The sequence below is a fragment of the Anolis sagrei genome, chromosome Y (genome assembly GCF_037176765.1).
Source record: "Anolis sagrei isolate rAnoSag1 chromosome Y, rAnoSag1.mat, whole genome shotgun sequence".
NCBI lineage: Eukaryota > Metazoa > Chordata > Lepidosauria > Squamata > Dactyloidae > Anolis > Anolis sagrei.
In genome coordinates, this window is record NC_090035.1 from 72,737,218 (window position 1) to 72,864,852 (window position 127,635).

Below are 127,635 nucleotides of genomic sequence, written 5' to 3' on the forward strand. Positions count from 1 at the left end.
AATCTCTTTATCCTTCTCTACCAAAGAGCACTGTGGCTTCATGAAACTATAACTCCCACAATCCCATAGTGTTGAGCCATCGCAGTTCAAGTGATGTCAAACTGCCTCCAATGTAGGGTATCGTCTTACAAATGAAATAAATGTCTGCCTCTTTGGTGGGCACAGCGGGTTAAACCTCTAAGCTGTTGTTGTTGTTGTTGTTGTTGTTGTTGTTATATATTATTTTACTCTTATTATTATTATTACAGATATAATTTAACTTTATTGTTGTTGTTATTGGATCTCCTGGTGGCACAGCAGGTTAAACCGCTGAGCTGCTGAACTTGCTGACCAAAAGGTCGGCGGTTCAAATCTGGGGAGCAGGTTGAGCTCTCGCTGTTATCCCCAGCTTCTGCCGACTAGCAGTTTGAAAACATGCAAATGTGAGTAGATCAATAGGTGGGCACAGCAGGTTAAACTGTTGAGATGCTGAACTTGCTGACCAAAAGGTCAGCAGTTCCAATCCAGGAAGCAGGATGAGCTCTCTATGTTAGCCCCAGCTTCTGCCAACCTAGCAGTTTGAAAATATGCAAATGTGAGTCGATCAATAGGTGGGCACAGCGGGTTAAAGCACTGAACTGCTGAACTTGCTGACCAAAAGGTCGGCGGTTCCAATCAGCGAAGGGGGTTGAGCTCTTGCTTTTAGCCCCAGCTTCTGCCAACCTAGCAGTTGGAAAACATGCAAATGTGAGTTGATAAATAGGTGGGCACAGCAGGTTAAAGTGCTGAACTGCTGAACTTGCTGACCGAAAGGTCGGCGGTTCCAGTCCGGGAAGCGGGGTGAGCTCTCGCTGTTAGACCCAGCTTCTGCCAACCTAGCAATTTGAAAGCATGCAAATGTGAGATTAATAGGTGGACAAAGCAGGTTAAAATGCTGAACTGCTGAACTTGCTGACTGAAAGGTCGGCGGTTCCAGTCCAGGAAGCGAGGTAAGCTCTCGCTGTTAGCCCCAGCTTCTGCCAACCTAGCAGCTTGAAAACATGCAAATGTGAGTAGATCAATAGGTGGGCACAGAGGGTTAAATCTCTGAGCTGCTGAACTTGCTGACCAAAAGGTCGGCGGTTTGAAACTGGGGAGTGGGGTGAGCTCCCGTTGTTAGCCTCAGTTTCTGTCAAGTTAGCAGTTTGAAAACATGCAAATGTGAGTAAATCAAAAGGTACTGCTTCGGCGGGAAGGTAACGGTGCTTTATGCAGTCATGCTGGCCACATGACCTTGGAGGTGTCTATATGCTCAGAGGCACTTTTAGTACTGATCTTCTCTACTTCTGGGCCAGGCATTGAATCCATGGTTATAGCGTAGATCAGGCATGAGCAAACTTTGGCCCTCCAGATGTTTTGGACTTCAATACACACAATTCCTAACAGCCTATAGGCTGTTAGGAATTGTGGGAGTTGAAGTCCAAAACACCTGAAGGGCAGAAGTTTGCCCATTCCTGGTGTAGAACATCTATGGTTACAATGTAGAAGCTTCCCTTGTAGATGCCCTTTTTGCCACCTGGATGGAACAGAAAACACTCTGTATATGCTCAGAGGCACTTTTAGTATCGATCTTTTCTACTTCTAGACAAGGCTTTGAATCCATGGTTACAGTGTAGAAGCATCCCTTGTAGATGCCCTTTTTGCCACCTAGATGGAACAGAAAATACTCTGCATATGCTCAGAGGCACTCTTAGTATTGATCTTCTCTACTTCTAGGCCAGGCATTACATCTATGGTTACAATGTAGAAGCATCCTTGGATGGAACAGAAAACACTCTGTATATGCTCAGAGGCACTTTTAGTATCAATCTTCTCTACTTCTGGGCCAGGCATTGAATCCATGGTTACAGTGTAGAAGCATCCCTTGTAGATGCCCTTTTTGCCACCTGGATGGAACAGAAAACACTCTGTATATGCTTAGAGGCACTTTTAGTATCAATCTTCTCTACTTCTGGGCCAGGCATTGAATCCATGGTTACTGTGTAGAACAGGCATGAGAAAACTTCGGCCCTACAGGTGTTTTGGACTTCAACTCCCACAATTCTTGAAGTCCAAAACACCTGGAGGGCCAAAGTTTGCCCATGCCTGGTGTAGAAACATCCCTTGTAGAGGCCCTTTGTGCCACCTGTCTGGAACAGAAAACACTCTGTATCTGCTCAGAGGCACTTTTAGTATCGATCTTCTCTACTTCTAGGTCAAGCATTACATCTATGGTTACAATGTAGAAGCATCCCTTGTAGATGCCCTTTTTGCCACCTGGATAGAATTCTGTATATGCTCAGAGGCAATTTTAGTATCAATCTTCTCTATTTCCAAGCCAAGCATTACATCTATGGTTACAGTGTAGAAGCATCCCTTGTAGATGCCCATTTTGTCACCTGGATAGAATTCTGTATATGCTCAGAGGCACTTTTAGTATCAATCTTCTCTATTTCCAGGCCAAGCATTACATCTATGGTTACAGTGTAGAAGCATCCCTTGTAGATGCCCATTTTGCCACCTCCTTTTTTGATTCCCCAGCAAGTGGGTGCGTGTAACTTTAAGAAAAAGTTTGCCTTTCATTCTCTCACTCCTCTGTTCTCCTCCTCCTCCTCCCATTAACCCTGGGAAAGCTGGATGGAATTTGCCCATCCTCCTGTCTCTTCCCACCCACCCCAACAACCTCTCCCTTTCAACTTGCGAGAATCTTTGGCAAGCTTTTCTGCTTCCACTAAAGAACTTTTCTCTCTCTCTCTCTCTCTCACTAGTGTGTGGGAGTGGGTGAGTCAGGACCAGAGCAGAAAGGGGAAAACACATTTCCCTAATTTTTTCTCTCTCTTTCTCCTTTTTTCTCTTTTGGAGAGAAGTCAGCACTCTGGTCCTGGAGAGAAAGAGTCGAAAGAGGGGCAGACTCTGTTGGGTGGTCAACTTGGGGAAAGAGATCTCTTGTCTTTCATCCTCACTTCCAGAAAGAAAGAAAGGAGTGAAAGAACAAACAGAGGAGGAGGAAAAAAATAAATAAAAGATCAGGTGCAAGACTTTTTGAGGCAAGCCGGGTGGAAAAAACAACACTCTGCCTTGGGAACCAACACTTAAGTGGGAAATTTGAACTTTTTCACTTGGCTCTCCAACTTGTTGCTGAGCAATCCGAGATACGGACAAACCTCAAGAGCCAGGGAATTATTCTGAATTTCCACCAGGATTTTTTGGCAAGCCAAGGGAGAGAAAGAAGTTGTCTTTTTTGTTGCTTTGTTGGATCCATCCTTCCATCCATCTCTTGGGTGCTGACTTCATTCTGGGTTTCGTCACTTGTTTTTGTGGAGACAGGGCTCTGGCGACAACAATTCCTTCGGCCTTCTCTCCAGGAGACTTGGGAGAAAGAGTCTCCTGATTATTATTATTATTTCTAGGGATCCTTACATCTCTGCCAATGAGACTTTAGTTTGTTTGGAGCCGAAGTTTGTCTGGAGTCTTGGGAAATGGGTCAACTTGGCCACTCTCTTCTCTCCTGTTTGCTGGTTTGGTGGACGGGCATCTCCAGTGCCCAAGAAGGTAAGAGTAGACCTGTATGTCAATGTGTAAATGCAAAACAAGGTCCACAGCATTGTCAAAGGCTTTCATAGCCAGGATCACTAGATTGTTGTAGGTTTTTCGGGCTATATGGGCATGTTCTAGAAGCACTCTCTCCTGATGTTTCGCCTGCATCTGTGACAAGCATCCTCAGAGGTTGTGAGACCTCAAAAGCCTATAACAACCCAGTCCACAGCATTGTTTTTTCTTGGTCAATGGCAATTTAAAACAGAATGACTGAGCGGAGATCACCAAAAGTGTCAAGAGCCGGAGTGATGTGATAGATCAGTGATTCTCAACTTGGGGGGTCGCCGAGGGGTGTCAAAGGGGTCACCAAAGACAATTGGAAAACATGGTATTTTCTGTTGGTCATGGACATTATGTGTGGGAAGTTTGGCCCAATGCTAACACACCACCAGTGTTCACATTTGGGCATATTGACTATTCGTGCCAAATTTTCGGTCCAGACCCATCATTGTTTGAGTCCACAGTGCTCTCTGGATATTGGTGAACTACAACTCCAAAACTCAAGGACAATACCCACCAAACCCTTCCAGTATTTTCTGTTGGTCATGGGGGTTCTGTGTTGGAAGTTTGGCCCAATGCTATCACTGGTGGGGTTCAGAATGCTCTTTGATTGTAGGTAAACTATAAATCCCAGCAACTACAGCTCCCAAATGTCAAATCTATTTTCCCCAAACTTCACCAGTTTTCACATTTGGGCAAACTGAGTATTTGTGCCAAATGTTCAGTCCAGATCCATCATTGTTTGCATCCACAGTGCTCTCTGGATGTAGGTGAACTACAACTCCAAAACTCAAGGTCAATGCCCATCAAATCCACTATTTTCTGTTGGTAATGGGAGTTCTGTGTGCCATGTTCAATTCCAGTGGTGGTGGAGTTCAGAAAGGTCTTTTACTGTAGGTTAACTATAAATCCCATCAACTACAACTCCCAAATGACAACTCCCAACCCAACCAGTATTCAAATGTGGGTGTATCAGATATTTGTGCCCAGTTTGGTCCAGTGAATGAAAATACATCCTGCATATCAGAGATTTACATTACAATTCATAACAGTAGCAAAATTACAGTTATGAAATAGCAACAAATAGCAACAAAAATAATGTTATGGCTGAGGGTCAGTCGCTACATGAGGAATTGTATTAAGGAGTCATGGCATTAGGAAGGTTGAAAATTACTGTGATAGATAGAAAGTCTATCAGAATATCTGGGCACAAGATGCACTTTTGGGCAGGAAGAGATAGAATAGTATTAGCCCGATGTAAGGATTGGTATCAGGGTCAAATGATAGAAAATCTTACACTAGTTAAGATGCTTCCTGATATGGGTTGCATTTGCACCAGCGGTTCCCAACCTGTGGTCCGCAAGAACTAAAATATGATCCACAGCCTCACCATTACTACACTGTTGCAACAAGAGTGACTGGTTTTGCGAAACCCTCTTACAGTGCCAAGGCTTATTAAATATGGTTTTCTGTGGGCGAGCAGATGGCGACTACTGGATGGCATGTATTCTGTATCAGAAACTAGAGCTGATGTGGTCTATCCAATGCAATTTCCTGAATCAGCACCCCAAATAACCAAACCAAATCAAAAGTTGACCAAAAACTGATTTGTAACCCTTTTGGTACTAATGTTGGAGAGTGGTCCCTGATCAAAGTGGTCCCTGGTCAAAAAAAGGTTGGGAATTTGGGGGTTGCCGGGGGGTGTCAGAGGGGTCACCAAAGACCATCAGAAAACATGGTATTTTTTGTTAGTCATGGACATTATGTGTGGGAAGTTTGGCACAATTCTGTCACTAGTGGGGTTCAGAACGCTCTTTGATTGTAGGTAAACTATAAATCCCAGCAACTTCAGTTCCCAAATGTCAAGTCTGCTTTCCCCAAACTCCACCAGTATTCACATTTGGGCAAACTGAGTATTTGCGCCAAATTTTCAGTCTAAATCCATCACTGAAGAATGTTGTGACACCACTTTAACTGTTACAGCTCAATGCTATGTCTTCCTGGAATATGTAGTTAGCATTCTTTGGCAGAGAAGGCTAAAGACCTCGTCAAGCTATAACTCCTGTGATTCCAGAGAATTGTAACAAATCTACAGTAGTTCAAGTGGTATTCATTCTACAGTTTAGAGCCCCCGGTGGCGCAGTGGGTTAAACCCCTGAGCCAGCAGGTCTGAAGACCGACAGGTCGCAGGTTCGAATCCAGGGAGAGGCAGATGAGCTCCCTCTATCAGCTCCAGCTCCTCATGCAGGGACATGAGAGAAGCCTCCCACAAGGATGATAAAAACATCAATTCATCCGGTTGTCTCCTGGGCATCATCCTTGCAGATGGCCAATTCTCTCACACCAGAAGCGACTTGCAGTTTCTCAAGTCGCTCCTGACACGACCAAAAAAAATTCTACAGTTTCAATTCGTCCCCAGGCTCTTGAAAGTAGAGCAGATTATCTGGACACACGATGCATTTTGCTGCAGGGTGACACTCATCATGACCCAACCTTAACCCACATTGCAGGGTTGGTGTATTTGGGTGAATTGGCCAAAAAGTCCTTCTTGTTTCTTTTACACAACTTTGGACAAGTGATGGTCTCTCAGCCTCACTTATCTCATAAGGTATTTTTGCGGATACAATATGTTTGTGTGTATTGCCTTGAAGTTTTGAGAAGTTACTTGGGCTATTGACCATGGATGTTGCTGTTTATTAGATGTCTTGTTATAAAGTGTTTTCATAGGTAAAGGTAAAAGCTTAATTTGATATTAAGATTAGTCATGTCCAACTCTGGAGGATGGTGCTCATCTCCATTTCTAAGCCAAAGAGCTGGCATTGTCCATAGACACTTCCAAGGTCATGTGGTCAGCATGAATGCATGGAGCAGTGTTACCTTCCCGCAGAAGTGATACCTATTGATCGACTCCCATTTGCATGTTTTCAAACTGCTAGGTTGGCAGAAGCTGGGCCTAGCAGCAAGAGCTCACCCCGCTCCCCGGATTCGAACTGCAGAGTTTTCAATTAGCAAGTTCAACAGCTCAGATGTTTAACCTGCTGCACCACTAGGAGCTATTATTATTATTATTATTATTATTATCATCATCATCATCTATATAAATGAAAATGTAATGTTCATTTGTGGGATTAACAGAACTCAAAAACCACTGGATGAATTGCCACCAATTTTGGACACAATACACCTACTACCCCAAGGAGTGACCATTGCTCAAAAAACATGGATTTCGTCATTTGAGATTTATAGTTCAACTACAATAAAGAGCATTCTGAACCCCACCAACGATGGAATTGAACCAAACTTGGCACATGGGATGCCCACAATCAACAGGAAATTTTGGAAGGGTTTGATGGGCATTGACCTTGAGATTGGGAGTTGTAGTTCACCTACATCTGGAGATCACTGCGGACTCAGTCAATAATGGATCTGGACCAAACTTGGCACAAATACTCCATATGCCCAAATGTGAACACAGATGGAGTTTGGGGAAAATAGACCTTGAGATTTGGGAGTTGTAGATACTTGGATTTATAGTTCACCTAAATCAAAGACCATTCTGAACCCCGCCAACGATAGAATTGTGCCAAACATCCCACACAGAACCCCCATATGGGCCAAAGCAATGCATAGCAGGTGACGGCTAGTTGTTGTTGTTGTTGTTGTTGTTGTTGTTGTTGTTGTTATTATTATTATATGAAGTACTATCTAAAAACCTCCAGAAGCAAAGGAACACCGCACAGCTAGATCACAACAGCCCTGCAAGGTAGGGATGCCTCTCTCTAGGATCACAACAGCCCTGTGATGTTGGGATGTTGTTTGGTCTGATCACAACAGCCCTGTGAAGTAGGAATACTTCTTAACAGGATCACAACATCTCCGTGAGGTAGAGGTGTCTCAGTTCAGGGTCACAACAATACTATGAGGTAGGGACACCTTTTAGCAATATTTTTGCAGCCCTGTGAGGTCAGTTAAGGTGAAATTAATAGGTCAAGGCTAGCCTGTGAACTCTGTAACTCCATAAAGGATTCCAACAATCTCTTTACCCCAGGTCTGATGTTCTTATCTCTTCTACTACTGACAAGAGAATGAACAGGGTGGGATTTCAAAGCAGCCAAATCTCCTTTTCTTGCTGCGTCTGGGGATCGGGTGGTGGTTGTTGATGATTCAGTTGTCCGTTTTGGGAGATTTTGTGCGCTTTAGGAATTTGGCCACTCCAGGTGCTTTCAGCTGGGCCACATCAGTCACCACCGTTGCGAAATCGGAACACCCCCTTCGTCTCTGGGTTTAGAGGGGAAACTTGACTCTTTGTAACCTGAGAGTTACAAACAATGATTGGTAGCCGGAGCCAAGAGAGAGCTTCAACGTTGTGACCTGATGCCTGGAAGAGCTGTACGGCTCTGATTCTCTGTGCCGGCAGTTCAAGAATCAACACCCGTTATCACTGCATATATGGAGCCCCCGGTGGCGCAGTGGGTGAAACCCCTGTGCCAGCAGGACTGAAGACCGACAGGTCGCAGGTTCAAATCCGGGGAGAGCGCAGATGAGCTCCCTCTATCAGCTCCAGCTCCTCATGTCTCATGCAGGGACATGAGAGAAGTCTCCCACAAGGATGATAAAACATCAAAACATCCAGGCGTCCCCTGGGCAACATCCTTGCAGATGGCCAATTCTCTCACACCAGAAGCGACTTGCAGTTTCTGAAAGTCGCTCCTGACACGACAAAAATAAATCACTTTCTATGAGTTGCTTTGGAATATAATGCCCAGAATTTTAGGCATATTGGGCACTGTAGTCCAGAACAGATAAAACTGCTCCAACATTCACTTACTGGTATTTTATGCCACTGCTATACATGACCTCGAGCAAAACCCTGTTCCTTGGAGTTTGCAAAATACTTTTTGAGAAGTCTGGAGTGAGAGTCTGGAGTGTCAGGAAATTAAATGAGCCAAATTATCTAATCCAGTGTTGCTCAACCAGGGGGTTGGGACCTGTGGGGGGGGGGGGGGTTCGCAAGGGGGTGTTAGAGGGGTCACCAAAGACCATCAGAAAACACAGTATTTTCTGTTGGTCATGGGGATTCTGTGTGGGAAGTTTGGCCCAATTCTGTCGTTGGTGGGGTTCAGAATGCTCTTCGATTTTAGTTGAACGATAAATCCCAGCAACTACAACTCCCAAATGTCAAAGTCTATTTCCCCCAAACTCCACCAGGGTTCACATTTGGGCATATTGAGTATAAAAATAAGCATAAAAATGGACCTGATGGGGAAATATTAAGTATATCCTCTCTTGGTGAGCCCAGGTCCTAAGACCAAAGAGCTGGGTGCGAATCTCCAACTCAGCTTGATTCCTATACTTAGCAAGGACTTTGTTGACTTCTCAACTTGCAAAGACTCTCCATAGGGACTTTATGTATGTTGTCAGCTTCCTCCTTCCCTCTAGTCCAGCTTTTCTCAACCTGGAGGTTGGGACCCCTGGGTTGGGGGGTGGCAAGGGAATGTTAGAGGAATTGTCAAAGACCATCAGAAAACACAGTATTTGGTCCAGATCCATCACTGTTTGAGTCCACAATGCTCTCTAGATGTAGGTGAACTACAACTCCAAAACTCTTAAGTCAATGCCCACCAAACCCTTCCAGTATTTCCTGTTGGTCATGGGAGTTCTCTGTGCCAAGTTTGGTTCAGTTCCATCACTGGTGGAGTTCAGAATGGTCTTTGATTGTTGGTGAACTATAAATCCCAGCAACTACAACTCCCAAATGACAGAATCAACCCCCCCCCCCCCAACGCCACCAGTATTCAAATTGTGGCTATTGGGTATTTGTGGCAAATTTGGTCCAGTGAATGAAAATACATCCTGCATATCAGATAGTTACATTATGATTCCTAACAGTAGCAAAATGACAGTTATGAAGTAGCAACGAAAATAATGTTATGGTTGGGGGTCAGCACAACATGAGGAACTGTATTAAGGGGCCGCGGCATTAGGAAGGTTGAGAACCACTGATCGAATCTCATTTGTGTTACAGAAAAGGGTGACAAGGTGTTGCCATTGCTTTTGAAGAAGTGTTTTTCTCTCCTTCCTCCTTGGGTAAAGCTGTGATTCTCACTCATGCTGGAGGGATGGGAAATGCCAGAGAGCGCTCTCCAAATTCATATTCGGAGATGGAGCCAAACTCCAAGGGTGTGGCAGCACATATCTGGTGCCTTGTGTAAGAGGAGGGTTAGCGTCTGGAGAGCGAAGTGATCATTTTTTCATGTACTCTCCCTCCTTTCTGTAAAGTCCTTGGGGCATATTGCAGTTGTAAAACAATGGCAGCCTCTCCACTGTACATGAAAAAGAACAACTAGAACAATTGAACAATCAGGCAAGGTTACCCACAGGCTGGTGCCAGGAATTTTTAATTTTGAGTTGGTACCCCCCGCTGAATACGTGATGGAAGAATGTATTCCTTATTGGAAATTCCATAACCCATTGAAAAGGTAAAAATGATCTCACATCCATGTTACAAATATGAGAACACCTTTTGAAAACCACTAGTCAAGAAAAGCATATTCATTTATCCTATCAGGAGTGAACCAAACAGTTGTATTGTATTAAAAAGAATACAAAGTTTTAAAACTTGGCATTATACTAAGTTTCCTTTGACCAGTAGCTGACCATTTGGAGTGCCTCTGTTGCTATAAGAAGGTCCTCCATTGTGTATGTAGCAGGGCTCAGGCTGCATTGTAATAGGTGGTCTGTGGTTTGTTCTTCTCCACACTTGCATGTTGTGGACTCCACTTTGTAGCCCCATTTCTGAAGGTTGGCTCTGCATCTCGTGGTGCCAGAGCACAGTCTGTTCAGTGCCTTCCAAGTCACCCAGTTTTCTGTGTACCCAGGGGGGAGTCTCTCATTTGGTATCAGCCATGGGTTGAAGTTCCACGTTTTAGCCTGCCACTTTTGGACTCTTGCTTGCTGAGGTGTTCTAGTGAGTGTCTCTGTAGGTCTTAGAAAATTATTTCTCGTTGGTGTGCTGGCTGATATCCGAACTGAGGATGGGCCAGAGATGTCACTGCCTTTCACTATTGGTTGCTACTTCCTGGTGGATGTCAGATAGTGCAATACTAGCTAAACAGCGTAATTTCTCTAACAAGCATAACCTTGGGTTGTTGTAGGTTTTTCGGGCTGTATGGCCATGTTCTAGAAGCATTCTCTCCTGACCTTTCACCTGCATCTATGGCAGGCAGCCTCTGAGGATGCCTGCCATAGATGCAGGCAAAACATCAGGAGAGAATATGTCTGGAACATGGCCATACAGCCTGAAAAACCTACAACAACCCAGTGATTCCGGCCATGAAAGCCTTCGACAATACATTAAACATGACCTTGTTAGAAGTCAACTTTTTGAACAAGTGATATTCACAAGCATTCATGTAATGGCACACAGGTAACTCAGTTGTTAAACTGAAGAACCATGTCTTTAAACTGCCAATGATAAAGATATGCCACTACAAAAAACATATTGAGTTAGCAGAGAATGGTGCTTCTTTGAAGTTGAAGCTGCCCAGCTACTCCCTCTTGCTAAGGTCTGATGCAAACCGAATACAAAAATGGAGTCCTGTGTCTGAAGCCCCTCTCACACCAAAGAGCAATTTTTCTCAACCTAGGAGTCAGGACCCCGGAGGGGGGGGGGGGGTTGCCAAAGAGGGGATGTCAGAGGGGTCACCAAAAACTATCAGGAAACACAGTATTTTCTATGGGTCATGAGAGTTCTGTGTGCCACGTTTGGAGCAGATCTATTGTGGGCTGAGTTCAGAATGCTCTTTGATTGTAGGTGAACTATAAATCCCAGTAACTACAACTCCCAAATGTCAAGACTTATTTTCCCCCAAAATCCACCAGTATCCACATTTGGGCATATTGAGTATTCTTGCCAAATTTGGTCCAGGTGGTCCATCATTGTTTGAGTCCACAGTGCTCTCTGAATGTAGGTGAACTACAAATCCAAAATTCAAGGTCAATGCCCACCAAACCCTTCTAGTATTTTCTGTTGGTCATGGGAGTTCTATGTACCAAGTTTGGTTCAATCCATCGTTGATAGAGTCCAGAGTGCTCTTTGATTGTAGGTTTGCTATAAATCCCAGCAACTACAACTCCCAAATGACAAAATCAACCCCTCAATCCCACCTGTGTGCAAATTTGGGTGTATCAGGTAGTTGTGCCAAATTTGGTCCAGTGAATGAAAATACATCCAGCATATCCAATATTTACATTATGATTCATAACAGTAGCAAAATTACGGTTATGAAGTAGCAGCAAAATAATGTTATGGTTGGGGGTCACCGCAACATGAGGAACTGTATTAAGGGGTCGTGGCATTAGGAAGATTGAAGATTGAGAATCACTGCCAAAGAGGTAGAGTCAAACTGGCAAACCAAAATGTACATGCAGTATAGGTAAACAATTATACACATTTACAAACAGTTAGTGGAGGCTTGGAAGGTTGACATTCCCAGCATTCCTGACTACTCCGGATTGCCGCCTTCTTGTAGGATATTTGTAGGCGCTTGTATAGATTAGGATCCTCACTCCACCCAGACGATTGCACTGAAAGAACAGCTTTTCTCGTACTCCTTGTCCACCCTAATTGTATAACAGGATATCCCAAAGGAAAGCAAGCCAGATTGGTGTCGCGGTTTGAGGGTTTGACTCTTGGAGACTAGGGTTCGAATTCTCACTCAGCCATGGAAACCCACTCTCATATCATCCAGTGTTTCGCAACCAGGATTTGCATTCCCAAACAACATCAGACTGTGGTGAAGAGACGGCAAAAGTTATGAATGAGGACGAACACAAAAACTAAGACAGACTGAAGCAGTTTGCTTTTGCCTGAGACTACAGCAGGCATGGGCAAACTTGGGCCCTCCTGATGTTTTGGACTCCAACTCCCACACTTCCTAACAGCCTCAGACCCTTTCCTTTCCCCCCTCAGCTGCTTAAGCTATTAGGAATTGTGGGAGTTTGAGTCCAAAACACCTGGAGGGCCGAAGTTTGCCCATGCCTGCACTAACCTCATCCTAGTCTGGACCCAAATGGCATCAAATTTAGTGAAGGTTGGGATCTGTGACTCTTCTCCTCATTTCGTGTATCTCAAACTGGAAAATCACTGTCCATCAAAAACCTAAAGCAGTGGTTCTCAACCTTCCTAATGCTGCGACCCCTCAATATAGTTCCTTATTTGTGGTGCCCCCAACCATACCATTATTCTCATTGCTACTTCACAACTGTAATTTTGCTCCTGTTATGAATAATCTTGTAAATATCTGATATGCAGGATGTATTTTCATTCATTTGGCACAAATACTTGATACGCCCAAATTTGAATACTGGTGAGGGGGGAGGCTTGATTTTGTCATTTGGGAGTTGTAGTTCCTGGGATTTATAGTTCACCTACAATATCAAAGAGCATTCTGAACTCCACCAGTGATGGAGTTGAACCAAACTTGGGACACAGAGCTCCCATAACCAACAGAAAATACTGGAAGGGTTTGGTGAGCATTGACCTTGGGTTTTGGAGTTGTAGTTCACCTACATCCAGAGAGCACTGTGGACTCAAACAATGATGCGTCTGGACTAAACTTGGCATGAATGCTCAATATTCCCAATTGGTGGCGTTTGGGGAAGATAGACCTTGAGATTTGGGAGTTGTAGTTGCTGGGATTTATAGTTCACCTACAATATCAAAGAGCATTCTGAACTCCACCAGTGATGGAATTGAACCAAACTTGGGACACAGAGCTCCCATAACCAACAGAAAATACTGGAAGGGTTTGGTGAGCATTGACCTTGGGTTTTGGAGTTGTAGTTCACCTACATCCAGAGAGCACTGTGGACTCAAACAATGATGCGTCTGGACTAAACTTGGCATGAATGCTCAATATTCCCAATTGGTGGCGTTTGGGGAAGATAGACCTTGAGATTTGGGAGCTGTAGTTGCTGGGATTTATAGTTCACCTATAATCAAAGAGCATTCTGAACCCCACCAACAATAGAATTGGGCCAAACTTCCCACATGGAACCCCCACTACCAACAGATAATACTGTGTTTTCTAACTATCTTTGGCAACCCCTCTGACACCTCCTCGCGACCCCCCAGGGTCCTGACCCCCAGGTTGAGAAACGCTGACCTAAAGGCACACAACAACAGTAAGTGGAGGCTTCGAGAGGAACTGTTCTGTGCTTTTGAACTGGTGTTACTATGGGGCATCTACGCAATGGGTCCTTTGGAAATGCATGCTAGAAAATAGGTTTGTTTGGCTGCCTGCCTGGCTGGCGTTTCAGGAGAATTGGCAAAACAAGTCAAAGCATTTTCATTGTTTTTGGCCACTGAGTATTATGTAGTAAAGCACTTAAGCCCTCTTATTAAAGGTGAGGATCATTATTCAAGATAATCACAGTCAGACATTACAGCATGAACAATTAATAGTCAATTTGGCTGCTGTGAGTTTTCCGGGCTGTCTGGCCGTGTTCCAGAAGCATTCTCCCCTGACGTTTTGCCCACATCTATGGCAGGCATCCTCAGAGGTTGTGAGGTCTGTTGGAAACTAGGCAAGCGTGGTTTATATACCTGTGGAATAATGTCCAGAGTGGGAGAAAGAACTCTTCTCTGCTGGAGGCAAGTGTGAATGTTGCAATTACCTTAATTAGTATTGATTGGCCTTGCAGCACAATAGTCAACTTTTTGTCTGGCTTTTATCTTAACTGCAAACTCTAAGGAGTCATTGTGTTTAGTGAGGCATGCATTTCCCTATATAAAGGTGTATTTCCCTGTGTAAAAGGACAAAGGGTAAGGCACAATATTTCCATGGGGAAATGGGTGCAGAACATCATGAGATGGTGCTAACAGTCCTCGCCAGCATAGCTAAGGTTGAGCTGCTAAAAGTTTCAGGCCAGCAACATCTGGAAAGTTGAAGCTGAAGTACAAAGTTGAAGTACTTTGGCCACATCATGAGGAGACAGCAAAGCCTAGAGAAGACAATGATGCTGGGGAAAGTGGAAGGCAAAAGGAAGAGGGGCCGACCAAGGGCAAGATAGATGGATGGCATCCTTGAAGTGACTGGACTGACCTTGAAGGAGCTGGGGGTGGTGACAGCCGACAGGGAGCTCTGGCGTGGGCTTGTCCACGAGGTCATGAAGAGTTGGAAACGACTGAACGAATGAACAACAACATCTGGAAGGTCACACGATTTCCACCCTCCATCCAAGGAGGAGAAATACAGCTTTCCCCAAATCTCTATCTGCATTAGCCTGCCATCTGTACACCAGATTGCAAATGTGAATTTTAAACCAGGTCTTTAGGGAACAGGATCTGTTAGCATGAGGCCAGAACTGGAGGGAGTGCCCACTAAAGGCTTCAGAAACAGATGTTAAGAAACATGAGTAAAAGAACAATTTTGATCTTTCTATCTATTCGCTACACTCTATCTATTTATTGATCAATCAATTGATTGATCTATTGATTGATCGATCGATCAATCAATCAATCTATCATCTATTCTTATGTATCTATCCTATCCCTATCTGCCTATCCATCCATCTTATATTTATCCATCATTCACCCAACATTATCTGTCCTAGTTCTATCTCCCTATCCATCCATCATGCATCCAATCTTATATATCCATCTATCGACTGTCTTATCTATTTATCCTATCTATATCTGCCCACTCATCCATTCTGTCTATTCTATCTCTATCTGCCGGAGCCCCCGGTGGCACAGTGGGTTAAACCCCTGTGCCGGCAGGTCGCAGGTTCGAATCCGGGGAGAGGTGGATGAGCTCCCTCTATCAGCTCCAGCTCCTCATATGGGGACATGAGAGAAGCCTCCCACAAGGATGATAAAACATCAAATCATCCGGGCGTCCCCTGGGCAACCTCCTTGCAGACGGCCAATTCTCTCACATCAGAAGTGACTTGCAGTTTCTCAAGTCGTTCCTGACACATCAAAAAAAATCTCTATCTGCCTATCCATCCATATTTGCCTAGCTGTTTATCCATATGTCTATTCCATCAATCTGTCTCTAACATCCATCCATCTATCTATCTATCTATCTATCCATCCATCCATCCTTCTTATCATAATATATATAATATCTGTCCTGTGCTATGTCATCTTTATCTGCCTATGTATCTATCATATTTCTCTCTCTGTCATCCATCCATCCATCCATCCATCCATCCATCCATCCATGTTACCTCATATATCCATCCTATTCTATCTTATCTATCTCTTTCTGTCTATACCTGTGATCCACTCATTCTGTCTTATAAAACTATTTTATCTTTACTTGTCTATTTGTCTGTCTGTCTATCTATCTATCATCCACCCACCCACCCACCCATATTATTTCATATATCTATCCTGTCCTATCTTTTCCTTCCCTGTCTATATCTGTGATCCATCCATTCTATCTTATCAAAATATTTTATCTTTATTTATCCATCCATATTATCTCATATATCTATCCTGTCTTATCTTATCTATCTCGTTCAGTCTATATCTGTGATCCATCCATTTTATCTCATTGAAACATTTTATGTTTATCTCTCCATCGGTCTGTCTGTCTGTCTGTCTGTCTGTCTGTCGATCTATCTATCTATCTATCTATCTATCTATCTATCTATCTATCCATCCATCCATCTATCCATCCATCCATATTATCTCATATATCTATCATGTCCTATCGTTTCTTTCTCTATCTGTCTATATCTGTGATCCATCCATTCTATCTTATTGAAATATCTTATCTTTACCTGCCTATCTCTCTCTCTCTCTCTCTCTCCATCCATTTCTCTATTTCTCCTGGTCTCCCTTCCTCTCTCTCTCCCGTTCTTTTTTCAGATGGGTGAGTCGATGAAGCAAACTCACACTGGAGTAAACTTCCGCTTTCTCCTCCATTGGAAGGAGATTATTTACATTCTCACACCTACTTGTTTTTAGCACAATCCCTTGGCGGGAGTCAGATGTCTTTTGTGGAATGTCAGCTCTTTAAAGAGGAAGGAAAGTGAGCTGTCCTACTAGTTCTTCAAGCAGACAAAAGTCAAACCCAATGCTGGCTGAGGATTCTGGATGCTGTAGTCCATAAGAGCAAAATCTTCCTCAAGTTCTGGGTTTGGGAGAGTGGTGACAGGTAACACGGAGGAGAAGCAAAGCTTAACTTGTAGAACGGATGGAGTTTTTTTGTCGTGTCAGAAATTGAGAAATTGCAATTGAGAAATTGCAAGTCGCTTCTGGTGTGAGAGAATTGGCCGTCTGCAAGGACGTTGCCCACAGGACACCCAGATGTTTTGATGTTTTATCATCCTTGTGGGAGGCTTCTCTCATGTCCCCGCATGAGGAGCTGGAGCTGATAGAGGGAGCTCATCCGCCTCTCCCTGGATTCGAACCTGCGACCTGTCGGTCTTCAGTCCTGCCAGCACAGGGGTTTAACCCACTATGCCACCGGATGGATGGAGGTGGCACACAGATAAATGTTGCCATCTCTTACTCTCCTGTGGCTTCACCCACATGCATTTCTCTTGGTTTTGTGGATGTTGAAGCCCATTTTGGTCTTTCTTGTGGCCTCCTCCACTCCACAAATTTGCTGAACACTGGGGATGAATTGGATCTCTGGATTGAACTGGACTCAAATTCCTATCAGCCCCAACCAACATGGCAAATATTCATAGGAAATCAATATAATGAGTAATGAACAGAAAAGGTTCATCAACATCCAGAGGGCTAGAGCTTCCCCACCTCTAGTTAGAGGAATGTGTATTTTATTTGAATTTTGCCATTTGACACTTACTGCCTTTAGTGGAGCGCTGTCTTTTTATGAGACAAACGATGACACCGTTAACAGCCTGGCTGATTCAGTCACGAAGCCTCTGGGGAGTTTTGTTGGCATCCTTTGAAAACACACATCCTCCATTTATGGCATATCCCGTTGGTCTGGGATTGAAGGGTGCCAAGTTACCAGGGGGGGAAACAGCCCCGGCTTTGGCAACATGTGGCTCTGAACAAAAGAACAAGCTGAACTCTCCATGGCCACAGAGGTTAACATGAGCACTTTCTAACTTTTCCACTGCCATTCACGGCAGACAAAAGAAAAGATTGGCAACTCTCTTCATGATAAGGCACCAGCAGAGTTTGGAAACATTGCTTTTTAGGACTGGAATTGTCATATCTCTCGAGCTTTACTGTGCTGGGAATTAGATCCTAGGGTTTGTCTTCCAGTCCTAGTTCCCTAAAATGATTTTGCATATTTTGAACATTTAAAATGTTGTTTATTTGTTGTTTATTTGTTCAGTTGCTTCTGACTCTTTTTGACCTCCTGGACCTGTCCACACCAGAGCTCCCTGTCACCTGTCTCAAGTCAGTCACTTCATCTTGCCCTTGGTCGACCCCTCTTCCTTTTTCCTTCCATTTTCCCCAGCAAAATTGTCTTCTCCAAGCTTTCCTGTCTTCTCATTATGTGTCCAAAATGCTTCATCTTTGTCTCTAGTATCCTTCCCTCCAGTGAACAGCTGGGCTTTATTTTCTGGAGTATGGACTGGTTGGAGCTTCTCGCAGTCCAAGACAGTCTCAGAACTTTCCTCCAACACCACAGTTCAAAAGCATCTCTCTTCCTTTGCTCAGCCTTCCTTATGGTCCAGATCTCACATGCATATGTTACTATGGGGAATCATAGAATCATAGAATCAAAGAGTTGGAAGAGACCTCCTGGGCCATCCAGTCCAACACCCTGCCAAGAAGCAGGAATATTGCATTCCAAGCACCCCTGACAGATGGCCATCCAGCCTCTGTTTAAAAGCTTCCAAAGAAGGAGCCTCCACCACACTCCGGGGCAGAGAGTTCTACTGCTGAATGGCTCTCACAGCCAGGAAGTTCTTCCTCATGTTCAGATGGAATCTCCTCTCTTGTATTTGAAGCCATTGTTCCGCGTCCTAGTCTCCATGGAAGCAGAAAACAAGCTTGCTCCCTCCTCCCTGTGGCTTCCTCTCACATATTTATACATGGCTATCATATCTCCTCTCAGCCTTCTCTTCTTCAGGCTAAACATGCCCAGCTCTTTAAGCCACTCCTCATAGGGCTTGTTCTCCAGACCCTTGATCATTTTAGTCACCCTCCTCTGGACACATTCCAGCTTCTCAATATCTCTCTTCAATTGAATAAGAGTAGAGACATTGCACTGACAACAAAGATCCACATAGTTAAAGCAATGGTATTCCCCATAGTCACCCACGGATGTGAGAGCTGGACCATAAGGAAGGCTGAGCGAAGGAAGAGAGATGCTTTTGAACTGTGGTGTTGGAGGAAAATTCTGAGAGTGCCTTGGACAGCGAGAAGATCCAACCAGTCCATACTTCAAGAAATAAAGCCTGACTGCTGATTGGAGGGAAGGATAGTAGAGGCAAAGATGAAGTACTTTGGTCACATCAAGAAAAGACAGCAACGCTTAGAGAAGTCAATGATATTGGGGAAAATGGAAGGAAAAAGGAAGAGGGGTTGACTAAGTGCAAGATGGATGGATGGTATCCTTGAAGTGACTGGCTTGACTCTGAAGGAGCTGGGGGTGGTGATGGCTGACAGGGAGCTCTGGTGTGGGCTGGTCCATGAGGTCACAAAGAGTTGGAAGCGACTGAATGAATAAACAACTATGGAGAACTTCATTGCCAGTGTGATGTCTCTACTCTTCACTCTTTGATTGGTCTTTGCTCTCCACCCAATAAGGAGACATCTTCTGATTTCCTGGCTGCAGTCTGCGTCTGCAATCATCTTCGCACCTAGAAATACAAAGTCTGTCACTGCTTCCATGTTTTCTCCCTCTATTTGCCAGTTATCAATCAGTCTGGTTGCCATAATTTTGGTTTTTGTGATGTTTAGCTGCAACCCAGCTTTTGCGCTTTCTTCTTTCACCTTGTTTAGAAGGCTCCTCAGTTCCACCTTGCTTTCGGCCATCAAAGTGGCATAATCTGCATTGTTCTGTCACACGTTGGGCCTGTAAAGAGAAGTTCTCAGAGGTTTTCCACCACAAATGATCTTTAGATGGCTTGTGAAGTATAACAAAGTCTTTTATTAATGAACAATCAAACAGAAACTTCTCTTGTCTTCAGAAAGTTAAACAAATGATTCCAGGCTTTTATGCAACTGGTAGCTTCCTAAACTTGCCCACGAAGGACAGGCAACTGTCTTCAATAACTTCTTCTTTACTTTAAAGGAAAGCCCCCTTTTTAACTTCTCCCAGGCTGACTGTAATCTTACCCTTACTGATATGGGCTCCGCTACCGGGTCGAACTGCGTCTTGAGTCACCGAGTGGACCTACCAGTAAAGGCTTACATATTCTCCAGCTGGAGTTCTTTGGTCTTTCAAACTGTTCACCGTCCGAAATTCCTCAGAGCTTTAGGACTGCTTCCCTGGAAATCTTTGGGTGCTCTTAAGACTGTTCTCCCCTGGAAGGTCTTAAGGGTTGAAGCTTTTGTACAGGGGAAACTTGCACACGTCCTGTACATTAGCTTTCCTTGCTGAGACTAACTAAAAATGGCTCCCTTCCCTTCCCAATTGTCCTGAGCAAGGGGTGGGACCAAAATGTAACGATGGACAGGTGACTTGCCCTATGACTGCAACCAAAGGAAACCACCCTTCTGCAGAGTCCCTGAAACCTTGGACTGCAAGCAAACATTTAATACAAAGGAAATAAATTTGGAGCTCCTGGTACAGCCATACCAGCACATGCATATCTAAGGTTGTTAACATTTCTTCCAGCAATTTTAACTCCAGCCTTGGATTCATCAAGCCTTGCACGTCACATGATGTGTTCTGCATACAAGTTGGATAGATAGGGTGAGATATGTGTGGCTAAACAACATCGAGGTGTGGTTCAGATGGCAAAAGTAGGAATAAGCTGAGAACAAAGGGAAGAAGTAAGAGGAGAAACTGGGACTTTTTAATAACAGAAAGGGCCTGAGGCTGTTAGGAATGGTGAGAGTTGAAGTCCAAAACACCTGGAGGGGCAAAGTTTGTTCATGCCTGGTGTAGATGAGCTCTGTTTTGGGATCCAGACAATAACATTCTGTTGTTTGGTTAGAACTGGGCTGTATCTGGCAAGTGAAGTCATAAAGAAGGAGTGTAAACCAGCTCTGTCTCTTTTCAGAGGAGTGAAGACATGTCATCCAAGCCTCAGGGACTCCTTCCAGTCTCCCTCCTGGTCTGCGATAAACTAGCTAAGAAGGGAGGGGAAAGGCTCTCCACCCTGTGGGTCACCATCCCTGCCAATTCTTTCCTCCCTTTGGGATTGGGTGGAGTTGACTGATGTGCACCATTTGCTCAGTGACGCCATTAAGTAGGAAAGGCGACCCAAAGGGCTGTTCTCTCCACCTTGGTGGGTCTCTATAACTCAGGCATGGGCAAGCTTCGGCCCTCCAGGTGTTTTGGACTTCAACTCCCACAATTCCTAACAGCTGGTATTCCAGAACACCCATACGACCAAAATTTGCCCATGCCTGATGTAAATACATAAAACCAGATCCTGGGATAAAGGGGCAGTGTGGAAGAGTCCCTATGCCCCCTGTACACTGCCATATAATCCAGATTATCACAACAGATTATCTACTTTGAAGTTCAGTGCATTTAGATAATTCAAAAGGATGGGAGTGGGAAGTGAAACCTACAGCTTGCAGCCTACTTCCCAACATGTCACAGGTGCAAAAATGGATATGTAAAGGTAAAGGTTTTCTCCTGACATTAAGTGCAGTCATGGCCAACTCTGGATTTCTCAATTTCTAAGCCAAAGAGCCGGCGTTGTCCGTAGACACCTTCAAGGCCATGTGGCCAGCATGACTGCATAGAGCACTGTTACACAGGTTGGGAACCACTGCTATACCCTCTAAATATGTTAGATGCAATCCACATTATTCCTAACCAGCATCTGTTGTAGTAGCCAGGACCCTACCCTGAGGAATCTGCAGTGTAACATTTGCCCGAGGTCAAAAAGGAAGGAATAGGAGAAACATAGAAGCAGAAGCAAATAGAATATACATTATTTCAGTTCAGAATAACATGGGGCAACCCTATTGATAAGGTAAAGGTAAAGGTTTCCCCTTGACATTAAGTCCAGTCATGTCCGACTCCTGGGGTTGGTGCTCATCTCCATTTCTAAGCCAAAGAGCCGGCGTTGTCCGTAGACACCTCCAAGATCATGTGGCCAGCATGACTGCATGGAGCGCTGTTACATGGATACACGAAGCCAAATAACATCATTTGTGGTCAACTTGCCTACATTTGTTAATGAGGAAGGACTCGCAACCTTGGAAAGGCTGCAGTAGGTTGCTTTTGGCTTTGAATAGTGAGAAGGGCAAGATTCAGCCCTCTCCTCTCCTGTTTGTTTAGAGCAAAAAGTACTTTTGTAAGTTGAACTCACTTTGCAGGAACAGAAGCAACCTGAGGGTGAAAGTGGATCAACAGAGGATTAATCGGGACCATCACTGCCAAACTGATATAGTTGGAATCTCTATCCAGTGATGGGAAGCCCACAGATATGGGCATGCTTTTGCAAAGGGTCTCACATACCAAAATTATAATACATGCTTAGCATGAATTCCTTTTCTGTCTCTAGTCAGATGTCGTCATCGTGAACAGAAAAAAGGAGCTGAAGACTGGGCTTGGTTGCCGTCCAAGTACACAATGTTTGTTTCTCAGGCCCTGAAACATGTCCCTCATTCCTCAAGGGTTAACTGCGGCTGAGAGGCAGGATATTCTCAGACTGATTTATTTACTTGCCTTCCCTGTTCCACATACACACACACCATCCATCTAACCATTGGTGTAAGTGTCCCTGTTTCCTAAGAAGAGTTGCATAAATTCCCCTAGTTTTCCAGCTGAGAGACAGATGGAGGAGCCCTGCGGTGACGCACTTTCCCTCCGCGTTACTTGCTTAAAATCTGGAAATATGACTACTTCTATGCCTTCCTAATCCAGCTGTCGTAATGTGAACTACATCATATAGAAATGGGCTGTTAGTAATTACTTAAGTTGAGAATGAGTTATTTGTAGCCCCTTCAGATGTTGGATTACACGACTCATCATCCTTTGCTGTTTACATATTGATGGATATTGCAGTCCCAAAAACATCTGGAGGCACACATGTTGAATGTTTGGGGTGGGAAAAACGAGGTCACCCCCCCCCCCCAAGATTAAACACTCTCAAAGCTGGGCTACTGTGAGTTTTTCAGACTGTGTGGCTATGTTCCGGCAGCATTCCCTCCTAACGTTTCACCTGCATCTGTGGCTGACATCTTAAGAGGTTCTTTTGGCTGTGAAGCATATACTTGTGGAATGTCCAGGATGGGAGAAAGAATCCTTATCTGTTGAAGCAGGTGTGAATGTTGTGATTGTTTGAATTAGCATTTGAGTAGCCATGAAGTTTGCAAAGCCAATCAGTGACTTTGCTTTTCCCTTTTCTTTGGACATGCGTTTTGGTTTTCTCAATAGAAAGTTGGAAAATTGATGAGGAAGGAAAATACAATGAGCAATAAATGGAGCATCGGTCCCTTCAGCCAAAGGAAAACAGGGTTAGTTCTAAGTGCAGGCATGGGCAAACTTCAGCCCTCCAGATGTTTTGAACGTCAACTGCATAGAGATAGCCTGGCTGTTGTTGCCTGGAGGCATCCTCTGTTTGGGAGGTATTAACTGGCCCTTGATTGTTTGTTATATAGAATCACAGAATCATAGAGTTGGAAGAGACTTGGTGGGCCATCCAGCCCAAGAAGCAAGAAAATTACATTCAAAGCACCCCCAACAGATGGCCATCCAGCCTCTGCTTAAAAGCTTCCAAAGAAGGAGCTTCTGCCACAGTTCAAGGCAGAGAGTTCCACTGCTGAACAGCTCTCTTCTTCCTAATGTTCAGGTGGAATCTCCTTTCCTGTATTTTGAAGCCATTGCTCCATTGCGTCCTAGTCTCCGGGGCAGCAGAAAACAAGCCTGCTCCCTTCTCCCTGTGACTTCCCCTCACATATTTATACATGGCCCTCATCATGTTTCCTCTCAGCCTTCTCTTCTGCAGGGTAAACATACCCAGCTCTTCAAGCCACTCCTCATAGGGCTTGCTCTCCAGACCTTTGATCATTTTAGTCACCCTCCTCTGGACATATTCCAGCTTAGAGTCAGCATCTCCCTTAAATTGTGGTGCCCAGAATTGGACACAGTGTGATTCCAGGTGTGATCTGACCTAGGCAGAATAGAGAGGTAGCATGACTTCCTTGGACCAGATTTTCCCAGTGATTTCGGCCATGGAAGCCTTTGGAAATACATTCCTCAAAACTTCTAGTATTGCAGAGAGTGAGATGTTGAAATCGTTCACACCCTGAACTCTTTTCTTTGGCATTTCTCTTTCGCTTCTCTTTGCGTGCCCTCGATGGCCTTGCCTTCTCCGTTTCTTTGGAAATGCATTTTGGATTTCTTAATGGAAAGTTGGAAATTTGAGGAGGAAGGAAAAGACAATGAGCAATCAATGGAGCATTGGTCACTTCAGCCAAAGGAAAACAGGTTCAGTTCTTCACTCAGCCTTGATGTTGGCCCAGATTGAGACAAATGCCATCAAATATCAGACTTTGCAGATCTGGATTTTCCAGTTTGAGATAAATGAAGTGAGGAGAAGAGTCACAGATCCCAACTTTCCCTAAATGTGATGCCATTTGGATCCAGACTGGGATGAGGTTAGTGCAGGCATGGGCAAACTTCAGCCCTCCAGGTGTTTTGAACTTCAACTCCCACAACTCCCAGGAATTGTGGGAGTTGAAGTTCAAAACACCTGAAGGGCCAAAGTTTGCCCATGCCTGGTGTAGAAGCATCCCTTGTAGATGCTCTTTTTGCCACCTGGTTGGAAATTGAAAAAGTACTCTGTATATGCTCAGAGGCACTTTTAGTATTGATCTTCTCTACTTCTGGGATAGGCATTGAATCCATGGTTACAGTGTAAAAGCATCTCTTGTAGACGCCCTTTTTGCCACCTGGATGGAACAGATAACACTCTGCATATGCTCAGAGGCACTTTTACTATTGATCTTCTCTGTTTCTGGGCTAGGTATTGAATCTATGGTTACAGTGTAGAAGCATTCCTTGTAGATCCCCTTTTGCCACCGGGATGGAATTAGAAAACACTCTGTATATGCTCAGAGGCACTTTTAGTACTGATCTTTTTTCCTTCTGGGCCAAGCATTTAATCTGTGGCTACAGTGTAGAAGCAACCCTTGTAAATGCCCTTTTTGCCACCTGGTTGAAAATTTAAAAAAGCATTCTGTATATGCTCAGGGGCACTTTTAGTATCGATCTTCTCTACTTCTCGGCCAGGCATTGAATGTATGGTTACAGTGTAGATCAGGCATGAGCAAACGTTGGCCCTCCAGGTGTTTTGGACTTCAACTCCCACAATTCCTAACAGCCAAAACACCTGAAGGGCAGAAGGCTGCCCATGTCTGGTGTAGAAGCATCCTTTGTAGATGCCCTTTTTGCCACCTGGTTTGAACAGAAAACACTCTGTATATGCCCAGAGGCACTTTTAGTATCGATCTTCTCTACTGGGCCAGGCATTGAATCCTGGAGATCTGAAGCTTGCCCATGCTTGGGTTAGTGGCACCCATATCATGAAGGTGGCAAAACTATTCTAAAGTTTAGTCCAACTTTTAAGGAGTTGTCCAAAGGGTTGAACCTGTTTTGAAGCTGAGAATCAGTACTTTGGACAGTTCTTTTAAGGTTGGAGTAAAACATGATAGTCAACCTCTTGGAGATAGAAAGTATCCTCTCTTTTGATGACTTCTATCATTCTCTGTTAATCTTGGAGGAATGGTGGATAGAAACGGATAGCTTTGGGGAAAAATCCCAAGGAAAATGAAGGAGAGAGGGGAGGATATGGATTCACACACACAAGCACCTTTCTCCCAATGTAGGGACTCAACGCAACTACAAATAAATATAAAAACAATACAGATTCAAACAATTTACATCAGTGTTTCTCAACCTGGGGGTTGGAACCCTTGGGGAGGTAGCAAGGGGGTTTCAGAGGCGTCACCAAAGACCATCAGAATACATATATTTCTGATGGTCTTAGGAACCCCTTTGGCAGAGAAGGTTGAAGATCTCTCCGCCTGTCCTTCTCTTCCTTTTTGGAAATAGAAAGCGAATCCTCCCACCAAAAGCCCTCCTCCGCTGTGATTGGCTGGCCTCTCAGCCGAGGGGAGGGCTGTTTCTGAGACTCCAAGTGGGGAGGGGAGAGCAGGCATGCAAGGCACATGGCAGCATGGCACACATGCATGGGCAAGGGAGAGTGTGCGAGGCTGGATGGAGGTTCGCGCCAGTGAGTCCCTTCAAAGTATGGGGGCTCTGTGTGGGAAATTTGGTCCAATTCTATCGTTGGTGGGGTTCAGAATGTTCTTTGATTGTAGGTGAACTATAAATCCCAGCAACCACAACCCCCAAATGTCAAGGTCTATTTCCCACGAACTCCATCAGTATTCACATTTGGGCACATGGCAGCATGGTGCACATGCATGGGCAAGGGAGAGTGCACAAGCTTAGAGGGAGGCTCAAGCCAGTGAGGTTTCTGTGTGGAAAATTTGGTCCAATTCTATTGTTGGTGGGGTTCAGAATGTTCTTTGATTGTAGGTGAACTATAAATCCCAGCAACCACAACCCCCAAATGTCAAGGTCTATTTCCCACGAACTCCATCAGTGTTCATCAGGGCATATTGAGTATCTGTGCCAAGTTTTGTTAAAATCCATCATTGTTTGAGTCCACAGTGCTCTCTGGATGTAGGTGAACTACAACTCCCAAACTCAAGGTCAAACCCTTCCTGTATTTTTTTGTTGGTCGTGGGAGTTCTGTGTGCCAAGTTTGGTTCAATTCCATCATTGGTGTAGTTCAGAATGCTCTTTGATTGTAGGTGAACTATACATCCTAGCAACTACAACTCCCAAATGACAAAATCAACCGTTCCCCATCCCCACCAGTATTCAAATTTGGGCATATCGGGCATCTGTACCAAATTTGGTCTAGTGAATGAAAATGTATCCTGCATATCAGATATTTATATGATGATTCATAACAGTTGCAAAATTGCAGTTATGAAGTAGTAACAAAAATAATTTTATGAGGAAATGAGGAACTGTATTAAGGGGCTGCGGCATTAAGAAGGCTGAGAAACACTGATCTAAATGCATTAAAATATAAAAATAAAAAACAAATTTTGGGTCACTTTTAAACACTAAAATATTAAAATGCCACCTCAAAACCCCAGTCATACTATTATTTCAAAACGAAGAACCAATCACCAAAGACATGCACTCAAAGCTCAAATTCTGAGCCTTGGAGATTGTTTTCAGTTGTAGAACTTAACAGACCTCACAAAAGAGTCTATTTTTGGTCAAACCAATCGTCCTTCATTTCAACAGCTTAATTGGAGCAGCGGGAATGGGATGGCGGTGGAGGAATGTTGTCATTTTCTTGTTGCTGTTGTTTTTAAAAAAAGAGAATCGAGCTCTTGCCAAGTAAACACAAATCATCTGGAGATCTGCCACTAAAAATGGTGATCCACCCAATGCTGCTTCGGCCGTTGGTTCCCTAAAGTGGACGAAGATGATGTGGTTCTCCGCATGTTGTTGGACTGCAATGCCTTGCAACTGTGTCAACTTACTGATACAAATTCAGAAGAGAATACAGGAATATTTGTTTGGATGCCTAGGGTTATCTGGTTAGTTCATGTCATCTTGCGCTCTCTGAAAGAAATGAATCCAAGCAAATATATGAACCTTCAAGTTGCCTGTTGACATGGCATCCCATACATCAGTGGTTCTCAACCTTCCTAATGCCGCGACCCCTTAATACAGTTCCTCATGTTGTGTTGACGCCCACATAGGAGCATCGCATCAGTGCTGGTGGTCTTTGCTTCTTCCGGCACGCTGACATTTGTCCGCCTGTCTTCCCAAGAGATTTGCAGGATTTTTCAGAGGCAACGCTTATGGAATCATTCCAGGAGTTGCATGTGACATCTGTAGATAGTCCATGTCTCGCAGGCATATAGCAGGGTTGGGAGGACAATAGCTTTATAAACAAGCACCTTGGTATCCCTGCGGATGTCCCTGTCCTTAAACACTCTCTGCTTCATTTGGAAAAATGCTGCACTCACAGAGCTCAGGTGGTGTTGAATTTCAGTGTCAATGTTGACTTTGGTGGAGAAGTGGCTGCCAAGGTAGAGGAAATGGTCAACATTTTCTAATGTTACACCATTAAGCTATATCTCTGGCATTGGAGAGGTATTGGCTGGTGACTGCTGGAAGAGCACTTTGGTTTTCTCGATGTTCAATGAGAGGCCGAGCTTCTCGTATGCTTCTGCAAAGGTGTTTAGAGTGGCTTGTAATAATGATAATAATAAAACTTTATTTGTACCCCGCTACCATCTCCCCAAGGGACTCGGTGCGGCTTACATGAGGCCAAGCCCACAGCACATCAATAAACAAAGGCAATAAATAATAAATAATCAATACAAAACAGTTAAATAAAATAAAATAAAACTAAAAAATACACAATAAGCAATAAGCAATATCAATAACAGTAACATACAGCATTTAAAAACCAATGGCCGGGCCAAATGTAATAATTAAAATTTAAAATGCTGAACATGAACAAGGTATGTTAAGCTAGGATAGGGTTTTCAAAGAAAGATAAGGGTGCACAGACAATCCTAAATCAATATTAAAGTACATTTGAGGACATATGGGAAGGCACACTGGAGCAACCACGTTTTCAGGCTCCTCCTAAAGACTGCCAGCGTTGGGACATGTTTGATGTCCTTAGGGAGTGAGTTCCAGAGTTGAGGGGCCATCACCGAGAAGGCCCTCTCCCTCGTCCCCACCAATCACGCCTGCGAAGGAGGTGGGAGCATGAGCAGGGCCTCTCCAGATGATCAAAGAGATCGTGTGGGTTCATACACAGAAATGCAGACACGCAGGTAGGCAGGTCCCAAACCGTTCAGGGCTTTGTAGGTAAGAACCTGCACCTTGAATTGGGACCGGAAAATGAACGGCAGCCAGTGGAGCTCCTTAAACAGGAGGGTTGACCGCTCCCTGCAAGAAGCACCAGTTAGTAACCTGACTGCCGCCTGTTGTACCAATTGAATTTTCCGGGCCGTTTTCAAGGGCAGCCCCACTTAGAGTGTGTTACAGTAATCCAATCTGAAGGTGACTAAGGCATGGACCACCCTGGCCAGATCTGACTTCACGAGGTACGGTCGCAGCTGGCGCACGAGTCTTAATTGTGCGACGGCCCTCCCGGCCACCGCTGACGCCTGAGTTTCAAGTGTAAGTGATCAGTCCAGGAGGACACCCAGACTGCGGACCTGTGACTTCAGGGGGAATGTAACCCTATCCAGCACAGGTTGCCACCCTATACCCCGATCCGGTTTACGATCGACCAGGAGGACCTCTGTTTTGTCGGGGTTGGTCCTCAGCTTGTTCCTCCTCATCCAGACAGCCACAGCAGCTAGGCACTTGTCCAGCACCCGAGGGGCTTCCTTGGAATTAGGTGGAAAAGAGTAGTCGAGTTGCGTGTCATCTGCATAGAGACAGCACCGAACTCCTAAACTCCGGATGACCTCTCCCAGCGGTTTCATGTAGATGTTGAAAAGCATGGGGGACAGAATGGAACCTTGCGGGACCCCACTGGTCAAAGGCCAGGGGTCCGAGCAGGTGTCTCCCAGCTTCACCATCTGGGAACGACCCTCCAGGAAGGACCGGAGCCACGACAAAGCTGTGCCCCCAAGACCCATCTGGAGAGACGTCCCAGAATGCTGCACTCACAGAGCTCAGGCGGTGTTGTATTTCAGTGTAGTTCACCAAACTACAACTCCCAAGATTCCATAGCATTGAAACAAGACAGTTAAATTGGTGTCAAACTGCATTAATTCTACAGTGTAGATACACCATTTGTCACAAGCCATTGCTGTTGAGTTAAAGATTCTGAGATTGTTTTGGATTAAGGTCTGTAGGAGAGTGTATGGACTGTTTTGGGGAAACTTCAAAGCCTCTGGTAGCTGGAAACACTTTTTTGGTCTGCCTTGATGCCCACATAGCATCTTCGTAGTGCTTTATGCTAGAGAGTTACAAAAAAAAACTGTCATTAAATGGGTGAGGCTGGTGTGGTTTTCTGCCACTCTTGGCAATGAATGATGGAGAGGCAAGTTGAAGCATCATCCGATGCCCAGATGGCCAGATCAGGACGTCATTGCTCCTTCTTTTGGTGCATAAAAGAAGCTGAAAAATAGAGAGGAAAAGGAGCCACAGATTAAGAGTTTGCAAACTTTGAAGCCAGTCCTTGCTTCTGTGCAATTTGTGTGTGTGTCAGGAGTGGTTTGAGAAACTGCAAGTCGCTTCTGGTGTGAGAGAATTGGCTGTCTTCAAGGATAATAATAATAATAATAATAATAATAATAATAACTTTATTTATACCCTGCCACCATCTCCCCAAGGGGACTTGGGGCAGCTTACACCTGGATGTGTTACCATCCTGTGGGATGCTTCTCTCATGTCTCTGCATGGGAATCTAGAGCTGACAAACAGGAGCTCACCCCAACTCACAGATTCGAACCGCTAACCTTCAGGTCAGCAGTTCAGCCAGTAAAAGGGTTTAACCGCGACTCATTTTTTCCTGTGTAATGAAACAATAGTATTGGCATCAAGTGGGAATGGAACAATTGAAGATGTAATCGAGAGACGCTTGTATCGGAGCCAAACATTACAACTGGACTGAGTTGTACAAGGCTCCAGTGATTATAACCTGTCTTTTGAATTATACCTGGAAACAGACAGCAAGAAAATCATTGAGCCCTTTCATGTTACGTAAGTGATATCAGGATAAACTAGGAGCAAGTCTGGGATATTTTAGTTTAGTGGGTACTAGAGCTCTTCTCACTTATGGTGATGGCTTTCTGAGGCTGAGAGTGTGTGACTTGCCCAAGCTCACTCAGTAGGTTTTCATGGACGAGTGGGGATCCCATCGCACTGAGCTACAGCAATTCAGGTGATGTTAACCTGTATTAATTGTATGGTGTAGATCAGGCATGGGCAAACTTGGCTCCTCCAGGTGTTTTGGACTTCAATACCCACAATTCCTAACAGCCTACCGGTTACTAGGAATTATGGGAGCTGAAGTTCAAACTAGGAGGGCCCAAGTTTGTCCATGCCTGGTATAGATCATATGTGTCCAACTCAAGCCTTGCGGGCCAAATCCAGCCCACCATGTCTTTTTATGTGGCCCTCCAGATGTTGGACTACAATTCCTCTATTTTTCACCATTAGAGATCATTACTAGAGCTGATGAGAGTTGTGATACAGTAACATCTGGGCAGCTGCAGTTTGTTCCATTTAGTCATAGGTTTGAATTTAGACACAAGGCTTGCGGATAGGATGCTTGATCTTAAAATGTCCTTTAATCTTTCTCCAATCCCCAAGTGTTGTTGGGCTGCAATTCCCATTATCCCCAGCTCACATGGTAGATAGTCAAAAGGGATGGGGGTTGTTGTTCAGTATCATCTGGGGACCCAAACTGGGGAAAAACTAAAGAGCAACAACCACAAGGTTAAAAATATATATAGTTGGTCACCTGTATGCATGACTTCTCCATCCATGGATTCAATGACCCTTTGAAGGCAACCATATGGCTAACCATAGAATCATAGAGTTGGAAGAGACCTCGTTAGCCATCCAGTCCAACCCCCTTCTGCCAAGAAGCAGGAAAATTGCATTCAAAGCACCCCTGACAGATCGCCATCCAACCTTTGTTTAAAAGCCTCCAAAGAAGGAGCCTCCACCACACTCTGGGGCAGAGAGTTCCACTACTGAACAGCTCTCACAGTCAGGAAGTTCAAGTGGAATTTCTTTTCCTGTCTTCTTTCAGCCTTCTCTTTTGAAGGCTAAACATGCCCAGCTCTTTAAGCCACTCCTCATAGGGCTTGTTCTCCAGACCCTTGATCATTTGTGTCACCCTCCTCTGGACACATTCCAGCTTGTGAACATCTCCCTTCAATTTTGGTGCCCATAATTGGACACAGTGTGCTTCCAGGTGTGATCTGACCAAGGCAGAATAGAGGGGTAGAATGACTTCCCTTGATCTAGGCACTAGACTTCTATTGATGCAGGCCAAAATCCCATTGGCTTTTTTGCCGCCGCTTCCCATTATTGGCTCATGTTCACCTTCCTGTCCACAAGGACTCCAAAATCTTTCTCACACACATTGCTGTCGAACCAGGCATCGTCTCCCATTGTGTATCTTTGTATTGCATTTTTTTCTGCCTAAGTGAAGTATCTTGCATTTGTCCCTGTTGAACTTCATTTTGAAGAGACCCTCAATGAAAAAGGGTTTGATACCCCAGCATAAATGCACCCTAACATTCAGTTTTTTCCTCTTCAATACCATCCTAAGTCTCCTCTCTTTCCTCCCGTTAGCCGTCTACTTCCTAGAGAGCCCGTCAAACCTGACGTCCTCCTTGGGCAAGGATGTGAAGTTCTCCTGTTCGGTTCATGCTCTCGGAGAGCCACCGGAGCTGAGCTGGTTGAGGGATGGCACAGCGCTGGAGTTTGCAGACAGCAACCAGGTGCAGGTGCCTTTGGATGACGAAGAATGGATGGCCACCAGCGAGTTGAGGTAAGTGACATGCAACATTCAAATAAATGGCTTAGTGCGTGGGCATGTTGCCATGCTATTGAGGCTAATTTGCTTGTTCAGAGAGGGGAGAGAATTGTAAATTGGGTCTGTGACTGGCTTGGAAAAGGATGATCTGATTTTTCCAGCAGATGACAAAACAGAGAAGCATATCTGCCATTGTGTTGTTGAAGGCTTTCATGGCCAGAGTCACTGGGTTGCTGGCTGTTTTCCATGTTCCAGAAGCGTTTGTTGGGCACGTGGGCTTATCAACAAAATACCTTCCTCATAAATGTGCAGCAGAGTAACTTACTAGCAGCAGCGCGACCCAGCACAAGTAACCCAAAGTGATAAAAAGAGCAAAAACACACAGACCAATGTTATCTCTGCCATAGAAGGGTTTTCTTTGTAGTAAAATACTATAGTCGCACTATTTACAATAACAAGGTTTCCACAACACAAATAAAGTCCTTTGTACTTCCTAACTACTGCGCCAGCTGCGCCCATACCTTGGGAAGCTTTACTTGGTCACGCTCTGGTTACATCCTGTATAAACTACTGCCATGCGCTCTACGTGGGATTGCCTTTGAAGACTGTTTGGAATCTCCAAATGGTCCAACGGGTTGCAGCTAGGTTGCTAACGGGTGCGGCACTCAGGGAGCACACAACTCTTCTGTTGCACCAACTCCACTAGCTGCCAGTTTGCTACTGGGCACAATTCAAAGTGCTCGCTTTAGCCTATAAAGCCCTAAATAGTTCTGGCCCGGCTTACCTGTCCGAACGTATTTCACCTTATGAACCATCTAGGTCTCTTAAGATCGTCTGGAGAGGCCCTGCTCTCGGCTGGCGGGGACGAGGGACAGGACCTTCTCAGTGGTGGCCCCTTGGCTGTGGAACGCCCTTCCTAGGGATATCAGATTGGCCCCCTCCCTCCTAATGTTTTGCAAAAAAGTTAAAACCTGGCTTTTTGTGCAAGCATGTACAGATGCAGTGTAACAGACAAAGTTAGACCTACGGAATGGCTGGACAATGCGATTGGATAATGATTTTAATAATGAGACACTGAAGATCAATTTTATTGGTTTTTTATTGATTATGTGGTTTTTATATTTATGCTAAATGTTTCTGGGATTAGTCGTTTAGAGACAGGGACTGGATCTTCACTACCATATAAAATCCAGATTATCTGGTTTGAGCTGGATTATATAACAGTGTAGACTCATATAATCCAGGTCAAATCTGATAATCTGCTTTATCTGATTTGATAATATGGATTATATGGCATCCTGAATCTCCTGCTTCCTTCATCCATCCTACACCTTCCTGAATTGAGAAGGCAATGGAAGAGGGAAAGCAGAAAGGCATTGCTGAGCACATCCTGCCAGGTCTTCTCTTGCATCGAGTTGAGCAACTGGAAATAATATTTCCCCATGAGTCACACTTGCACACTCATGCATCGTGCATGCAAACTCTCAAAGCCAGCTCATCCTCATCTTCAGGAGGAAAACGGTTCCCTGTTCACGTGAAGCCAGCTCAAGTTCATGGCCCCATTTGAGCATCCGACATCAAACATGATTTTGAGATTTTCCATGGCATATAGTTTCCACTTGTTTCATAGTGACTTCATTTTAGCATTTCACATATTTGCAGACAGATGCTGCAAGAGACGAAAATGTGCCATGTTCGAAAGGCTCAGCGATAGGGACTACAACTCCCATCAGTCCCAAAGAGCTCAGACCTGATTACATAGTTGTAGTTTGAGACATCTGGAGAGCATCTTGTTGATCACCCATTTGAAAGTTGCATACATGCTGCAAAAGATGAAAATGTGCTGCTTTTGAAAAGGCCAAGGATAGGTCACTTGGCACACTCCAAAATGCTTTGGGACTACAACTCCCATCAGTCCCAAAGAGCTCACACCTGATCAGACAGTTGTAGTTTGAGACATCTGGAGAACATCTTGTTGCTCACCCATGTTTGAAGGTTGCATTGATGCTGCAAGAGAGGAAAATGTGCCACGTTCAAAAGGGTCGGGGATAGGTAACTTGGCACACCCCCAAATTATTTGGACTACAACTCCCTTCAGTCCCAAATAGCTCAGACCTGGTTAGACAGTTGTAGTTTGAGACATCTGGAGAGCATCTTGTTGGTCACCCCTGTTTGAAGGTTGCGTAGATGCTGCAAGAGAGGAAAATGTGCCTCATTCGAAAGGGTCAGGGATAGGTCACTTTGGGACTACAACTCCCATCAGTTGTAGTCCCAAATAGCTCAGACCTGATTAGACAGTTGCAGTTTGAGACATCTGGAGAGCATCTTGTTGCTCACCGCCTGTTTGAAGGTTGCATTGATGCTGCAAAAGATGAAAATGTGCTGCTTTTGAAAAGGTCAGGGATAGGTCACTTGGAACACCCCAAAATACTTTGGGACTACACAGGGGCGGCCCGTCCATTACTCGAAGTAAGCGGTGGCGGAATACTTTTTTTGCCAGGGGGCGCTGTTCTGTCCTTAGGCCACGCCTCCTCCTGCAGGCCCCCCCCCCATGCGCCCTCCACAGCCTTCTTCTAATGGAGAAGCGCAGGCCCCGCCCACTAGGCGAGAGGGAAGTCCTCCCTCCCTCCCTCCACGTGCTGCCAGGAGGGAGCCAGCCAGCCAGCCAGCCAGCCAGGCTCTTTCTTTCTCTTTCGCTTTCCTTCCCTGCTGCAGCTGAGCCTGGACCCCTCCTCTCAGGGCAGCAAGGAGGCCTGGTCAAAAGGTACTGCAAATGTCATCTTCTGTACATGCCTCCCCCAAACCCCTCTAGTATTTGGTCATGGAAGTCCTATATGCCAAGCTTGGTTCAATTCTATTGTTGGTGGAGCTCAGAATGTTCTTTGGTGCTTGGTAAACTGCAATTCCCCAATGTCAGGGTCTATTTTTCCCAACCCCCTCTCCAGTATTTTCTGTTAGTCATGAAAGTCCTGTATGCCAAGTTTGGTTCAGTTCTATTATTGGTGGAGTTCAGAATGCTCTTTGGTGCTTGGTGAAGCATTCTCACCTGATGTTTCACCCACATCTATGGCAGGCATCCTCAAGAGGCTGTGAGGTCTGTTTGTAACTAGGCAAGTGGGGTTTGTATATCTGTGGAATGTCCAGGGTGGGAAAAAGAACTCATGTCTGCTTGAGGTAAGTGTGAATGTTGCAATTGGTCATGTTGATGAGTATTTAATGGCCTTGCAGCTTCAAAGCCGAGCTAGTTGCTGCCCAGGAATCCTTTGTTGGGAGCGGTTAACTGGCCCTGATTGCTTCATGTCAGGAATTCCCCCCCCCCCCCTTTTTAGTGTTGCTCTTTATTTATTGTTCTGATTTTAGAGGGTTATTTTAGAGGGTACTGGTAGCCAGATTTTGGGCGAGGGGCGAGCGAGGCATTCTCTCCTGACGTTTTGCCTGCATCTATGGCAAGCAGCATCCTCAGAGGTAGTGAAGTCTATATTTATAAGGGTTTATATTTATGTGGAATAATGACCAGGATGGGACAAAGGACTCTTGCCTGCTGGAGCGAGGTGTGAATGTTTCAACTGACCACCTTGATTAGCATTTGATGGCCTGGCAGTGCCTGGAGCAATCTTTTGTTGAGAGGTGATTAGATGTCCCTGATTGGGTTGTTGTAGGTTTTTTCAGGCCATATGGCCATGGCCTAGAGGCATTTTCTCCTGACTTTTCGCCTGCATCTATGGCGAGCGAGAGGGGCGAGCGAGGCATTCTCTCCTGACGTTTTGCCTGCATCTATGGCAAGCAGCATCCTCAGAGGTAGTGAAGTCTATATTTATAAGGGTTTATATTTATGTGGAATAATGACCAGGATGGGACAAAGGACTCTTGTCTGCTGGAGCGAGGTGTGAATGTTTCAACTGACCACCTTGATTAGCATTTGATGGCCTGGCAGTGCCTGGAGCAATCTTTTGTTGAGAGGTGATTAGATGTCCCTGATTGGGTTGTTGTAGGTTTTTTCAGGCCATATGGCCATGGCCTAGAGGCATTTTCTCCTGACTTTTCGCCTGCATCTATGGCGAGCGAGAGGGGCGAGCGAGGCATTCTCTCCTGACGTTTTGCCTGCATCTATGGCAAGCAGCATCCTCAGAGGTAGTGAAGTCTATATTTATAAGGGTTTATATTTATGTGGAATAATGACCAGGATGGGACAAAGGACTCTTGTCTGCTGGAGCGAGGTGTGAATGTTTCAACTGACCACCTTGATTAGCATTTGATGGCCTGGCAGTGCCTGGAGCAATCTTTTGTTGAGAGGTGATTACAGATGTCCCTGATTGGGTTGTTGTAGGTTTTTTCAGGCCATATGGCCATGGCCTAGAGGCATTTTCTCCTGACTTTTCGCCTGCATCTATGGCGAGCGAGAGGGGCGAGTGAGGCATTCTCTCCTGACGTTTTGCCTGCATCTATGGCAAGCAGCATCCTCAGAGGTAGTGAAGTCTATATTTATAAGGGTTTATATTTATGTGGAATAATGACCAGGATGGGACAAAGGACTCTTGTCTGCTGGAGCGAGGTGTGAATGTTTCAACTGACCACCTTGATTAGCATTTGATGGCCTGGCAGTGCCTGGAGCAATCTTTTGTTGAGAGGTGATTACAGATGTCCCTGATTGGGTTGTTGTAGGTTTTTTCAGGCCATATGGCCATGGCCTAGAGGCATTTTCTCCTGACTTTTCGCCTGCATCTATGGCGAGCGAGAGGGGCGAGCGAGGCATTCTCTCCTGACGTTTTGCCTGCATCTATGGCAAGCAGCATCCTCAGAGGTAGTGAAGTCTATATTTATAAGGGTTTATATTTATGTGGAATAATGACCAGGATGGGACAAAGGACTCTTGTCTGCTGGAGCGAGGTGTGAATGTTTCAACTGACCACCTTGATTAGCATTTGATGGCCTGGCAGTGCCTGGAGCAATCTTTTGTTGAGAGGTGATTAGATGTCCCTGATTGGGTTGTTGTAGGTTTTTTCAGGCCATATGGCCATGGCCTAGAGGCATTTTCTCCTGACTTTTCGCCTGCATCTATGGCGAGCGAGAGGGGCGAGCGAGGCATTCTCTCCTGACGTTTTGCCTGCATCTATGGCAAGCAGCATCCTCAGAGGTAGTGAAGTCTATATTTATAAGGGTTTATATTTATGTGGAATAATGACCAGGGTGGGACAAAGGACTCTTGTCTGCTGGAGCGAGGTGTGAATGTTTCAACTGACCACCTTGATTAGCATTTGATGGCCTGGCAGTGCCTGGAGCAATCTTTTGTTGAGAGGTGATTACAGATGTCCCTGATTGGGTTGTTGTAGGTTTTTTCAGGCCATATGGCCATGGCCTAGAGGCATTTTCTCCTGACTTTTCGCCTGCATCTATGGCGAGCGAGAGGGGCGAGCGAGGCATTCTCTCCTGACGTTTTGCCTGCATCTATGGCAAGCATCCTCTACTAGTGAGGTCTGTTGGAAGTAGGAAAAAGGGTTTATATATTTATGTGGAATAATGACCAGGGTGGGACAAAGGACTCTTGTCTGCTGGAGCGAGGTGTGAATGTTTCAACTGACCACCTTGATTAGAGGGCCCGCCAGAGTGAGTGCCTGCCTTCCCTCCTTAATAATAATTTTAATTTCTCCTCCCTATTCTACTAAATTAATAATTAAATTGAAAAAATATTGAAAAAATATTGAAAAAATATTGAAAAAAAAGGGCGCCATCTTTACAAAATGTTTTGTAAATATTTACGAAATTTCGTAAATACCGAACTTTTTTTTGTGAAAATTTTGTAATTATTTTAAATATCGAAACAAAAAAAAACCCCAATTACAAAACGATTTTAGAAACAAATTTTTGCGTTGTTACCCAGGCCTAATAGATAGATAGATAGTGATTGGTTTTGGGGGGGGGGGGGGGCGCCAAAATACTGTTTGCTTACCATTGAAAATTACCTAGGGCCGCCTCTGGGACTACAACTCCCATCAGTCCCAAAGAGCTCAGACCTGATTAGACAGTTGTTTGAAACATATGGAGAGCATCTTGTTGCCCACTCTTGTTTGAAGGTGCATCCATATTTTCCATTTAATGCAGTTTGATACCACTTTAACTTCCCTGGCTTAGTGCTATGGAATCCTGGGATCTGTAGTTTGATGAGGAACAAACTCTCCTTATGGTAGAAGAGGCTAAAGACCTTGCAAAACTACAGCTCCCAATATATTCCATAATATTGAGCCATGTTAGTTCAAGTGGTGTCAAACTGCATAAATTCTACACTGTAGATGAGGCATTGGCAAACTTTGGCCCTCCAAGTGTTTTGGACTCCAACTCCCACAATTCCTAACAGCCTCAGGCCCTTTCCTTTTCCCCCTCAGCCGCTTAAGCGGCTGAGGGGGAAAATGAAGGGGCCTGAGGCTGTTAGGAATTGTGGGAGTTGGAGTCCCAAACACCTGGATGGCCCAAGTTTGCCCATACCTGATGGAGATGCACCCTTGGACTACAAAGTTTTTTGACCCAAGTTTTGGAAAACTTTTTCAGCATCTATTGGAAACTGAATGGATATATTTTAGTTCCCACACTGTGTGTGTGTGTGTGTGTGTTGAGATTTGCAAACTTTGTTTAATTAACTTCAGGAGTTCCTTTCAATCCTCAAAAAAAATAGCAGTTTGGTTACTTTTCTCCCTTAACAAAAAAGAAAAGGAATGCTTGTACATTCATCTTCGCTTTGACAAACAGCAAGAGCAACAACAATGAGCAGCTGAAACAAACAAGATGGGTTTCCAGAATTCTTGTAAAACAAACAAGATCAACCCTTAGCAGATTACACACTTTTGTTTGGTCTGCTACTTGGGACATAAAGGAGACGACAGGAGCAGCTGGCCTTCAAGTACAGACAAGGCGGAAAAGGAGAAATCATCTCGACCCACAAACAGAAATTGCTTTGAGTTGCTGTGAGTTTTCTGGGCAGTGTGGCCATGTTCCAGAAGCATTTTCTCCTGACATTTCACCTGCATCTATGGCAGGCATCCTCAGAGGTTGTGAGGTCCCAAAGGAGACTCATCAGAGAATGCAAACTGTTTAAGGTGATTGTGTTGATGTGAGTACTGTGTGTCTTTGGGCGAGTAAGTTTAAAGATGCTGAGTTGGGAACATCTGACTTGCATGACAAACAAAGAGTTGGACGTCCTGTGACAGCAACCACCGAGTTTCAAAAGCAAAAGGTTGACAGATTGACAGAGACTGGATCTCATCACCAGCATCCTCCATAAAGTTCGGATTTAGCACTGTCTGACTTCCATCTGTTCCCAATAAAGAAAGAAGATTTTCAGGGACATCATTATGCTTCTGATGAAGACGTTGAGAGAACTGTGAGAAGCTGGTTGCAGAAACAGTGTCAACTTCTTCCGTGATGGCTTGTTCATCGTTGGCAGAAATGTATCCGATGAAAACTCATTCATCGTTGGCGGAAATGTATCCGGTGAAAACTCGTTCATCGTTGGCGGAAATGTATCCGATGAAAACTCGTTCATCGTTGGCGGAAATGTATCCGATGAAAACTCGTTCATCGTTGGCGGAAATGTATCCGATGAAAACCCGTTCATCGTTGGCGGAAATGTATCCGATGAAAACTCGTTCATCGTTGGCGGAAATGTATCCGATGAAAACTAGTTCATCGTTGGCGGAAATGTATCCGGTGAAAACTCGTTCATCGTTGGCGGAAATGTATCCGATGAAAACTTGTTCATCGTTGGCGGAAATGTATCCGATGAAAACTTGTTCATCGTCGGCAGAAATGTATCCGATGAAAACTTGTTCATCATCGGCGGAAATGTATCCGATGAAAACTCGTTCATCATTGGTGGAAATGTATCCGATAAAAACTTGTTCATCGTTGGTGGAAATGTATCCGATGAAAACTCATTCATCATTGGCGGAAATGTATCCGATGAAAACCCGTTCATCGTTGGCGGAAATGTATCCGATGAAAACTTGTTCATCGTCGGCGGAAATGTATCCGATGAAAACTTGTTCATTGTTGGCAGAAATGTATCCAGTTGTCTGGTGATTATGTGGAAAAGTGAATAGTGGTAGTTAAAGAGCACATTCTAAGGATTATTTCTATGTTTGATTTATTTAAAAAATCCCATCGAAACCCAAGTAACGAAGGTGGAGGCATTACTTTTCATTCAACTCTCGTATTGTTTCGAATATGGATGTATTCAGCCATAGATACGAGTGTTATACTGTACTGCTAATAATAACAATAATCAGGAATTTCCATGTTTTTAAAATAAGTTATTTTTTGTTATGGAGTCTTTCTATCTCGGAGGCCTCCGTCCTTTGGGTGAAAGAGGCCTCCAAGATAGAAACAAATAATAATAATAATAACATACTCTAAAACATTGAGATTCCTGTTCCGTTAGAATGAACAATGACACACATACATACGTATTTTACCGACCGAAACATTCAGATCCAACAAAGAATGGTTGCTAAACAAACGCAGCTCCGTAAATTCCTTTTTAGGAGAAAGCCCTGGAAAAGCAATTAGTCTTTGGGGCTTTATTTATCTCTAGTTGCTAAGAGCTGGTGGTAGATCGCTCCTCTGTTAAGGTTTGGGGCTTTTTATGCCCTAACCTGAAAGGAAATGGGATTCGATTGGGCTTTATTTTTGGAGATGTAAATGTAGGATTCAGACGTTACTCCTTTGCCACCATCACCTATATGGCAGAGTTCAGAAAAGTTACTTTTGGGGGCCGTTGCTCTCAGAATCTTAGCTGATATAGCCTTAGCCAATGTTGGCATGAAGACGGAAGGAGAAATCTCACTCCTTCCCTCAAAGCCCCCTTCTACACTACCACGTAATCCAAATTATCAAATATATATATATATTGTCATGTGAGGAGTGCTTGAGAAACTGCAAGTTGCTTCTGGTGTGAGAGAATTGGCCATCTGCAAGGACGTTGCTCAAGGGACGCCCAGATGTTTTTTTAATGTTTTACCATCTTTGTGGAAGGCTTCTCTCATGCCCCTGCATGGGGAGCTGAAGCTGACAGAGGGAGCTCATCCGCACTCTCCCCAGATTCGAATTTGCAACCTGTTAGTCTTCTGTCCTGCCGGCACAGAGGTTTAACCCACTGCGCCACTGGGGGCTCCATTAAAAAAAGATAATACACATTATCTGCTTTGAACTGGGTTATATGACAGTGTAGACCAAGCATGGGCAAACTTCGGCCCTCCAGGTGTTTTGGACTACAACTCCCACAATGCCTAACAGCCTCAGCTTAAGTGGATGAGGGGGAAAAGGAAGAATGTCTCAACTGACCACGCTGATTAGCATTTGATGGCCTCTCAGTTCCTGGGGCAGTCTTTTGTTGAGAGGTGATTAGATGTCCTTGTTTGTTTCCTCTCTGTTGTTTTGCTGTTGTTATTTTAGAGTTTTTTTTAATACTGGTAGCCAGATTTTGTTTATTTTCATGGTTTCCTCCTTTCTGTTGAAATTGTCCACATACTTGTGGATTTCATTGGCTTCTCTGGGTAGTCTGACATGGTGGTTGTTAGAGTGGTTCAGTTGAGACATTCACACCTAGTTCTAGCAGACAAGTATTCTTTCTCCCACCTGGTCATTCCAGAGATATATAAACCCTTTTTCCTAGTTCCAACAGACCTCACTACCTCTGAGGATGCTTGCCATAGATGCAGGCGAAACTTCAGGAGAGAATGCCTCTAGAACATGGCCATATAGCCCAAAAAAACCTACAACAACCCATGTCTGAAGATAGTTTGTAGGTTGTGTTTCTTCATCAGCTTCCCTATGTGGTCAATAATTCCCTTGCTGTATGGTAAGAACACTTTCCTTCTGGGTGGATCTTTGCCTTTGCTCTTGTGGCTTGTTCTTTGTGAACACTTTATTCTCTTCTTCTGTTCCACAGCATCCCATCAGTACAGCTTTCCGACATGGGAAACTACCAGTGTGTGACCTGGGTCAACGGATCTGAAATCTACTCAGATGAAGCTTACCTGCTATTAGAAGGTAAACAACTTTGTCTCTTTTTTATCTTAAAGGTAAAGGTTTCCCCTCACATTAAATCTAGTTGTGCCCGACTCTGGAATTTGGTGCTCATCTCCATTTCTAAGCCGAAGAGGCAGCGTTGTCCGTAGACGCCTCCAAGGTCATGTGGCCGGCATGACTGCACGGAGTGTGATTACCTTCCTGCAGAAGCAGTACCTATTAATCTACTCACATTTGCATGTTTTTAAAATACTAGTTTGGCAAAAGCTGGGGATAACAGTGGGAGCTCACCCCACTCCCTGAATTTGAACTGCCAACCTTTTGGTCAACAAGTTCAGCAGCTTAGCGGTTTAACCTGATGCGCCACCAAGAGCTCCTCTTTCATCTTAGAATATCAGAAAAGTGGTATCATTTAGTACTCGTGATCGGATACTAACACATCTAGTTTCCCGATTCCAGTCCGGATTGGATGCCGATTGTGTTTGTGTGCTCACTCTGTGTCTTTTTTGGCTCAGGTCTCCCCATTTTCACGGATGAGCCCCAAGACCTTGAGGTCACCGCCGATACTCCCTTCAACCTCAGCTGCCAGGCGCAAGGGCCTCCTGATCCGGTAATGGTGATCTGGCTTCAAGACAGCATCCCGATCAACTCCTTGGCCGACCCGTTGGCCCAGACCCCTTCCATATTAGTGTTGAAAGGTGAGTCACTTGAGAATCCTATCTTTGGAAAGGGCACCATGGGCTAGCAAGTCCAACCCATTCAGTATCTTCCAGTAAACCCATCCCCGGCAGGTAGCCATTGAGACTCTTTTTGAAGATGAACACCATATTTGGTCCCATTGCCAATTTGCTCTTACCATCTTACAGTCCCTTCTGAGGTTCAATCAAAATTTACCGTCCTGTTATTTATTTATTGTGTCAGAAAGGAGTTGAAAATACAGTTACAGTGTATAGAAAAACCACAAACAAAATTTAAAAACTTTATACTAAATGTCCTTTGACCAGAAGCTGGCCACTTGGGAGTGTTGCAATAAGAAGGTCCTCCATTGTGCATGTGGCAGGGCTCAGGTTGCATTGTACTCAGTGGCCTGTGGTTTGCTCATCTCAACGCTCGCATGTCGTGGACTCCTCTTTGTAGACCCATTTCTTAAGGTTGGCTCTGCATCTCGTGGTGCCAGAGCTCAGCCTGTTCAGCGCCTTCCAAGTCCTTTTGTATGACCAGGAGTCTCTCATCCAGTTTCAGCCACAGATTGAGGTTCTGGGGTTTAGCCTGCCACTTTTGGACTCTTGCTTGCTGAGGTGTTCATGCAAGTATCTCTGTAGATATTAGGAAGCTGTTTCTTGATTCAAGTCATGGACATGCTAGCTGATATCTGAACAGAGGATGAGCCAGAGATGTTCATGCTTTGGTCCTTTCATTGCTGGCTGCTACTTCCCTACAGATGTCAGGTGGTGCAATACTGGCTAAACCGTATAATTTCTCCAAGGGTGTCGGGCATAGACAACTTGTGATAAATGTCTCATTAAGATCAGCATTCACTGTTTTAACGTGGTGAGATGTATTCCAGCAGAGTATCAAAGCTCAAGGGCAAATGTCTTCACTGTGTCTGGTTGTGATCCCCAAGTTTCTCAAGTTGTTTCTGGCACGATTTAAAAAAATTGTGTGTAGGACCTTTCTGTTTGCTGGATCTATGTTCCTTTGGCCACTTGATCTCTTTTCTTTTGGACTCTAAACATGTATTTCGTAAATATTTTAGTGAGCTTTTGAGTTAGGCAATGCTAGAAATTTGGCTGACTAAAGGAAAGTTTCATTTGAGAAGTCAGAACTCCTATTCAGGGGGGCAATGACCTCATTTTCTCCCCTCTCTCCTGTAGCTACACCCATGCAAACAGCGGGTGGATTGAGCCATATATGACTTGTGTGTATGTAAGCAAGAAAATCCTTCCAGAAGAGAACACATCTGGTGTTTGGGATGGGTCTCTTTATATCATCTGATTCCTTTCCTGCCATGTCTGGGTCTGAAGGTTCTAGTATTATGAGAGGTGTTCATTAAAGATTTCCCCTGACCCACTTCATGTGGACTGAGAGCAATGAAACTTGGCCAAGTTCTGAGTCCTTCTCTCCATCAGTGCCACCTTGGGACACACACTTCTCCCATCTTTTGAAGCAATTGTAAACACCTTGCTTATAGAAGTCGACAGGTTCCTCCAAAAGCCATGCTGTGACTTCGGAAATCAGTGTCTCACCCTCTGAAAAATGCTTGCCCTTCAAAAATAACTTCCTTGTTGGAAAGAGGTGGAAGTCCGATGATGCAAGGTCGGGTGAATAATGGGGATGCACTAGAATTTCAGAGCTACGGGAGCATGCTTCCATTTGGGCAACATGTGAGTTGTGATCTGGCACATTGTCTTGCAGACGGTGAACACCTTTGGTGAGCATGCCACGTCCCTTGCTTTGATGGACTCCCGATATTTCTGCAGCAGTCAAGCCTAGTATGCCCCAGTGATGATGGTACCCTTTGCTAGTTAATCCATCAGTACTACTCCCAAAATACTGTGAGCGTGACCTTGCCTGCCAAGAGTTGGGCTCGTGCCTTCTTTGGAGGCAGTGAGTCATGATGCAGACTTTGTATTTCTAGGTGCAAAGATTACTGCAGATGCAGACTGCAACCAGGAAATCAGAAGATGTTTCCTTCTTGGGAGGAGAGCAATGACCAATCTTGATAAAAGAGTGAAGAGTAGACATCACACTGGCAACGAAGATCCACATAGTTAAAGCTATGGTATTCTCCGTAGTAACCTAGGGATGTGAGAGCTGGACCATAAGGAAGGCTGAGTGAAAGAAGATAGATGTTTTTGAACTGTGGTGTTGGAGGAAAATTCTGAGAGTGCCGTGGACAGTGAGAAGATCCAACCAGCCCATACTTCAAAAAATAATTCCCGACTGCTCATTGGAGGGAAGGATATGAGAGGCAAAGATGACGTACTTTGGCCACATCATGAGAAGACAGGAAAGCTTGGAGAAGAAAACGATGCTGGGGAAAAAGGAAGGAAAAAGGAAGAGGAGCCGACCAAGGGCAAGATGGATGGATGGTATCCTTGAAGTGACTGGCTTGATTCTGAAGGAGCTGGGAGTGGCCATGGCCGACAGGGAGCTCTGGCATGGGCTGGTCCATGAGGTCACAAAGAATTGGAAGCAACTGCACGAATGAACAACAACAAAGAGTCATGATGCTTCCTTTGCATCAACTGGACTTGAATCTCAGGATCATAGTGATGGACCCTTTCACTCTGTGTGATCAGTCTGTTGAAAAAGTCCTCCTGGTTTCCATGGCAAATCATTGTCAATAGAGCCTGAGAGCATTCAACTCGTTCCTGCTTTTGGAAAAGTGAGAGCAGCCAGGGGACCCAGCGAGCGGATACTTTATACATGTGAAGATGGTCTTGGATGATTTGGTTTCCATGGACCCCACACTAATCTTGACATTTTGGGTTAGGTGGTGAATGGTTATGCAGCAATTTTCCAAAATGGCGACCTCCACTTGCTAGATTGTGTGTTTATCAATAGCAGAGTGGGATCGTCCTGGAATTGGAGCTGTTTCCACCGAAGTCTGACCACATTTGAATGCATGATGCCAGTCCTTGACTACATCCAATAATGGGGAATCATTACCATAAACCTCTTTACCATGGCAAGGGTTGCCAAATACCAACTGGGCAGTGGGCAAGCATGAGCGTGTGCATCTGTCTATGGCCCTTGATGCTCATTATAGCCAGAAACAACACCTAATTTTGCATCGATCCTCCAAGTAATCATTACATTGATGGTCTCCTTTGGTGTGTCGCCTTTCAAGTCAAGGAACTTGAGGGCTGCTCTTTATTCCACTGGGTCCATTATCAAACCTCACACCACTTCGACACCTGTAACATCAAGATCGTCATCAGTTTGGAGTTGTAAATTGGCATGTAACCTATTGAGACTTATATCAATACACATGTGCAGTTTCAGCGTCCTGTGATGAATAGAAGGGGGTCAGGGGAAATCTTGAATGAAGGCCCCTTGTAGATACTGGAGTCCCTTCCTTCCTTCCTTCCTTCCTTCCTTCCTTCCTTCCTTCCTTCCTTCCTTCCTCCGTTCCCTCTTTCCCAAACTGTATTTTCTCTTTGTGGCTTTGCCTTTCTGATCATTGCTGGATTTTCTTCCTACAGCTAAAGCCTTTTTTGCTCCGAACAATCCCATGTTCATCTTGGGAGCCCTTAATGCTAATCCCGGAGGTGTGGGAACGCACTCTGGGTTATTCAGCGCACAAAGGCGCACTCTGCCAATGCGTAACGGCTCTACACACATCCTTTTTTCTTGCCCGCTTGGCATGTCCTAGAAGCCGGCTGACACTGATGCTGAAAATAGTTCTGGGGCCAAATCCAGAAGGAGCTTGGTTTCAGACCGAGCTTTGTTTGTGGCGCTTGTATCTCGCTTTTCCAATCTGGATGGCTGAGCCAAAAAAGCGCTCTTTCATTTGGTGTGTTTTTTTCCCCACCCTCCGTTCCGCTGGCTTGCAAAGAGGGAATTTTGATTCTCTGGTTCAATGGAGGAATCGCTGCAGAAAGGGAGGAGAGTGAATGCATGGGAGAGACCCCCCTCCCCACAATACTTGCCTCCCATTCAGCCTCGCTTCATGAGTCCCCCTTTCCCTCTCTTTTGGCATTTCGGTCCTTGCTAATTGTCTCATGTATCCCCCTTCTCTCAAAGCCCGGCTTGTCCCCAACCCACGGCCTCTTTTGTTCCCTTTTCTATGGAAGTGGCCCATTCTGATGGCTTGGGTGGGGAGGGAGGTTTGCTCCGAGCGTGGGAACAGACGCTGGCCCATGGCAAGGGTTGCCAAATACGAATTGGGCAGTGGGCAAGCGTGAGCGTGTGCATCCCTCGGTGGCCTTTGCCGCTCATTATAGCCAGAAACAACACCTCGTTTAGCATTGATCCTTTGAGTAATCGTTACAAGTAACCCTGTAAAGTAGGCCAGACAGATAGGAAGGGAGAAGAAAGACTAATTTTTGACATAAGTAGGGTTGATGATAAGGATTTTCCCTAGTTCCTGGCAATGCCATGAGTCAAACAGACCCACCAGTATTCACAAAGGAAAGCTGGCCAAACAACACCAGAGTGTGGTCAAGAAAGTTCTTAATGAAGGACAAGAGACAAGCTCAGAAGGGATACAGCAGTTTGCTTTTGCCTGAGCCTCTTGGAAAGGCCAAACTCCCCCCTTCTCCTCTTCTCTGTGCTGAATTAACTGAGGCCCCTTCTACCATAGAAAAGGTAAAGGTTTCCCCTGACATTAAGTCTAGCCGTGTCCAACTCTAAGGGGTGATTCCCATCTCAATTTCTAAGCCAAAGAGCCGGCGTTGTCCGTAGACACCTCCAAGGCCATGTGGCCAGCATGACTGCATGAAGCACCACTACCTTCTTGCAAAAGCAGTACCTATTGATCTACTCACATTTGCATGTTTTCGAACTGCTAGGTTGGAGGAAGCTAGGTCTAACACCAAGAGCTCACCCCGCTCCCCAAATTCAAACCGCTGGCCTTTTGGTCAGCAAGTTCAGTAGCTAAATGGTTTAACCCACTGCGCCAACAGGGGGACCATACATTGACATATAATCCAGATTTTCAAAGCAGATAATTTACATTATTTACTTGGAACTGGATTGTATGAGTCTACACTGCCAGACAACCCAGTTCAAAGCAGATAATCTGGATTGTATGTGGCAGGAGAGAAGAGGCCTGAGTGCAAACTACTCTGAATTTCGTTTGCAGCAATTGAAGTAAACTTAGGGAAAAAAGGTCATAGAAGGAAATTACGACTTTTTAAAGGCAACTGGGAAAATGGGGTGACAGAAGATTATTTAGGACTGTCACTACCAGATGGGCTGGGGAAAATGGAAGGTAAAAGGAAGAGGGGCCGACCAAGGGCAAGATGGATGGATGGCATCCTTGAAGTGACTCTGAAGGAGCTGGGGGAGGTGACGGCTGACAGGGAGCTCTGGGGTGGGCTGTTCCATGAGGTCACGAAGAGTCGGAAACGACTGAACGAATGAACAACAACTACCAGATGGAGCCAGTTGGAAGATATAACATAACCAGAAATGGGAAAAGATACGAGAAAGTTTTCAGTGATTAAGAACAAAGAAACTAGGAGGAGTTGCAGCAGTTTGCTTTTGTCTGAGCCAGTCGAAAAGGGCAAGATTTTTCTTTTATTCGTCTCTGCCACTCTGCTGGGTTACCTGAGTGCAAAGCAGTTTTGCCCTTGCAGCAATTGAAGCAAGCTAAGGACCAAGGGTGGGAGGAGAGCAATGACCAATCTCGATAACATAGTAAACAGTTGAGACATCACATAGGCAGCAAAGATCCACATAGTTAAAGCAATGGTATTCCCCATAGTCACCTACGGATGTGAGAGCTGGGCCATAAGGAAGATAGATGCTTTTGAACTGTGGTGTTGGAGGAAAGTTCTGAGAGTGCCTTGGACCACAAGAAGATCCAACCAGTCCATACTTCAAGAAATAAAGCCTGGTTGCTCATTGGAGGGAAGAATAGTAGAGGCAAAGATGAAGTGCTTTTGCAGCATGATGAGAAGACAGGAAAGCTTGGAGAAGATAATGATGCTGGGAAAATGGAAGGAAAAGGGAAGAGGGGCTGACCAAGGGCAAGATGGATGGATGGCATCCTTGAAGTGACTGGCTTGACTCTGAAGGAGCTGGGGGTGGTGACGGCCGACAGGGAGCTATGGCTTGGGCTGATCCATGAGGTCACGAAGAGTCGGAAGCGACTGAATGAATAAACAACAGCAACAAGGACGAAGGAGGAAAGTGGGAGGAGAGAGAAACTGGGACATTTTTAAAGCAGCTGAAAAAGTGAGAAGACAAAGGATTAATTGCAACTGTCCCTTCCAAACTGAGAAAGCTGGAGGGTGCAATGAAATAGAAGAATCGACGGTATCACATACATTTTAGTTCCATCTCTGTCCTGCTTTTTGTCATCTAGATTGCTCAAGGGAATGCCCATGGTTTCCTGTCACCTTTTGCTCCTGTTTTATCTCTCTGAAACAACCTTGTGAAATAGTTCTCTCCAGTCATAAAACCGTGAGACCCAGGATATGAGGAGGAGAAGTGCAGGGAGAAGAATCCAGCAAAACCTGCTTGCCATGACAAGCTGTCATTTGTGCATCCCAGCAAATGACAGGACAGTGCAAACTGGTGGCACCTTAATAGCTCTTCACTTCAACTCCAACCTTGCAGCTGCCTACAAAAAGTGGAATGGCCAGTATATGGGTCACAGATGCCTTTTACATTGCACAACCGTAGTAGAGTGATTCCACTTTAACTCCCATGACTGCCTCTTATGTAGTTTGCCCTTGATTCCACTCATTAGGGGAGAGGGAAGAGTAAGAAGTGGGGTCTTATTTATTTACTTATTTAGAGTATTTATATTCCGCCCTTCTCACTCAGAAGGGGATTCAGAGCAGATCACAGAACACATGTACGGCAAACATTCAATGTCGTTGTACACTGACAAGACAGAGGTATATGTTAGGTAGGCAGAAGCTGGGCTAAAGGCTAGGAGCTCACCCCGATCCAGGCACCGGGATTGTGGCGCAGCTGGCTGAATGTCAGCTGCATTAAGATCACTCTGACCAAAAGGTCATGAGTTCGAAGCCAGCCCGGATTGGAGTGGGTTTCCAACCAATTGTGTGTAGCCTGTTATTGACCTTTGCAACCCGAAAGACAGTTGCATCTGTCAAGTAGGAAAATAAGGTACCACCTTAAAGTGTGAGGAGGCTAAATTAACTGATTTATGAGGCCATAAAGAAGGCTCCAGCAAAGCATTCCAGCGGGGAAGCATGCGGGGAATGCGGAAGTGCTTCATCAGTGTCGCAGATGGACGATGAAAGCGACAGCTTCCCTGGCGGCCAGAAAAAGTTAAATAGCCTCTGTGTATGTCTGTATATGTTGTATGTTAAAATTGGCATTGAATGTTTGCCATATATGTATACACTGTAATTCGCCCTGAGTCCCCTGCGGGGTGAGAAGGGCGGAATATAAAAGCTGTAAATAAATAAATAAATAAATAAATAAATAAATAAAGATAGATAGATAGATAGATAGATAGATAGATAGAAGTATATATAGGCTTTCCCATATTCGGCATCTTGGAGGCTGTGCTCGGTTCTGGCTAAGGAGGTGAGGGTTAGCTGGTGATCCATCTTCCTTGTCCGTAAACTTCCTCCTTGATCAAATCGCCAGCATTTTTCGGGCATTTCCTTATGTGTGCCTTAAATACCTCTCCACTTTCAAGAGGCAGCTATTTATCTACTCACATTTGTTTTTGAACTGTTAGGTAGCAGAAGCTGGGCTAAAGGCCAGGAGCTCACCCTGACCCAGGCTTTGAACAGTCAACCTTTCGAGATTTACTGCATCTGGTGGTAAAGCCCAGCCCTTCCCAGTTTACTCAGGCAAAAGCAAACTACTGCATCTTCTCCTAATGTGCATCCTCTTCATAATAACTTTGACCACACTCTGATATTACTTGGCCACATCTGTGCTGGTTTTCATTCATGAACTATTATAAAGGAATGGTTCTCTTGTGTTTCGGGGAAGAATCTCCTCACCCAGAGCTGGGAATTTTTTGGATTTGGCCTCCGAGAATTTCCCAGCTTGGCTGGTTCAGATCCTGAGCATTGTAGCCCATGAAAAGTAACTCCTGGCTCTTGGTTGCTATTGCAAGCCTGATTCACCTGGCTCAGTCTGCTGGCCTTTTCTCTTTCCGCTACTTTGAGGATCAGCTCCAATGCTTTTTGGTCTCCTTCCCAGCAGCTTCCCAGCATCCTCACCACTGGGCTTTTTTTGTTGGTGAGCAATATGTACCAAGCCAACTACCGCCGTGGGAGCCTTTTCTCCCCCATCTTTGTCTTTTGCTGATTCGGCAGCTGTGTGGGGTTGCTAACGGGCAGACCAGACGCCGGGTAGGAGGAAGTGGTTCCGGTGGGGTTTTGTGGGCCAAGGGACATTTCTTGCACCTCTGGGAATAGAAACTCCATCAGGGCAACAAGAGGGCTTCAAAACACCATTCTTGTGGCTCTATATGAAGTTCCATGCCAGGGATGGGCAACCAAGGATGCCAACTCTTCTGGCATTCCCAGACAAATCCTGTTCCCAAAATTGGTGAATTTCTGCTCCACAAAGCCTCCGGATCAACCATGTTGTTGCACCTCAGCACCGGAACACTCTTTCATTCAGCACTACACCAGAGTCCAGTGATCCCATATAAGAATGTTTATTAAAGAAAGAATGTTAAAAAGGGAAAAATAGGCAAATTTACCAAAGTTAGTACAGATATAAAATACAGTTCTCAAAAGAAGCTAGAGTTCAGGAACAGTAATCCAAAAATGCCAGAATAAAACACAATGCCAAGGAAACACAAAATTAATCTGAAGGTGTATCCATGATCATGAAAAAGGAACTTCTCTAATGTAAATTCTCCAAAGAAACATAAGCATAAAACTGGAACATGAAGCAGGAATCTTGGCAATACAGGAACCATGAACTTGGAATCATGAACAGGAGACTGATTCCCTATAGCAGTGGTTCCCAACCTGTGGTCCATGGATAACTAGTGGTCTGCAAGAACTAAAATATGGTCCACGGCCTTACCGTTACGAGAGCGACTGGTCTTGTGAAACCCTCTTATAGTGCCGAGGCTTATTAAATATGTTTTTTTGTGGGCAAGCAAATGGTGACAACTGGATGGCATATGTTCTGTATCAGAAACTAGAGCTGATGAGGTCTATCCAATGCAATTTTCTGAATCAGCACCCCAAATAAACAAACCGAATCTAAAGTTGACCAAAAACCGACTCGTAACCCTTTTGGTACTAATGCTACAGAGTGGTCCCTGGTCAATGTAGTTCCTGGTAAAAAAAAAAAAAAGGTTGGGAACCACTGCACTATAGTAATGTTGTCTCCTCTGAAAGGCCTGAAACCAAACCACTTAATTTAAGCCCTCTAAGATACCCATAACATCATGCCTGATACGTTTGGACTTCAGGGTCTTATCTTGGATCCTCTGAGAATATCTAGTTGTGAAGGAGCCCGTATACTACTGCTACTAATTGTAAAGGCTTGGCCACTAATTTGTAATGATGCCACCAAATTGTAAGGATGTATAAATATAACTCTACCAATTTGTAGAGTTGGTAAAAGGAGTCACCTCTTTGTGAGGGCTTATTAAATTGATAACACAACCAATAGCTTGTAATTTTGCTTTGGTCTTTCTTCAATATGTAGTGTGACTTGACTTGGAATGTCATGGTAACATAGGCCTGACTTTAAAAAGAAATTGTAACAAGTTTATTGAGGTACAGAAGCTTGATGGTTTCAAAGTTTCCTTTCTCTTAGAGGTACAGAATGTAACAAAGGTTACATTCATAACAGTTCTTAAATAACTCTTAGGAGGTCTAACTCTTCTAACAAACAGGTCTCAAACTTAGTTCCTTTAAAAAGATGTTTCTTTCTTTAACAGATTGTTTCAGGCACACGCTTATTCTTTCTTTATGATGGTTCTGTTACAATAAAGATGCTTATTAGGGCTTCCCCTCTTTTTTCCACAACGGTTACTTTTAATATAAATAAGTCATTCAACTTATCTAAACTATATTGGCTCAAAGCCAAATCCTTCCTGATTCTTAATACCAAAGAATCAGCCTTCCCTTGTAGTTCTTTGACTACAGAATCCTCACTGGTTCTCCACACAAGTTTACTGAGGTACAGAAGCTTGATGGTTTCAAAGTTTCCTTTCTCTTAGAGGTACAGATCTTCAAAGGTTACATTCATAACAGTTTTTAAATAACTCTTAGGAGGTCTAACTCTTCTAACAAACAGGTCTCAAACTTAGTTCCTTTAAAAAGATGTTTCTTTCTTGAACAGATTGTTCAAGAACCAGTCACTTCTGCAGTTCACCGACCACAAACTGCTTTTAAATGGCTGCTCTGCCAAGTGGCAGTTGGCTCCGCCCCTATCTCCATGGCAACTCAGCTCAAAGCGAGCTAAGCTGGCTACCATCCCCCAATATTATGCAATACTATATACTTACCCTTACAAACACTTATCTATAACAATACATAACTGTAGAAAAAAAATTACACTTCATCACACTAGTCTGCAGGCTTTTCACTCCCTGTGTTCTCAGGTCTAATCTGTTTTCCCTTGAAAACTCCCATATTTCCAAGTCCTTTTCTCAAGGGAACTGGAGCTTTCCCCTGTTGCCAGGGAATGAGCGAAAGAATCCAAACCATCAGCCTTGCCTACATGCAATTCTCTCTGATCACTCACAGACTCCTCAGTTTGAAGCCCATCATCCTCTTCGTCCTCTGAACATTCAGAAAAATCCTCTGATACTTGCCAGACTACAACAAATGTACCTGTTAAATATGTTACTAAGGCTCCTCTGTATCATTTTCACTTGAAATGTTGGCGTCTATGCAACTTCAACAGAATTTTTTTTAAAAAAAAAACTTGAATGCCCTGTTTCTCTCCAGACCAGATGGATGGCCAAAAAGTAAAACAAAAGCCTCCAAAGGCTAGAAATCCAGATCTGTTTCTCAAAAATGTGCAATATGTATTATGTCCTTAATACAGTAGGAGTAGTGTTTATTGTGGCCGCAGACCAAGGAATATGGTACAGAAGTTGAAAAGGATCAGGCAGCAAAAAGAATCCATTTATACAACAAAACATCAGGGTCTTTGTTTATCCCTCTCCTAATTTTCAGATAGAAAAAAATCCTGGATACGCCTTCAGAAATTAAAGAATTTGGATCTTCAAGACAATGCGTTTTCAAGACAGTGGGAAGCAATGTTGATAGAGCAGTTCCTACAAAAAGCTGTAAAATAGGAGATATTTCAGAGATATAATAGTTAAATAAACAAATAGTGTTTTTAGCACTGTTTGCCACTTCGAATTTCTTTAGGAGAGAAAACATAATAATAATAATAATAATAATAATAATAATAATAATAATAATAATGTAAATCAACAAAACAGCAAATGATCCCATTCAAAACAGGACAATAGTTATGCCATTTCCTTTTCACTGTCTTCATTGTCTCTAACAGCCAACATGAATAGAAAGAGATTTGTTTTATTGTGTCAGAAGCGACTTGAGAAACTGCAAGTTGTTTCTGGTGTGAGAGAATTGGTCGTCTACAGAGACATTGCCCAGGGGATGCCCAAATGTGTTATCATTCTGTGGGAGGATTCTATCTTGTCCCTACATAGGAAGCTGGAGCTGACAGATGGGAACTCACCATCACTCTTCAGGTCAGCAGTTCAGCTGGCACAAGGGTTTCCCCCATTGCGCTACCACGGTTCACTTAGAAAGAGAGATTAATTCAGGTTTAATGCCTTCACTGCCGACGAACTGACTTTGACTTAGGAGTCTCCAGAGCTGCATTTCCAATGGGTTGATTTTCTTCCCATCAGTTTTCTTCTTGGTCAGGTTTTCCCAACATACTCACAGTTTACACAACCGTTACAGTTAGACTTGTATTTCAAAGCCTTGCGTCAGCAATAACTTGCCATGCTTGAAGGAAGTACTTTCCCATCACACAGCATCTCCGTGGCAGGAAAAGCCCTCTTTGCTGGATTTTAGCATCTTAGGTTGCTGATTCGAGCATGAGAGCAGGACTGATGTTGGGAAATGGACAGAGTGTATTACAAACCCTCCCAATATTTCACAAACGAAAGCCAGGACATGTGAGGCCAAGCAACATCCGAGTGTGTTCCAGAAGGCAAAGGTCGGGGAAGGTAAAGAAAGAACAATTCAAAGAAGCTGCAACAGTTTGCTTTGGGGTTGTTATAGGTTTTTCGGGCTATATCGTCATGTTTTAGCAGCATTCTCCCCTGATGTTTCGCCTGCATCTATGGCAGGCACCCTCAGAGGTTGTGAGGTCTATTGGAAACTAGAAAAATTGGGTTTATATATCTGTGGAATGTCCAGGGTGGGAGAAAGAACTCTTGTCTGCTGGAGCGAGGTGTGAATGTTTCAATTGTCCACCTTGATTAGCATTTGATGGCCTGGCAGTTTTTAGGTCTGGCTTATTACTGCCTGGGGAAATCCTTTGTTGAGAGGTGATTAGCTGTCTTTGATTGTTTCCTGTCTGGAGGTGTTTAAGTGTTGTTTTACTGTTATAATTTTAGAGTTTTTTTAATACTGGTGGCCAGATTTTGTTCATTTTCATGCTTTGCTTTTGCCTAAGTTGACTGGGAAGGGCAAGATTCTGCCCTCTCCTATCTCTCCTAATTCATTAATTGAGAACAATCTACAGATTGAGTATCCAAAATGTTAGGGAACAAAAGTGTGTTTTTTTAATTGTTTTTCCAGATTTTTAAATATTTGCATACACATAATGAGATATCTTGGAGGTGGGATGTCTATTATTATTATTATTATTATTATTATTATTATTATTTACAGTATTTATATTCACCCCGAAACGGACTCGGTGTTGAGAATCAGCCTGTGTTTGTGTTTCAGGATCCTGATGTGGGAAATGATGAGGGAAATGATGAGGGAAATGATGGTGCCAAGGCTGAGGTACATGATGGAGATGGTCTGGTCAATGATTTTCAGGCAGACAGTGACAAAGAGGCCCCAGTACAAAGGACAGTTTCTCATGAGAATATTCCTGCTGGGCCTAGCAATGATAGTTCACTCCCTCTCTCTGTGAGCTCTCAAGATTTGGGTTTAGAAAACAATCTGACACCAGGGAATTTTAATGAGCAGCCAGATAGGGAGCTGAAGAATAGGTGGCTGGAGATTAGCCAGGATCGACAGCAAAAGCAAACTCAGTGTTTACGTCACTCCAAAAGGCTTCGTCTGATAAGGGGGAAATGTGGGGGGAAGCGAAACCAATTTCTGAGTTTTGGGATATAAGGTTTGCCTCAAGAGGAAACCTGTTAGATCAGGCATCATTTGGAAACCAAGTTCATGGAAATCCTGTTCAAGGGGTCTTGTTCCTGTGGAGTTTTTTAGCCTTTTGGATTGTCTTTGCATCCTGTTTGATTCCTGTCTGGATTAATGCTGTCTTGGATTGCTTTTGTTACTTGTGTGGACATTGCTTTGTGTTACTTCTTTTTATGGACTTATTACTTTTTGGAACCTTCTTATTTTCTTACAAGCATTTATTTCTTCTGGCTATTTACTAAGCTTCAATAAAAGAAGATTTGTTTATTCACTCTTCGTGTGGTGTGTTTTAAAGTCATAGGACTTCTTCCTGACCTGGAGTGCAACATTCGGATCACAAAAAAGCATATACAACAAACATTCAATACACTGACAAGACAGACTACTGTACATAGATACATATATAGGCTTTTCCATCTTAGATATCTTGGAGACTGTGCTTGTTTCCGGCCCGGGGTGTGTGCGTTGTCGCTCCACTTTTCCTTTGTCCGTAAACGTCCTCCTGATCAAATTGCCGGTATTTTTCTGGCATTTCCTTATGGGTGCCTTAAATACTTCCCCGCTTAATGGTACCTATTTATCTACTCACATTGCTGTAGGCAGAGGCTGGGCTAAAGCCCAGGAGCTCACCCTGACCTGGGCTTTGAACATACATACAAACTGTAAACAATTATTTATATTTATTTTGCGTATTTCTACCCCACCCTTCTCAACCCCCAAGGAGGGACTCAGGGCGGCTTACAAAAGGCACAATTCGATGCCAACACAAACAGTAAGATAAAAACATATATCGACAGCAATTATAAAACAATTAAAACAATCAATTATACCTCACAATCCATAAAACCAGTCTAATGCTCAACGTTTACCAGCTCAGAGTCCGTAAATTCATTCCACATTGTCTAATCCTATCAATTCAAGTCTTGTCCTTTGTCTGTCTGCCAGATTACCCAAAGGCCTGGTCCCATATCCATGTTTTCAGTTTCCTTCTAAAAGAGAGGAGGAATGTTGATGACCTAATTTCCCCGGGAAGTGAATTCCACAGGCGAGGGGCCACCACCGAGAAGGCCCTGCTCCTCGTCCCCACCAATCTCACTTGTGATAGAGGTGGGGCCGAGAGCAGGGCCTCCCCAGAAGCTCTTAAACTCCGAGGCGGGACGTAGAAGGAGATGCGTTCGGACAGATACGCTGGGCCGGAACCGTATAGGGTTTTGTAGGTCAAAACCAGCACTTTGAATTGTGCTCGGAACTGGATTGGCAGCCAGTGGAGCTGGCACAACAGGGCGGTGGTATGCTCCCTGTATGATGCTCCGGTAAGCAATCTGGCTGCCGCCCGCTGGACTAATTGAAGTTTCCGAACAGTCTTCAAAGGCAGCACCACATAGAGTGCATTGCAGTAATCTTTTCGGGATGTAACAAGAGCGTGGACCACTGTGGCCAGCAACAGGATCATAGATAAACCAATTACTAGAGAATGTGTAGGCCGTGACAGACTTTGTATTTCTAGGCGCAAAGATTACTGCAGATGCAGACTGTGGCCAGGAAATCAGAAGACGCTTCCTTCTTGGGAGGAGAGCAATGTCCAGTCTCGATAAAATAGTAAAGAGTAGAGACATCAGACTGGCAACAAAGATCCATTGCCTAGTCAAAGCCATGGTCTTCCCTGTAGTCACCTACGGATGTGAGAGCTGGACCTTAGGGAAGGCTGAGCGAAGGAAGAGAGATGCTTTTGAGCTGTGGTGCTGGAGGAAAGTTCTGAGAGTGCCTTGGACTGTGAGAAGATCCAACCACTCCATCCTCCAGGAAATAAAGCCCGACTGCTCACTGGAGGGAAGGAGACTAGAGACAAAGTTGAAGTACTTTGGCCACATCATGAGGAGACAGCAAAGCCTAGAGAAGACAATTATGCTGGGGAAAGTGGAAGGCAAAAGGAAGAGGGGCCGACCAAGGGCAAGATGGATGGATGGCATCCTTGAAGTGACTGGACTGACCTTGAAGGAGCTGGGGGTGGTGACGGCCGACAGGGAGCTCTCGCGTGGGCTGGTCCATGAGGTCACGAAGAGTCGGAGACGACTGAACGAATGAACAACAACAACAAAGAAGGCTTGAAGAAGGTTGTCATTTCCAACAAAGGCCATCTGTCCATACATTTTGCATGGATCAGGCATCCTTCTCTGGGGAATTTTAAGCAGAGGCTGGATGGCCATCTGTCAAGAGGTTTTGATAGTGTGTTTCTGCATGGCAGCAGGGGGGTTGGACTGGATGGCCCTTGGGGCCTCTCACAACTTTATGAATCTACGATCCGATCGGATGTATTGCTTTTACAGTCAAGATAACAAAGCCAGGTCCCCGTTCTCGCAGCACTTTTCCCCAGGCGTTTCTTTAGTTCCGATTTTCCCATGAGATTCAAGGGCAGTTTGAAGGAGGAATTTCTGCGGGTGGGATATGCGGGCACACCTCTCACAAAGTGTGCCTTTTGTCCCATTGTCACCCCTCGACAAACAGGTTTGGCAGAGTTTTGAAATGCTTCAACACACCTGCTTGCCGCAGAAGCTCCATTCTGCCAGGCCTGTTTGACTAACAATGGGACAAAAAAACCCCAACATCAGTCCAAAACCCCATGGGAAGCAAAACCCGGTGCCACAGAAAGGACTTTCAGTTCTTTCTTCTGGTGTTGTTGTCAATCTCTGGAAAAGGAACTCAGCTGTGAAATGTTCACACTTAATGTGTGTACTTTCTTACCCCCTCCTTCTCCTTTGCTGAAATGGAACCAAACCATGCATTAATAGGGTGTGTGTTTTCGGCCCGTGAGTTTGGCCTCACCCCACATGCCTTCCATTCCTTTTTCTCTTTCTTTGGGCAATTTGGCCTCCGTGTCGCGGCTCCTCGTGAGTCAAGGGAAGGGAATGTGAAGCAGGAGATGACACATTTCTGAGTCAGGGATCGGGATCCCATATGTCAAGGGGAGGTTTTTGGGGAGCATTGCAGAAATTGAGGGAAAGAGACGAAATATGGAGAGGACAATGAATTAGAGGAATATTTATTTATTTATTTACATTGTATTGTCGAAGGCTTTCATGGCTGGAATCACTCAGTTCTTGTGGGTTTTTTCGGGCTATATGGCCATGTTCTAGAGGCATTTCTCCTGACGTTTCGCCTGCATCTATGGCAAGCATCCTCAGAGGTGAGACCTCACCTCTGAGGATGCTTGCCATAGATGCAGGCGAAACGTCAGGAGAAATGCCTCTGGAACATGGCCATATAGCCCGAAAAAACCCACAAGAACTGAGTTTATTTACATTATTTGTATTCCACCTTTCTCACCCCGCAGGGGACTCAGGGTGGATTACAATGCACATATACATGGCAAACATTTAATGCCATTTAGACATACAACATATATAGACAGACACAGAGGGAATTTAACTTTCCAGCTTTTCTGGCTTCATGAGCGTATGCTCTATTCCAGCCACTTCACTGTCCACTTGTGACACCGAGTCCTTTGATTGAGTACTTCCTCATTCTTCTGCACACTGCTGGAAGGTTTTATGGCATCATAAATTAGTTAAATTAGCCTCCCTGCATAAAGCGGTATCCAAATTTCCTACTTGACAGATGCAACTGTCTTTCGGGCTGCATAGGTCAACAGCAAGCTAGACTATTAATGGTTGGGAGCTGACTCCAACCTGGGCTGGCTTTGAACTCATGATTTAATGTTATATTGTTAATGTATTCATATGTTTTTATGTAAATATGATGTTGTTGCTTGTTGCTTGTGTTTTGGTGTTATTTTGCTGTAATATGTTGTCTGGGCTCGGCCTCATGTAAGCCGCCCCGAGTCATAGAATCATAGAATCAAAGAGTTTGAAGAGACCTCATGGGCCATCCAGTCCAACCCCATTCTGCCAAGAAGCAGGAATATAGCATTCAAATCACCCCTGACAGATGGCCATCCAGCCTCTGTTTAAAAGCTTCCAAAGAAGGAGCCTCCACCACACTCCGGGGCAGAGAGTTCCACTGCTGAACGGCTCTCACAATCAGGAAGTTCTTCCTCATGTTCAGATGGAATCTCCTCTCTTGTAGTTTGAAGCCATTGTTTCGTGTCCTAGTCTCCAGGGAAGCAGAAAACAAGCTTGTTCCCTCTTCCCTGTGACTTCCTCTCACATATTTATACATGGCTATCATATCTCCTCCCCGCCTTCTCTTCTTCAGGCTAAACATGCCCAGCTCCTTAAGCCGCTCCTCATAGGGCTTGTTCTCCAGACCCTTGATCATTTTAGTTGCCCTCCTCTGGACACATTCCAGCTTGTCAATATCTCTCTTGAATTGTGGTGTCCTGTTGGGGATATGGTGGCGGGGTATAAATAAAGTTTATTTATTATAATATTATCATTATAACTCGGTCAGTAGTGATTTAATGCAGCTGGCTACTAACTATCTGTGCCACAGCCTGGTCCCAGTGAGGAGTTGTTGTTGTTGTCCCCTCAAGACATTTCCAACTTCTGACAACCCCAAAGGAGGGTTTTCTTGGGATAATTTGTGCAGAAAAAGTTTTCCCTTGAAGCTGAGAGAGTGGGACTTGCCCAAAGCCAACCATTAAGTTTCCACAACCAAGTAGATTTGGAGCCTGTTCTCTCCAAAACTCAAACCACTACATGACATTGTCTTCGACGCCTGCCTTCCTGGGCCAGTCTACCTGCTCAGCACAGAATCTGGAAAAGAGACTACAGAAGAACAGCGTGGCTAGTTCAGGAAATTGTGTAAACATTGTGTTTCTCAACCTGGGGGTTGGGCCCTTTGGCGGGGTCGCCAGAGACCATCCAAAAACATATATTTCTGATGTTTTTAGGAACCCCTTTGGCAGAGAAGACTGAAGATCTCTAGGCCTGTTCTTATGTTCCTTTTTGGAAACAGGCTGCGAATTCTTCCAACCAAAAGGATTCCCAGCCACCTCTCATGCTAGCAAGCCATAGTCAACTACAATTCCAAAATGACAAAATCAATTCCCCCAACACCACCAGTATTCAAATTTCAGCGCATCAGGTATTTGATTTTGTCATTTGAGAGTTGTAGTTGCTGAGATTTATAGTTCACCTGCAATCAAAGAGCATTCTGAACTCCACCCACAATGGAATTGAACCAAACCTGGTACACAGATCTCCCCATGACGAACAGAAAATACTGGTAGGGTTTGATGGGCATTGAACTTGAGGTTTGGAGTTGTAGTTCACCTACACCCAGAGAGCACTGTAGACTCAAACAATGATGGATCTGGACCAAACTTGGCATGAATACTCAGTATGCCCAAATGTGAACACTGGTGAAGTTTGGGGAAAATAAACCTTGGCATTTGGGAGTTGGAGTTGCTGGGATGTATAGTTCACCTACAATCAAAGAGTATTATGAACTCCACCAACAATGGAATTGAACCAACCTTGGCACACAGAACCCCCAAGACCAACAGAAAATACTGTGGTAGGTTTTTCCGGGCTATATGGCCATGTTCTAGAGGCATTTTCTCCTGACGTTTCGCCTGCATCCATGGCAAGCATCCTCAGAGGTAGTGAGGTCTGTTGGAAGTAGGAAAATGGGTTTATATATCTGTGGAATGACCAGGGTGGGACAAAGTGATTCCGGCCATGAAAGCCTTAGACAATACAGAAAATACTGTGTTTTCTGATGGTCTTTGGCGACTTCTCTGACATCCCCTTTGCAACCCCTGGGGTCCCAACCCCAAGGTAAACACTGCATTAGTCAATACAGAACAACATAACTGTAACCTAGAAGTTTCGATGTTGTAGTTGCTGGGATTTATAGTTCACCTGCAGTCAAAGCGCATTGTGAACTCTGCAACGATAGAATTGAGTCAGAATTCTGCACTCATCAACAATAGAATTGGGCCAAACTTCCCACACAGAACCCCCTTGACCAACAGAAAATACTTTGCTTTCTGATGATCTTTGGTGACCCCTTTGACACCCCGTCGCGACCCCCCCCCAGGGGTTCATCAACCCCCATGTTGAGAAAGACTGCCCTAGCATCTCTGTAAGTTAAAAAATGACTCAAAGGCACACAACCGCAAATCAGCAGGATATAAAAAGATAATCACAATTATCTAATAATGTTGGTGAATCACCCGTTTTCCTAGTGCTCTCGGTTCCCCCGTTCTTTGAGCCGATGACAAACACATCACTTTTGTTTATAAGCCGGGGATCTTCTTCTTCTGAGTCTTAACAGATACAAAGAGGAAGGGTGGATTTCTGGAATGCAGAAAGGCCAAAATCAAGTTTATTTGAAGCTGGAGGAGACAACTGTGGAGGATCTGAGGGTCAATATTCTGCCCTTGGGACTCTCCAGGATATGTCGTGCCAAAAATGCCAAACCATGAGAAAACAGAATAAAATAGAATAAAACCAGAAGTAGTCCTTGTTTGGTTTTGGGGAGGAAAAACCCAGCTTTTAAAATGTTACACAAAGCAGGGGGTTTGGCCCCTTGTCAAGAGAATCACCACTCTTTAAAGTTTCGGGAGAGACAAATAATCTTTTCTTTCACCAAAAAAGAAGGACACTGGGAAATCTGTAAGGGTCAAGAGCTAGAAAGAAGGCTTTGGGGGTCGCAAGACCAAACTTTGTCCATTTTGAATTAAGAATTAAGAAATGCCAAATAGAAATCAAAATGGTCTGTACGTTGTGTAGAATGAATGCAGTTTGACACTTTTTTAACCTGCCATAGCTGAATGCTTTCGAATCGTGGGATTTGAAGTTTAGTGAAGCACCAGCACTCTTTGACAGAAAAGGCAAAAGACCTTGGAAAACTACAATTCCCATGATGCTGGTGCGTTGAGCCCTGGCAGTGATGAGTTTGTAGTTTGAAAAAGCTAGCACTCGTTGGCACTGTAGGCAAAAGACCTTGGAAAATGACAACTCTCATGATCCTGGCACATTGAACTCTGACAGTGATAAGTTTGTAGTTTGGTGAGGCACCGGCCCTCTTGGGCAGAGAAGGGAAAAGACCTTGGAAAACTACCACTCTCATGATCCTGGCTAATTGAGCCCTGACAGTGATGAGTTTGTAGTTTGATAAGGCTAGCAGTCTTTGGCACTGTAGGCAAAAGACCTTGGCAAACGACAACTCCTGTGATCCTGGCACATTGAACTCTGACAGTGATAAGTTTGTAGTTTGGTGAGGCACCGGCTTTCTTGGGCAGAGAAGGCAAGACCTTGGAAAACTACAACTCCTGTGATCCTGGCACATTGAGCCCTGGCAGTGATGAGTTTGTAGCTTGGTGAGGCACCAGCACTCTTGGGCAGAGAAGTCGAAAGACCTTGGAAAGCTACAACTCCCATGATCCTAGCATGTTGAGCCCTGGCAGTGGTGAGTTTGTCATTTGGTGAGGCACCAGCAATCTTGGGGAGATAAGGCAAAAGACCTTGGAAAGCTACAACTCCCGTGATCCTGGCACATTGAACTCTGACAGTGATAAGTTTGTAGTTTGGTGAGGCACCAGCACTCTTGGGCAGAGAATGCAAAAGACCTTAGGAAAAACTCTTATGATCCTGGCATATTGAACCCTGACAGTGATGAGTTTGTAGTTTGGCGAAGCAGCAGCACTCTTGGGCAGAGAAGGCAAAAGATCTTGGAAAACTACAACTCTCATAATCCTGGCTAATTGTGCCATGACAGTGATGAGTTTGTGTCTTGGGAAGACAAGTGGACAAATGCCAGCGTGCTGGAAGAAGCAAAGACCACCAGCATTAAAGTGGTGGTCCTCTGCCATCAACTCCGCTGGACTGGCCATGCTGCCCGGATGCTCGACCACCGTCTCCCAAAACAGTTGCTCTACTCCGAACTCAAGAAGGGAAAACAGAATGTTGGTGGGCAGGAAAAGAGATTTGATGATGGGCACAAAGCCAACCTTAAAAACTCTGGCATAGACACTGAGAACTGGGAAGCCCTGGCCCTTGAGCGCTCCAGCTGGAGGTCAGCTGTGACCAGCAGTGCTGTAGAATTTGAAGAGGCATGAATGGAAGGCGAAAGAGAGAAACATGCCGAGAGGAAGGCACGTCAAGCCAACCCCGACCGGGACCGCCTTTCAACTGGAAACCAATGCCTTCACTGCGGGAGAAGAATAGGGCTCCATTGTCACCTACAGACCCACCAGAACGCTGATCCTACTCAGACATCGAGGGATCGCCTAAGTAAGTAAGAAGTAAGTAAGCAAGTGTAGTTTGGTGAGGCACCAACACTCTTAGGCACAGACACCTTTTCCAACTACAACTCCCATCATCCCATAGCATTGAGCCAATACATTTCATTAATTCCATAGCATGGGCAGGCATTGGGTCCTGTTTTCTTTGTTGTTATGCCAGCGTACAAACATTGGTTGTTCTTGTTGTGTACCTTTAGGTTGTTTCCGACTTAGGGCAACCCTAAGAGGTATTGCTCTGTTTCATCTCAGCAGACCTTTGAATGTAATGCCTCTAAGTTTATTACCCATCTGTTTCTTTCGGTCAGTGCCATTTGCTTAGGTGGGTGACATCAGTTGCCCACTTGTTGACTCAGATCTTACAGGAACGATGTGGTCAGAATGCAGCAGTGAGGGGGCTGGATGCAGCCTCCGTCCCTTTGCTCCTCGCCTCTTTCGGCAGCTGCCTGCGGCACCATGCCCCCATTCCTTGCTTACCCACAGTGATGTCGATACCAACGGGTTGCCCAACTTAGTTTTTTTGTCTGTGCCATCTGCTTGTGCAGGTGGCAGCCTTTGAGTGCCCACTAGCTGACTCAGGAGAAAGTAGCATCCATTGTGGTGGGAGATATTGTTCAGACTGGGCCTTTCTCCAAAGGATTGGGTTTCAAATGCCACAGAGTGGGGGATTATTTTGCCAACGCTCTACATGTGTCACCGGGGATTGCTGCTTGTTAGGGAGAGGGACTCACATTTTCTACACCAATACAGTGCCATACTTTGGGAATACCAATTCCAGCTTGTCAGTATCCTTTTTGAATGTTGGTGCCCAAGGATATCGACGAATATATTCTTAAAAGTGGAAGGTGTCCAGAGAAGAGTGACCAAAAATGGTCCATGGTCTGGAAACCATGAATCCCTATGACAGTGTTTCTCAACCTTCCTAATGCCATGACCCCTTAATACAGTTACTCATGTTGTGCTGACCCCCAACCATAAAATTATGTTCGTTGTGACTTCACAACTGTAATTTCGCTACTGTTATGAATCTAATGTAGATATCGGATATGCAGGATGTATTTTCATTCACTGGACCAAATTTGGCACAAATACCCGAAATGCCCAAATTTGAATACTGGTGGGGTTGGGGGGGGATTGATTTTGTCATTTGGAAGTTGTAGTTGCTGGGATTTATAGTTCGCCTACAATCAAAGAGCATTCTGTACTCCAGCCATGATGGAATTGAACCAAACTTGTTATACAGAACTCCCATGACCAACAGAAAACACTGGAAGGGTTTGGTGGACGTTGACCTTGAGTTCTGGAGTTATAGTTCAACTATATCCAGAGAGCACTGTGGACTCAAACAATGATGAATCTGGACCAAACTTGGCACAAAAATACTCAGTTTGCCCAAATGTGAACACTGGTGGAGTTTGGGGAAAACAGACATTGACACTTGGGAGTTGTAGTTGCTGGGATTTATAGTTCACCTAGAGCATTCTGTACTCCAGCCATGATGGAATTGAACCAAACTTGCACACAGAACTCCCATGACCAACAGAAAACACTGGAAGGGTTTGGTGGGCATTGACCTTGAGTTCTGGAGTTATAGTTCATCCGGAGAGCCCTGTGGACTCAAACAATGATGGATCTGGACCAAACTTGGCACAAATACTCAATATGCCCAAATGTGAACACTGGTGAAATTTGGGTAAAATAGACCTTGACATTTGGAAGTTGTCGTTGTTAGGATTTATAGTTCACCTACAATTAAAGAGTATTCCGAACCCCACCAATAGAATTGGGCCAAACTTCCCATACAGAACCCCCATGACCAACAGAAAATACTGTGTTTTCTGATGGTCTTTGGTGACTCCTCTGACACCCCCACCTGAGGTCCTGACCCCCAGGTTGAGAAATGCTGATCAACTCACCTTGCATGTTTTCGAACTGCTACGTTGGCAGAAGCTAGGGCTTACGGTGGAAGCTCACCCTGACCCGTGACTTTGAACTGCTAATCTTCCGATTAGCAAGTTTTCTGCAGCTAGCAGTTTAACCCACTGTGCTCCTGCAGGTTGGATTGGATGGCACTTGGTGTCTCTTTCAACTCATATTATGATCCTTATCCCCTTGCCTTCATTTTGTGCTAATTTGTGTAATGCATTAACTGTTTTGGATCTCCATTTGGGGAAAATGTGGGCTATAAGTGAAATGGGTAAACTCTTCTGTGCATTAAAAGCAGGCAAACAGATCTGCTTGCAATTTTTGCAACGCTTTGAGCATCTTGTTGTCCCCATTACCTTTAAAGAAAAGGTCCTTGACTAAACAAAGGAAGACAAATGTAGTCCATTCAGCAAAATCAGATTGACAAACTGTAGCAATGCCTCCCACAATCTCGCTATCCTTAAAAAACAAAATATTCGGGACTGCAACATTTCCGCTTTTCTTGGAATGCAATGTGCCGTTTTGTGTTTTGCTTGTGTGTGAAGAAAACTTTTAATAAGTGTTTCGTAATGAAAAGGATCTGGAAGTAAACACAATTCAAGGGTGCATCTACACTGTACAATGAATGCAACTCGACACCACTAACTGCTATGGCTCAGTAGTGTGGAAACTTGGGAGATGTAGTTTGACAAGATCTTTAGCTCTCTTTGCCAAAGAGTACTAGTGTCTCACCACTATGACGATTCCCTAGCATTGAGTCACGGCAGTTCAAGTAGTGTCAAACTGCATTAATTTGATAGTGGAGCCCCCAGTGGCGCAATGGGTTAAACTCTTGTGCTGCCAGGACTGAAGACTGACAGGTCAGAGGTTCGAATCTGGAGAGAGCGCGGATGAGCTCCCTCTGTCAGCTCCAGCTCCCTACACAGGGACATTAGAGAAGCCTCCCACAAGGATGGAAATACATCAAAACATCTGGGCATCCCCTGGGCAACGTCCTTACAGATGGTGAATTCTCTCACACCAGAAGCGACTTGCAGTTTCTCAAGTAGTTCCTGACATGCAAAAAAATTGATAGTATTGGTGCACCATTCTCCTGAAATCTTAAAGCTGAGACTAAAATAAAGGTGCCAAGGTTACTTTTTTGCGTTGCTGTGAGTTTTCCGGGCTGTATGGCCATGTTCCAGAAGCATTCTCTCATGACGTTTCACTCACATTCATGGCAGATATCCTAGAGGTTGTGAGGTCTGTTTGGAAACTAGATAAGTGGGATTTATATATTTTTGGAATATCCAGGGTGGCAGAAAGAACTCTTATCCTCCTGAGGCAAGTGTGAATGTTGCAATTTGCCATCTTGATTAGCATTTAATAGCCTTGCAGCTTCAAATCTGGCTGGTTGGTGCCTGGGAGGACACTTTATTGGGGGTGTTAGCTGGCCTTGATTGTTTCCTGTCTGGAATTCCCCTATTTTTTTTGGTGTGTTTTTCTTTTTTTTAAACTTTTCTGTTTTTTTTAAAAAAATCTCTACTGTGATTGTGTCTATTTTTATTTTATTATTACTGTCATTATTTTATTATTATTTTAATGTCGTTTTGATAATGTTGTTGTTGTCTGATGTATATGCTTTGATTTTATTGCTGTATTATGTTGTCCGGGCTTGGCCCCATGTAAACCGCACAGAGTCCCCTTTAATATTATTATTATTATTATTATTATTATTATTATTATTATTATTATTTTGTTATTATTATTATTATTGTTGTTGTTGTTGTTGTTGTTATTATTATTATTATTATTATTATTATTATTATTTCCTGATTTTAGCATTTTTTAAATACCGGTAGCCAGATTTTGTTCATTTTCATGGTTTCCTCCTTTCTGCTGAAATCGTCCACATGCTTGTGAATTAGCATATAATGGCCTTGCAGCTTCAGAGTCTAGGTCAGTGTTTCCCAACCTGGGGGTCGGGACCCCTGTGGGGGTCACGAGAGGGTGTCAGAGGGGTCACCAAAGACCATCTGAAAATTTAGTATTTTCTCTTTGTCATGGGTGTTCTATGTAGGAAGTTTGGTCCAATTCTATCATTGGTGGGGTTCAGAAATGCTATTTCATTGTGGGTGAACTGTGAATCCCAACAACCACAACTCCCAAATGGCAAGGTCTATTTTCTCCAAACTCTACCAGTGTTCACATTTGGGCATATTGAGTATCTGAGCCAAGTTTGATCCATATCCATCACTGAGTCCACAGTATTCTCTGGATTTAGGTGAACCACATCTTCACAAACTCAAGGTCAGTGTCCACCTGATTCTCCCAATATTTCTCTTGGACATGGGAATTCTGTGTGCCGAGTTTGATTCAATTCCATCATTGGTGGAGTTCAGAAGGCTCTTTGATTTTAGGTGAACTATAAATCCCAGCAACTCCAACATTCCCAAATAACAAAATCAACCCCCTCCAACCTCACCAGTATTCAAATTTGGGCGTATTAGGTATTTGTGCCAAATTTGGTTCAGTGAATGAAAATACATCCTGCATATTAGATATTTATATTATGATTCATAACAGTAGCAAAATTAAAAAAGTAGCAATGAAAATAACGTTATGGTTGGGGGTCACCACAATGTGAGGACCTGTACTAAGGGGTCGCGCCATTAGGTAGGTTGAGAACCACTGGTCTAGGTGGTTACTGCCTAGGGATCCTTCTTTCTTTTTTGGACTACAACTCTACATTCCCAGAGCCATTTGGGGGCTACAAAATGTCCATTTGTAGCCCCCAAATTGACATTTTCCTCCCAAGTCCTAACTCCCAAAGTCCTTCTGCAGCCTATCTTGCCTATGCTGACCTCCCTATTCTTGAATCAGGGTAAATAAGCTCAGGAGCCTTGGCTCAAGGGACCGGTTGGAGCCTGGAAAAAGGGCCAAGATTAGGAGCCAGACATAAAGAAACCCAAACCACAGACGACGGGTGGGAGGAAGAACAGGACATACCAGCTGGGACACAGGACTGGTCCCCAGATGTTCCTTCTTGGATAAGGCAGGAAGGGAAGGGACATGGTTTCACACAAAAGAAAACAATGTCAGTCTGGTCCTTTGCCCACAAATCGAGAGTCTCAAAGTGCTGTAGCTGCAAGTTACAACAACTGGATACCACCTCCACCATGTGTTACCTATACTATACTATAGCATCTATACCAGTGGTTCTCACCCTTCCTTATGCCGCAACCCCTTAATGCAATTCCTCATGTTGTGGTGACCCCCCCCCCCCAACCATGAAATTATTTTCGTTGCTACTTCATAACTGCAATGTTGCTATTGTTATTAATCGTGATGTAAATATCTGATATGCAGGATGTATTTTCATTCACTGGACCAAATTTGGTACAAATATCCGATATGCCCAAATTTGAATACTGGTGGGGTTGGGGGGGGGGATGGGGTTGATTTTGTTATTTTGGAGGTGCAGTTGCTGGGATTTATAGTTCACCTACAATCAAAGAGCATTCTGCACTCCACCAATGATGGAATGTAACCAAACTTGGCACACAGAACTCCCATAACCAACAAAAATACTGGAAGGGTTTGGTGGGCATTGACCTGGAGTTTTGGAGTTGGAGTTCACCTACATGCAGAGAGCACTGTGGACTCGAACAATGATGGATCTGGACCAAACTTGGCACAAATAGTCAATATGCCCAAATGTGAACATTGATGGAGTTTGGGGAAAATAGACCTTGGCATTTGGGAGTTGTAGTTGCTGGGATTTATAGTTCTCCTACCCTCAAAGAGCATTCTGAACTCCAACAATGATGGAATTGAACCAAACTTGGAACACAGAAATCCCAATGAAGGAATTGAACCAATGAAGGAATTGAACCAAACTTGGCATTCTGAACTCCACAAATGATGGAATTGACCCAAACTTGCCACACAACTCCCATAACCAACAGAAAATACTGGACGGGCTTATGGAAATTGCCCTTGAGTTTGGGAGTTGTAGTTCACCTATATGCAGAGAATACTGTGAACTCAAACAATGATGGATCTGGACCAAACTTGACATGAGTACTCAATATGCCCAAATGCGAACACCAGTGGAAAACAGACCTTGACATTTGAGAGTTGCAGTTGCTGGTATTTATAGTTCTCCTACCCTCAAAGAGCATTCTGAACTCCACCAATGATTGAATTGAACCAAACTTGGAACACAGAAATCCAATGACCAACAGAAAACACTAGAAGGGTTTGGTGGGCATTGACCTTGAGTTTTGGAGTTGTAGTTCACTTATATCCAGAGAGCACTGTGAACACAAACAATGAAAGATCTGGATCAAACTTGGCACGATTAGTCAGTATACCCAAATGTGAACACTGGTGTAGTTTAGGGAAAATAGACCTTGAAATTTGGGAGCTGTAGTTGCTGGGATTTATAGTTCACCTACAAGCAAAGAGCATTCTGAACTCCACCAATGATAGAATTGGGCCAAACTTCCCAATGACCAACTGAAAATACTATGCTTTCTGATAGTCTTTGGTGACCCCTCTGGCACCCCCCAACGACCCCTCCCCAGGGGTTCCGACCCCAAAGTTGGGAAACACTGATCTATACTATAGACTGAATGCCATGGCTCAATGCGATGGAATCATGGGAGTTTTAGTTTGGCAAGTCTTTAGCCTGTCTTTGCCAAAAACTCCTGGTGTCGCACTAAACTACAACTCCAGTGATTCCATAGCATTGAGCCATGGCACTTCAAGTGGTGTCAAGATGTGTTCATTCTACAGTGTAGATGCATACCGGTTTGAAGGTACAGAATGATATCCACAAACCCTTTTGGAATATGGAGGCCATGGAGGCCCAGATTCAGATCCCCATTCACTCTGGGCCAATCACTCTCTATCCAGGTGAAGGATAAAACGGTGGCAATAATAATAATAATAATAATAATAATAATAATAATAATAATATATTGTCGAAGGCTTTCATGGCCAGAATCACTGGGTTGTTGTGAGTTTTCCAGGCTGTATGGCCATGTTCCAGAAGCATTCTTTCCTGACATTTCACCTGAATCTATGGCAGGCATCCTCAGAGGTTGTGACGTCTGTTGGAAACTAGGAAAATTGAGTTTATATATCTGTGAAATGTCCAGGGTGGGAGAAAGAACTTTTGTCTGTCTGAGATAGATGTGAATGTAGGAATTGGCCACCTTGATTAGCATTTAATGCCTTAGGAGTTTTCAAAGTGTGGCTTCTTACTGCCTCGGGGAATCCTTTGTTGGGAAGTGATTAGTTGGCCTTGATTTTTTTTGTCTGGAATTCCCCTGTTTTTGAGTGTTCTTCTTTATTTACTGCTATGATTTTAGAAGGTTTTTAAAAATATATATCCTGGTTTCCTTCTTTCTGTTTAAATTGTCCACATTCTTGTGGATTTCAATGGTTTCTCTGTGTTGTCTGACATAATAATAAAAAAGGTAAAGGTTTTCCCCTGACATGAAGTCCAGTCGTGTCCGATTCTGGGGTGTGGTGCTCATCCCCATTTCTAAGCTGAAGAGCCGGCGTTGTCCATAGACACCTCCAAGGTCATGTGGCCAGCATGACTGCATGGAGTGTTGTTAATAAAGAGCAACACTCAAAAAATGGGAATTCCAGACAAGAACACCTCCCAACAAGGTAACATCTCCCAACAAAGGATTCCTCCCCAGGCAGGCATCAGCCAGGCTTTGAAGCTGCAAGGCTTTGCAATGCTAATCGAGGTGATTAATTGCAACATTCCCCATTTCTAAGCTGAAGAGCCGGTGTTGTCCGTAGACACCTCCAAGGTCATGTGGCTGGCATGTCTGCATGCCTGACATAATAATAATAATAATAATAATAATAATAATAATAATTTTAATTATTACCCTCTTCTCCTTAAGGTACCCAAACCACCAACCTATATCTTATGGCTTATAACAAAAGGTACCGAAACTACCAACCTATAGTTTTTAAGTTGGTGGTTTTGGTACCTCGAGGAGAGCCAGTTAAATAATATTAATAATAATAATAATAATAATGAATTATTATTATTTTTATTATTATTATTATTATGAGCCGCAGTGGCACAATGCGTTAAATCCTTTTGCCAGCTGAACTGCTGATCTGAAGATTGGTAGTTCGAATCCACGAGATGGGGTGAGCTCCCATCTGTCAGCTCCAGCTTCCCATGAGGGACATGAGAGACGCCTAGATGGTAACACATCTGGGCATCCCCCAGGCAACGTCCCTGCAGATGGCCAATTCTCTCACACCGGAAGCAACTTGCAGTTTCTCAACACGATAAAAAATATTATTTTCCTAGTTCCAACAGACCTCACTACCTTTGAGGATGCTTGCCATAGATGCAGGTGAAACGTCAGGAGGGAATGCCACTAGAACATGGCCATATAGCCCAAAAAAACCTACAATGACCCAAAAATATTATTATTATTATTATCCTTGGAGATGGAGGATAAGATTGGACAATGCTTTTGGGTGGATATTACTCTGCTATACACTTTTTGCCTTCTGCGTGGGAACTGGATAGTTGGTGTTGCGGAAAGCTTTGCCTGGGAGGATTTTGGCATGCTATAATCATGTGCAAGAAGAGTTTAGCTTGGGTTTTTGCACATCTTTTAAGCTGAACCTGGACAGAGTGTGTGTCAAGGCTGCTTGTAGATTACTCTTGCAAAGTCCCCTGTGTCAAGCATTTGTGTGGGAGGAGGACGCCTGGATTGACTCCAGCGGCTCAGATTATAGGCAGAATGGGAATCCTTCCTTTCCTCCTTATCTTACCGTCCCTTTCATGATAGGTTTTTGGAAGGTTTTGTGCTTTCAAAAGGAAGGGGGCACGTTTGGCTCAAGACGACGGGTGATCAGGTAACTCTGCAAAGCTGTGGATGTCGTTAAAAGATTCCTTTCTTCTCCCTTTTCATTCATAATTTGACATAATTTATTTCTTCTACTCAACAATTATTGGGTTGTTGTAGGTTTTTCCAGGCTATATGGCCATGTTCTAGAGGCATTTTCTCCTGACGTTTCACCTGCATCTATGGCAAGCATCCTCAGAGGTAGTGAGGTCTGTTCGAACTAGGAAAAAAGGGTTTATATATCTGTGGAATGACCAGGGTGGGACAAAGGACTCTTGTCTGCTGGAGCTAGGTGTGAATGTTTCAGCTGACCACCTTAATTAGCATTTGATGGCTTGGCAGGGCCTGGGGGAATCTTTTGTTGAGAGGGGATTACATGTGCCTGTAATAAAATTACAACAGCAAAACAACAGAGAGTAAACAAGGACTCTTGTCTGCTGGAGCTAGGTGTGAATGTTTCAGCTGACCACCTTAATTAGCATTTGATGGCTTGGCAGGGCCTGGGGGAATCTTTTGTTGAGAGGGGATTACATGTGCCTATAATAAAATTACAACAGCAAAACAACAGAGAGTAAACAAGGACTCTTGTCTGCTGGAGCTACGTGTGAATGTTTCAACTGACCACCTTGATTAGCATTTGATGGCATAGCAGTGCCTGGAGCAATCTTTTGTTGAGAGGTTATTAGATGTTCCAGATTATTTACTCTCTGTTGTTTTGCTGTTGTAATTTTATTACAGGCACATCTAATCACCTCTCAACAAAAGATTCCCCCAGGCACTGCCAAGCCATCAATGCTAATTAAGGTGGTCAGCTGAAACATTCACACCTAGCTCCAGCAGACAAGAGTCCTTTGTCCCACCCTGGTCATTCCACAGATACATGAACCCTTTTTTCTTAGTTCCAACAGACCTCACTACCTCTGAGGATGCTTGCCATAGATGCAGGCGAAACGCCAGGAGAAAATGCCTCAAGAACATGGCCATATAGCCCAGAAAAACCTACAACAACCCAGTGATTCCGGCCATGAAAGCCTTCGATAATACATTCAACAATTATTATCTGAATGTCTAGATCTCTCAGACTGCATCTACACTGTAGAATTAACACAGTTTGACACCACTTGAACTTCCATAGCTTTGTGCTGTAGACTCATAGTAAAGGTAAAGGTTTCCCCTGACTTTAGGTCTAGTCGTGTCCAACTCTGGGAATGGTGCTCATCTCCATTTCCAAGCCGAAGAGCCAGCGTTGTCCATAGACACCTCCAAGGTCATGTGGCCGGCATGACTGCACAAAGCACTATTGAACACAAAGATGGAATCAAAATACCCTTAAGCATTTCTACTCATATTGAATTAATATCAGTTCATGCATCTGTGTCTTTTGTTTTTCAGGTCTCAATCACAGCGCCTCCTTCTCATGCGAAGCCAACAATGCAAAAGGTGTGAGCTCGTCGCGAACAGCAGTGGTGAAAGGTGAGAGATGTGTGTGTGTGTGTGTGTATCTATATAAATAGAAATGTAATGTTAGTTTGTGGGATTAACATAACTCAAAAAAGACTGGACAAATTGCCACCAAATTTGGACACAAGACACCAACTAACCCAAGGAGTGACCATCACTCAAAAAATTGATTTTGTCATTTGGGAGTTGTAGTTGCTGGGATGTATAGTTCACCCACAGTCAAAGAGAATTCTGAATTCCACCAATGATGGAATTGAACCAAACTTGGCACGTGGAACTCCAATGACCAACAGAAAATACTAGAAGAGTTTGGTGGGCATTGACCTTGAGTTTTGGAGATGTAGTTCACCTACATCCAGAGAGCACTGTGGACTCAAATAATGACAGATCTGGACCAAACTTGGCACAAATACTCAATATGCCCAAATAGGAACACAGGTGGAGTTTGTGGGAAATAGACATTTGGGAGTTGTAATTACTGGGATTTATAGTTCAACTATAATCAAAGAGCATTCTGGATTTTATATGGCGGTCTAAAAGGGGCAACAGAACAATTAGAATCATAGTGTTATAGAATTGGAAGAGCTCAAAAGAGCCATGCAGTTCAACCTCCTGCTGTGCAGGAACACACAATCAAAGCACCCTCGATAGATGGCCATCCAAGTCTCTAGTTTAAAGCCTCCAGAATTCTTCCACAACATATTGGGATGGGGGCTTTTTTGTGTCAGGAGCGACTTGAGAAACTGCTGTGAGAGAATTGGCCATCCGCAAGGATGTTGCCCAGGGATGCCCGGATGTTTTACCACCGTGTGGGTGACTTCTCTTACGTTGCTGCATGAGAAGCTGGAGCTGACAGACGGGAGCTCACCCCGCTTCCCAGAGTCGAACCGCCGACCTTTCGGTCAGCAGTCCTGCTGGCACAAAGGTTTAATCCATTGCACCACCATCCATTGGGATGGTTGAATGCTGGGAGTAATCTATGCCAACGTCTCTGCTCAATGAGGTTTCCTGACCATCTGGAAATCTCTTTTTTTTTTGAGTTTGGAAATTAATATTATACTTGCAAATATAGTTTTTATTCCTAATACTTTTTTGTCGTGTCAGGAGCATCCTGTTGTAAGAGAATTGGCCGTCTGCAAGGACATTGCCCAGGGGACGCCCGGATGATTTTTGATGTTTTATCATCCTTGTGGGAGGCTTCTCTCATGTCCCCGCATGAGGAGCTGGAGCTGATAGAGGGAGCTCATCCGCCTCTGTGTTTGGTGACATTAATTGTGGATTGTAAACCGCCTCGAGTCACCTTCGGGCTGAGAGAGGTGGTATATAAGTATAGTAAATCAATCAATCAATAAATAGTGGGGGCTCCTTCTTTGGAGGCTTTTAAACACAGTCTGGATGGCCATCTGTCGGGGTTGCTTTGATTGTGCTTTTCCTGAATGGCAGGGGGGATGGACTAGATGGCCCTTGGGGTCTCTTCCAACACTATGATTCTATGATTCATGGCTCAATACTATGGGATCGTGAGAGTTGTAGTTTTACATTTATTTATTTACCATACTTGTATCCTGCCTTTCTCAACCCTGAAGGAGACTCAAAGCGGCTTAAGAAAGGCAACAATTCAAAACTGCATGGATATATACATCAATATTTTTTTTTGGTCATGTCAGGAGCAAGTCGTTTCTAGTGTGAGAGAATTTGCCGTCTGCAAGGACGTTGCCCAGGGGACGCCTGGATGATTTGATGTTTTTACCATCCTTGTCGGAGGCTTCTCTCATGTCCCCACATGAGGAGCTGGAGCTGATAGAGGGAGCTCATCTGCCTCTCCCCGGATTTGAACCTGCGACCTGTCGGTCTTCAGTCCTGCCGCCACAGGGGTTTAACCCACTGCGCCACCGGGGTCACCCCCTAATACATATGTATAAACACTTTCCTGTGATATAGAATCATAGAGTTGGAAGAGATCTCATGGGCCATCCAGTCCAACCCCCTACCAAGAAGCAGGAAAATTGCATTCAAAGCACCCCCAACAGATGGCCATCCTGCCTCTGTTTAAAAGCTTCCAAAGAAGGAGCCTCCACCACACTCCAGGGCAGAGAGTTCCACTGCTGAACAGCTCTCACAGTCAGGAAGTTCTTCCTCATGTTCAGAGGGAATCTCCTTTCTTGTAGTTTGAAGCCATTGCTCTTTGTCATAATCTCCAGGGCAGCAGAAAACAAATTAGCTCCCTCCTCCCTTTGACTTCTTCTCACATACTTATACATGGCTATCATGCCTCCTCTCAGCCTTCTCTTCTTCAGGCTAAACATGCCCAGCTTTTTAAGCCGCTCCTCATAGGGCTGTTTCGATTTTCTGGGACACAGTAGCCATGTTTTTGTGGTATCTTCACCCTTGCTGTCCTTGCTTATCTCTACAGTGGTACCTGGACGGCCGCGCAACCTATCTGTCGTGTATCGCAGCGACCGCAGCTTGGAAGTGTCATGGGAACCTGGGTCCAGCGGAGCATATGCTTTGGAGCTCTGCACCATCCAGGTAAGGAAGCAAAGGAAGGCTTAGAAAAGCAGAAGTTTTGATGTAAGGAAGCTAGCCAAGAATCCTAGCTGCTTCGAGGAAGGCTGTCTTGCCCCTCTGCTATTTTCATTTTCTGCCCTGTTGGGGAGCTGTTTTATTTTTAGGAACGATTTCCTGTCCGGCTTCTGCTTCCGTCGGACATCCGATCCCCCTCCAATCTCAACCGCATAAAATGTGACATTCCTCCCACCAAACCGATGGGGAACTGAAAAAAGCTGAGGAAGGGAAAGCATGGACTAAGAAACAAAACTGACAGCAGCAAGGGGATTTTCAATATGTGACAATTCTTATGAGCTCCCATCCAAACCTTGAGACAATAATTTCTGGATGGAGGTGGAGGATCTCCATGCTGAATAGTTTCCCAGCAATCCCCAATGAGCTGATTTTCCATATGTGGGTAGTGTCCAGAATTTATACCCTTTGACTAAACAGTTGGCCTTTAGCACAGCAGGTTAACCCTGAGCTGCAGTAAATCTTGTAGGTTGACAGTTCAAAGCCTGAGCTAGGGTGAGCTCCTGGTCTTTAGCCCAGCTTCTGCCTACCTAGCAGTTCGAAAACAAATGTGAGTAGATAAATAAGTACCATTTTAAAGCAGGGAGGTATTTAAGGCACCTATAAGGAAATGCCAGAAAAATGCCGGCAATTCGATTAATAATAGCAAAACTTTATTTATATTCCGCCCTTCTCACCCCGAAGGGCACTCAGGGCAGATCATAGTACACATACATGGCAAACATTCAATGCCACTATGTATAGACAATACACAGACAGACGGAACAGAAGGAGGTGGTTTGTTTCGACTCAGTGTCCAGCTGTTTTTGGTGCCATAGAAGGTTGGCTCGAGTCCAGGGGGTGCTGTTGCTCTATCCTCTATGACGAAGAGTCATCAGGACTTCTTCCTTTTGGTCGCCCAGCATTTTTCTTTATGGTGTCGTAAAACACCTCCCCTGCTTTTAGCGACACCTAATTTATCTAATCACAGCTAAAGCTGTTTTCGAATTCCTTAGGTAAACAATGAGCTAGGCTGACAATTGGCAGCTCACGCCAAGCCGGGGCTTTGAACTTGCAGTCTTTTGGTGGATAGTTCTTATAATTGCTGATGATTTGCCAACTGTGGTAAGGAAGTTTACGAACAAGGAGGAAGTTTACGAACAAAGCTCTTTGGCAGGGAAGCTGGAGTGACCATAACTGAGCCTCCAAGATGCCAAAGATGGGAAAGCCTATATATACCTCTGTCTATGTGCAGTTGTCTGTCTTGTCAGTGTATAAAGGCATTGCATGTTTGCTGTATATGTGTTCTGTGATCCTTTCTGAGTCCCCTTCGGGGTGATTAGGGCAAAATATAAATACTGTAAATAAATAATATATCTGCTTATTCCAGATTATATGGCAGTGGAGACTCATATAATCCAGTTCAAAGCAAATACTGGGATCAGATCCTTGTATACAGGGCAGTGTAGATCCAGCCTTCGGATGGCAGCCCAAGTTGACCACAATGGCAGCTTCCCCAGATCCAGAGCTGTTCCTCCTGTCTTTTGCACCTTAAATTCATTCTGTCACCTGCTTTCCTCAGGCTGTGCGCTCCAGTGAGGACCTCAGCACCGTGTCGGACAGGCAGCTCTATAACCAGAACCTCCGTGTGCCCCCCTTCCGGCACACTCTGAAAGATTTGATCCCTTTCACCACGTACAAGGTCCGCGTCTCCTGTCGCTCCAGGGAAGGCAACTCCCCATGGACCCACTGGGTGGCTATGGAGACCCTGGAAGGAGGTGAGCTGGAAACTGGGGACAGAGGTGGGTCTCTTAGATTTTGATTTCATCTCTGGAGAATCATGGAGGAAGTAATGAATTGGACAAGGGATGGACAACTGCAGATATTCCATGGGTTCCTCTACCTCAGAGGTGACAACAATATCACTTTGAGTTTTGATCACAGGTCAGAAACTTAAAGAGCCACTGGCCTCACCATAAATCAGGCATGGATAAACTTGGGTCCTCCAGGTTTTTGGACTTCCACAATTCCTAACAGCTGGTAGGCTGTTAAGAATTGTGAGAGTTGAAGTCCAAAACACTTAGAGGGTCAAAGGTTGCCCATGCCTGCCATAAATGGTCAGTCTTTTCACTTCAGAGACTTCTGGCAACACAACTGACCATTTTTCAACATAAACATGTCTATAATTTTCCTGTCGCATGGGACAAATCAAGACTTTAGGGTGGTGACTCTGACCTATGCATTGTGCACAATGTATATGGCTTCCAGTATGGCTTCCTAAGAGAACCCATACTGGGTTGGACCAAAGGATATCTTGTCAAGCATCCTTTTCTCCACAATGGCTAACTAGATGACATTGGGAAGTCCACCCCCACCAACTGGGATGGCCACCACATCTGGGTTAGAAATTGTGTAGCAACTACAAGGTTGGCATAATATGTGAGTTTTCACAATTAAGAGGCAATAGCGAGTTCTAGAATGTTCTATGTCACACGTCCTTTGTCTATCTTCACGATCACATCTCCTTTTATGAACCGGTGCAAACTCTAAGATCTTCCGGGGAGGCTCTCCTTTTGCTCCCACCACTGTCACAAGTACGGTTGGTGGGGATGAGAGAGAGGGCCTTCTCGGTGGTGGCCTCCCGCCTGTGGAACGCCTTTCCAAGGGAAATAAGACAGGTCCCATCCCTCCCCTCCATTCGTAAGAGCTTGAAGACCTGGTGGTTTCACCAAGCCTTTGAGAATGTCCAGTTCTAGCCCAACTCCAAACATTGTTGAATATGGCTATATACTTCCTACCTATTACCCCGGTCATCCCTCTAATAGGCCCTGGAAATGAGCAGCCACAGACCCATACCTGTTTGCTAATTAACTAATAACTACAACTACGAGAGTTGAATGAAAAGTAATGCCTCCACCTTCGTTACTAGGAAACTCCTAGCATTATGTCCCAACGCACTTTATCAGAGATCTAGGATATCTGTATGCCCACCCCCCTCCAAACACCCCACCTTGTCATGCCCAGCACTTTTAATTTTAATTATTACATTTGGCCTGGCCATTGTTTTTAATTGCGTCATTGGGTGTTGTTAATGTTATTGCTTTGTTTTTTGAGTTACTGTGTGTTATTATTGCTGTTGTTTTATTGTTGTATTTGGGCTCGGCCTCTTGTAAGCCACACCGAGTCCTTCGGGAGATGGTAGCGGGGTACAAATAAAGGTTTATATTATTATTATTATATTTTCATGTTAGTGCCCACAGCTGCACCATCAAATATCATGGCCACACAAAACGGCACCTGTACCGTCATCCAGTGGGAAGAACCACGGGGCGACATCAACGGGATCTTGCGGGGATACAAGCTGGTTTGTCAGAGTGATGACTCGCCTGAGGTCAGTGACTTCTCATTAGAGGTAGATAGAACCCAGTTCCCAATTTAACTATCTGCCTTATAACTCCTACTTGACAAATTTGAACCTTTTCCCATCAGGTGGTTGTGGATGTGGGTCTGACCAATGAAACCGTCCTGACGCTCAACTCAACGGGGCAGAACCTGACGGTGCGGGTTGCAGCCTACACACAAGCCGGCGATGGGCCATGGAGCAGGGCCATCATGATTTCTTCCCCTGGTTTTGGTAAGAAATGACCAGCAGAAAGTACTGTGATATTAGAGGCAAAGATGAAGTAATTTAGCCACATAACGAGAAGGCGAGAAAGCTTGGGGAAAACAATGATGCTGAGGAAAATGGAAGGAAAAAGGAAGAGGGGCCAACCAAGGGCAAGATGGATGGATGAAATCCTTGAAGTAACTGGCTTGATCTTGAAGGAGCTGGGGGTGGCCACAGCTGACAGTGGAACTCTCTGCCCTGGAGTGTGGTGGAGGCTCCTTCTTTGGAGGCTTTTAAACAGAGGCTGGATGGCCATCTGTCAGGGGTGCTCTGAATGTAATTTTCCTGCTTCTTGGCAGGGGGTTGAACTGGATGGCCCACGAGGTGTCTTCCAACTCTATGATTCTATGACAAGGAGGTCCAGGAGGTCACAAAGAGCCAGAAAGGACTCAATGAATAAACAACAACATAGATTATGAAGTTGTATTTTTTTGTTACTGTTATTATTCCCCACTTTTTCTTTACCAAAAGAGACTCATTTTGGTAATTTTAGGGTGTCCAATTTTCTCACCCCCAACCTTGTGCCTTCAGATGTCCTTGTGACAGCGCGCCTGGTGCCACTTGTTTGTAAATATATAGTTGAATTGTTTGGTTATCTACAGCTTTCTATTAATGTTGTTTTGCATTGGTTGAATTGCTCCCCCAGCTCAATTGTTTGACTCCACCCCTTCCTAGGGAGGTGGGCAGTGCTTTCTTTTTCATTCCACCATCAAACAACTCAACAGATGGATGTGAGAAAGGCTTGCCCTTAGTCAAGTCATCTCTTACCACCAATTCTTAAGTTTGTACTCTTAAGATTCATACTTCATGCCCAGCTCACCTGGACGATGTTGAAGAATCTTAAGCACCTTCAAACCAGTCCCTTGGCATCAAGAGGAAGACTTTGCGCCTTCAATATAGGTCATTGGACTGGGGTTGTGAATGTTCCGACTTCATAGCCATTGAGAAAGAAGGAACTTGGAAAGCTTCTCAGCTGGAAAACTCCTTGTCTTGATCCTTGAGAGTTCCAGTTCTCTAAAGGAAGGCAAGAAGCAATCCCCTGGGGAAAAGATGTCACATCCAAGTTTCTTTCCCTAAGAACTATAGCCCCAGGCAGCGACGGCATCGTCCTTCTGCTTCTCATTGCCTCTGTGCCATTCTCCAATTTCTCATTGTTATTGCTGAGTCTTTCTGGAAGAGGTGTGTTAAAAGTTTCAAGTCAAAATGGCAGAATTTTTCATCATATTTATTGACTTTCCCCCTTAATAACCAGGAGAGATTTGCAGAAGATGCATTAAACTGTAAAGCACTAAACGAGTTTGCCTGGATGAGCCCCGAATCCAAACAAATAAATCAAAAGCTTGCTTTATTGTTAAACAAGGAATCCAAAGGTTTGGACCAGGAGTGATGGAAACACTTAAAAGCACTATTAAAAATAAATAAAATGTTCATTTTGGCACATAAAAGAAGCATCAGATATATATTGGGGGAGCAGGCTATTTAGCTACCCAAATCCATGCTTTTTAGCAAAACAGTTCCAAACTGGTTTCAATATTCCCGGATTAAGTTCTGGCACTTTTTCCCAAAGCAGCTTTTGAGTTCTAGGTTGTTGTTGTTGTTTCTGGATCCGGCACTTGATTTCCGCTCTCTGCGAATGATTCTGAGCCTGGCAACGCAAGAACCCACACCTGGCTTTGATCATGTTAAGATCCTCTGGTCTTCATTTCGATCCCACTTGTTGTGGCTTCGGAGCCTTGGATTGTCATGGAGCCTAAAGCCAGCTCTAAAATAGGACCCCAGATTTGCCATTTAGATGTTTTGATTCTCTTTGATGAACCCTGAAAGTGGCCTGGTTTTCATTCAGCTTGTTAGAAGACTGGCCCCTGTGTTTGGTTCAACTAGAATCCACATACAAATAATTTCTGACTTGTTTTTCTCTTCTGGCAGGTGAAAATCTTCCGGAACCTTTGTCAGGTGAGATGTAGAGTCTAATGCTCAATTAAGTAACAGAAATGGACTGGATTTTGGAGGGACAATATCAAGAAATGAGATGTTTATATTCTAGAAATGTGATTCCCAACCTTTGCTCCGCCAGATGTTTGGCCCAATGGTCAAGAATTCTGGGAGCTGGAAACCACTGTGCTAAAACAATCCAATTCCTTGTATACATGTGTATGTATGAGGCCCTTTCACACTACACAATTATTCCACTTTAACTTTCATAGTTCTACTCTATGCAATCCTGAGTTTTTCAGGTTACGGAGGAATATCTGGCCCTGGGTTAAGTCACTGGATCTCTTTCTGTATTAAGTAGTGATAGGAAAAAGGAGCTGTAAGTGTGGGAATGGCCACTATTCATTTCACAGCTGGAAAAAAGTAACACTCAGAAAAACTGGTGAGGAAGAATAACAAACTTCATGCACTTTGGGTTGTTGCATGTTTTCTGGGCTGTATGGCCATTTTCCAGAAGCATTCTTTCCTGACATTTTGCCTACATCTATGGCAGGTATCCTCAGAAGTTATGAGGTTTGTGCATTTTCCTTGCACAATTTTCACTTGCTGTTTCCACTTCTCCAAGTCTTTTGAGAACTTATTCTGTGCAAAAATGGGGAGGGAAGAGGGAGGTTGTTATACATATCATATATATATATATATATATATATATATATATATATAAAATCTCCACCCAAAACATATTTTGTAGTGGGGGAACACTTTCTAGAAGCACAAAAATACAGTTTTTGTGCAAAAACATTTGTTCCTGAAACAGCGGGGTTTGTACAGAAGTTGGTGTCTTTGACCTATATTGATGTTTTTGCAAACTGTTTCCAAAAACACGTGGTTTTGGGGTTCGAGAATGGTGTTTATACAAAACCGTATTTTCTTTTCCTGACAAGGAAACCCACATATGTATTTTATTTTTTGCACAGAATAAGTTCCCCGAACTCATTGGGATCTGCAAATGCCAGGTGGAAATTGTGCAGACATATTTGTTTCATCTGCAACATGGGGAAAAATATAGAAACACAGTGGTTCCTCCACATTTGTGGTTTTTACTTTTGCAGTTTTGATTCTTTCTTGGTTTGATTAAAATGTTCTCCTTAGGAAAAGGAGAAATATTCTCTCTGGTGTGACTCGATGGTGAACTTCCAGGAGGACCTGGAGATATCTAGAGAGAACCCTTCTCTAAGTATCTCTAGGTCCTCCAGCGCAATTCCATGCCCAGCTCTGCTTTCAAAGGGGTCTTATGCCTCTAAACTCAGGGAATATGGGTGGCTGACTTGTATTTGTATGCACTTAGGGAACGACAAAATAATCAAAGACTTGCATTGAATGTAGGTTGGTTGCTGACCCAACTCTGCCCATTAACGTTTGGCATTCTTCTCCATAGTAGGGATCTCCACGCCTGCCTTCTCCTGGCACTGGTGGTATGTAGTGATTGCCATAGCTGCAACCATTGCTGCGGCCACTTTCATCACCTTCTTCTTGGCACGGATGAGGAGGAAGGAAACCCGCTATGGGTAAGCAGGAATCCAAGAGACAGCTCTCTAGCAAAGCCAGGCTATGATAGGGTCAACTTGATGGGTATCAGTGGGGTGGTTCTTCTGCTTTATGGTCTTTCTTTTATGTCTGTTCATTCTTTAGGGAAGCCTTTGAACCCAGTATGGAGCAAGGGGAGCTGGTGGTTCACTACCGGGTCCGCAAATCCTATAGCCGCCGCACCACTGAAGCCACACGTGAGTATCATGCATGAAGCACACTCCTCTTTCACACCTGTTTGGAACACATTTGTCCAATGGGGTGTAATGGATGAAAAGGAAGGCAGAAGAACCAGAAAAAGTGAGACCTAACAGGAAACATCAAATGTTTGGAAGTGAGCATGGGATATTATTATTATTATTATTAATAATAATAATAATTATTATTATTATTATTATTATTATTATTTTATTTATATACCCCGCCAACTATCTCCCCAAGGGGACTCGGGGCGGCTTACAAGGGACACGCCCAAGATTACAACTAAAACACACATATAAAACACTTTAACTAATTAAAACATCAATTTATCAATTTAATTGACATATCTCCTGAGGAACAGCTCTGGTAGTCCAGTGAAACAAACAGACTGGACATGTTTGGAGGATTATGAGAAGAGTAAAACTGACAGATTATAAGAAAACTAAATAAATAAATAAATACATAAATAAAATCTGAAAAGGGGAGAGTCACATATGGCAGAAAAAGAAATGGAAGGATCCAAAATTAACCAGGGGTCTCTCCCTGAAGTTAAGGAAAATTAGAAGACACAGTTTTATGACCGTTTGGAAACAAAAAGGAAGTCTTTTTTAACCTGTTTTGTCTTATATGCAAGTGTGTAGGGGTGATAGTCAGTGTATTGTGTAGAGGTATGTAATGTCTCGGTGTATATGTGATACCTGTTGAAATTGTACCCTCCCCCCCCTCCCCTCCCCCTCTCCTCCCGTCTTTTTAATGTATTTTGAAAACTTAATAAAGATCATTTTAAAAAAAACTAATTAAAACATCAGATAAAACAAATAACAACACAATTGAAAGCAATATAAAAACAATACGGCTGAAAGAAACATAGCCGAGGTACAGATTCAATGAGTGCAATACATTTTTACAGGCGCGCAGGAAAGTGCAACAATACAGTAAACTGGGCAGGAAATATTGTCAAGCACATGTTGAGGTAGAACGTATGGCAGTGTAGAATGCGGGCTGGTGTGAAGTGCGGAACTTCAAGTAGGGACAAGAAAGTTACTGGTGAGCTGCTCAAAAGCGCACCAGAACATCCAGGTTTTTAGTTGACTATGAAAGGAGGACAAGGTAGGAGCCTGTCTGATCTCCCTAGGGAGGGAGTTCCAGAACTGGGGGGGCCACCACCGAGAAGGCTCGCTCCCTCGTCCCCATCAACCGTGCATGTGATGGCAGGGGGAGAGAGAGCAGTGCCTCCCCAGAAGATCTCAAGGTACACACTGGTTCATAGGGGAAGATGCGATTGCAAAGATAAGCAGGTCCCAAACCGTTTAGGCTTTATAGGTGATGACCTGCACCTTGAATTGGGACCAGAAACTTATTGGAAGCCAGTAGAGCTGTTTAAACAGAAGGGTTGACCGCTCTCTGTAACCAGGTCCTGTGAGTAGTCTGGCTGCAGATCACTGGGCCAACTGTAGTTTCCGGGCCATCTTCAAGGGCAACCCCATGTAGAGTGCATTGCAGTAATCCAACCTAGAGGTGACTAGGGCATGAACCACCATGGCCAGATCGGATTTCACGAGGTATGGGCATGGACCACCATGCCCAGATCAGATTTCACGTGGTACGGCATGGACCACCATGGACAGATCAGATTTCACGTGGTACAGGCATAGACCACCATGGCCAGTTCAGATTTCACATGGTACGGGCATGGACCACGATGGCCAGATCAGTTTTCATGAGGTACGGGCATGGACCACCATGGCCAGATCAGATTTCACGAGGTAGGGGCATGGACCACCATGGCCAGATCAGATTTCATAAGGTACGGGCATGGACCACCATGGCCAGATCAGATTTCATGAGGTACGGGCATGGACCACCATGGCCAGATCAGATTTCACGAGGTACGGGCATGGACCACCATGGCCAGATCAGATTTCACAAGGTACGGGCATGGACCACCATGGCCAGATCAGATTTCATAAGGTACGGGCATGGACCACCATGGCCAGATCAGATTTCATAAGGTACGGGCATGGACCACCATGGCCAGATCAGATTTCACGAGGTACGGGCATGGACCACCATGGCCAGATCAGATTTCACAAGGTATGGGCATGGACCACCATGGCCAGATCAGATTTCATGAGGTACGGGCATGGACCACCATGGCCAGATCAGATTTCATGAGGTACGTGCGCAGCTGATGCACAAGCTTTAAATGTGCAAAGGCCTTCCCATAGGAGTCTACATATTGAGAATTGCCCTATAATGGTGGTGGTGGTGGGAGAGTTTCTTGCCGAATCTTGATCCGTATCTCTATGACAGTCAAGATCCAGCAAGAAACACTCCTGTCTCCACCGCCTCTTATAGTGCTGAGGCAACGGGGATGTCAGGAGGGGAGAGGCTGACTACCCAGAAAGATTGCTACTACCACAGCGGCTCTAGATTATTCAATATGGTTTTCTGTGGGTGAGCAGATGGCAACTACTGGATGGCATATGTTCTGTATCAGAAACAAGAGCTGATGTTGTCTGTCCGCTGCAATTTTCTGAATCAGCACCCCAAATAACCAAACCAAATCTAAAGTTGACCAAAAACTAATTTGGAACCCTTTTGGTACTAATGTTGGTCCCTGTTCAACTGGTCAAAAAAAAAAGTTGGGAACCACTGATTTAGAGCAACTGTTTCCAGTGTAGTGCAAATCCAAGCTGTTTTTGAGGCAAGGGATATTGTGTTGAGTGGGAAGTCAACCTCCAAGGCAGGCAGCCAGTTTAGGAGGATCAGAGCCTTGGGTCGGGAGAGCCCTGTCTGCGGTGGGGAAGCCCCTTCTTCTTGGCTTTGTTCTTGACCGATGAGAGACAAACCCAAGAGTGGGAGGATTGGCCCAGACTTGAAAAGCCTTATAGAGGGCTCTCGGCCAATCGTAAAATGTGTCTGGAAGCCGATCAGGGTTTGGGAGATCCTATCAGTAGTAGCAGAAGATGAAAAGGATGCTGGCTGGCCAGTTGTTGGGAGCTTGCCCACTGAGAGCTCACATTTTATGACAGAATGCAGTTGAATGCAGTTAAACTGCATTATGAAACTACATCATATGTCAGTGTAGATGGGCTAGAGTTGCCCAGAAGGGTCTAGAGCAGGCATGGGCAAACTTTGGCCCTCCAGGTGTTTTGGACATGAACTCTGACAATTCCTAGGTAGGTTGTGGAGTTGAAGTCCAAAACACCTGGAGGGCTGAAGTTTGCCCATGCCTGCTCTAGAGAATTCCTAAAGGAACTACACCTTTAGGGATTTCCTAGGTCCTCCAGAGCAAGCCTTCATCTCAATGTAATTAAGAAACCTAAATACTTTTCTGTTCCTTTAGGGCAGCGTTTCTCAACCTGGAGGTTGGGACCCATGGAGAGGTCACAGAGGGGTCATCAAAGACCATCAGAAAACAGTGTTTTCTGTTGGTCATGGAAGTTCTGTGTGGGAAATTTGGCCCAATTCTATTGTTGGTGAGGTTCAGAATGTTTTTTGATTGTAGGTGAACTATAAATCCCAGCAACTACAACTCCCAAATATCAAGATCTATTTCCCCCAAGCTCCACCAGTGTTCACATTTGGGCATGTTGAAGATTCATGCCAAGTTTGGTCCAGATCCATCATTGTTTGAGTACACAGGGCTCTCTGGATGTAGGTGAACTACATCTCCCAAACTCAAGTTCAATGCCCATGAAAGCCTTCCAGTATTTTCTGATGGTTATGGGAGTTCTGTGTGCCAAGTTTGGTTCAATCCCATTGTTGGCGGAGTTCAGAATGCTCTTTGATTGTATGCAAACTATAAATCCCAGCAACCACAACTCGAATATTTGTGTCAAATTTGGTCCAGTGAATGGCAATACATCCTGCATATCAGATATTTACATTACAATTCGTAACAGTAGCAAAATTACAGTTATGAAGTAGCAGTGAAAATAATTTGATGGTTGGGGGTCACCACAACATTAGGTTGGGGTCACCAACAGCTTGGTTGGGGGTCACCACAACATTTATTAAGGGGTCACGGCATTAGGAAGGTTGAGAAACACTGCTTTAGGGTACTTTCAGGATTGCATTCCCATAAGTACAGGGCTCTTGCTGCATATATTAAATACGTACACAAACATATCAAACTAGAAGAAACCCAAGACTAAATCAAGCTAAAGTGAAGGCCAACTATCAAATCCATCTCCTTAAATACCGATAACTGACCAAAATAGGAACATGCTAATGCAGTAAGGAACGGATCCCCCAATTGCAGAGTGTAGTGAAAGGAGTAACAATTATGCTGTTCTAGTATTATAGATTCAATTAGTAAAATTGCTAATAAAAATATTAACATTCTTCTTATTATTATTATTTTTGAAGTTCTGCGGGTATCCCAAGAATTTCCAAATCCCTCTGCTCCCCAGATATTTTACTTGAGTCCTAAATGTTTCTAACTGAGCCACCAATAAGATTTCAGCATTTGTTCCCATCTTTATTTTTGTTTAACAATGTGCCCTGACATCCTTATTGTCTCTTGCAGTGAATGGTCTGGGCATCAGCGAGGAGCTGAAGGAGAAGTTGCGAGATGTGATGATTGACCGCCACAAAGTGGCCCTTGGGAAGACGCTCGGGGAAGGTACGTTGGGTCAGCAACCAACAGATTCCCATGGAGGCTATTGCCCCAAAGAACCAATGGTTGACCAGCAATGGCCTTGAGATCTGAATCCCTGAAGGCCAAATAAACCAACACGACTACTGATAGCCATCAGACACCAACTAAGGTGCATCTACATTGTAGAATTAATGCAATTGGAGACCACTTTAACCGCCCCCAGTGCTGACCGACTGCTGACCGACAGGTTAGAGGTTCACATCTGCGGAGTGGAGTGAGCTCCCATCTCAGCTCTAGCTTCTCATGTGGGGTCATGAGAGAAGCCTCCCACAGTATGCTAAAACATCCAAACATCCGGGCATCCCCTGGGCAACGTCCTTGCAGACAGCCAATTCTCTCACACCAGTAACAACTTGCAGTTTCTCAAGTTGCGCCTCACACAAACACACACAAACCTGCTGTGGCTTAAGGGTGTGATATTATGGGAGTTGTAGCTTAACAATGTCTTTAGCCTTCTCTGCCAAAGAGTGCTGGTTCCTCACCAAACCACAACTCCTATGATTCCATAACATTGAGCCATGGATGATAAAAAAAACCATGTCGATCCATTAATTTTACAGTGTATATGCATTCTCTGTAACAAATAGGCTTGGTCACTATTATGTCTATTATATGTCCTCTCCAGGCCTTTGTCCTATTAACCACTTTTTCTCATAGCAAGTTATTACAGGCTTTTTAAAAACTTACTTGGTTTACTTTAAGTAAATTCCAAGAGTCACAAAAAGCTTGCATTCCATTAGATTCAGGGCAGAGAGGATTGCATCATGCCCTTCCCAGTAGACTCAGGCAAAAGCAAATTACTGCACCTTCTCTGACATTGTATTTGCTTCCTCATTCATAACTTTTTCTATCTTGACCAATCTGATGATACATGGCTACATCTGTCCAAAGTGCTCTTCCAGCCTTCACCAGCCAATCCCTCTCCAATGCCAGAAATACAGCTTAATGGTGTAACATTAGAAAACGTTGATCATTTTCGCTACCTTGGCAGCCACCTCTCCACCAAAGTCAACATTGACACTGAAATACAATATCACCTGAGCTCTGCGAGTGCAGCTTTTTTCCGAATGAAGCAGAGAGTGTTTGAGTACCGGGACATCCGTAGGGAGACCAAGGTGCTTGTTTATAAAGTCATTGTTTTCCCAACCCTGCTATACGCCTGCGAGACGTGGACTGTCTACAGATGTCACATGCAACTTCAGGAATGACTCCATCAGCGCTGCCTCCAGAAAATGCTGCAAATCTTTTGGTAAGACAAGCGGACAAATGTCTGCATGCTGGAAGAAGCAAAGACCACCAGCATTGAAGCGATGATCCTCCGCCATCAACTCTGCTGAACCGGCCGTGTTATCCAGATGCCCAACCACCGTCTCCCAAAGCAGTTGCTCTACTCCGAATGGAAAATGAAATGTTGGTGGGCAGGAAAAGAGATTTAAAGATGGGCTCAAAGCCAACCTTAAAAACTCTGGCATAGACACTGAGAACTGGGAAGCCCTGTCCCTTGAGCACTCCAGCTGGAGGTCAGCTGTGACCAGCAGTGCTGTAGAATTTGAAGAGGCACGAATGGAGGGTGAAAGAGAGAAATGTGCCAAGAGGAAGGCATGTCAAGCCAACCCCGACCGAGACCGCCTTCCACCTGGAAACCGATGCCCTCAAAGTGAGAGAACATGCAGGTCAAGAATAGGGTTTTGCTGTCACCTCCGGACCAACCAGTACACTGACCTTGGAATACTATCCTACTCAGACAACAAGGGATTGCCTAAGTAAGTCATCCATTCCAGTTTTCATCTGCAAAATGTTTGATACTGTGAACAAGGATTATGAAATGTTGACTTCTGACCGACACAACTACTTCTGCTTTCTGTGTTTGAGTTATCATCTAAATTTTTAGTGCACTGTAATAAGCCAAAGAGAGTCTATGAGCATAAGTGAACTGTTTGCATGCTGCATGAAAACGATACTTATCGAGGATTACGAAAGAAAAAGTTTTCAAGTTAGAAGACTTTAAAGAAATTAATTAATGTTCCGGAGACAGACAGCTTCCTCCTCCCCATTTCCACCCCAGCTTCAATGTCACAGCCATATTTCCAACATGGTGAGGATAATGAATAACATGTCGGTACAAAGTGCTAGATGGAACTTCATCCCAGTGTTCTTGGAGGAGAAATGCAGAGAGACTCAGGCCTGTTTTGCTCGTTTGGATCGAAAGCCTGGAAAGGCTCCATTCTCATTTTCTCTTCGGGAGACAAAAAGTTTCCTCCAAACACAGCTGGGATTCGTTTGGAATCATTTTGGAAAGTGGGGATGGAAAAGCCCCTGGCAGTGGCACACATGTTCCCCCGTTGACATTTCCACTCTTTCTGCCCCTTCTTTCCTCTGGGAAGCAAAGATAGGGACGGGATGTACAGCCGAAACATTCATCCAGAGAGTTTTGGGGGGCGACGAGGGTTCACATTTTAGGTCTTCAAGTCCTTTTGCTGGAGAGCCTCCCGTTCTTCCTCCTGAAATGTCTGGCTAAGACATTCTGTTTGCCATAGTTGTCACACTTTCCACATTGCCTTTTGCAAATGTTTGAAATGGGTTTTAAAAAATATTAATATTGTCATGCATTTATATTGTTTTATGTTTATTGTTAGCAGCTTTGACTCTTTTGAAGAAAGTATGATCTTTGGAAAGGCATGCTCTTGTTAGAAATCATAACTTCTTGGGAAAATGATGCCGTAACCTTTTGGGAAATGGAAATCTCCATAACCTTTTGGAAAGGCATGATCTTGTTAGAAATCATAACCTCTTGGGAAAATGATGCCGTAACCTTTTGGGAAATGGAAATCTCCATAACCTTTTGGAAAGGCATGATCTTGTTAGAAATCATAACCTCTTGGGAAAATGATGCCGTAACCTTTTGGGAAATGGAAATCTCCATAACCTTTTGGAAAACGGCATTCACCACCATTTTGGGAAAGTCTTGAATCTCCCTGAGAAGAGTTAAAACCTCACTTGGGTCAGCCTTCACTTAGTGGCAAGGCAATAACGTTTTTCTCTCCTTCTCCCATTTTCCACCTTTGTCCTCAGCTTACATCAGTCATTGCAAACTGGGTTCAAAGTGGCATTTGCACCCAGTGAACACAGCAGAATCTTACTCTTCCCAGTACGTTCAGGCACAAGTAAAATGCTGCAGCCTGTTCCAAACTTTAATAACTTCTGCCATCTTGACTAAACTCTGATATTGCTTATCCACATACTTCCAAGGATATTAGTGAAATCTACAGCAGCCCCAAATGTGCCACGAGTTCAGCTTTCCATCAAAGGCGCCCAAAAGATTCTGACAAACCCCAGAATTATTATGGTACTAAGGATTAATATGCCTGGGTTGTTGTAGGTTTTTCCGGGCTATATGGCCATGTTCTAGAGGCATTTTCTCCTGATGTTTTGCTTGCATCTATGGCAAGCATCCTCAGAGGTAGTGAGGTCTCTACCTCACTACCTCTGAGGATGCTTGCCATAGATGCAGGTGAAACATCAGGAGAAAATGCCTCTAGAACATGGCCATATAGCCCGGAAAAAACCTACAACAACCCAGTGATTCCGGCCATGAAAGCCTTCAACAATAGATTAATATGGCTGTTTCCTTGAATGTTTTGCAAACTCAACTGAGGTCAATGTAAAATAAAAACATCATGCAAAAATAAAAACATGCAAAAAGACAAAAAAAAGAACATTTGATTAGAAACACAGAGACATGTTTTGCAAACACTAGGATCCAAAAGAAAGAACCATCCTGGAGTAGCTGTAATTGAAATTAATACTGCGGGAAAGTGGGACAAAAGCTAATTCTCAGAAAAAGTAATAAAATAGTATATCCAGTGCCTGTTTCCCTTGGTGGTCAAACAATTAACTTCCTTTCCTCGAGCATATCAAGGCAGCTTCTGGATGTGGTTCTTATTGTGCAACTGTATTGCTTTGTTCATAGGCTTTTATGGGGACCGAAATGGTGTTCTCAGTTTGCAGCCTGTTGGTGTTTTTCCCACTACTTCTGCTGTGTTTCTTTTCAGGCAGGAAGAACGTCCATTAAGGGGGAAAGGCAGGCTGCGGAATAGCTTTGGAGTGTTAGGAATAGCACTACACAAACTGGAAAAGTAATTTATTTAGGCTATAACTTCCTGAGTTTGGTAGCTGAAAGTGCCTGGAAGTTATAATCCTAAAACTAGCTTTTCCAAGACTTCTGTCTGGAAGACCCCTGAGTCTCAGAAATCGGTATTTAAAATATTATTATTATTGTGAACACAACAAGATTAGGACACAGCAAACAAGATCTCTATGCTGGTTGTTGTATTGGATCACATGTTGGACACTTCCTAAGTATCGAGGACTATGTGATGTATCGGCAAATAATGTGTGCAGATCCCAGGAGGGTGACCTTTTGCAGCTGACAGATAGTAATTTTGTCAGCGTCGTTTGTGTTTAAATGCAGGCCAAGATCTTTAGGCACTGCACCCAGTGTGCCGATCACCACTGGGACCACCTTGACTGGCTTATTATTATTATTATTATTATTGATTAGTATTATTATTTATACCCTGCTTTTCTCTCCAACAAGGAGGCTCAAAGTGGCTTACATTAAAAGTCTTGCAGTACAGCCTGAAATCTAGAAATGTTTGGTCCAGATTCATCGATGTTTGGGTTCACAGTGCTCTCTGGATGTAGGTGAACTATAACTCCCTCAAATCAAGGTGATTTTCCCTCAAAGACTTCCAGTAATTTTTTTTGCTGGTCAAAGGGGCTCTGTATGCCAAGTTTGGTCCAATTCCATCTTTGGTGGAGTTCAAAGTGCTCATTGATTGCAGGTGAACTATAAATACCTACAACTCCAAAATGTCCAGGTCAATTCCCCTCAAAACCCACCAGTATTCAAATTTGGGCATATCGGGTATGCATACCAAGTTTGATCCAGATCCATCATTGTTTGGGTTAATATTCCACTCTGGATGTAGGTGAACTACAACTCCTATAAATCAAGCGTCTGACTCAAGCTGGCCATAGAGTTGTGCTGGAAGACTTGGAGATGCCTGGGAAAAGCATATTAATCAGAGCCATGAACAATCAAATCAGCACAAGGAAAATCTGCAAATGGGAAAGGCTGAAATCTGGAGATCTCATTTTGCTTCTGGCTATATATATACACATAGATATCCAGATGTTTCTTTGGTTTTGCCTTCTTTCCATTTGGCACATAATTGGAAGACAGACAAGGCTATAGGATATGTCCCATGGGATTCTCTGGAAGCTGAAGAAAGAGAGAGAAAATAACCCCACAAAGGGCATATGCATGCCTAAAGGGAATCTACTAATTCAGTGGTTCTCAATCTTCCTAATGCCACGACTCTTTAATACAGTTCCTCATGTTGTGGTGACCCTCCCAGCCTTAAAATTATTTTTGTTACTACTTCATAATTGTAATTTTGCTACTGTTATGAAAGGCAATTTAAATATCTGATATGCAGGATGTATTTTCATTCACTGGACCAAATTTGGCACAAATACCCAATATGCCCAAATTTGAATACTGGTGGGGTTGGAGAGGGATTGATTTTGTCATTTGGGCGTTGTAGTTGCTGGGATTTATAGTTAACCTACAATCAAAGAGCATTTTAAACTCCACCAATGATGGAATTGAACCAAACTTGGCACACAGAACTCCCATAACCAACAGAAAATACTGGAAGGGTTTGGTGGGCATTGACCTGGAGTTTTGGAGTTGTAGTTCACCTACATCCGAAGAGCACTGTGAACTTAACCAATGATGGAATTGAACCAAACTTGGCATGAATACTCAATATGCCCAAATGTGAACACTGGTGGAGTTTGGGGAAATAGACCTTGACACTTGGGAGTTGTAGCTGCTGGGATTTATAGTTCACCTGCAATCCAAGAGCATTCTGAACTCCACCAATGATAGAATTGGGCCAAACTTCCCACATGACCAACAGAAAATACTGTGTTTTCTGATGGTCTTTGGTGACCCCTCTGATGCCCCCTGGTGACCCTTCCAGGGGTCCCGACCCCCAGTTTGAGAAACACTGCACTAAAAGAAAGTTAACCAGAGTTTGGAAAATGTATTACTTGGAGTACAGCTACTATATTTCTTTGTGGAAGTTTGGCAACAGAAAAAGTTTGTTGGCCTAACTTGGGAAACTTGTTTCCTTATTTGATGTCTGTTCCCATCATCTCATACTATTGGCTACGACGGTTGAGGCTGATGAGAACTGTAATCCATCAAAATCGAAGTGGTCTTACATTTCACATCTAATAAAGACTTCCATCCCTTTTCTTTCTCTGTGGGATGCATGTGTTCCTCGCATCTCTCTGCAACATTTTTGGGTCTGGGATGGTAAGGTGAATCATTGAGTAACTATAGACTCCCGACCCAATTTCCCCCTTTTTTACTTGGATGGCCCATCTGGGTTTGTCCTTTGAATGCCCTAGATTTCAGCCAGCCGAGGCAGCTGAACTGAGTCACACATGGAAAGTCTTAACCGGTCCCGAAATGTCAGCCGTTGGCTCCGCTCTTCAAGAGCTTGCGTCGCGTGCGGAAAGCCTTACAAGACTCATGTTCTTCTGCCCTGGGAGGGGAGCGGGGAAGATGGGTTTCCAACCTGTCTGCATTTCCTATCCATCCAGATGCCTTAGTTTTAGCCATGTGATCCTCCAGATGTAGGCCTCTTCCTTCATCTTGCTCCTTTTTAAGGCAGCGGATACTTTTTCCTTCTCTTTCTGGCTTGCTTCTTCCATAAAAAATTAAAAGAAGAGTCATGCAGAGGAGTAATTTAATCTAGTATACAGTTTCCAATGGCAGTTAGCCAGATCTTTCTTTGAAGCCTACAGAGTGTGAAAGCCGTAGTTTCGAAGGCAAAACTCAGCATCTGAATTGTTGACGCTGTTTGGAAAAGTAACTTTCTTTGTCTTCTTTTTTCCAAGCCCATGCTGGTTGGAAGGGACTCTTGGCATTGTGATCCAAACAAGTAACTTGGATTTATGGCTTTAGTATGAAGTGTTTTTAATACTGATGTTTAATACCACTTTAATATTTATATATTTTAAATTGTATTGTAATTGTGCTGTCACGCGCTGGGCCTATAGTAGTTGGCTTTTGAACAGGACGGGAAGCCGGGGTGCCTCGACTGAGAGGCCCTAAGGATTTTCCTACACAGAGTCTTTAGAAGCTTTAAAGGTCCTTTATTATTGCTTGTCTTCAACAAACAATCCAATACTTCTTAGATCTTCAACAAATTAAACAAATGCTTCAAGGCTTTGAATCAACTGGTGGGCACCTTGCCTGGAGAACTATTTCTTTCTTTAACAAGGAAAACCCTTTTTGACCCCTCCCGGGCAATCTGTTTTCTAGGCTCTGCTGGTGTGGGCCCTACTCCTGGCTCCAATTGCTCCTGGTCACCCGAGTAGACCTACCAGCCAAGACCTTGTAGATTTTCCAGCTGGAGTCCTTTTGGATTTTCTCCACAAATGATGTGGATCTGTATCTTTACAGTGCTGTAAAACTGTTTTCCTTAGAAGCTTTAGGGCTGTTTCCCCCAGATGTTGTGGGAAACGAAGCTTCTCTACAGGTGGGGAAAGCTCATGTCCTGTAACTGGGCTTCCAAAACTGAAAGACTAACTGAAGTCTTTCTTTTCCCACCCAAAGCCCTGGGGAAAGGGGCGGAACTAAAGAACATAATGATGATTGACGGGTCATTGGCCCTATAATTGCAGAGCAATGGAAACCACCTTATTGCAAAATGCATGGAACCTTGGAAAACATGCAAACACTCAATAGAAAGAAAAAGAAGTAGGGGCTCCTGGTACAGCTGTACCAGCACAGTAATTATTTTAATGTTAGCGCTTATGGAGAGAAAAAGCGGGATATAAATAAACATAATAACAATAATAATAACAATAATTATAATTATTATTAATAATAATTGTGAATTGGACACAAGCAGAGCTGGATGATCTGGACAGAAAAACAAGAAATCTGAGGACAATCCACTACTTATGACATCCACGTAGTGATGTTGACAGACTTGACCTGCCCAGAAAATCAGGAGGCAGAGAGAGGGCTTCTGCAAGTGAAACAAACAGTAGAAGAAGAGAAACATGCACTGGCAGATTATGTGAAAGGCAGTCAAGAACCAACATTGAGGGAAGTCAATAGTAGAAAACTTTTTAAAGTGCAAAAGGCAAAGAGTGTATCCCGTAAAAATACAATACAGAGCAGAAGAGAAAACTGGCGAAAGAAGGCTCTCCATGGACAGTTTCTGGGGAAAATTGAGAGCCAAATTGACAAGGAAGGCTCTCCATGGACAGTTTCTGGGGAAAATTGAGAGCCAAATTGACAAGGAAAAAACATGGATCTGGCTCACAAATGGAAGAGACTGAAGGCCTTATTCTTGCAGCCTAAGAACAAGCCATTAGAACCAATACCATCAAAGCAAGAATGGAAACGTCAACTACAGATTCTAAGTGTAGATTCTGCAAGGAAGCAGACGAAACGATGGATCACATCCTAAGCTGCTGCAAGAAGATTGCACAGGCAGACTATAAGCAGAGGCATAATACTGTCACTCAGATGATCCACTGGAACTTGTGCCACAAATACCATCTGCCTGCGACAAAGAACTGGTGGGATCATAAGCCTGAAAAGGTTACAGAAAATGAACATGTCAAACTACTCTGGGACTTCAGAATTCAGACTGGCAGTGTTTTGAAGCACTGACTCCTGACCTTATGATTGTAGGAAAAAAACAAAGTATGGATTGTCAATGTTGCAATCCCAGGTGGCAGCAGACTTGATGAGAAGCAACTGGAAAAGCTTACATGATACGAGAACTGTAAAGACTCTGGCACAAGCCAGTCAAGGTGGTCCCATAGATGATCAGCACACTGGGTGGAGCGCCTCCCTGTGGCTTCCTTTCACATATTTATACTGTACATGGCTATCATGTCTCCTCTCAGCCTTCTCTTCTTCAGGCTAAATATGCCCTGCTCTTTAAGCCGCTCCTCATAGGGCTTGTTCTCCATACCTTTGATCATTTTAGTTGCCCTCCTCTGGACACATTCCAGCTTATCAATATCTCTCTTCAATTGCGGTGCCCAGAATTGGACACAGTATTCCAGGTGTGGTCTAACTAAGGCGGAATAGACGGGTAGCATGACTTCCCTAGATCTAGACACTATGCTCCTAATGATGCAGGCCAAAATCCCATTGGCTTTTTTTGCCGCCACATGACTGCATGCATTCATGTTACTCATTAATATTCCTAGCGATTGATCAATCTCTCGTCCATGAATTTGATCTCATCCTGTTTTCCATTGGGCATGTTGTGGCAATGCATCGTGCTTCTTAATTATGCATTGTATGAATGATATACAAAGCCAAAGAAGCAAACTTGTTCTGATCTGAAAGTGGAGCAAAAGGAACTAACAACAGCTGTGTTGCCAATTATCCAGAAAAACATCTTGCTTTGGCTGCTGGGACTATTTTTTCCTGATTTCTCCATAGATTGGGTAGAAATGGTTTGGGTGTTTTATAGAGATCTATTTTTCCTCCCTTACTTCCTTAGATCACCCCCAGAGTTTAGCATCAGAGCTGTCCAATACATAGATAATATGTGTTTGCATTTGCTGAAAGGGACAGAGATGCATGGGAATGAGAGACCTTTTCGGGAGGTTGTGGGTGTTCTTTATTTCCCTTGAAATTCCTGGAATGTTTTGCTCAAACAACAGAAGCTTCCACAAACATTACGAGGAACAAAAATAGTTTACTATCTTGCCAGATTAATCATATGCTGCCTAATAAAAAGAAGTGATTTTTGCAAGTCTGTTGCTACCTAGGGATGGGTTGTAAATTTTTCGAGCTATATGGCCATGTTCTAAAAGGGTTGGAATAATAATAATAATAATAATAATAATAATAATAATAATAATATATTGTCGAAGGCTTTCATGGCCAGAATCACTGGGTTGTTGTGAGTTTTCCGGGCTGTATGGCCATGTTCCAGAAGCATTCTCTCCTGATGTTTCGCCTCCATCTATGGCAGGCATCCTCAGAGGTTGTGAGGTCTGTTGGAAACTAGGAAAATTGGTTTTATATATCTGTGGAATGTCCCGGGTGGGAGAAAGAACTCTTGTCTGTTGGAGCTCGGTGTGAATGTTGCAATTAGCCACCCTGATTAGCATTTAATTGCCTAGCAGTTTCAAGGTCTGGCTCGTTACTGCCTGGGGGAATCCTTTGTTGAGAGGTGATTAGCTGTCCCTGATTATTTCTTGTCTGGAGTTCCCCTGTGTTTCAGTGTTGTTCTTTATTTACTATTATAATTTTAGAGTTTTTAAATTCTAGTAGCCAGATTTTGTTTATGTTGTACCAGTATTTAAAAACTCTAAAATTATAATATTATTATAAATTATAAAGAACAGCACTCAAACACAGGGGAACTCCAGACAAGAAACAATCATGGACAGCTAATCACCTCTCAACAAGGGATTCCCCCAGGCAGTAAGAAGCCAGACCTAAAAACTGTCAGGCTATCAAATGCTAATCCAGGTGGCCAATTGAAACATTTACACTTGCCTCCAACAGACAAGTGTTCTTTCCCCCACCCTGGACTTTCCACAGCTATATAAACCAAAATTTCCTAGTTTCCAACAAACCTCACAACATCGGTAGATTTTTTTTTTGTCGTGTCAGGAGTGACTTGAGAAACTGCAAGTTGCTTCTGGTGTGAGAGAATTGGCCATCTGCAAGGATGTTGGCCAGGGGACGCCTGGATGATATGATTTTTTATCATCCTTGTGGGAGGCTTCTCTCATGTCCCCGCATGAGGAGGGGGGAGGGAGCTCATCCGCCTCTCCCCGGATTCGAACCTGCGACCTTCAGTTCTGCCGGCACAGGGGTTTAACCCACTGCGCCACCGGGGGCACCTCCTCTGTAGATGCCTGCTATAGACGCAGGCAAAATGTCAAGAGAGAATGCTTCTTGAACATGGCCATACAGCCCGAAAAACCTACAACAACCCAGTGATTTCGGCCATGAAAGCCTTCGGCAATACATTTTTCTATGGATGTTTTCCTACCCATTAAAGGTGCATCTGCATTGTAGAATTAATGCAGTTTGATACTACTTTGAGGACCGTGGCTCACTGCTATGGAATGCTGGGAGTTGTAGTTTGACAAGGTTCTTAGCCTTCTCTGCCAAAGAGTATGTGTGCACCACCAAACTACAAATATTCAAAAGCTTGAATCATAACAGAGGAGAAAGAAAGTGAGACTGTCTTAAGATCCAGGATAAATATGATATGAATTTTTTTCTCTTTTGTTGCTACAGGAGAATTTGGCTCCGTCATGGAGGGGCAACTCAGCCAAGATGGGGCCGTGCTTAAGGTTGCTGTGAAGACCATGAAAAGTAAGTGGGAGAAACACACGGTCAATTTTCCCATCCTTTTAGTCCTATGCCAAAGCTTAGGACTAAAAGCTGAGCAGATCTGTGTCGAGCCTGGCAAAGTTACATGTTTAATTACAGTTAATATAATAGCATTTTAATTACAGTTAAAATTCTAGGAGCTGAATTTCAAAATCCTAACCTTTCCAAGCTATGGCCAAAGCTTCTTGGAAAAGTCCCTCCCTTTCTTGGTTTGCAATTGTGGATAATTTCCATTCTGCAAGTGTTTATGAGAGATACCACTCTGCATATGCGTAGAGGCTCCCTCCTTTTACAGCTTCACATCTTCCAAGGCTGTGGAGTGGAAGAAGCAGATCCTTGGAAAATTAAAACTATTCCTTCATCCAGTTTGTGGAAAGGTTGAGCTCACTGTTCAAACCATGAAGCCAGATCTAATATGCAGAAACGCCTCACGATATGGAAAACGTGGCTTATCTACACTGTAGAGTTAATGCATATTTAATTGTCATGCTTCTATGTGGAGCATGTAGTTTCACAAGAGCTTTTGCCATCTCTGGTGCATCACCAAACTACAAATGCCAGGATTCCATAGCATGGAATCATGGTAGTTAGTGGTATGTTTTGTTAAGGTTTTAAACTGTATATTGTATTGTTTTTAGTGTCGTTCACCACCTTGAGTCTCTTTTTGGAGAGGTAAAGTGAGATGATGATGATGATGATAATAATAATAATAATAATAGATCGAACTGCAAAGACTCTGGCACAAGCCAGTCAAGGTGGTCCCAGTGGTGATCGGCACACTTGGTGCAGTACCTAAAGACCTTGGCCTGCACTTAAAAACAATTGGAGCTGACAAGATTACCATCTGCCAGCTGCAGAAGACCACCTTACTGGGATCTGCACACATTATTCGCCGATACATCGCACAGTCCTAGACACTTGGGAAGTGTCCGATGTGTGATCTAATACAACAACCAGCAGAGTGTCTGCTGTGGACTCATCTTGTTGTGTTTCTAATAATAATAATAATAATAATAATAATAATAATAATAATGTCAAATTGCATTAATTCTGTAGTGTAGATGCACCCAAAAGAAATTTGACACCATTTTGTGCCTCAGCTTAAGGCCATGGAATCCTGGGCTTTGTAGTTTGCTGGGGGACTACTAGTTTGGCTTTGCAATAGAGAGTGCTTTGCAATTCCCAGGACTCCATACTTTCTGCACATACCTCAGACCCCAATACCAATGAGCCATAGTAGTTGAAGTGTGTCAGATTGTATTAATTTTACAGTGTAGATGTTCTCTTGGTGTAAAGTACTTTGCAAGTCTGAGGACTCCATACAGTTGAGCCATAGCAATTAAAGTATGTCAGACTGTATTACTTTTACAGTGTAGATGTTCTCTTGGTGTAAGCCAGCTTCTTATGTTCTCTAGTCCAAAAAGTCAGTCAGGAATGTCTTCAAAAATAATGAAGGAGCACTCTGCACAGACTCAGAGGGACTCTTGTTGTATAATATTTTTTCACATTATCTGGATCTTCAGGTCATTTCCCAGCCATGGAATCCACAAAACCTAACTCATGCTCCAAACTTTTCTCCCCACAGTTGCCATTTGCACCCGAAGCGAGATGGAGGACTTCCTCAGCGAAGCTGTTTGCATGAAGGACTTCGACCATCCGAATGTTATGAAGCTGATTGGTGAGAGGAAGGGGAATATGTATCTCTTGTGTGTATGACTTTGACCCTTTAATTGCATCACACGGGCACTTTTGTGGATGGATCACATGTATGATGCTTCTCGCAGTCGTCTGTTGTTCCTTATCTTTCTGCTTGGAAACTATATCTCCCAATATATTGTGAAAGGGTTTCATGGCCAGAATCACTGGGTTGTTGGAGGTTTTTCGGGTTGTATGTCCATGTTCTAGAAGCATTCTCTCCTGACGTTTCGCCTGCATCAGTGGCAAGCATCCTCAGAGGTTGTGAGGTTACACAACCTCTGAGGATGCTTGCCACAGATGCAGGCGAAGGATCAGGAGAGAATGCTTCCAGAACATGGCCAGACAACCCAAAAAACCTACAAAAACCCTATATCTCCAAAATTCAGAAAGGAAGCAGGATGGCATTGTTCTCTCTCCTGCCATCAATGCATTGGCGCTTCAATGGCATCAGTTCCCAATTTTTTGCTTTGTGGCACTTAAAATACAAAACTACATTCACACACTTTGGTTGGGTTTGCCACTTGCTCCAAGATTGGTCCCTTGGAAGAAGTCGTCATTGTGAAATTGCGCAATTGCACATTATGTAACGATGCTCTCATGGGACAGAACGTCAGTTACTCTCCTGATCCAGAAGATGAACACACTGAAAAAAATTCTATGCCTTTCCTTGTAAATGCTGCCCAGTTCTAAAACTTTTATATATTTACTTCTTAAACTCCCTCTGGTAATTGCACAATTGATAATCGCGCAATTGCACTATTCCCTGGAGCATGTAAAATGAATGGTTTACTTGGGAACTCTTAGGAAGCTCCGTAATTTGGCATTTCTATATTATTATTATCTATTTATTTACAGTATTTATATTCCACCCTTCTCACCTCGCAGGGTACTCAGGGTAGATTACAATGCACATATACATGGCAAATATTCAATGCCATTAGACACACAACATATATAGACATACATAGAGACAATTTAACATTCCAGCTTTCTGGCTTCATGAAAGTATGCTCGATTTCAACCACACAGGGAGCTGCCGCTTCACCGTCCATTTGTGACACCGAGCCCTTGATGGAGTACTTCCTCATTCTTACGCACGCTGCTGGAAGGTTTTTATGGTGTCATAAATTAGTTAAATTAGCCTCCCCACAGAATGCGGTACCTAAATTTCCTACTTGACAGATTCAACTGTCTTTTGGCTGCATAGGTCAACAGCAAGCTAGACTATTAATGGTTGGGAGCTCACTCTGACCCAGGCTGAGTTCAAAGTTAGTAGTGATTTAATGCAGCTGTGCCACAGCCCAGTCTACCTATTGGAAATTTCTGGGCAATCTGTAAGAGAGTAATAAAACCACATTTACATCTTTCTCCCTATTTGCATCCGGAATGGTTACTGAAACATATCTGGATAAGTGGTCAATCATGGGTTGCAAGTGTCCTTCGCTTTTGAACAGTCCACCCCAAGTGGCACCAAGTGTGCGCAAACAATGTTGTCTGCTTGCATTTGGTGCCATATGAGTCAACCCAGTTCTGTATGTAGGGAAAAATGACTCTGTCAGCTATAGCCTGGGAAAAAATCAGAAAAGAGAAAAAAGAGCCTTTGGACTTTTGGGGGTGGTGGAGGAAGAAGGAGGAAAAGCAAAATGGGCCGGCTGTCCCTGGGGAAGAGGCCTTGGAGAGAGGGAGAAGAGGAGAGGAGACTTCTTGGGAAAACAGATGTTGGCAAGGATGTTGGGAGCTCTGGCCGGGTGGGCGGAAGCGCCGCTAATGCAAATCATCCTGCTTTCGGAGCTTGGAAGGATGGTCCCTCTCAGTCCCCGCTTCCCACTCTTCTGGTTCGCATCAAGAAGGGAAATAAAAATAGCCTTCATCCAGAGAGAGTCGCCGAAGGAATGCGTTACTTGAGGCTAGAAGGGCTCAAGAGGGGCAGTTCTCAGAGGGAGACGCCCTGGGTGCATCTACCTTGCAGAATTAATGCAGTTTGGATTTGTGGTTTGGTGAGGCAGCAGCAATGTGAGGGGCTTGACAAATGCAAGGCTGGGGTGAAAATGGTTGGGAGAAACATTAACAACCTCAGATGTGCAGATGACACCACTTTGATGGCCGAAAGCGAGGAGGAGCTGAGGAGTGTTGTCACCTTCTAATCAAGGTGGAAGAAGAAAGTGCAAAAGCTGTGTTGCAGTCAAACATAAAAAAACCAAGATTATGGCAACAAGAATGATTGACAACTGGGAAACAGAGGGAGAAAACGTGGAGGCAGTGACAGACTTTGTATTTCTTGGTGCAAAGATTACTGCAGACGCAGACTGCAGCCAGGAAATCAGAAGATGTTTCCTTCTTGGGAGGAGAGCAATGTCCAATCTTTATAAAATAGTGAAGAGTAGAGACATCACACTGGCAACCAAGATCCACATAGTTAAAGCAATGGTATTCCCCATAGTCACCTACGGATGTGAGAGCTGGACCTGAGGGAAGGCTGAGCGAAGGAAGAGAGATGCTTTTGAACGATGGTATTGGAGGAAAGTTCTGAGAGTGCCTTGGACTGCGAGAAGATCCAAACAGTCCATACTTCAGGAAATAAAGCCTGGTTGCTCATTGGAGGGAAGGATAGTAGAGACAAAGATGAAGTACTTTGGCCACATCATGAGGAGACAGCAAAGCTTAGAGAAGACAATGATGCTGGGGAAAATGGAAGGAAAAAGGAAGAGGGGCTGACCAACGGCAATTTGGATGGATGGGATCCTTGAAGTGACTGGATTGACCTTGAAGGAGCTGGGGTGGTGACGTCCGACAGGGAGTTCTGGCCTGGGCTGGTTCAGGTGGTCACGAAGAGTCGGAAACAACTGAACGAATGAACAACAACAAGAAGAAGAAGAGACACCAGCACTCTTTGGCAACAAAGGCTCAAGAGCAAGTTTTTGTTTATTCATTGATGTATGTATCCATGCAGTTTTGAATTGTTGCCTTTGTTAGGCCGCTTTGAGTCCCTTTCGAGGTTGAGAAAGGTGTGATACAAGTATGGTAAATAAATAAATGTAAAACTACAACTCTCACGATCCCATTGTATTGAACCATGAATCATAGAATCATAGTGTTGGAAAAAACCCAAAGGGCCATCCAGTCCACCCCCCTGCCATGCAGGAAAAGCGCAATCAAAGCAACCCCGACAGATGGCCATCCAGCCTGTGTTTAAAAGCCTCCAAAGAAGGAGCCCCCACTATTTATTTATTTACTAATTATACTTATATACCGCCTCTCTCAGCCTCTCTCAGCCCGAAGGTGACTCGAGGCAATTTACAGTCTGCAATTAATGTCACCAAACACATAAAATATAATTAAAAACATTAATATATAATATAGACCATATAAAGGCAGTAGAAGCAATAAAAACCATAAAGCACAGGTCCTCAGCATCTCATTACTAAAATCATTTTCCCGTCACATTGTTCAATCGTTCCGTAGATCTAAATTAGTCTGTTACACTGCATTTACAAATGACAGGTTTTAACTCTTTTTCAAAGTGTTAGGATGGAGGGTGCCGATCTGACATCTCTGGGGAGGGCGTTCCATAGCGTTCCATAGCCGAGAGGCCACTGCTGAGAAGGCCCTGTCTCTCGTCCCTGCCAATATGTGAAGGAGGCACGACCGAGAGCAGGGCCTCCCCAGATGGTTCATAGGGAGAGATACGTTCGGACAGGTAAGCTGGGCCAGAACAATTTAGGGCTTTTTAGGCTAAAGCCAGCACTTTGAATTGTGTCCGGTAGCAAACTGGCAGCCAGTGGAGTTGACGCAACAGAGGAGTTGTATCCTCCCTGAGTGCCACTCCTGTTAGTAACCTGGCAGCTGCCTGTTGGACCATTTGAAGCTTCCGAACCGTCTTCAAAGGCAGCCCCACATAGAGAGTGTTGCAGTAGTCTATACATGATGCAACCAGAGCGTGGACTACCGTGGCCAAGTCACTACACTCCGAGGCAGAGAATTCCACTGCTGAACAGTTCTTACAATCAGGAAGCTCTTTCTAATGTTGAGGTGGAATCTCTTTTCTTGTCATTTGAATCCATTGCTCCGAGTCTTGGTCTCCATGACAGTTAAAGTGGTGTCAAACTGCATTTGTTCCACGGTGTACATGCACCCCATATGAGAGGAGAGTGACTTCTGCTTGCCATCCTTCCTTCTTAGAGGGATCAGGGCAAGGAGAAGATTTGTTATATTATTTTGCTGCAGCAACTTGAAGAGCGGGGAAATTGACTTCCTTCTCCTTCCTTCCTTCCTTCCTTCCTTCCTTCCTTCCTTCCTTCCTTCCAGGTGTCTGCTTACAGAACACGGAGAGTGAAGGCTATCCCTCTCCAGTTGTTATCTTGCCCTTCATGAAGCACGGCGACCTCCACAGCTTCCTCCTATATTCCCGTCTTGGAGACAGTCCAGTGGTAGGTTGCAACTGCATGAGACATCTCTAGCCAGGTTCAGAGGGTGGTTGCCAGGAGGGCAAAAGTTAGTAAGATCAGACAAACTGCAGCAGTTTGCCTTTGCCTGAGTCTACAGGGAAGGGAAAGATTCTGCTCTTTCCTATCCTCCCTCCCTATTGAATTAACTGAGTGCAAATTACCGTATATACTCGAGTATAAGCCGGCCCGAATATAAGCCGAGACACCTAATCTTACCACAAAAAAACTGGGAAAACGTATTGACTTGAGTATAAGCCAAGAGTGGGAAATGCAGCAAAATAAAAGTAGATACCAATAAAATTGCATTCATCGAGGCATCAGGAGGTTAAATGTTTTGGAATATTTATTAGTTACGTAAAACTGTAATCTATATAAATAAAAATGTAATGTTTGTTTATGGGATTAACATAACTCAAAAACCATTGGACGAATTGACAACAAATTTGGACACAAGACACCTATCAGACCGTCACACATAAAAACACTGAAAAACACAGCAGAAGAGACTTAAAAAGCCAAAAAACAAAAAATACATTACAACGCATGCGCAAACCACATATATAAACAAACACATCTATTTATACACATATACACAAATATATTCACACACAGATTTATTATTATTATATTATTATATTATTAATATTTATTATTATTATTATTATTATTATTATTATTATTTACTTCATTTATATACCGCTTTTCTCAGCCCTTGGGTGACTCAGAACGGTTATACACACATATATATACACACAAAACACATATACACAGACTGGGCCACAGCAACGCGTGACAGGGGATGACTAGTTTAAGATAAGACTGTCCAACTCTGATTCAACCATTATTCTAACCTTCTTCAGTGTAGATGTGCTTATGTATCCTTCCAATAATAATAAAGAGAGTAAAATAATACATGTAATTAAAAAATAATAGGGTAGAATAATGGAAATGTAATAATAACAGTAATAATAGAGAAAAATAATAAATTTAATAATAACAGTAATAAATAGAATAAAATAATAACAATAATAATAACAATAATAAAGTAAAGGTAAAGGTTATCCCTGATATTAAGTCTAGTTGTTTCTGATTCTGGGGGTTGGTGTTCATCTCCATTTCTAAGCCGAAGAGCCGGTGTTGTCCATAGACACCTCCAAGGTCATGTGGCCAGCATGACTGCATGGTGTGCCGTTACCTTCCTACCAAGGCGGTACCTATTGATATACTCACAATTGGATTTTTTTCAACTGCTAGGTTGGCAGGAGCTGAGGCTAAGAGTGGGAATTTACCCCGCTCCCTGGATTTGGACTGCCGACCTTTTGGTCAGCAAGTACAGCAACCCAGCGGTTTGACCTGCTGCACCACCAGGGGGTCCAATAACAATAATAATAAAGTTAAATTATAAATATAATAATAGAATAAAATAATAATAATAGAGTAAAATAATAAATAATCTTGACTCAAGTATAAGCTGAGGGGGTGCCTTTTCAGCCTGAAAAACTAGGCTTATACTCGAGTATATATAGTACTTTTTGTGCAAAGGGGAAAGGGAGAGGAGGAGAAAAAACAGGACATTTTTAACTCAGCTGAAAAAGTGGAAGGACAGAGTATTAATAAGGACTCTTGCTGCCAAATAGAGACAGTCAGGATGTTGTCTAAGTTATAGCAAGTAGCCATAGGAGCCCTTTTGCATTACGCAGAGTCAGATATAAGCCCACCAAACCTCTAGATCTATTGAACTTCACCAATCCTAATCTGGAGGCAAAGTGGTAACTTTTGGAGAAGAGCTTGCAGTACAGTTCGTGTCCATATTTAATCATGCTTTTCTTCTCTTTCTCCTCCAGTACCTACCAACACAAACGCTGGTCAAGTTCATGACAGACATTGCTAGCGGGATGGAGTATCTCAGTAGCAAGAACTTCATCCATCGTGACCTCGCGGCCCGTAATTGCATGTGAGTGAATGGCACTGAAAATGGGCGCAAGTGGGGGTTTAAAGGACAACGGAGATGGGGATTGCATGCACAACTTGTGACAGTCTTGGGTTGACTCTAGCCAAAGTCTTCCATGCAGGCACCTTTTATATAGGTAAAGGTAAAGATTTTCCCCTGACTTTAAGTCCAGTTATGTCCGACTCTGGGGGTTGGTGCTCATCTCCATTTCTAAGCCAAAGAGCCGGCATTGTCCATAGACACCACCAAGGTCATGTGGCCGGCATAACTGCATGGAGTGGTGTTACGTTCCCGCCAGAGTGGTACCTATTGATCTACTCACATCAGGCCCGTAGCCGGGGGGGGGGGGGTGTTCAGCCCCCCTCCCTGAAATTCTCAGGGTGGTCCGCGAGAAGGCCTTACAGGTACATTATTTAAACTGTTATGTTTATTCATATCATGATCCGATCACCATGCTCAATATATATGGGATATATTGGGGTATTGGGGTAACGATACAAAAGGTTTACTAGGGTAGATCCTGAGCCCCCCTATCAAACTCAGACCCCTGAATCAAACTCAGCCCCCCTGAATCAAACTCGGCCCTCCGATTCAATCCCAGCCTCCCCAAAACATACTTGGCCCCCCGAATCAAACCCAGCCCCCCCCGAATCAAACTCAGCCCCCCCGAATCAAACCCAGCCCTCCAAATCAAACTCAGCCCCCCTGAATCAAACCCAGCCCCCCGAATCAAACTCAGCCCTCCGAATCAAAATCAGCCCCCCGAATCAAACTCACCCCCCCGAATCAAACCCAGCCCCCCCGAATCAAACCCAGCCCCCCGAATCAAACTCAGCCCTCCTGAATAAAACTCAGCCCCGGGAATCAAACTCAGCCCCATCTGAATCCAACTCGCCCCCCCCAATCAAACTCAGCCCCCCGAATCAAAGTAACCCCCCCTCGAATCAAACTCAGCCCCCCCCCCCCCAAATCAAAATCCTGGCTACGGGCCTGACTCACATTTGCATGTTTTCGAACTGCTAGGTTAGCAAAAGCTGGGGCTGACAGCGGGAGCTCACCCCATTCCCTGGATTCGAACCTTTTGGTCAACAAGTTCAGAAGCTCAGCGCTTTAACCCTCATTTTACATACTGATGTACAATTTCTCTCTTGTACCAGGCTGAACGAGAGCATGACCGCTTGCGTGGCTGATTTTGGCCTCTCTAAGAAGATCTACAATGGGGATTATTATCGGCAAGGCCGCATCTCCAAGATGCCCGTCAAGTGGATTGCCATCGAGAGTTTGGCAGATCGTGTCTATACCATCAAGAGCGATGTGGTGAGTCGACTAAGATGAGATACCTGGCTTTTATATCCCATAGCTATCTTTCCTCCAGAGCAGTCAGTGTGGTTCTGAGCATTGTAGTCCTAAACAAATAATGTTTGCAGCTTGACATCTTTCTCTCTAAGCTTCAAGCAAACCTAGCCTGTAGAACCGATTGCAAGGAGTGATGGGAGTCACAGTCCAACAGCATCTGGAGGGATATGTTACTTCCATCCCTAGAAGGGTTAGAAGTACCCCAAGAGTCTTCTCTTGAGGTTTTTAAACAAAGGTAGGATAGTCATCTGTTGGGAATGTTTTGATTGTGTTTTCCAGAAGGCAGAATGGCGTTGGACTGGATAACATTTGGGGTTGTTTCTCACTCTAGAGTGCTATAATTATTATTCAATTTTTAAGCTTCTCTCACAATTTCTTTTTATCTAATTCCTTGCAGTGGTCATTTGGTGTTACTATGTGGGAGATTGCGACCCGAGGCCAAACGCCGTACCCAGGTGTGGAAAACAGCGAGATTTATGACTACCTGCGCCAAGGCAACCGCCTCAAGCAGCCCATCGACTGTCTAGATGGCTTGTAAGCATCACTATCCCTTCCTCTTTCCTTCATGTTCTCCTAATGCCCTGCAACATAGCCCACTAATTTCCCTCTGGATGATCTTGGGCAAGTCACACACTCTCAGCCTCAGAGGGAGGCAGTGGCAAACCTTCTCTACAGTAGTCTTGCCATGTAAACCTTAGGATAGGGCCACTCTTGGTCAGAGCAGACGTCAAAGCATATTACAACAATTATGCCAATCAAGTGGTAAAGCAATCCTCATATTTTCATTATGTTTTGCAAAATCCCAATGAATGACTTACATACTTGGGGACTGCCTGTGCCACCTGGAGATTACACCTGGAAACGGAAAACCATGCCCTGAGATATGGCTATGATAATAATAATAATAATAATAATAATAATAATAATAATAATAATAATAATAAATCACACAGTCCTAGACGCTTGGGAAGTGTTTGACTTGTGATTTGGTGATACGAAATCCAGCATATAGTTCTCGTTTGCTGTGACATACTGTGCTTTTGTGTCAATAATAATAATAATAATAATAATAATAATAATAATAATCTATATAAATAAAATTATAATGTTTGTTTGTGGGATTAACAGAACTCAAAAACCACTGGGGGAATTGACACCAAATTTGGACACAAGACACCTAACAACCCAATGTATGTCATTCACTCATGAAAACACTGAAAAACACATCAGAAGGAACTTAAAAAGCCTCAAAAAGCTAAATGACGAAAAACTAAATGACAATACCGAAAAAAGGGGAGAAAGAGGGAGGGAAGGGGAGGAAAGAAAGAAAGAAAGAAAGAAAGAAAGAAAGAAAGAAAGAAAGAAAGAAAGAAAGGAAAGATAGAGAGAGGGAAAGAATGAAGTAAAGGGAGAAGGAAGCATGGAAGCAAAGAGAGAAGGAAGGAAGGAAAGAGGTAGAGAAAGAAGAAAGGAGAGAAAGAGGGAGGGAAAGAAAAGGGGGAAGAAAGGAAAGTTAGAAAAGGAGGGAAGGAGAGAAGGAAAGAAAAAAGGGAAAGAAGGAAGGAAAGAGGGAGAGAAGGAAGGGGGGTAAGATGTAGAGAAAGAGGGAGGGAAGGAAAGAGAAAGAAGAGAAAGAAAAAGGGGAAAGGAAGGAAAGAGAAGAAATGAAGAAGAGAAGAAAAATGGGAAGGAAGGCAGGAAGGAAGGCAGGAAGGCAGGCAGGCAGGCAGGAAGGAAGGAAGGAAGGAAGGAAGGAAGGAAGGAAGGAAGGAAGGAAGGAAGGAAAGAGGGAGTGAAGGAAGGAGGGAAAGAAGGAGAGAAAGAAGGAAGGTTGGCCACAGCAAAGCGTGGCAGGTACAGCTAGTAATAATAATAATAATGCTCAGCTCTAGCTCTGGGGAAGGTGTTCTTCTCCATTTTCAAGCTGAAGAGCCTGTGTTATCTTCTGGTCATGTGGCTGGCAAGACTGCTTGGAGTGTCTTTTGCCCTTTCTCGTCGAAGCAATACCTATTTATCTACTCACATTTGCATGTTTTTGAACTGCTAGGTTGACAGGAGCTAGGGCTAACAGTGGGAGCTCATCCCATCCCACAGATTTGAACTGCTGGCCTTTAGGTCAGCAGTTCAGCAGCTCAAGGGTTTAACCCATTGCACCACTGCAGCACCATAGCTCTCCTTTGCAAATAACTCTCTCGTCTTTTCTCCCGCACAGGTATGAGCTGATGATGAGCTGCTGGGCCCTCAACCCACGGGACCGTCCCAGCTTCGAGGTCCTCCACAATGAGCTGGAGAAGATCCTCAAGTCCCTTCCACCTGCCAAGGACCCCGAGGAGATCCTCTATGTCAACATGGATGACGGAGTGGCCCCTGAGGAGGCCGAGCTGGGAGCCGTGGGTGGCTTGGGCTCCGACGAGGTGCCGGCGAAGGACAGCCAGTCGCTGAAGCCCACGGTGACAGCAGTTGAGGTTCACCCACCCCAAGGAATGGGGCGCTACGTGGTGTGCCCCACTCCTCACGAAAACAGCCGGCTCCTGACAGAGTCCTCAAGCTGTGCTGCCACGGAGGAAGGAGCCTGAGACAGAGATGGGTGGAGGGAGGTTTGGATTCAGATGTGGGGAGGAAGGAAGGTACGAATAACAATAGCTATCTGTGAGGTTTGGAAAGTCTCCTTGCTGAGGGGGATTCGCCAAGTAGCCCACAACTGAGCCACACACTCCATGTCCACAAACAAACCACTGCTTCAGTTCTGCCAACCTTTCCTTTCCTCCTTCCAGGATTATCCCTCCTTTTTTAAGGGAGGGACTCGGAAAAATCGGACCCCTGAATGTGTCCCGCAGCTAGATCCACCGACCCACCAATCGCTTTATTGGCATTCCTGTCACTTATAGCCACTAATCTAAGGGAGAAACACAACTCTTGACTCCACAGTATAGAGGGTTGCAGATGTAGGGAAAGTCATTATCTTTCGTAAAGGGAAAAGGTAAAATTGGCAAGACCAAGAAAACATAGATCCCCCCAATTCACCCTTTTCCTGTTAAAGGAAAGTCAGAAGTGTCACAGAATCCTAGAACCATAAAGTTGAAAGGGACCCCAAGGGCCATATGGCCCTACCCCATTCTTCCAGACCAATCAAAGCCCTCCCAACAGATAGCCATACAGCTTCTGCTTTAAAACCTCCAGAGGAGGAAATCCCTCACGTCTCTCCACTCCTTTAAATAGGAAGGGATAACCAATACTCCAGTAGAAAGGAGCAGAATTCAAAATGATCTTAACAGATTAGAGAGATGGGCCAACACTAACAAAATGAAGTTCAACAGGGACAAATGCAAGAGACTCCACTTAGGCAGAAAAACGGAAATGCAAAGATACAGAATGGGGGACAATGCCTGGCTCGAGAGCAGTATGTGTGAAAAAGATCTCAGAGTCCTCACGGACAACAAGTTAAACATGAGCCAACAACGTGATGTGGCGGCAAAAAAAGCCAATGGGATTTTGCCCTGCATCAATAGGAGTCTAGTGTCTAGATCCAGGGAAGTCATGCTCCCCTCTATTCTGCCTTGGTTAGACCACACCTGGAATATTGTGTCCAATTCTTGGCACTGCAATTGAAGAGAGATATTGACAAGCTGGAATGTGTCCAGAGGAGGGCAACTAAAATGATCAAGGGTCTGGATAACAAGCCCTATGAGGAGAGGCTTAAGGAGCTGGGCATTATTTAGCCTGAAGAAGAGAAGGCTGAGAGGAGACATGATAGTCATGTATAAATATGTGAGAGGAAGTCACAGGGAGCAAGCTTCTTTTCTGCTTCCCTGGAGACTAGGACGCGGAACAATGGCTTCAAACTACAAGAAAGGAGATTCTATCTGAACATTAGGAAGAACTTCCTGACTGAGAGCTGTTCAGCAGTGGAACTCTCTCTGCCCCAGAGTGTGGTGTAGGCTCTTTCTTTGGAAGCTTTTAAACAGAGGCTGGATGGCCATCTGTCGGGGTGCTTTGAATGCAATTTTCCTGCATCTTGGCAGGGGGTTGGACTGGATGGCCCATGAGGTCTCTTCCAATTCTATGATTCTAGGGCAAACTGTATTGTATCTCACCAGCTCAGAGGTACATGGACTGCATTGAGGCCAGATAGTTGTGACCCTGCTTCTTCATTTTTAATGTCATGCCAATGCACAGAGATGGAGTGGGGGACACTTTTCCTGGCATAGAGATGCATCGGCAAGGAAAATCTTCCCCTATGCAATTTCTGTACATATAATATTAAAGATACAGGAGCAAAGCTTGTTCAAACGGCAGCGGTTGGATGTGGACACAACTTTCCGTATAGCTAAATGAAAGCCATACCTGCTTTCACCTTCCCCGATTCCCCCGTCCTTGTTTTCACTATCAGCTGTTTCACTGCCAAGTCTCCCAGGTTGGTGTCTTTTCCCAGAGATGCCTCCAGATCAGGCATTTCAAGTAAAATAGGTATGAATCTGTTGACGACCTCCAGATCTCTCCCAATCTGTTGCCTACTTCCAGCCTTTGCAAAAAGGCCTTTCTGCACAATTTCTTTTTAGCACAATGAATGCACATTTGTCACTGATTTGTTCTGCGCTGTCTACACATCATTCCCTGCTGTCTGCCACAGCATCGTATAGCAATGCCGTCACAAGTTCAGAGTGTGTCAAATAGAGTATTATAAATATTAGCATAATGATCAAGTGTTGGGAAAGCCCAAAAGAGAAGATTCATACGTGCAGTTCAGGACTTGGTCTGCACAAAAAGCATAGAAATCTTGCATCGAGTGTAACATGCACACGTTTCGTGCAGGATTATTTCATTTTCTGTGCAAAAATCGGTATGCATTATCGTTGCAGAATAAGCCCTGAACTGTAGCTCCATCTACACTACCATATAATGCAGTTTAACTATATTGAACGGCATTATGTGGCAGTTTGGACTCACATAATGCAGTTCAATGCCAGTGTTTATATGTCCTGTATATAGTCTTTTGACAACTTTCTCACAGCAAGAGAAAAACAGTGAATCGATTCATCATCGCTAACAAGAATAAGTGGGTTGTTGTAGGTTTTTTTGGGCTATATGGCCATGTTCTAGAGGCATTCTCTCCTGACGTTTCACCTGCATCTATGGCAAGCATCCTCAGAGGTAGTGAGGATATATTGAACATGGTGATCAGGTCATGATATGAATCAACATAAGTTTAAATAATGTACCAGTAAGGCCTTATCGCAGACCACCCTGAGAATTTGGGGGGGGGGGGGGGCTGAAGCCCCTCCAGCCCCCCCCCCCCCCCAGCTACGGGCCTGACCCAAAGTTTGAGAAGTTTTGGTCTAGATCAGTGATTCTCAACCTGTGGGTCCCCAGATGTTTTGGCCTTCAACTCCCAGAAATCCTAACAACTGGTAAACTGGCCAAAACAACGGGGTACCCACAGGTTGAGAACCACTGCCCTAGATGATGTAATATTACATCTCTCAGCATCCCTGAACAGTATAGAGCAGACATGAGCAAATTTTGTCCCTCCAGGTGTTTTGGACTTCAAATCCCACAATTTCTAACAATCGGAGTAGGCTGTTAGAAACTGTGGGAGTTGAAGTCCAAAACATCTGGAGGGACGGAATTTGCCCATGCCTGGTGTAGAGGAATCCCAAAACTGGCCAGCTGCTTTCCACCCAGCATCAAACCTGGTGTGCTTTCTGCAGAAGAGTTCATAACGGGGTTTTTATTTCAGGTCTGAGCTTGGGAAGATAATATTATAGGGTTGTGGTGAGTTGAAATGGATAGGCGCAGTGGTTCTCAACCTGGAGTCCCCAGATGTTTTTGGCCTTCAACTCCCAGAAATCCTAACAGCTGGTAAACTGGCTGGGATTTCTGGGAGTTGTAGGCCAAAAACATGTGGGGACCCCAGATTGAGAACCATTGGAGGGAAAGCTTCAACACACAATTCCTCCTCCGCTTGAGAGCTGCATGACGCATCTGCCTCAGGGGTACCTGCTTCCCATCTAATTCAGGGCTTCAATATGTGCCAAGCTTGCCATGACGCTTGCCATGACGCCACCTCCATTAAATGGTACGAAGAAACATTAAAAACCAATGAATCTTTTGAAATCAGTGCATCATGTTATAATCATAGATCTTCCAAACTGTATTTTCAGCCATTAAGCTTCAAGTCTCCAATCATGTTTTCCATTCCATTTGGTGAAATCCATCTTCCTCCCTCTTTGGATGAATAACGCCTAAGGATTTCCCCATCAAGTGCCACTTCTGTTCAAATCAAGCTCTTTTCTTTGCTACGTTGATGTGTCTGCAGAACAATCAGAATCTTTTGTTTTCCTTTTTTTTAAAAAAAGAAATGAAATGTTTTTATATATAAATATATGTATGTATATACTTTTTTAAAAAGCAAAATTCTGTATATGAAATGTTTTTCCCACTCCCTTCATTTTTGTACAAACACGTTTCCCTCTCAGGGCAAGATCTGTTTTTTTTAGAGGAAGAGAGAGTGCTCTGTGATATATTTTGCTTATAAATAAAAATTTCATATTAAAAAATGGAACTGATCTGAAACGCACCTTTTAATTTGATAGAGAAGAAAAGGAAAGCGGTTGAGGAGAAGTGGTCCAAACTCTGGTGGGGGAGAAAAAGTGTTTTGCTTGGATAGAGTATCAAAACCCAATAACCTTGAATTGAGAGTTACAAAAACAACAACAACAACATATTTTATTTATATGCCACTCTATCTGTACTGTCACGTGCTGGGCCTATAATAATTGTCTTTTGAACAGGACGTGCTCTTTGTGCCCAGCGGGAAGCCGGGTTGCCTTGGCTGAGAGGCCCTAAGGATTTTCCTATACAAAAGTCTTTAGATGCTTGAAAAGTTTAACAAAGTCCTTTATTGTTGCTTATTATTGCTTATTATTATTATTATTATTATTATTATCTTTATTTGTATCCCGCTAGCATCTCCTGAAGGACTTGATGCGACTTACAAAGGCCAAGGCCTCAATAAAACAACAACATAACAATACACATAGCATTATAAAGCAAATCAAAACATTAAGCAATAACAGTAAACAATAGAAACAGTACACCATGACACAATAAAACTAGGGCTGGGCCAAATGTAATGGGTACAGATTAAAAGTGCTGAGTATGAGAGGTGGAACATAGGATTTTAGGGTAAGTGCAATGTGCAGACAATCTTAAATCTCTGATAAAGTGCTTCTGGGACATATTGCTGGAGTTTCCTATTCTGGAAAGGCACACCGGAACAGCCAGGTCTTCAAACTCTTCCTGAAGACTGCCAGTGTAGGGGCTTGTCTGATGTCCTTGGGGAGGGTGTTCCAAAGTCAGGGGGCCACCACAGAAAAGGCCCTGTCCCTTGTCCCCACCAGACGCGCCTGCGACGCTTAGATCTTCAACAATTTAAACAAACACTTCTCAGATCTTCAACACGTCAAACAAATGCTTCTTAACTTGCCCAAATGGACAGGTAACTGGCTTCGTGAACTGTTTCTTTTCTTTAAAACGAAAACTCTTTTTAACCCCTCCCAGGGAATTTACTTTCTATGCTTGCTGGTGTGGGCTCTACTCCCGGCTCCAATTACTTCTGGTTACCCGAGTAGACCTACCAGCCAAGGCTTTGTAGATTCTCCAGCTGGAGTTCTTTTGGATCTTTTCCACGAAAGATGTGGAACTGTTTCCCCCGGATGTTTCTGTTTCCCCTGGATGCTCTGAGAAACGAAGCTTGTCTACAGATGGAGCTGATCCATGCCCTGTAGCTAAGCTTTCCACTATAAGACTGAACTAAAAATGGTTCCCCTTCCCTCCAAGAACCCTGGAAAAAGGGGCAGAACCAAAACTTAACAATGATAGACAGGTGTCTAGTGTCTAGATCTAAGGAAGTAATGCTACCCCTCTATTCTGCTTTGGTTAGACCACATCTGGAATATTGTGTCCAATTCTGGGCACCACAATTCAAGAGAGATATTGACAAGCTGGAATGTGTCCAGAGGAGGGCGACTAAAATGATCAAGGGTCTGGAGAACAAGCCCTATGAGGAGCGGCTTAGGGAACTGGGCATGTTTAGCCTGAAGAAGAGAAGGCTGAGAGGAGATATGATAGCCATGTATAAACATGTGAGAGGAAGCCACAGGGAGGAGGGAGAAAGCTTGTTTTCTGCTTCCTTGGAGACTAGGACGCGGAACAATGGCTTCAAACTACAAGAGAGGAGATTCCATCTGAACATTAGGAAGAACTTCCTGACTGTGAGAGCCGTTCAGCAGTGGAACTCTCTGCCCCGGAGTGTGGTGGAGTCTCCTTCTTTGGAAGCTTTTAAGCAGAGGCTGGATGGCCAATTGTCAGGGGTGATTGGAATGCAATATTCCTGCTTCTTGGCAGGGGGTTGGACTGGATGGCCCATGAGGTCTCTTCCAACTCTTTGATTCTATGATTTGATTCTATGATTCTAGGTCATTGGCCCTATAATTGCAAACCAAGTGAAGCCACCTTACTGCAAAATGCATGGAACCTTGGAATATATGCAAACACTCAATAGAAAGAAAATGAAGCTGAAGCTCCTGGTACAGCCGTACCAGCACACTATCTTCCCAAGCGGACTCTGAGCAGATTACAGGTACATATATGGTAAACATTCAATGTCAATTGAATAACGATACAATTGAAAGTGACAGACAGTATATAAACAAAGGCAAGGCTTCCCTCTTCCATCTCCAACACTCGTCTGTGCTCGGCTCGGCCATGGGGAGGTGCTGTTGTTTCATTTTCCATGCCAAGGAACGTGTCATCCATGGACTCCTTTCCTGGTCGGATTTTTGTCGGCATGTTTTTCAGTGCGTCTTTTTACCTCCCTACCAAAGCGGTACCTACTTATCTACTTACATTTGTGTTTTCTTTTCTTTCTTTTTTTATAACATTTTGAATTAATTTTTTTGTAACATTTTGATTCACAGGTTCGAATCTGGGGAGAGGCGGATGAGCTCCCTTTATCAGCTGCAGCTCCTCATGCGGGGACATGAGAGAAGCCTCCCACAAGGATGATAAAACATCAAATCATCCGGGCGTCCCCTGGGCAACGTCCTTGCAGATGGCCAATTCTCTCACACCAGAAGCGACTTTCTCAAGTCGCTCCTGACACGACAAAAAACCAAAACATTTTGAAAGTTTGACCACCGGAAAAACATTTTGTACCAGTTTTCCTGGATATTGTACGAATATGTAAATTTTATTTTCCTTGTCCACATTTTTTCCCAATCGTCCAATTTTATTGTATGGTCAGTATTAGCCACCCATTTTGCCATATAGTCCTATACCCTTTCTTTTTTGGTTTCGCATTCTAATAACTTTTTAGGGGTTTTTTTTCCAAACTGCTAGGCGAGCAGAAGTTGGGCTGATGGCGGGAGCTCACCCCGGCCTTGGCTTGAACTGCCAGCCTTCCAGTCGGCAGGATGTTCTATAGCAGGTGGTTTAAACTGCTCTGCTAACCTGGCCCTTATATATGTGTGATTGCTAACGGCCCACAGGCCGAGTCCAGCCCTCCACGCCCTTTTATGTGACCCTCCAGATGCTGAACTACAACTCCTGTATTCCTCATCATTAGACATCCTGACTAGAACTGATGGGAGTTGTGATACAATCACACTTGGAAGGCTAGGTTTTGTTCTGTTTAGTAGGATAGTCAGGTTTGAACTTTCTGTTCCTGTGATAATTAGATTTTATGATAATTGTCTTGTTATGAAAACAAGGGTTGAGGACACAGCTTCAGTGGAGACCCCTTTTCCCCATGGTAGTTCTTCCAGGAGTGAATTTCCCTTCTAAGAGGTAGATTTCTCTCACTTTTTGTTGTCTCACCCTTATTCTTAACTATGAATCATTTGTAAGTTGAATATTTGTAACTTGGGGACTGCCTGCATTCTGATCATTGTAGGGAGCTAAAATCTCAGCCCAACTCTCATGATGTTGCTGCTTCTGATCTCAACCAGACGCGATTGTTTTTATATTCCCGGAAGCCCATGCAATGGGAAAGGGGCACCAGCTCCAGACTGGCCCTTCAACCTCTGGCAAAGAAGAGGGCAAAGCTTCCTCAATGGGCACATTCAGGGTCTGCTGGCTTAATAGCTAATGCTTCAGTTTGAGAGAGAAACAGAGAACAAGGCAAGCCATTGAAAGGGGCATCTTTCCCGACCACAAGCTTCTCTCTTTCACTCCTCATCAGGGACAAGGAATGAAGAAGCCCTTTCTACCATTGTCTCCAGCACTGAATGAAGGGGAGGGATCCATCGATAACATGTCTCCAGCCCCATCTATCCTGCCATATAGTGCAGTTTGAACTGCAGGATAATGGTCAGAGTAGGGAATCCTTTCTTTCTCCCACATGCCTCTAAAGCAGTGGTTATCAGCCTGTGGGTCCCCAGACGTTTTGGCCTTCAACTCCCAGAAATCCTAACAGTTAGTAAACTGGACCCACGGGTTGAAAACCGGGTTGTTGTAGGTTTTTTCGGGCTATATGGACATGTTCTAAAGGCATTTTCTCCTGACGTTTCGCCTGCATCTATGGCAAGCATCCTCAGAGGTAGTGAGGTCTGTTGGAACTAGGAAAATTGGGTTTATATATCTGTGGAATGACCAGGGTGGGACAAAGGGCTCTTGTCTGTTGGAGCTAGGTGTGAATGTTTCAACTGACCACCTTGATTAGCCATTAGTCTTAGAATTCTCCCAGGAGAAGAATGACACAATTTTTGAAGCGATCCGTTGACTCGCGGATACGGGGGCCCGAGGGGTTTCCGTATCCGCGGTTTAAGGAAATGCAGTTTCTACCTCCCTGGGATGCGAAAATCGCATCCCAGGATGGCTGGCAGCCATCTGCAGCCCAGGAGAAGAAATGTTTATTGAAAGAGAAGTTTGAGGCAGTAAAGGGACACAAAGTAACACTATGGAGAGGAATTTTTTTACAATTAATTGATACTTTTTATTGGGGGGATTAGTTACAATGTTAGGGAGGGGAAAAGGCAATGAAATGAGAAGGCTTCTGAGTTGTAGCTGCTGCTGTGGCCAGGTTCATGCGGTTGGCCCGAGCGGGGCAATGGAGAACTGAGGAACTCCCTGCTACGGGTCAGATCAACTTGAAGGCAGGGAGTTTCGGGTTTGGCCTCAATATGAGACAATGGTAGAGGCAATAGGGACGACAAGGAATACAAGAGTAAGAGAAATGAGGAGGAAAATATTACATAAGTGGTATTGTACACCCTGTCAATTAGCATACTGTTATAAAAAGGGAACCAGTCTGTGCTGGCATGGATGTCAAAAGAAAGGATGGTTTATGCATATGAAGTGAGAATGCATACAGGAACAATATTTCTGGCAGACAATACAAAATGTGTCAAACTAAAGAATAGATAGATAGATACGTTTTATTGATTGGCCTATTGGCCGTATCAAAACATTTAACACATAACACAATTAACACATAGTCATACATAGTCATACATACAACATACAACCCTCAGTATAAAAGGAGTTAAAATAAACAAGCTGTCAACAGGATCTCGTTCAGATCAAATGTCTGCGTCACCTCCACAGTTTACCCCAATTGATTCTAAATGTGCAATTCTCAGCTGTGTTGCTTTGAATAGAAAAAGGGCTGTTTTGTGTGTTATTTTAGGGTTCTGTCCAGCCAACAAAAATGAGGTTTTAATATATGGGTCCCAGTGTGTTTTTTGAATAATGTATGGTCCAAGGCAATGGTCTCTCTCTTTCTTATACAGCTCACAGTTGAACAATATGTGTGATATCCACCACCTCTGTTGCTCCACAAATACAAAATCGTTCGTTGTATGGGACTTGATTAAACCTTCCGTGCTTGTCCATTGTATCCAGCTGTTCAAAACGAGCTCTGGTAAATACCCTCCTAGGGTGTTTAGGCATTTCTGTTTTTAGATATCGAGCTGTTTGGAAAGTATGTTTAAAGCGGCCTAACCATTTCAGTGAGCCAGCTTTACTGAGGGTAGCGATATCTTTTTGGCCTTCTATATCCAATACTCGTTGAGCAACTATTTTTGGGTCTAACTCTTCTAAGAGATTCGGATACCGAGTCGGAAGTCCACAGCTCCTGATGTATTTTGTCAGGAGAACTAACCAAGAGGTCTGATGTTGATTTTCTATCTGCTCTAACAGGCACAGTTTGGGGAGTCTATCATTTTCCATGGCCATCAGTTTTGCCCAGTAGTTGTAGGCCCTGATTTTGGATAAGCCATCCACTGTGTGTACTCCCAGTTCCGCTCTTACTGCGGCAGCTGGGGTCGTCCTGTCCACTCCTAGGAAACTTCGCAGGTGCTGTGATTGTGATTGCTCTAATAATGGTACCTGGTTTAGACCCCAAACTTCAGCTCCGTACAAGAGCATGGGAGTAACCTTTGCTTTATATACTTTGAGAAGTGGGTCTAAGGATCCTGGTTGGTTGTGATTTGTCAGTTTAAGTAGTTGATTTGCACGCACTCTTGCCCTAACTGAACTTTTTTGATGGTGTGGTAGCCAAGAGCCGGTCTCAGAAAAAACAATTCCCAGATATGTGAAAGTGCAAACTTGCTCTATTGGTTCATCATCCAGGAACCATCTGTGTCTGTTACGTCGTTTGCCAAATACCATTGTTTTTGACTTTGATTTATTAATAGTTAGAGCGTTGTTATGACAATAGGAATTAAACCTTCTCAGCAGTCTACGTAGCCCAACTTGCGAATATGATAGTAAAATCATATCGTCGGCATATAGAAGGATGTTGAAATGTGTATTGCACAGCTTAGGCATGTGTACCTCTGGGTCCTTCAACTGTTCGGGGAGATCATTTACGTATAAGCTGAATAACAGTGATGCTAATATACACCCTTGTCTGACCCCTTTGTATGTTTCTATACTATTTGTCATGGCTCCTTGCATCCCAAGTCGCACTTTCAGGTAAGTGCTCGTGTAAAGTGCCTTGATTAGTGCCAGCAGTCTGGGTTCCATATTGAGATCCGTTAGTTTCTTCCATAACGTCTCTCTATTTACAGTGTCAAATGCTGCACTAAGATCTATAAAGGCGGCATACAGTTGTTTCCCTCTGCTGACATATTTTGCAATTGTATGATTTAAAACAAAGCAATTGTCAATAGCTGATCTGCTCTGTCTAAAGCCAGCCTAACTAAAGAATAGGTAGAGAAGGAAAAAAGGGGAGAAAGAGGAAGGGAAAGAAAAGCGGGGGGGGGGGGGGAGAGAAATGGAAAAGGAAGAGAATGAAGGAAGGAAAGAATGAAAGATAAAAAGGGAGGGAGGGAGGGAAAGAAGGAGGGAAGGTTTGCCACAGCAACATGGGGTGGGTACAGCTAGTAATAAAAACAATCATTATATTGTCGAAGGCTTTAATGGCCGGAATCACTGGGTTGTTGTAGGTTTTTTCTGGCTATATGGTCATGTTCTAAAGGCATTTTCTCCTGATGTTTCGCCTGCATCTATGGCAAGCATCCTCAGAGGTAGTGAAGTCTTTTGGAATTAGGAAAAAAGGTTTATATATCTGTGGAATGAACAGGGTGGGGCAAAGGACTCTTGTCTGCTGGAGCTAGGTGTGACACAGCATATTATTTGAGAACACAGAAATGCTGGACCACTCTCACAACCACCATGTCAGACTACACAGAGAATCCATTGAAATCCACAAGCATGTGGACAATTTCAACAGAAAGGAGGAAACCATGAAAATGAACGAAATCTGACTACCAGCATCAAAAAACTCTACAATTAGAACTACACAGCAACAGAGAGGAAACAAACAAGGACATCTAATCACCTCTCAACAAAAGATTGCTCCAGGCACTGCTGGGCAATCAAATGCTAATCAAGGTGATCAGTTGAAACATTCACACCTAGCTCCAGAAGACAAGAGTCCTTTGTCCCACCCTGGTCATTCCACAGATATATAAACCCTTTTTCCTAGTTCCAACAGACCTCACTACTTCTGAGGATGCTTGCCATAGATACAGGCGAAACGTCAGGAGAGAATGACTTTAGAACATGGCCATATAGCCGGAAAAAACCTACAACAACACAAAAACAATTATGTTAAAAAACAAAGTCTGGATAATTGATGTTGAAATCTCAATGACAGAAGGATTGAAGACAACTGGAAAAGATGAGATGATACAAGCCTGCAAAGACTCTGGCACAAGCCAGTCAAGGTGGACCCAGTGGTGATCAGCACACTGGGTGCAGTGCCTAAAGATCATGGCGTGCAATTAAACACAATCAGCGTTGGCAAAATTACCATCTGCCAGCTTCAAAAGGCCCCTCTACTCAGATCTGCATGCATTATTTGCCAAAACATCACACAGTGTCCGACGTATGATCCAATACAACAGCCAGAAGAGTGATCTTGTTTGCTGTGGACTCATCTTGTTGTGTTTCTAATAATAATAAACGACAATATACTGTATGACGGAAAGCAAGGGAAGAAAACAAAAGAAGGGAAGAGACAGGAAAGAAAAAAAAGAAGAGGAAGGTGTATGAAGGAAAGCAAGAGAAGGAAGGAAGGAAGAAAGAAAGAAAAGAGAGAGTGAAGGTGTATAATGAAAACGGAATCCGAAAGTGTCACAAAGAAAATGCATAGCTGAATACATATGCTAGTGAACACTAAACTAGAATCAAACACAAAATTATTAAAATCAATAAAGCCATTAAAATAATTAAAAACCTACTAAAGTACGAGAAACACTATGCCTGAGCCCTATTAGGGCATGGTCGAGATGGTAAAAGTTGGGTTGTTGTAGGTTTTTTCGGGCTATATGGCCATGGTCTAGAGGCATTCTCTCCTGACGTTTCGCCTGCATCTATGGCAAGCATCCTCAGAGGGATGGTACCGTGAAGATGGGCTCAGGGCCTCTGAGGATGCTTGCCATAGATGCAGGCGAAACGTCAGGAGAGAATGCCTCTAGACCATGGCCATATAGCCCAAAAAAACCTACAACAACCCAGTGATTCCGGCCATGAAAACCTTTGACAATACATGGTAAAAGTTATTCCCAAGGAAGAATACAGAGGCACGGGCGCCCTCTGCTAGTCAGACCTTGGTGTGGCAGGCATTCTGTCTGTGATCACCCTTTAACTACCATAGATCAATGCTATAGGATCCTGTGTGTTGTAGTACAGAATATTAGAACCGGGAACACTGCTGTGCTACATCTCCCAAACATTCTCAGCCAACAAAGCCAATACCTGGGGAACTTGGGAAAAGTTACTTTGGGGCCTGTTGTTTCACATCCTTTACTTGTTTTGCTTCAACTCCCAGAAACTCCTGAATATAGTTCTGGGAGTTATAGTCCAACCAAGTATCATGGGAATTATAGTCCAACCAAGTACCATTTCCAGTTCTAAGCATAGCTTGGGAAAGGTTACTGTTTGGCCTGTTGTTTCACATCCTTTGCTTGTTTTGCACTGCAACTCCCAGAGACACCCCTGTATGCAAGGCGGGAGTTATAGTCCAACCAAGTACCATGGGAATTAAAGTCCAACCAAGTAGCATTTCCAATTCTGCACATAGCTTGGGAAAAGTTACTGTTTGGCCTGTTGTTTCATATCCTTTGTTTGTTTTGTACTGCTACTCCCAGAAACCCCCCTGAATACAAGGCCGGGAGTTATAGTTCAACCAAGTATCATTTCCAACTCTGCAGATGGCTTGAGAAAAGTTGCTCTTTGGCCTGTTATTTCTTGTTATTTATTTATTTATTTCTTGCATTTATTGACCGCCCCTCTCAGCCCGAGGGCGACTCGGGGCGGTGAACAGCAACAAAGAAGGACAGTGTACAGTGAATCACGACAATACAAACCAGACACATACAACACAACATATACTTATACTAAAAATCCGCTTCGTCAAGTCCTGGGGTCATAGCCAAAATTCGTAGTCATAGTTCATTCCAGTGTCATTCCAAGATACACTCAGTTGAAGGCCTGCTCGAAGAGCCATGTTTTCAGGCCCCTACGAAAGGCCATCAAGGAGGACGCCTGTCTAACTTCAGCCGGGAGGGTGTTCCACAGCCGGGGGGCCACCACCGAGAAGGCCCGCTCCCTCGTCCCCGCCAGACGTGCCTGTGAGGCAGGCGGGACCGAGAGAAGGGCCTCCCCGGATGATCTCAAGGCCCTCGTGGGCTCGTAGGCCGAGATGCGGTCTGCAAGGTATTTTGGGCCGGAACCGTTTAGGGCTTTGTAGGATAACACCAGCACCTTAAATTGGGCCCGGTAGCAAATCGGCAGCCAGTGGAGCTGGGACAGCAGGGGCGTTGTATGCTCTCTGCGTCCTGCTCCCGTTAACAACATGGCTGCCGCGCGTTGGACTAGCTGAAGCTTCCGGGCCGTCTTCTGCCGGATCCAGATAATCCGTGTCTCTCAAGAATACCTGGAGTTGTGAGGCCACCACGCTTTCCATGACTTTGCCCAAGAAGGGAAGATTGGAAACAGGCCGAAAGTTGTCCAATTTAGTGGGGTCAAGTGATGGTTTCTTCAACAGCGGCTTTATAACAGCCTGTTTTAGGCTCGCTGGAATCTTGCCTTCCCGAAGGGAGGCATTAACCACCACCGTTACCCACTCGGCCAATCCCCCTCTGGCCTCCTTCAGAAGCCAGGATGGGCAGGGGTCTAGGATGGACGTGGTGGGTCTCATTCCTCCAAGTATCTTGTCCACATCCTCGGGTTTCACAAACTGAAAAGAATCCAACAAAATCGGACAAGCAGGTGCTTGTGTCACATCCACGGAGACTGCATCTAATGTGGCGTCCAGCCCAGAGCGGATCAAAGCGACTTTGTCTGCAAAGAACCGAGCAAATGCTTCACAGCGCGCTGCCGAATTGTCAGGGCTCCCACCTGAGGTAGGGGGAGTTAAAAGACCTCTGACAACCCGGAACAACTCCGCCGGACGGTTTTTTGCAGACGCAATAGTGGCCGCAAAGAAAATTTTCTTTGCGGCTTTTATTGCCGCGGCATATGCCCTTAAAAAGGACACAAACCGTGTTCGGTTTGACTCGCTTGGGTCCGAGCGCCACACGCTCTCTAGAACCCTCTTCCTTCGCTTCATCGCTGCCAGCTCCTCAGTAAACCAAGGGGCTGGTTTAGCTCGGTTACTTGAGAGGGGACGTTCCGGAGCGATCTTGTCAATAGCCCTGGTCATCTCCCCATTCCAGAGAGCGACCAAGGCCTCGACATGATCACCTACCGCGGTGGCGGGAAACTCCCCAAGAGCCGTCAGGAATCCATTCGGATCCATTAGCCTCCTGGG

The 127,635-nt window shown here is 44.1% G+C and overlaps 1 protein-coding gene across 2 annotated transcripts; it reads left to right on the forward strand.

The window, feature by feature from the left end:
• Positions 1-2,639: 2,639 nt before the first annotated feature.
• LOC132780054 (tyrosine-protein kinase receptor UFO) lies at positions 2,640-116,874 on the forward strand. 2 transcript variants are annotated; one of them, XM_067461352.1, is made up of 20 exons: positions 2,640-3,549; positions 32,103-32,301; positions 42,224-42,324; positions 42,819-43,001; positions 74,715-74,795; positions 77,197-77,312; positions 78,925-79,120; positions 80,594-80,733; positions 80,832-80,976; positions 82,936-82,962; positions 84,380-84,509; positions 84,634-84,725; positions 89,264-89,359; positions 100,770-100,847; positions 102,451-102,543; positions 106,869-106,990; positions 108,853-108,962; positions 110,117-110,276; positions 110,713-110,849; positions 112,528-116,874. In XM_067461352.1, exons 1-20 carry the CDS (start codon positions 3,477-3,479, stop codon positions 112,889-112,891), a joined length of 2,643 nt encoding a protein of 880 aa, XP_067317453.1. In that variant the 5' UTR covers positions 2,640-3,476; the 3' UTR covers positions 112,892-116,874. The 2 variants fall into 2 exon arrangements, with proteins under 2 accessions (XP_067317453.1, XP_067317454.1); XM_067461353.1 differs by having other exon boundaries at positions 84,383-84,509.
• Positions 116,875-127,635: the final 10,761 nt, after the last annotated feature.

Coding starts and splice junctions, on each gene's coding strand:
- LOC132780054 (XM_067461352.1), top strand. CDS start 3,477: ATGGGTCAACTTGGCCACTCTCTTCTCTCCTGTTTGCTGGTTTGGTGG. Junction 3,550..32,102: donor CATCTCCAGTGCCCAAGAAG/GTAAGAGTAGAC, acceptor TCCTCCCGTTAG/CCGTCTACTTCCTAGAGAGC. Junction 110,277..110,712: donor ATACCATCAAGAGCGATGTG/GTGAGTCGACTA, acceptor AATTCCTTGCAG/TGGTCATTTGGTGTTACTAT.